The sequence below is a fragment of the Barbus barbus genome, assembly GCF_936440315.1.
Source record: "Barbus barbus genome assembly, chromosome: 5".
In the NCBI taxonomy this organism is placed as follows: Eukaryota; Metazoa; Chordata; class Actinopteri; order Cypriniformes; family Cyprinidae; genus Barbus; species Barbus barbus.
This window is the reverse complement of record NC_136733.1, coordinates 20,445,058-20,589,236: the sequence shown is the minus strand read 5'-3', so window position 1 is coordinate 20,589,236 and position 144,179 is coordinate 20,445,058. Positions and strand designations below refer to the sequence as shown.

General features: G+C 36.5%; 7 protein-coding genes across 13 annotated transcripts; 4 read left to right on the top strand and 3 right to left on the bottom strand.

Moving 5' to 3' along the window:
• Positions 1-38,376: 38,376 nt before the first annotated feature.
• Positions 38,377-38,934, bottom strand: LOC306869463 (uncharacterized protein; the record flags this gene model as incomplete). The annotated part of the gene is made up of 1 exon (XM_079416238.1): positions 38,377-38,934. The coding sequence occupies one exon, from the start codon at positions 38,932-38,934 to the stop codon at positions 38,377-38,379; it is 558 nt and encodes a 185-aa protein (XP_079272364.1).
• A 2,386-nt stretch (positions 38,935-41,320) lies between these two features.
• On the top strand, positions 41,321-48,797 carry fam81b (family with sequence similarity 81 member B; the record flags this gene model as incomplete). The annotated part of the gene is made up of 7 exons (XM_079416237.1): positions 41,321-41,518; positions 42,318-42,436; positions 43,435-43,564; positions 44,691-44,797; positions 46,813-46,948; positions 47,530-47,725; positions 48,664-48,797. 7 exons carry the CDS (start codon positions 41,321-41,323, stop codon positions 48,795-48,797), a joined length of 1,020 nt encoding a protein of 339 aa, XP_079272363.1.
• A 368-nt stretch (positions 48,798-49,165) lies between these two features.
• skic3 (SKI3 subunit of superkiller complex) lies at positions 49,166-74,036 on the bottom strand. Of its 3 annotated transcripts, none has more exons than XM_079417864.1 (41): positions 73,982-74,036; positions 73,687-73,779; positions 73,380-73,533; positions 73,146-73,237; positions 70,214-70,289; positions 69,896-70,039; positions 69,666-69,764; positions 69,468-69,576; positions 68,846-68,986; positions 68,470-68,571; positions 68,224-68,348; positions 66,791-66,877; positions 66,562-66,665; positions 66,327-66,453; positions 66,039-66,218; positions 65,737-65,861; positions 64,565-64,815; positions 64,341-64,443; positions 64,020-64,202; positions 63,764-63,908; positions 63,595-63,673; positions 63,441-63,502; positions 63,301-63,357; positions 63,135-63,203; positions 62,962-63,036; positions 62,505-62,646; positions 61,928-62,021; positions 61,366-61,443; positions 61,137-61,261; positions 60,909-61,032; positions 60,586-60,810; positions 59,350-59,422; positions 59,198-59,251; positions 59,007-59,118; positions 58,285-58,413; positions 58,060-58,184; positions 54,095-54,259; positions 53,682-53,834; positions 51,690-51,820; positions 51,261-51,390; positions 49,166-50,041 (listed from the first exon to the last, which is right to left on the bottom strand). In XM_079417864.1, the coding sequence occupies exons 3-41, from the start codon at positions 73,500-73,502 to the stop codon at positions 49,964-49,966; spliced, it is 4,596 nt and encodes a 1,531-aa protein (XP_079273990.1). In that variant the 5' UTR covers positions 73,503-73,533; positions 73,687-73,779; positions 73,982-74,036; the 3' UTR covers positions 49,166-49,963. The 3 variants fall into 3 exon arrangements, with proteins under 3 accessions (XP_079273990.1, XP_079273988.1, XP_079273989.1); XM_079417862.1 differs by having other exon boundaries at positions 49,170-50,041; positions 73,390-73,533; positions 73,982-74,033; XM_079417863.1 differs by having other exon boundaries at positions 49,170-50,041; positions 63,441-63,496; positions 73,390-73,533; positions 73,982-74,025.
• A 260-nt stretch (positions 74,037-74,296) lies between these two features.
• On the top strand, positions 74,297-87,232 carry LOC306870345 (nucleolar protein 6-like). Its single transcript, XM_079417567.1, has 26 exons — positions 74,297-74,466; positions 74,598-74,822; positions 74,993-75,109; positions 75,222-75,398; positions 75,951-76,119; positions 76,411-76,545; positions 76,635-76,798; positions 79,786-79,906; positions 80,000-80,058; positions 80,171-80,272; positions 80,984-81,099; positions 81,185-81,362; positions 81,493-81,615; positions 81,712-81,860; positions 82,211-82,286; positions 82,374-82,514; positions 82,595-82,712; positions 84,006-84,160; positions 84,274-84,437; positions 84,528-84,680; positions 84,759-84,856; positions 85,938-86,062; positions 86,153-86,239; positions 86,329-86,529; positions 86,633-86,734; positions 86,860-87,232. Exons 1-26 carry the CDS (start codon positions 74,425-74,427, stop codon positions 87,007-87,009), a joined length of 3,447 nt encoding a protein of 1,148 aa, XP_079273693.1. The 5' UTR covers positions 74,297-74,424; the 3' UTR covers positions 87,010-87,232.
• A 3,693-nt stretch (positions 87,233-90,925) lies between these two features.
• On the top strand, positions 90,926-119,012 carry cert1a (ceramide transporter 1a). 4 transcript variants are annotated; one of them, XM_079417306.1, is made up of 18 exons: positions 90,926-91,365; positions 92,285-92,419; positions 99,307-99,423; positions 106,418-106,525; positions 106,660-106,798; positions 107,901-107,984; positions 108,469-108,626; positions 112,652-112,741; positions 112,816-112,902; positions 113,722-113,811; positions 114,117-114,194; positions 114,331-114,426; positions 115,169-115,301; positions 115,467-115,537; positions 115,626-115,754; positions 115,898-116,027; positions 116,960-117,097; positions 117,188-119,012. In XM_079417306.1, the coding sequence occupies exons 1-17, from the start codon at positions 91,279-91,281 to the stop codon at positions 117,085-117,087; spliced, it is 1,860 nt and encodes a 619-aa protein (XP_079273432.1). In that variant the 5' UTR covers positions 90,926-91,278; the 3' UTR covers positions 117,088-117,097; positions 117,188-119,012. The 4 variants fall into 4 exon arrangements, with proteins under 4 accessions (XP_079273432.1, XP_079273433.1, XP_079273435.1 ...); XM_079417307.1 differs by having other exon boundaries at positions 90,961-91,365; positions 106,663-106,798; XM_079417309.1 differs by lacking the exon at positions 114,117-114,194 and having other exon boundaries at positions 90,961-91,365; positions 106,663-106,798.
• A 1,232-nt stretch (positions 119,013-120,244) lies between these two features.
• On the bottom strand, positions 120,245-128,518 carry LOC306870431 (3-hydroxy-3-methylglutaryl-coenzyme A reductase-like). The gene is made up of 20 exons (XM_079417698.1): positions 128,292-128,518; positions 127,249-127,438; positions 127,011-127,122; positions 126,829-126,916; positions 126,651-126,735; positions 126,449-126,554; positions 126,219-126,325; positions 126,023-126,142; positions 125,782-125,942; positions 125,133-125,374; positions 124,875-125,044; positions 124,428-124,622; positions 123,551-123,709; positions 123,231-123,388; positions 123,037-123,142; positions 122,717-122,887; positions 122,436-122,576; positions 122,163-122,321; positions 121,908-122,062; positions 120,245-121,410 (listed from the first exon to the last, which is right to left on the bottom strand). Exons 2-20 carry the CDS (start codon positions 127,411-127,413, stop codon positions 121,356-121,358), a joined length of 2,655 nt encoding a protein of 884 aa, XP_079273824.1. The 5' UTR covers positions 127,414-127,438; positions 128,292-128,518; the 3' UTR covers positions 120,245-121,355.
• Positions 128,519-130,389: 1,871 nt separating this feature from the next.
• On the top strand, positions 130,390-140,812 carry LOC306869222 (uncharacterized protein). Of its 2 annotated transcripts, none has more exons than XM_079415893.1 (16): positions 130,390-130,638; positions 130,739-130,806; positions 131,024-131,091; positions 131,197-131,237; positions 131,328-131,383; positions 134,876-134,952; positions 135,055-135,202; positions 136,758-136,843; positions 136,934-138,179; positions 138,259-138,414; positions 138,495-138,637; positions 139,068-139,266; positions 139,467-139,585; positions 139,674-139,820; positions 140,001-140,112; positions 140,488-140,812. In XM_079415893.1, the coding sequence occupies exons 1-16, from the start codon at positions 130,562-130,564 to the stop codon at positions 140,622-140,624; spliced, it is 2,880 nt and encodes a 959-aa protein (XP_079272019.1). In that variant the 5' UTR covers positions 130,390-130,561; the 3' UTR covers positions 140,625-140,812. The 2 variants fall into 2 exon arrangements, with proteins under 2 accessions (XP_079272019.1, XP_079272020.1); XM_079415894.1 differs by having other exon boundaries at positions 139,485-139,585; positions 140,488-140,811.
• The last annotated feature ends 3,367 nt before the right edge of the window (positions 140,813-144,179 follow it).

Genomic DNA, 144,179 nt, shown 5'->3' with positions numbered 1-144,179 from the left:
AAGTAGTCTATTGTTTTGTGCTATGTACTCCCAAGTCTTTTAAATCTTTTTTTTTTTTTTTTTTGAGTAACAGAGCTATGTATACAATGTTATTCCCTGAAAATATATTGGCTGCAGCTGTAAAATCTAATTTTTTACTTTTTAATAAATGACCTCAAATCCATTTTTTAATCTGAAGGTGTACACATATAAGATTTTCATTGCTTCAGCTGAGGAGACAATGATCACTGTTTAAACTTAAAATGTTTTTTTTCCTCACACAAATGCAGCGGACTCTTTTTTTAAGGATTCTTAAAAATTCCCCTCTTGTGTTCCCAGGAAAAGTAACATGACAGAATTTCCATTTTTGCACGAGACATTTCTTTAATCACTTGCACCACACTGATTATCACTTTGGTTGTAGGTTATACTTCACTGAAAAAATAAAATTCCATCATCTACTCAACCTCATGTCGTTCCAAACCTGTATGTCTTCTGTGGAACAAAAAAAAGAAGATTTTAGATATGAGATGAGAAATGTTTTCCTTTTTCTTTTTTTCCCCCTCATGCAGTGAGAGTCAATTGTAACCAAAACTGTTTGTTTACCAACATTCCTCAAAAATTCTTCCTTTGTGTTCTGCAGAAAAAAAGAAATTCATGGAAGTTTATAATGATATGAGGGGGAGTAAATGACAACCAAATATTAATTTTTAACTGAACTATCCCTTAAGGTTTTTACTAGTTTTACTCCTAGTTCAATTTCTAGTCTAATTTTACTGTTCCTTTCCATCTGAATCTTTCCCCATTTCTCATTTAGGCTACCATTGCTCTCCAATTACATCATCCTCAACACTTTATCCAGTAATAATGCCCCTAGCTTCTCCTTTTCATCTTTTACTCATTTTTGCTCTCTACTTTCGTTCCCTCTCTCTCCTTCACCAAAATGCCACCAAAATGAATCTCATTCAAGCTATTTGTGGAAATGATACTGTAACATGTTCTAAGCAGGTGTATAAAAACCTAACATAAAGAATTACCATTATTAATTAGCATTATTAATTCAGTAAAATACATAGGTTAATTCAGATAAACAGTAGTCAGTTTGAGTGCATTTCATGCATATAACTGAACATAATAGCATGGTGATTTCATGGTGCCCCTCAAGGTTCTGTCCTAGGCCCACAACTGTTGATTGTTTACATGCTGCTGGATAATTTCTTTACAAAGATTTTTCTGAAAATTGTATTAGCTTATATTGCTATATATATACTTTACTTTATATATACTACTTTATTATACTTTATATATTACTATATATATATATATGGCGTAATATACTTTCATGTCAACTCTAAGACAATCAAAAATTATATATAGGCTAAAGAATATCAAGCAGGTTTTAGCAGGTTACATAATTTACTGTAAATTAGCCTCATGGCCTTATTTCATTAGCTTTTATGAACGTCTCAAGGCTCATAAAAATAGCTAGCCAAATGGCCCAGGGCTGTTGTGTCTTCCAGTCAGTCTGTCAAAAAGACCTTAAAATCACCTTAAATCCTTATCATCTTAAATATAGATATAAAATTCCTTCCTTGATTTGCATTGTTCACTCACTTGTGGTGGTGAAACAGATCATAGCTGATCATTTGTACAAGTTTCTACGTGTTACCATTTTAAGCATTAAAGGTGCCATAGAATGGAAAACTGTATTTACCTTGGCATAGTTAAATAATAACAGTTCTGTACATGGATATGACATACAGTGAACCTCAAACACCATAGTTTCCTCCTCATGTAAATCTGGTGAATAAAAAAAGACCACTGAAAAACAGGCGAATCAGAACACAACACCAACTGTGACGTAACAGTCGGGATCACTACACCCCCAACATTTGCATAACGTCTGCCCGCCCATGTTCTAGGCAAGCCGCCAGCCGAACCTACACAGCCGAATCATCAGAAGTTCTGCAGGTATAGTAAAGAAGCAAGCGAGGACAACAGTGAAAAAGGCAGATAATGGAAATAAATGTTATGTTCCAGGCTGTGCAGGGGGTGTGAAGTGCAGGGATGTGTTGGTGTCTGTATTCAGAAAGGCACTTGAATGGACACATATAAATAAAATTATCTCAAAATACCTGTCTAGGCAAGTATTCTCCTAAACACAGTCGGTTATGTCTTAAATAAACGTAAATAGTGGAGAAATAAATCGCATGTTTATATTGTATACAGTATATGGTATAGTACAGTATATTGGATAAATACCTATAAATACCTGCTGCTGTCTGTGTCATTGTGTTAATCAAACAATGAAACACAACTTTAACCAAGATTAATCTTTACTTAATTTTTGCAGTGATCATTATGCAGTGTTTTTATTACACTCAATTATTACATTTCCTGAATATTAGTGCTAGACCTTATATTATTTGTAACTTTGTTCTATTTTATGTATCTATGCTTGTAATTTGCTTATTTGTTCTTATTTTATTACTGACGGTTCACTTGTCTTAAAAATGTTTGACCTTTATTAGTTATTTTTGCTGTGGTATCAAAGAAGTGTTCTTTAAATAAAGGAACCATTTTTGCGCATCTGAAAAATAATCCGATCCGTGACTCAAAAACGGGACTATGATCCGAACCATGAATTTTGTGATCCGTTGCACCCCTACCCTCTTGACTTGTCATGACTCATGTGACACCTGTTTTTTGAGTTTCCATCACACCAGCACATACATAAACTTTTAAAACTGATCCATATTAATGGCATTATGTTTCATTTGAAGCAGAATTTTGGCTTTTAAAATGTATTCAATTACAGCTATTTGAACTAATACCTGATCAATAGTGTTAATTCCACTATCTACAGTTACTCATTGAAGCCTCAGTAAATGGCACCATAATTGAAACTTGTATGGACCATGAGTGTGTGCAGGATCTGTAAGGGGCCATGCATTAATCACTATTAATCTCTGATCCTCTGCCCAGGTGTTCTTGAACAAATGGATTCCTGTAGAAATGCCTCTACAGAGAGAGTGTGAGTCTCCCACATCATGAAAATGGGTCAGTTCTGTTGCATGGAAAAACCCAGACCCTACTTTATGACTTTCATTAGCTGCCGAGGATGGGATGGGAGAGACATGAAGCGACTGCACTTTGTAGAAATGGAGGTGGTTTTGTAAATAGTGTCATCAAGCAGACTCAGTTTTGCATCTCAATTTATTTTAGATTAAATGTAAGCCACTGACAAATTATGGTGTTCATCTCACTCCTCAGCACATATACTGAATTTTAAGACAACAATAATGTAAATAAGGAGTACCATGGTATTCTTGGAATTACATTGTATGGTTTTTCTTTAACTTAATGGATGCAAACCAAAAGGAAATATAATTTATAACAAATCAATAATAAATCTGGCATCAGTGTTAAATCAGCTCCAAATTATGTAATACTTCAATATTACAGAACAACAACAGTGCAGTCTTTTGAATGACCATCAGTCATCACTAAAAATGACTAGCAGTTTACATTACCAGTGGAAGAAGCCTCACTCATCTCTTGATTGAGGATCCCCTCTGACTTCAGAAACTCACTGCCATATCACAAGAACAGGGAATCTCAGAGAGCCCATCTCCACTAAAGTACTCTTATATAAAGCAATCAAATTTTCATCATGTGGAACTCAAGTGTCCTCTCTGAATCCCCAAATGTCAGTGCTGCTCTCTCCTACAATAACAAGCAGCAGATGCTTTCAGGGTCAAATAGAGAAGTACGGTATGTTACCTCACAGATCTTACTGAAGCCTAATTAGATCTAAAAGAAAGTAAAAATAATGGACAAATTCCACACATATCTGGTATTTTGACATAAGCATCAATAACACCCAAGCACTGGCAGTCCTTTGGTTGTGTTGCCTGGCACATCCAACATATGGCTCATTAAGTCAGGAACATCAGAGGGAAACAAACTGTAGTGTGGAACACAGGAAACTTTGGCGGTGTTCTCAAGGTAGACATCACTCCTGTGGTTCTCGCCAGCTCACTGTTAGATGTGCATCAAAGCCCAGCTTGGAAAACGATTCTTGTGTTTTTGTTGTTTGAACAGTCCACCTTTTAAGAACGGCTAGTTTAAATACTGATGAAACATTTTCTTGTATATTACAGAAGGAAAGTTGTCATAATCATTCAAAGACTGAGAGACCACTGCAAACCACAATGGGATTGTTTAGACTATTTAATATCAGTTGGAAAAAAAAGTCAAACTCATTATTTTCCATAAAGGCTAACTGACTAGCTGTCATGCATCTTGGTAAGTAAGTGCTCAATTAACCCTAAACCAGAGGCCATCAATGCCTCATAAAAAATATCTAGTTCAGTCATTAAACTTTAAATGGTGTAGGCTGACAGAATCTTTAAATGCAATCCCATAGCAATTACAAGGAATTACATTACAAGATCAGAAACCTTCCACCTCCCCAGCTCCACCTGTCTAGATCTGCTAGGGGATTTATGTTGTTTCATGCAGCAAAAATGAATCTCACATGCTTACAGCAGCGAGTAGCAGATCTAGTCCATCAAGACCAAATATACTTACATTGTTCAGTACAATAACATGCTAAAACTATTCGAGTTGTCATAATTGAAATGCATTGTAGTTCTAAACACACATATACATAAAAAAACAAGAAGCACACTATCTGCCATGACAACAGAGAGCTGCCACTAACACAGTGGAAGCTGAGAGGCAATGCAACAGGGCTATCTAGACCCTCAATGAGATGGAAATGTAGAGACTGGGACCTCTTAGAGCTTTAATTGAATACACCTGCATTCAGTCAGACTGTAGGGTGCACTGAAAGGTCTGCTGAAGCATTAAGGTGGCAATGCCCACATACTTGTCCTTGTAACACCTAATGTGGCACAATGTCCAAAGGCACAGGCCATATAATTACCTGGGAGCACAGCCAATGAAACGAGAAAATTGTGCAATGATTGGCAGAGAAAGAGAGATATCAGATAATCAGAAGACAGAGGGTCAAAGAGAGATGTCATGTAATTCTAGGTCATAATTCTTTTCATAAATTTAATTAAAGTATTATGGAGACACATGGTTTAATAAAATAATTCATATTTCTTTTAGAGAGAATGAAATGGACTTTATTTGTGCCCACACAGTGTTACGCCTTGTTTGATCTGACATTTTCAGAGACAAGGACATGCCAGGATCACAAGGTAGTTTAGTTTATCTATTTACAGGGGCAATGCACATTAATAAACATAAATGTAAACGTGCCAGAATTAGCCCAAAAGGCTAATTTTCATCTGTAGACCCTTGACAGAATGTTAAAAGGTCACCCTAAAAACAGAGACAGAGCATTACACATATACACATCATATGGAAAGAAAAGAGAGACAAAAAAAAATAATAATAATAATAATAATAATTACAGAAAACAAATTCACACACAAACAGAGAAATCACTACTAAAATACAAAATATACGTGAATTATCTAAAACAAAGTAAACATGAGAAAAAGGAAAGCGAGAGAGAAAGAGAAAGATGGCAACAGAAGAGAGCAACTTAGCTAAGAGCAATTAGTACAAAGAAGTCTATTGTCAAGAATACAATACTAATGTTGACTGTGCTGAGTTGTCAGTAACCATTTTTTAAGATGAGACTGAAAAGAGCCAAAAGTATGTAATCGTCTAATTGTTGATGGGACAAAGTTCCATTCCCTTGCAGCTTTGACCGAAAATACAGACTGACTAAAGTTACTTCTTTTGAAAGGAATAATACAGTACCCTCTTTCCCCACCCCTTGTAGATCGGTGAGCAGTTGTTCTAATATTCACAAACTGTTTTAGTGGTGAAGACAGGCTAAGTATAGTCTTAAACAGCAGACAAATATGTACATATTTGATCAAGTTATTCCAGCTTAGCAAATTGTATTTTTTTAATATTGAGCAATGATGAAACCAAACTGATTTCTTATCAAGAGTTTTTAGTGATTGTTTATACAATATATAGTGGTTTCAGAGTAGTAATACTAGCTTGCGACCAAGTAGTTAAACAGTAAGTAATATGAGAAATAATCATGGAATGCATATACATCAATAAACTAAATCTGACCCGGTTACAGACCTTTTTAACCTGCGCCTTAAATGAAAGTTTGGAATCAATCAGAATACCAAGGTACTTATATTCAGATACAACTTGTAATCTTTCCCCTGATACAAATACATCTGGCACTATACTTAAATTCTTAGTTTTGGTGATAAACATGCACACTGTTTTAGAGATGTTTAACTGTAAGCAGCATTGTTCTAGCCAAGCTGCAACATGAACCAGGGATTCTGTAAGTTCATTTGCAACTTGTGACACACTACTTCCGTGTATATAAATAATAGTGTCATCTGCATACATTTGAATGTTAGTGTTAGGACAGACGGATGGAAGATCATTGATGTACAACGTAAAAAGTAAAGGACCCAGAATATATCCTTGTGGAACACCAGTGGATATACTTAGAGGAGCTGACTTATAATTCTGTATACTAACATACTGTGTGCGACCTGACAAGTATGATTCGATCCATCTCAACGTATGTGGAGAGAAATTAAAACTTAATAATTTAAACAACAGAATTCTGTGGTAAAAAGGAGTACAAAAATTTGAGAAAATTTAAGTATGCAGGTTTGGTGAGACTAAAATAAAAATGATGCATTGAGTCTCTATCAATATAGGAATATTCATGGTTAAATAAAACTTCTGCCTATTAAATAAAAAATCTGCCTATGTGCACTATGTGCTATTCTGATGATTACTGCAGAATGTTTTTATACATATTTATACAATAGTTTTAAAAAACAAAGGAAAAACATGCATATAGTACTCCAGTAACAAAGGCAGTCTGAGGTTAAAAACAAACGTGAAGCACATATTTGTAGTTAAATCATTGAAATATTAAACATATTCAGTTAAATCAAAAATAATAATAATACAAATAATTAATAAGTTGTCAAGTTTTGCAACGAGCGGATACTTTTCTTGGCGTATAGTTTGATCTATGGGTATATGGCAACACAATCTCATAAGAAAATCTAGCTAATTTGCATTCTGTTTGGCAGTTTTGTATGAAAATGAATTTTAGAAAAAAAGTAAATATGAAGGTCCACCCCTAAACCAAGACCTCAGTTGGGCGTAAGCATCATACAAAAACGTATGAAATTGTACAGATTTATACAAATTCACCAACAATTTACCAAAACGTTAGTTAGTTAGTTAGTTAGTTCTGAATAGCCATGACAGTGTGTTGGTTTACATATACATCCCTTTTAGATATATTTGCAAAAGGTGTTTTTATCAGGAAAAATAATGAAAAAAGAGATAATGTTCCCAATGTAAGTGCAACACTGTACATGAATTTTTGGACACAAATGGACGAGCTGAAATAATTTTCTGTGGTAATCGACAGCATGCCACAGATGATGTCAAAAGAGCTTAAGCTGTATTTAACCCAGAATATTCCTTTATATTGGTGTATACATTATGTGATCAGTGTACTGCTGCACATACAAGCACAACATCCTACTCCTTTATGAGCAAAAATGTCTTAAGACATTCATATGCACACCCCACACAAACAGTCAGTGCTCGTCTGGAATTTCACAGCAGGTAGGAGTGCACAATTCATCAACGTAACCAGTGCATTTATACAGTTTTTTATTACAAAAACAAATGAAAAAAGTAATGCAAAGTAGTTCCAGCATATGAGACACTTCACTGCAACAATAAGCCTTTCCAAACCCATTAAAACAGACATGTACACAACACATTAGCTTTGTTTTCACTGTCAGCACGAATCCAATTGTGTATCCGATTGGAATCCATCTAAATGACTGACTGTCCACACTGTGCATCACAATAATTCAGATCTGATTGGTGTGTCCTGTTGCATTTTATTTTTTTCCAGAATGTCTGTGTTGGTTCTATGCCAGTGACTTTGAGTTGGTATGTCTACAACAACAGCAATACAGTTTGCAATACAGAAGTTGTCTTACAACATGATAACATGTTTCTATGAGGTGCAACGTAGGATTTAAATCAAACCTCACTTATCACACCTAACAAGGCAGCAGCAGAAACACAGGAAGCTGGAATGTGTAGACCGGCTCTATATTGTCAATTTCCACTTATCTTCCACTTCCCAACAACAAAGCCTTGGTTCTGTAAAGACATTCAGCATGTTTCATTCATTCTAACGTGTTTGCATTTTAACGTGGTGTGAGAAAGTGACACAGGTTAAAAAGTTATGCAAAATTCAATCTGAGTGGTCACTGAAACAGATTTCCAGAAATGTGATTTCAATAGGATTTCAAACCACATATGAATGATTTAATGTGATTTTTTTTTGCCGTTCACACTTGCTAAATATGATCGGATTCCAATCGGATATTCACAGAAATCAGATTTGTACTTTTTCCTCTTTAAAAATCTTGTACCAGGGACTTATACAACAGAAGACAGAATGCTGTAGCACTTCCTGTGGTCCACCTCCTGCAGCTACTTGATGATATCAGTATGCTCAGAGATAACGGCTGTTTCATTCACTGCGGATGAGGCACAGAGAACTGGCAGATACAGCACACCATGTTCTCAGAGCCTCCTGTACTTTAACTGCTGATCTGGTGTCAGTTGTAACTCGAGGACATTAATGTATAAGTCAGACCAAATGCTAAAAAATGGCTGTTCTTTTATCAGTTTATTAATATAGGCAGAGAGGTACGCAGTGGGGTAGAGTTTTTCTATTTCTCTGCTGCATAACCTAAAATCAACATATCTTAAAAGTCAACATAAAATCTTACACAATACAAGGCTCTTATTGTGACTACTTCACCAGTGATCTTCAAAGTCCTCTACAATACTACAAGCACATTCCTTCAAACACTTTTCATTCCTTTGACTTCCATTCATACACGTATAAATGCTGGAAAACAGAAGCACATACTCATGTGAATTTCACTGTTAACAACGTTAAAGTTGGCTGAACCCTCACCTGTGAATTTGCATGACAGAGACATGTGACCAATAGAAGATGGATATGTCATGGTATGACATGTTAGCTGAATTAAAAGAATGCAAAAAGCAGGTTTGGCTAATTTTAGGCTAGCATTAGGCTAACAGTAAAATAGAAATGTAGGTATTGTTTCTAGCAAACTAAATGCTACCAAAGAAGTCCTGTCAAAGATAATAATAAAGATATAATAGGTTGGCTTCCCCACCGGTTATTAAAGTTGTCAGATGCATTTCTAAATAAACATCCAGAAATTGCATTGCATGAATTAGACACCAGAAAGGATACCTAGTGTGATGTCTAAAAGCTCTTCCTAAACTTGTCTATTGTATGTCAATTGTTTTTAATAACATGTTTAGTTACAGATTGGAAAGACAGCTTTTGACTACTTTAGTTGCCCCCTGGCTTAAATGGGTTACGGAAAGGAACAAGAGCGTGACTGACTCAGTGAGCAGGGAAACATCAGATATCATACAGACTGCCAGCATGAAGCCTGCAGCGGTGTGTGTGTTTAGTGAGCTGTGAGTGAGCAATCAAATGACTGCACTTGTGCTCTCTCTCTCTAGGTTAAACTAATGAAAGTGGCATAAGAAATAACAAGTATCATCTGTCATCTGTGCTACCTCCACTTCTGCATACAATATTCTGAAAGGATCGCTGTGCAGCGCTCTCATCTCCTGCTGTAAATATCAGCACGAATGATAATTTACAATTGCATTAGACTCGGCCCAGATTCTGCATAGCACTGCTTCACAATCTCTTCTATCTCACGTCTCTCTTCTATCCTCGTAGTTCCATCAAAGCTCAAGTAGCCCTTCATCAACACCAAACAAGAAATGTTCCTACTGAATCCTATTATAAACTGGACTCACCAATTAGCAAATACACTGCTAAATATGTCACACAAATGTATAAAACAGAACTGAAAACATCATCATTTTAATTTTATAGGTCTGACACAAACAAAACCAAAATCAAGTATCAGGTGTGGTCAGTGGTGGAATGTAACAAAGTATTTGTACTTCGTTACTGTACTTAAGTAAATTTTTACGTATCTATACTTTACTTAAGTAAAAAAAATAATGCATACTTATACTTTTACTCAAGTAGATTTTTCAGCAATTATCTGTACTTTGTACTCCACTACATTATTAAAATGCGTGTCGTAACATCCTTCCGAATCTTGCATAAAAAAATTTTGGTCGACTGACGTTTTGTCGTTGCTGGCCAATGCACGTTGAAACAGATCGGAGATCTGATTGGTCAAAGAAGTCACGCCGAAAATAGTGAGCGCGCGTTTTGAAACAACACAAGCGGAACTGATGTAAATCGAAGAAAAGGACACCAAATATCAAACATGGACGAAGAGCCAACAACGTCGACTGAGCTTGAGCGTGTGCCCTGCAGCTCTGATTCTGAGAGACACCCCTGGCCTTATTTAAGCAAGTTATTTGAATTTAAAGGTTCAAAGAATGACTCCTGGCGTTTTCAATGTGTCAAGTGCCTACCTCAACGCAAAGAACTGTTGGCGTTTAAAAACTCCCCTTCGAATTTGAAGAAACATATAGAGGTAAGACATGCAATGGTAGCTATTAATATTTAAGTTACTAACTTGCTATGACATGGTGCTATGACTGTTATAGAAAAACGGATGTCAACATAACAAAAATATCACACCAGTATAATATTTGTTTGACGTAAGTTAGTGGTACCCTAACAGGGCAACTTCATTAGCTGGTTATTAGCACAGCAGGGACGATAGCTTGCTAGTACGTTACATTTTTGGAGATGAGCAAACTACTGCTATATCTGTACATTCGTAGTTGGCTAAAATAGCTGTTTGTTTTGACTCGATGATATATATATATATATATATATTTAGCAATTTAGTGCGAAGTATATGCGAATATCAAACCAATTTTAAAAAATAAAATAAATTGTATGTCATAATTGGATTAGCTTAATTATCATTTAATGAGTAATAATGAGTAATAATAAGTAAATAACCAGATTTTTACAGTGTGTCAGTATTGCAGAGAGCTTGCTCAACTACCCTTTCCAGTACACAATAGAAATTGTTTGTGATTATTACAATTGAACAGCCCAGACATTGAGACAACCGATTGTGTACTTTTACTTAAAAAAATACTTTAAAGTAAATTTAAAAGTATGTACTTGGGACTTTTACTTAAGTAAGATGTTGATGTAGTAATTATACTTTTACTTAAGTATATATTTTGCAGGGTAGTTGTACTTTTACTTAAGTACTAAACTTAAGTACTTCCTCCACCACTGGGTGTGGTATATGCACCCTTGACTGGAATTAATATTAATAGCAGGGTCGCAGTCTAGCATGTGTCTTTGAGTGAGTTAAGTCTTGACGCATTCATTCTGGTGCAGAATCACAAACCTTGTTTGTACTCAGTGTTTTTGTTTAATTATTCTCTAAAATGACAGCAGTGCAGAAACTATATCAGCTGAGCCAGCAGTTTTTTTTTTAAAGAAATTAATACTTCTAGTCAGCAAGGATGCATTAATTTGATTAATAGTGGCAGTAAAGACATTTATAATATTATACATAAATGCTGTTTTTTAGAACCTTCTATTCATCAAAGAATCCTAAAAAAGTATCAATGTTAAAAAAAATATTAAGCAGCAAAACATCGCTCATTTTTCTTGAGCACCAAATCCATGTATTAGAATGATTTCTAAAAGATCCTGTCAAAATTTAGCTTAGCCTAATTTATTCCTCTGATAGCTTTTCCATCAGAGGAATAAATTACATTTTAAAATCTATTAAAATAGAAAACAGTTATTTTAAATGATCATATTACACAATATTGCTTTTTTATTTTTAATAACATAAATGTAGCCTTGATGAGCAGGAATAAACTTAATAAGAAAATATGCTAAATAAAATCTTACTGACCCCAAACATCCTCAAGATAAGACATTTTTTAAAATATATATATATATATATATATATATATATATATATATATATATATATATATATATATATATATATATATATATATATATATATATATATATATATTACTGTATATTAAAAACCATTTAGTTTATTTTTGTTCAGTAGGGACTGCATTTAAATTCACTTTTAAAAGCACATTTCATTTATGCATTCAGCAGATACTTTTATCCTAAGCGACTTAAAATAGAAGAAAATAAGCACTTTGACACAGAGCCAACAATAATCGTACTATATGATGCCAGTTTTATTGTGCAAGATGCACTGGTAATATAATAATACACTCCATTATCAACAAGTACAGGAGTCTGTTAAGTTTTTTCACACAGTAAAACTTTGACTCATTCTAAACAAGTAAAACTGATGATGCAACAGGCAAATTGACAGTTTATGTGAAAAAGTGGTCTATCTGCATAGTTTGAATGATTTAAAAATGTCCTAAAAACCAATCCTACGCCTTTGCCTATGAGACACATGCTGTTTGTTTGTGTCTATCTGGGCTTCTTACTTGTGCTGTCCACAAAGGAGAATACAAGACTGAGTGCGAGCGCAAACATGGCAAACACCATCTGCTTTGTTGTGTTTCTGGCTGGAAATGAGAGCACATGGCTAGTACACAAGTTCGCCATGTTTACTGCTTTCAATGGGAAAAATCCAATCTGCTTTTTTAGGATCAATTAAAAAGTGACTTACAGTACAAACAATCCCGCAATCCTTTACAGAGCTCAAACTACCAACATTTCAGTCACTAGCCCAGATATTTAACCACTGTGCCACAGTCAATCAACAATGAAAATGCACTCCAACTTTTCTTTATAACTTTAAAATTACTCAGTCTCATTGTACTCTTTGTAAAATTGGTAAATGCCTCCAAGGAAAAGCGTTTCACTCCCTTATTAGTGTAGGATCAGCTTCATGCAGGAAGTTTCCTCACACTTCCATTAGTCATACAGGGGAGATGATTGTGCCGCCGACTGAAACACAGCCTTAGCAAGCCTAATCATAGCATCCCTCCCTCTCTCAGCAGTCACGACCACATAATAGGCCAGTATTTATAGAGTCTCTCCTACAGCTCCTAAAGATTCTAGTATTTTGCTCAGAACAGCTCTGCTCCATTGTCTAAATCAATGTCTGGCTAAACAGATGAAAATCAGATTGAGATTGAGTCAGTTTTTCAAGAAGAGTTTAAGCCAAATTTCTCCATGAAAATAGATTCTCTTTTAGAAATCATATGTGCTCGAGACTTTTCTTGATCTGATGTAGACAAGAGCTCAGACATGGTTAAGATTTTTAAAGAGAAAGTTCACCCAAAAGTTTTAATTCTGTCATAATTTACCCTCTTGACTTAAACCTGTATGCTTTTTTTCAACTGCTGAACACAAAAGGTGATATACTGAAGAATGCAGCAGTGTTTTATGTTTAAAAAAAACACAAAATTCATACAGTTGGAAATGACATGAATGTTGACAGAATTTAGATTTATTTGGGTGAACTATCCCTTTAAGTCACATTCTCTTTTATTTCAATTACTATTTAATTATGTTGACTTTGGGGCTGTACAGCATACTGCATTCCTCCTGATGTTTTTTTATTTTTTATCTACGTACACATGCAGCAGAATCAGATGGCTGCTGCATCATGTCACAACTTTTTATTAGCATCTCACACCACTTTCAGATGGTATGTAAAGTTAACTGTAGTTCATCTTTTTAAAATCATGTCTCAAAACATTCTCCTCCAGCTGTTACTCTCCATCCAGCTGTCCAGTCTATTTTTTTTAAATGAACTATACCAAAGGAACATTCAAGTAATAGTTCACCCAAAACTGTAAATTCTGTCATTGTTTGCTCATCCTCATGTCATTTCAAACCTTTATGTCCTTCTTTCTACTACAAAACACAAAAGAAGATCATTTGAAAAATGTCTCTGCGTTTTTTATGTTCAGTGGGGTCCATTGTATGGACTAAAACAGAAATATAAGGCCTATCTTTCCACAGCAAACAGGCAACTATTGTACCCAAAGAAAGTTATTTGATATTTCTATTAAAAGACAGGAATAATTCCAAATATATTCGTTACATTTTCTCGGTTTTCTCAGTTTTATACCAGAGTAATGCGCGGAGTGCAAAGCAAGCAAGCAAGCAGGGAATGTGGATCTAAATGCAGGTAGAAACAAGGACAAACAAAGAACCGGAAACACTGGGAACAGAGAACCAAAACACGGGTAGACACAGCAACCATTACATTCAACAACTGACCAAGTACAAGTGCGTTTCACTTGTACTTGGTTCAAGGGCTATTTATACACAGGGGAACAAGATAACAAGGGGGTGTGGTAAATGGGAAACACCTTCGGGAACCTAATTACAGGGAACCAATACACAAATGGACTACAAGCCAAATACAAACATGGCACAGTAAATACTTCAATATAAAAGTCCAGACACGGCACAGTAAACATGTAACAGATAGATTATATTTGATTGCTGAGTGTGTTCATTGAGTTACGGCGCAAAACCAACTAAAGGGACTGAGACAGTTTACTTGAGATCAGGAAATTACTGTAATTACATTTATGGCATGTTTATTTATGTCAAAGCATGCTGTGAAGATCCCATTTTTTGGTGTGTATACACGTTCTGGGAAAAGCACTAATGTTTCCCTAAATAAAATTAGTGCTTTTCCCAGAACATTTATACCCACACACACCCATCATAAACACACTCACATGCAAACAGCATGTGACAATATATGCATCATTAATAACATATAATGTGTAAATACCATATTAATGATGAAGTGTATAGTTTTACTTCCACTAGAGGCACTAAATTAAAAAAACAAGCATTGTTTTCAAACAGGTTTCCCAAGCTTCATTTACTCACCAAATCCATATGAATTTCTTTTGCCCCTAAGGACTAAAGGAGGTATGTTTTGTTTTTCCACCTGCCGTTAACACTGTTAACGTTCTAATCTTTCAAAGTGTACTTCATTAAACACGAGGCAGTAAAAATGTAGTTAATTCAAATAGACTACAGCTGCTTTATGATACCTTACCTGACCAGCAAAGGACAGTCAAAGTGAATGGCTGCATCCAAAATGCCATACTTCCCAACTATATGGTAGGTAAAAAACAGTATAAAAAAGTACATTTCTGAATTACCTGAGGCCACAGGAGAGGGTTTGCAAATGACAGTGAAATAATGCAACTGACCCTGGTAGGTCACATGAAAGACAAAATTACAAATGTTTGGATTAAATTGATACTACACACATTCACACAGGATATATTAGTGAACCTAGTGGACCCAACAATTAATGGTTTTAGAACATCTGAACTGTTCTTTTCCATAAGAGTTGATGTGGGCCAGGGGTTGTACCATAAAATAGTTCATATGACTTAATTTTATATTTACATTCCTCTAAAACCATATGATAGATTTGTGTGAGGAACAGACTGAAAGTTAAGTCATTATTCACTGAAAATGCTGCATTGAAAATCTTGCTTGACAGCCATAGTCACTATTAACTTTCACTATTGAAAGGAGCAGCTTGGACATTCTTTAAAAATAACTCCTTTCAGGTGGCACAAAACAAAAGAAAGTCATACAGATTTCAAGACATGAGTAACTGCTGACAGTTTTTACTTAAACTGCTATTTGTAAAAACAAGGCAGATAAACTGAAGTTTTTACACTTCTGTTTATTTAATGTATAAATTAAAGTATGAACAATATTCTCATGTTATGAAGTCATGTTAGAATGACCAGAAATTCTTCGGCTAAGGAACTCTGGAAGTTTAATTTCATGCTCTGCTACATCCCTCTCATCCTGACTTGAAAGATGTGGAAACACAGCGTTATCCTTATTTAAGTAAGTCAGGGGAAATGTACAAGAGAAGAATAAGGGAGAGAAGAACAAGACAGACGGCAGTGGGGTGCTGAGTCAGGAAATGAGTGTGCAGTCCTGATTTCTTCACTCATGCTTTACAAGAACACACACACACAAATGCAGACATGTTGGCAATCAAAGACAGCAGTGACAGACACTGGAAATGTAGAGTGAATGACAGGTGTCTGTTAAAATGGCGCCTCTCATTCTTATTCAAAGCTGTGTTTTTCAGGGCCGATGCCAAAGCAGATTATTACAGATCAAGTTGACCGATAAACGATATTTTGAAAAATAAAGTGTAAAAATAAAAACTTTGTTTAAAATTTGTTTAAAAATAAAAACTAATATCAAAATTTAGAATAAAAAGGGCTTTTTTAATGCTTTTATATTATTTTATCTTCAAAGCGGTTTTGAAAATGGCCGATAGCTATAACCATAAAATGTTTAATATCGGCAGATAATTGTCAACCCCTACTGTCATTTTTCAGTTTGTATTTGAGGTATATATTTTTTACCTTTTCAACATTTTAATGGACAGTGATATTATAGAAACGAAAGGACAATTATGGAGGAAAGCTTCCAGAAAATGACACAAGCGGGAATGAGCAGCCTGGCCTAATGTGATTCCTCAAATCTACAGTGTTTTAATGTCTGATATTTCCTTCTGCATGAATACATTTATGTCAGAGTCTGAAGAGAGTTATCAGTGGAGACTAAACCAACACCTCTCACCTGTCCAGTTTCTAGAAAACATACCCACACACTCACACGTAAAACAGGCTTTACTACTAATGTAAGTGACAATCTGCATATCTAACCACTGAGTATACATTTTGAGGATGTGCAGACTAAATTACCATGCTGATGCAAAATGAGAATAGATTATATTTTAAGCCTACTAGAATCTAAAGACTAGAGTCATTGACTGACATTAAATCCTTGATTACTCCCAATGTTGAAAGTACATTGCTTTCAGTGGTCATCATTCCTAATATTACTATTTATTGTTAATTTTAAGTAAATTAAAACTTAAGTCAGTCTGTTCTAAGTTATTGGCTTTATACCACTTGAAATAAATCGCACATACCTTATGTCATATTTAGACCAGGGCTGCGTTCAGCCCCGAAAAAACGGTGCAAAACGTTTATTAAACGGAAACGGTGATGCGTTGAACACCCTGTTCTGATGACGTAAGTGTTGCAACTATGGCAGCTGAGAAGATCATTCTTTGTGTTCTTTTTGAAGAATTTACGGAGCCTGATGAAATCGGTGTAAATACGTGTTTAATACTGCAAAATACGCTCAATGTTACAGTCACTGCCCTTGCCGTCCAGAATAAAAGAGAACATCCCAATCGAGTGAACAGATTTGTGCAAACTGTGGTTCCTAATTATTGTGATCCAGCATTTGCCTCGCATTTCAGGATGAAAAGGAATTTCAGGTGAAGGATAATCCACTTCTCACCTCCGAGACTGTGTTATGATCTATTATGATTATTTTTATTGTGAGTATTAGGCTTATCGTTATGGCTAATCACTGTTGTTGTGGTATGATATTGTAATATTTACCATTATATAATCAGAGCATAGAAAAGTTTATGAAAGTGTCACTCCATAATACAATAGCAAAATATATAAATATATGTATAGTATTTTTATGTTACATTAATCAGTGTCTAGCACACCTTCCTAAGGAAAGATATGGACCAGAAGACATTGCGATTACTACATGATATTTAGACAGACTTAAAGAAGTTCCAGATCAATTCTTGTGCTCTTATTATTTCAGTTATTTTGCCTTTAATGTCAATAAACATGTGCAAACAATATACTTGCTCTTGTGAATTTATTTTGATTACATTTACTTACAAATTCATCATCATCATGTTGATATGCTATGTTACTATAAAACTCTTAGACAAACATGTCTTCTAATATCTTCAGTTGTTGCGTATACCGAGCTGCAGCGGACACATATTAAATGACTTCACTTGGACCCATTGTGCGATCTGTCTCTTTAATACCGCATGGTTTATATACACGTTGCTGCTGATTGGGCTGCTATTTTTGACACACCCACCAAACGAGAGAAAACGTATCTCAAACCCCGTTGCACACCGTTTCCAGGAAACATGTCGTTCAACCCGGAAACCGTAGCAAAACGTGTGAGTCTGAACGTGCAACATACCTTCTTTTTTTTAGCTATACAGCATGAGTGCCCTATTCCTAAATTAGATAAAAAATAAATACTTCTATTAGCCTTAAGCAGATGGAGATGCTTCATAAATACCGACAGCTGCTCTTAATAGGGCATAATTTCGAACATAACCACCAAACTCTTATTTTCTTCTGTTTTAAATGGCATTCCAAGCAATTAGAATGAGATTAAACTTTCGTAATTAGTTGCTATTAATAAAACAGCTGTGAGGTGTGGCTAAAGCTCTTAAGAATCTGTTCCTTGTCGCATCCAAATTACGAACTATCAGAATGGCTGGCATCAATTTTCCCGTCCAGCATGACAGCGCAACAACCAGAGCATGTGTTTGAGATGATAAGACACTGTGTACTAAAAGGAAGGACAGATGATATCGCTATTCTCTAATTGAAACTCAATTCTGTGGACAAAAGAACATTAACACCATTGTGCCACTTGCTGTATTGTTGAAAGCATTACGTCACACCTAAAAACTGCTGACGAAGATCGTACAGGAGCACTTTACCTTGCAATGCTGCTCTCTCTTCCATTTCCCAATATACGCTTTGACTGTATCACGCAGAACATGAATGTGATAAACAATGGTTCATTAGTTTTTCACATAATCCCTGATTAAAATAAATAACATGTCCAAAATTATGGTTTGGTATTTCAGAAAGACAATGTCAGTCATCATTGAAACAAGGACCACTCACACTTTTAAACTGCAGAAATATTTAAACTTTTGTATAACTGTGCGTTCAATGCACTGCTATTCAAACGTTTGGGGTCAGTAAGATTTTTTTAAAGAAATTAAATTACACTGATGAAAAGAGACAATAAAGACATTTATAATATATTTCTATTTATCAAAGAACCTCACCAAATTAATCCCACCAACAATTCTACCAAAATTTTGAGCAACACAACTGTTTTCCACATTAATAATAAGAAGAAATGTTTCTTGAGCAGCAAATCAGCATATCAGAATGATTTCTGCAGCATCATGTGACACAGAAGACAGGAGTAAAGACTGCTGGAAATTCAGATTTGTTATCATTAATATTACATATTAATTACATAAAATACATATTATAAACAGATTGTGTATTAAAATTACATATTAAAATAGGAAACTTAATTTAAGTGGTAATAAAAGAGACTTTTGAGCGGTAGTGTATGTTTCAAAAAGAGAAAGAGAAACAGATAGAGCCAAAAGAGGAAGAAAAGGCTTTTCTCAGGTGCTCAAGAAAGTAATGGATCTGTCAGTCAGCAGTGAACAGCTTGTGTGATTTATAACTCTCAAACACACACACACACACACACACACACACACACTATTGCAATAGCTAAGACGTAATCTCTGCTCAGAGACATTTCAAATTATAGGTTAATCTCTTTGTCCTCTTTTAAAGCCAATGGCAGTGTCCATAGTCAGAATTGTTCAAAAACAATAAAAAGCTTAGTTCAGGGACAACTGAACTTAAATGTTTGTGACAAGTTAAAGGGATGGAATTAAAATGTTAAAATCTTTTACAGAATGCATAATTTTTCCTGCTTTGAAACCTCAGAACTAGCTTCATGGGCAGTGATCTGACACACAGAGTGGTTATACTTTGAGCGACTAAAGCTTTTGGTCCTTTCCAGAGCCATAGAGAGAGAGAGTTGCGACAACTCCAATGGACCGTTTTTTTTACAGCTCAATAGTTCCCGGAAGTTCGCGCTAATACTGTCAGCACAGAAGAGACCGCTGTGACAAACTTTTAAAAGGCAAGACATTTATAGAAACAAATTGTATATTATCAGCACAGCTAATCAAATTACCTTGTGCATTCAAACGGATCATTATTAGACTATTCATCACTTAATTAGTAGATTTACGGGATGTTATTCATACTTTACATGCAATTTCATACATTGTTGTGTAATTAAGGCTTTTAAATGTGATTTTTGCTGGTGGGGAGTTATTTAATAGACTTGGATTTATTGCAAAGAATGCTTATGGACCTAAGTGAGAATGAAAAAGTTTAAAATAGGTGAGCAGTTTTAATTTCAGAATTATGCTAGACTAAATTTCCAAAAATTTATTATATACCACTACTATTTTATAGAAGTAATCACAGTAAACATGTACATTATTACTGTATTTTATACTTAAACGTCTTAGCAACTATAGAAGTACTCTTGTTTTTCTCCTTCTCTGTCTTGCTTTCAGAACAAGAACCACCTGAAGACTCCCTGTAATGAGACATCACCTTCACTTTGAGTCTCTTCACTGGGTTTGGCAAGTCTCTCCCTGTTCTTTGTGAAAAAGTGCCAGTTCCCATGATTCCATCACATTTTGTTGGTGTAATCTATAGATTGCTCCTGCTGACTATATCCAGCCTCTCATGAAGACTTCAGATGACCCAACACTTGTGAAGAGATGACGCCAACCCTTGAGAGGACTTCAGATGAAGCTGACTCTGAATAAACAACTTTCCTTGCATTGTAATGATCACATCATGTAAACATTGCTTTAATTTGTTCATTGTTTCTGTATACATGCTTCATTGTTTCTGAATACATGACACTACTTAACTGCATGATTTGTATAGCCTAATTTTAGAACATTTCTGCCATAGGAACATTACTTTGACACCGTTACACCTGTTAACAGAACTCTTATTTGTAATATAGAAACATTCATTTTCTGTAAAGCTGCTTTGAAACTATGTGTATAATAAAAAGTGCTATACAAATAAATGTGAATTATTTATTTATTTAATTATATGTATAGTTTATTATAAATGTATAAATAGATTGCTTTAAATAAGAGCATAACAAAAGTCAACATACATAAAAAATATGATTAAATGTGTAAAAATGTTTTAAGTTGTTTTAAATTTGAACATACAACAAATATATTTTTATATACTAATAACTGAGCTATGTCTGCTATGAACTTCCTGGAACTATTTGAGGTCTACGTGAATCACGTGACGATCGAGCGTTTTGAACTTCCATTGTTTCTCTGTTTCTCAACAGCTCTGGTCCTTTCCAATGCCACCTCCCTCACTCTCATATACTTCACTTCCTGTCCAAATGCTACATTGTCCTATTTGAATAAAGGCAAAATAAAAAACCCATCAACAACAGTGCAGACTATCTGAGTCTTCAATGGAAAATAAAAATAGTTTCTGCTAATAAATCCCAGCTCTCTCTGCTCAAAATAGGAGATAAGGCAATTAATTTATCTTTCTGAGAACACAGAAACCAAAAGCTTTGCATCCACTTTGTACTTTGCCTTTTGTCAGTTGAAAAGACCATTAATAATCATTATCAGTCTTTGAGAACCGGCGTCGGTTCAAGTCGGACACATTTTCTAACCGGCATGCACTGCTTTATACACGGTGCATTTTCATATTTAAAACTTTGCAGCATGTTTTCATTCACTTAGAGCTATGTTACACACACAAAAAATCCATAATAGGGGCACTTTAATGACAAATGCATGAACCAACCAATCATTTGCATTTTTCCACAAAATTTGATCATTAGTGAGCATACAATTCCAACAGTTCAACATAAGGTTGTGTGTCAATAATACTGTAGTTTGCTCTGCATGCTGTCAGCACTTTGCATTAACAAACACACACCCGTATGTCCTTGGTTAAGATGGTGTTTACATGCACCAGCTGGCCTTTTACAGTATGAGCCCATTTTCAGCTCTAAATGAGAAAGCATCCTCTTGGAAGACTGTGGAAGAAGTCCAGATGGAGAATTTGGAAGTAGAGGAAATGAGATCTTGTGCTAAAGAACACAGATTAACATCCTGCAGACAAAATGCATAGAGAACATAAGAGAAAAGAGCACATAACATACATCTTGACCGTATCTGTCATCATCTTGGATTTCTTCACTTGGAATATAGTGCATGAGTCATGGACTGCTTTTGATGCATACCATATCAAGCTTTTTTGTCATTTGCCCATTCATTTTGATTATATGGAAACAAAATGTCCTATTGTTTTCCACAGAAGAAGGAATGTCAAATAGGTTTGGAAAGACAAAATGTTATTAACAGAGATGGATCTCTTTTAAATTGTATATGAGGAAAAGCCCTGGCTCATATCTTGTGTCATGTTTAATCAATAAGCCCACGAATACATTTTTCAGACATCCAATCAATAATTTAAATGCAAACACTCACATATATGAACAAGGAATAGATAGCATCATGCTAGACATTATGGCTGGGATTTATTCTGATGTTACTGTGACAGTCGTGTGAACGACTCTGAAATAACATTAGACAGTGAAGTCACCCCAAAAGCAAAAAATAACCCAAAAAGACTGTCCATCTGCTGAGAAAGATTAGCTGCAGTTCAATAAGTATGCCAGAAGGTGGAGCCAAATCTATTCGCACGGAGCTTCCTTTCTGCTCCAGTTCTGAAGCTTCCCATGATGAAACTAGAACTGCTAGAACACAGTTAAGTTACACATGCTCCCAGGATGTGACACAGCATCATGAATATTTAACAGCTGAGTGAATGGTCCTACTTAACTCTCCTATTCTGACAGCCTTGAACTGTGCATGACAGAGAGATCTGGATTTTGAAGACAACCTCCGAAGCAAGTTTCCTGAGGGGGAGCAAAAGCAACATTATATAACTTATACAACATTTATACTGCTCAGCTCTCACAAAACTTTAAACCTGGTCATATTACAATATATGAAATATTTACTTGAACATTTTAATTTGAGTTACTACATCTAAGCAAATGAGAAATATAGCCCTGTAAAGACCACGTAAAAAAGTTTTTCTTGTAATTGTGACATATATTACATTATTTAAACCTTTAAATTATTTTTAACTTCTGATAAATCACCACACTGTGAAATCACATGATATAACTCAAAATTACCAATATTTATCCTGAAACTGAAACTTTCATAGGAGTTGGTTTTGGGGGGACCGTAATTTTCATTCTAGAAAGTATTTTATTAAGACAAAAAAAATCTGCAGTGCTGAATGAGTTATCAATATTTTTGGCTCATTTTCGCTAATTTTATACAACAGCAAAGGGATTCACAGATTTTTTGTAAAATATTTACCTGTACTACCCCCTGATATTTCAAATTAATATTTCTAATACTGGAACAAATCATTTTCATATTTATGGTTCTTTGATATCAGTTCACAGGACCCAGTTTGGGACATCCTGCATTAGCATACAGATTACCTGAATGCCAATAAACGTGCACTAAAACCTATAAAACCTTCATATATGAATTTCATGGGGCCTTGAACTAAGAGGGATTAAAACACTATTTAATTAAATAACGTATACAGTCTAACACTCCTTACAGCAGCAGTTGAACATTTATAACAATCCAGCTTCACAGCTTTTACTCAGGGCAGCTCTAATTACAGGTTATCAGAGTAAAGCAGACTCTTAGTGTAATCTGAGACCAGTGTGTGGGACGTTACTTCAGTGGTTTGTTAAGACTGCAGTCTGAAAGCAGGTATTACAGAGGAGAGGACGAGCACCAGATGAGACTTAGACTGTATAGTGGAGAAGAGTCTGTGTTTGTCAATGCTGTATTTTATGTTTTGTCTTCACAAACATGCTAGAGGTGCAGTGAGCGCGTCTTTAAATCTGTAAAGATTAAAGGTAACCACAAGACAGCAGGGTTAAACCTGCATGGGACAATCATTTATCTATCTCCTCCAGTATGTCCTCGAGCACTTCATCCCAAAGCGGGACTGTCCCTGTGGTTTAACACGGTGCTGTATCTATTGGTGTGGATGCATGCACAACTTCTGACGTTTGATAGCAAAGCCGTTGGGTTATATTGAGTTATATGGTTGACAGCTGGGTAAAAGCAATATGTTTGTTTCATATAGTGATATTATTAGTGTCAATTATATGACATAGCTGGTCATGTGATCTGAACATGATGGCATCCATGGATTTTCAGATTTTTTATTTTTATTTATAAAAATATTTTCCCTGAAAATCTGAATTAGAATAGTTTGCGAGAATGTGATTATAAACACAACAAGAATGTTTTACCTCCTTGTAAATTGTTATTGTTGTTATGTGACTGATCATGTTAGATTCCTTGGATTATGCTGAGAACATCGATACCAATTGACCCTTCGCAAAAACCCGCTCTCCTTAGTTACTGTTGCTATGTCCGACAAGCCATGCCGCTTTCACACTACACATGTTCTCACGCAGTAAAAAATACACTGCGTAGCAAAAGGAAACTGACAAAATGCCGACAGACAAGACAGAGCAGGTTACTTCTAGTATGAAACAATTTTTTAAAGAAATTCAAACAATAAATACCATTTTGTGGCTCTTTAGTGTGTCATGACAGATCAATGTATTGCCTCAGTTCAAGTGGCACGTGAACCGATCTTCTTTTCATATTTACTTAAAGCATGAAATAAACATGAAATATGTTACAAATATGTAAATTAGCATCAACAAAAAATAGCTATTAATAGATCATAAAGACATTAATATGAGCACAGAGTTGACCAACTTGTGAACTTAAACCACCCACAAGAATTTTGCCATTTTTCTTTCTCTCTTACAGACACAGAATGGAGGACGGATGAGCCATGGGGAACCCTAAAAATAACCTCTAAAAACTAATCTTTTACATCAAGCTTGTCACCATTTTAAAACAAACAAATGGATGCTATAAAATAATATTACCATTATTATTAAAACTCAGCAAAAAAGAAACCTCTCACCTTCAACTGCTTGTATTTGCAGAAAATGTATTTACATGTGTAAATATTAAATTTAACATAAAAAGTTAAAGAGATAGTTCACCCAAAAGTGAAAATTCTGTGATTAATTATTCACCCTCATGTCGTTCCAAATCTGTAAGACCTTTGTTCATCTTCAGAATGCAAATTAAGATATTTTTGATTAAATCCGAGAGCTTTCAGACCCTGCATAGACAGCAATGCAACTATGTTCAAGGCACAGAAAGGTAGTACGGAAATTGTTAAAATAGTTCATGTGACATCAGTGGTTCAACCTTAATTTTATGAAGCTACGAGAATACGTTTTGTATTGTACTTTTTGCGCAATGAAAACAAATCACTTAAATAGGACCTGCCTGAGAAAGTGAAGTAATAATAATAATAATAATTCATTACATTTATATAGCGCTTTTCTGCTTTTCTAAGCACTCAAAGCGCTCTACATTGTGAGGGGTGGTGTCCAAAAGTAGACCAAAAGATCCTCAAAAGCTACACATTATGTTGAGATCCAGAGAAATTCAAGAACAAATGAGAAAGAAAGTAATTGAGATCTATCAGTCTGGAAAAGGTTATAAAGCCATTTCTAAAGCTTTGGGACTCCAGCGAACCACAGTGAGAGCCATTATCCACAGATGGAGAAAACATGGAACAGTGGTGAACCTTCCCAGGAGTGGCCGACCGACCAAAATTACCCAAAGAGCGCAGCGACGACTCATCCAAGAGGTCACAAAAGACCCCACAACAACATCTAAAGAACTGCAGGCCTCACTTACCTCAGTTAAGGTCAGTGTTCATGACTCCACCATAAGAAAGAGACTGGGCAAAAAAGACGAAAACCGCTGCTGAGCAAAAAGAACATAAAGGCTCGTCTCAGTTTTGCCAGAAAACATCTTGATGATCCCCAAGACTTTTGGGAAAATACTCTGTGGACTGACGAGACAAAAGTTGAACTTTTTGGAAGGTGTGTGTCCCATTACATCTGGCGTAAAAGTAACACAGCATTTCAGAAAAAGAACATCATGCCAACAGTAAAATATGGTTGTGATAGTGTGATGGTCTGGGGCTGTTTTGCTGCTTCAGGACCTGGAAGACTTGCTGTGATAAATGGAACCATGAATTCAGCTGTCTACCAAAAAATCCTGAAGGACAATGTCCGGCCATCTGTTCGTGACCTCAAGCTGAAGCAAACTTGGGTTCTGCATCAGGACAATGATCCAAAACACACCAGCAAATCCACCTCTGAATGGCTGAAGAAAAACAAAATGAAGACTTTGGAGTGGCCTAGTCAAAGTCCTGACCTGAATCCTATTGAGAAGCTGTGGCATGACCTTAAAAAGGCGGTTCATGCTCGAAAACCCTCCAATGTGTCTGAATTGCAACAATTCTGCCAAGATGAGTGGGCCAAAATTCCTCCACAGCGCTGTAACAGACTCATTGCAAGTTATCGCAAACGCTTTATTGCAGTTGTTGCTGCTAAGGGTGGCCCAACCAGTTATTAGATTTAGGAGCAAGCACTTTTTCACACAGGGCCATGTGGGTTTGGATTTTGTTTTCCCTTCATAATAAAAAACTTAATTTTACAAACTGCATGTTGTGTTTACTTGTGTTATCTTTGATTAATATTTAAATTTGTTTGATGATCTGAAACATGTGTGACAAACATGCAATAAAATAAAAAATCAGGAAGGGGGCCAACACTTTTTCACACCACTGTATAGGGAGGTGTGAAAGTGCAGCTAAACACCCCTACGATACAACTTAACTTAATAACACTACATCACTGCAACACTATTACTACCACTATCAGCCATTACCAAGAAATTTACAGATTAAGATCATGTTGCCACAGCTGCTATATCCTTAGAGACCAGCCCACAACTGACCATATTCAATTTGACAAAACAAGGCTGTGACCATATTCAAGAATGAAACAAGGCTGTAAAGGTTAGAAGAACAGTTTGTTCAGTGGATTATAGGTTAAAACCTTTGCCTGGCAAGCATCTTGTCTTAAAATATCCCATTGCAACCACAAGAAACCCACATTTGTGATAACCCAATAATTTTAAATGCTACAAATAGGAATCACAATATTACAAAGTACAACATGAAAAATGAACATTTATTTTGAGATTTGCTAAAGATTATATTTAAAAGTGTTATTAAATTATTTGTTTTAATTAAAAAAATAAAATAATAAAGTATTTTTATTTATTAAAATATTTTTAAAGATAAATTAGATGACACAAATATTAATCTAAATATAAAATATGGGAAATGGGCAAGAACATGTAAATTAATAAATATAAAATATATTATTTTTTTTACCACTATAAAGAATGATTTGTGCAACTGGACGTTTCAATGAATGTTTAAGATTGTGATATAACCATTATTTTTAAAAGTGTATAACAGTATATTATTCATATTTCTATTTGCTTCAGCTGCCTCATTAAACACACACACACACACACATAAACAATAATAGCACTGCAAGTAAAACAATATTTCCAAAGGCTTCCTTCACTGCAACATTTCCTATGATTTCTTCTACTCATATAAACAAGTTATCACAGGTTATCACAAGAGTGACTTAAAATTGCATCTGTGGTAATAAATTGCCCTGTTTCACAAGCATCTATTTTGAAATTAGAATCAGAATGTCCTTATTTTGTGCAGAAAACCCCACCATTAATTACTGATGTTCACAACTTCTACAAAACAAGAAGTAGATCCTGAGCTTCACTACAGCAGACAAATACACAATGGCCTGGATTAGGTACTTACACACTCCATTTCGGATCAACACGTCCTGCAACAGCACATATACACACCACAGTTGTTCTGATGACAATGGTAGACATCTAAAACACATTTTATCCAATGGGTCTACATGATGCTCACTGAACCCAACGACAGACACTGCTGCCCTTTATAGCATACGGCTCATGCACATTCATTAGAGACATACAAACATATTCACATGAGAAGCAGAGCTGTGTTTCATAGGCTTCATTTGCAAGTGCATTTAGACCATCTCTTCTTGATAACTTCCATTGAACTGCTAATTATTTGCTGAATTACCATGTTAAAACAGTTAATAAAGAGACGCCTTTATCTTGTAAATATTCACCTGTTCCTTTCTAAACATGTTGTCATACCACATACACCAGACAACAGACTAGTGATGTGTAGGGTTAAATTACAGTTTTCTTTATTGTAAAATAACCCCATGAAGGCCTTTCATGCTGTAATTTGTTAGCCACTGTTTGATAAAAATAAAAGCAAAGGACAAACAAAATGGTTTTATAGTGCAAGCACTTCATGTGCTTTCAAAAGACTGACAGAAGAGTCTAGCGCAGTCTAATAAGCATATACATTACCCAGAGAACAGACCGCACATAGTGCCGCTGTTTCAAACATACAGCAGATTTACCTTGTATTTTCTAATTAAATAATTATATTAATAGTTGACAATTAAGTATTAAACCAATTGCATGTCAAAAGAAAATATTTAATGAAATCCTTTCATATTTATTAATTGTCCGCCATAATTAATTAAATAAATAATGAATTTAAAAAAGAGAAGATGAACAAACATTGTTTTGTTTTTTTCTTCATTGACTTGATTAATGAGTTCAAGAAAGTCTCATTGACAGGTCAATTAAATTGCACGCTCTTTTTTAATTATTAAAATATATATATAATATTATATTAAACATCTCAGGGCTAATTAAATTAATAAAAATGAATTGTACTGAGGAAACAACAAATGTTTAAAGTTCAAGAAAGTCTATTCCCATTTATCTCAATGACAGTTGCTTGGTTTTCGTGCTGGTCATGGATGTACTTTAGCTACGCTCAAGGTACTTAATGACATTATAACCTCTATTGATAGAAGACATTACTGTGCAGCCATTTTTATTGATCTTGCCAAGGCGTTTGACTCTGTCAATCATAGTATTCTTATTGGCAGACTCAATAGCCTTGGTTTTTCAAGTGACTGCATTGCTTGGTTTTCCAACTATTTCTTAGATAGAGTTCAGTGTGTTAAATCGGAGGGTCTGCTGTCCAGTCCTCTGGTAGTCTCTATGGGGGTGCCCCAGGGTTCAATTTTAGGGCCAACCCTATTCTCTATATACATTAATGATGTTGCTAGGGCTGCTGGTGATTCGTTGATACATTTGTATGCAGACGACACCATTCTATATACATCGGGCCCTTCTTTGGATTCGGTGTTAATTAATCTTCAAACTAGTTTCAATGCCATACAATATGCTTTCCGTGATCTTCAATTGCTTTTAAATACTAGTAAGACCAAATGCATGCTTTTTAATCGAACATTGCCCATAGTGGCAAACCAGGCTACCATCACTACTCTTGACGGGGCTGATTTAGAGTATGTGGACTCTTATAAATATTTAGGTGTCTGGTTAGATTGTAAACTTAATTTTCAGATTCATATTAACTATCTCCAATCCAAAATTAAATCTAGAATTGGCTTCCTATTTCGTCATAAAGCATCCTTCACTTATGCTGCTAAATACGCACTTGTAAAACTTACTATTTTACCAATCCTTGATTTTGGCGATGTTATTTATAAAATGGCTTCCAAAACTCTGCTTGGTAAACTGGATGTAATTTATCATAGTGCAATTCGTTTTGTCACCAAATCTCCTTACACTGCTCATCATTGCGATCTTTATTCTGTTATTGGTTGGCCTTCATTATATACTCGTTGGCGAATTCATTGGCTTCAAGTTATTTATAAGTCTTTATTAGGCATATCTCCGCTTTATCTCAGCTCCCTGGTAACTATAGCAACATCTATTCGTAGTACGCGCTCTTCCAGGTATATTTTACTGGTTGTTCCTAAAGTTTATACCTCTTTTGGTCGCCGTTCCTTCCAGTTTTCTGCTGCCTATGACTGGAATGAATTGCAAAAATCCCTGAAATTAGAGGTTCCTATTTCCTTCACTGACTTTAAGCATCAGTTGTCAAAGTTGTTTACTGATCACTGTATTTGTTTATAGGTTTATTTTATTTTATTTTTTTATGTATTTATGGATTGGTATATTGATTGTATGTTTATTTATTTTTTATTTATTTTTATGTGTAACTCTATGTCGTTGTTTTTGTCGCACTATTTAGCTTTGTCTTGGCCAGGTCGCAGTTGTAAATGAAAACTTGTTCTCAACTGATTTTATCTGGTTAAAAAAAATAAAAAATAAAAAAATAAATTGGCTGACACAGGACCACCTGGAGGCACATAAAGGGACATTTGCCATTTTTGCTCATGAAGCCAGAGTAAATCACCTGAGCTTTAAATGCCATGTGACTAATAAACCACAGAAAAATTATGTCATGACAACGCTGATTGGCTGATGGCACCACAAGAAAGTGCAAAGTGCCAAACATTTGCGTAATTCAAAATATGAGTAAAACTATCTGTGAACTCATAAACAATCTGAGTGAAAAATCTATATGAAAAATGCCCTTATATTAACACAGAACATTGGGCCGTATTTTTACAGACCTTTCTTGGAGTGTATCCTGACTTGTGACCAAGGCTGGATTGGTAATCTGACATACCGTTTCCCTGTGGGCTGACGCATTTTGGGGCAGATACAGGTTTGTTTGTTTTTTGGCCAAGAAATGGCCCATCATGCAGAGAAAGCAGCCCATTGGTTTGTGTTGAATTGCTTTAGCCCTGTAAATATTTTGAAATATTACAAGTTTATAACCAGGAAATTAACAGGCCAGAGACGGTCACGGGACACAAGAATAAATATGCTAGTAGAGAAAATACTATACAGGCACAGCAAGCTCACTGTTCGTGATGCTCAAACTATTTGAATAAAATCTTAAATATTGAATTTGGGGTGGAAGTTCATATGAATGTTTCTCAGACTTCTTCAGAAAAGTTTCAATAGGATTTTCTTTTCATATATGGGTGGTGGCATGGATTTGGCTGCTTGGATCAAAAATGCCAAGGCTGATTGTGACATCAAATCTATTTCACTTTTTTAAGAGCATCCACTAACAGGACTTCTATAAATATACTACCATACACATATGGCATATTACTATTTATTATAAAATAACTGCAATTGATAAGTAAATTGCCAGAATACACATCTTTTGAATCCCTGCAAATAGAGAAAGATGCCTGCCAAATAATGTAGCAAAGGCATCTAACAGCAGTGGTTATTTAGATCATGTTAACATTTGATTATTTGGTTGAAATAAGCAAAAAACAAGCAATATTTGGTTAATTTCCACTTCTTTTATATTAATATCCAAGCCTGTAAAACACAAAAACAAAGGACTCAACTTGAAGAATTGCTCATGAAGATAAACCTTGGTTTACTGCCAGCGTCCTGTTAGTCTTATCTATAACCCCAATCTCAACACAAAAATATGAGATAACAACCCTACACAGTCAATAGATCTAGAAAAACCCTTGAGTCATCCTGGCATGTGCGTCCATCTCATTTGTGCAGGGCATGAGGATATTACACCACCATTTCTGCTCCAGAAACACTACAACATTAAGCCATGCAGCCTGTGAGAAAATGTTTTTCTGATGTTATGTGGTTTACGCATTTGAGATCATTTCCTATGTGCCCCTGGGGGGAGGATGTTGATGGAACCTTTTATGGTATGGAGTATTCACATTAGTGATTAAAGGCCTCCAGTCACAGAAAAGCACAACCTATTGTGGTTTACCATTGTATGACTCAAACATCTTCTCGCTACAAAAAAAACTGACTGAGGAAGTGTTAATCACAGTGCTTTGAAACTGGAGTAACTCTCTGGTTGTGTTCGGGTCAAATTGACCCAGAGAAGATTTTATTTTTCCCGAAAATACTAGTTAACATTATCGCATTGGACTCAAACTTACTGACTTTGTTCACATAGGGTATAAGTACTTCTCAGATTTTTTTTTTTTGAATTTTATTTCACCTAGTCACACTTGTGGTGTTCCCGGGCAAAAATGACCATACGCCAAACAATTGCTTATAAATCTCTCATTATGCTATATTATTACCAAATATTGGATTCATTCTTTTTGTCAACTTTTCTTTCATTTAGGACTGGATTTGTGTTTCTATGTGCATTTGATTAATCGTAGGCCTCATTTATCTGAGAGTAGGTACTTCGTTTTTTGAGTGAAAAAAAACATTTATGAATCATTTTCACAATATCAAACAAAAAATTATAAAAAATTTGCACAGTTTATCACACTAGTGTGCTTTAATGTTTAATCAGAAAGTGTGCTTTTGAATGCTTTTATTTTGTACAAAATTGCACAGTCACACTTATCAAAAATGGCCGACCATTGAAAGTGAATGGGAAGATCACAAAAAACAGCACCATTGCTCTGTGAGACCATGAAAACCTCAAAACCTATTTTCATAATGTTCTGTCTAGAATATGTGATGAAAGAAAAGATTATTTTGAAGTCAATGCAGGCTAAAGTTTGAGCGTGTGTGTGTGTTTGTGTGATAGCGTGAGTATACATGCATCCACCCATGCACAGGTCCAAGGCCTTTATGTTTGCAAGCACAACATGCTCCTGAACACTAGTTGTTTCTCTTACTTTCATTCTTCCCCATTCCCTTTCAATGGCCGGCCATTTTTGATAAGTGTGACTTTGTGCAATTTTGTACAAAATAAAAGCATTTAAAAGCAAACTTCCTGATTAAACATTAAAGCACACTAGTGTGAGAAACAGTGCAAATTTTCAAAAAAAATATTTATCTCATATTCTGAAAATTATTCATAAAAATGCTTTTTTTTACTCAAAAAATGAGGTGCCTACTTTCGGATAAATGCGGCCTACGATTAATCAGATGAAAATAGAAACACAAAACCAGTCCTAAACAAAAGAAAACAAGTTGACAAAAAGATTGAATCCAATATTTGGTGATAATATAGCATAATGACAGATTTATAAGCAATTGTTTGGAGTCTGGTTATTTTTGACCGGGAACACCACTAGTGCGACTTTTTGCAATTTTGTACAAAATAAAAGCATTTAAAAGCAAACTTCCTGATTAGACATTAAAGCACACTAGTGTGAGAAACAGTGCAATTGCATTGATTCCCTACAGGAGGCCTTTATTCACCCCCCGGAGCCATGTGAGACGCATTTTATTACGAATGGATACGCTTTATTGGACTTCTTTTTGGACTGTTCAACAAAAACACCCACCCACTGCCATTATAAAACTATTTTTTAATATAACTTCAATTGGAAGAAGAAAGAAGAAAGTCATATACACCTATAAGATGCCTTGAAGTTGAGTAAATCATGGAGTAATTTTCATTTTTGGGTGAAATAACCCTTTAATCTGTATTTGAACAAATCGTTTGAATGAATGAATCGGGTGTGCCTCACACGTCCTGAAAAGTGAAGCTGCGGGCTCTTTGATTGCAAACGAAACAAACAAAATTTTGACTGGAACAGAACCGAAAACAGAAACTAAATCAAATTTTATAGTTCTGAACATACTCGAAAATTTTAAATGGCCATTAACCCGTTAATAACATTATTTTATCGTTCCATTTAATATTTGAAATTTGCTGTCAACCAATCAGGAATTCAAGTAGTATATACTATGAAAATGTATATATCCAGCGAGTGAAATGCCCGCGAGCGCTCAGCTGTGAACTCTAGTGGCAATGGCAATGAATTCTACTACCATCTGTTTTAATGGGAGGTAGCAAAATCTGACAGGGTAGCACAAATCATCAGATCACCAGCGTTAGAGTTTATCTGACGACAGTGTAAGATGGATTCAACAGATCTTACGCACCTGCAACGCTTCTGTGAACAGAGAAAACACAATAAAACTATAGGCTTACATAAAAAGGAATATTTATGCCTATACACTAAATATATTTCACGTAAATCATTGACAGATTAACAAAACGAAAGAAAAAAAAATATGCTGAGTTAGGCCTACGGTTCATTGTGACACATTCCAACGTTCTCGGAAAGGAAAACGAGACGGCAGAAAGTAGTTTTCTTTATTTTACAAAAGCTTTACAGTTTTATTTTACAGTTTTATTTGTTTTGCAATAGCTTGACAGTTTTGAATGATGTCATCTGTATAACTAACCAGCATTGGTATGGCCATATCGCGCTGGCACCTCTCGCGCACGAAGACACATATTTTTGACATTGCAGCCAGTTCATTATCAAAATAAAATACAGTTAAAGGAACGTGTAAAAAGTTACTGTGCACCGTTGTCCAATCTGTTGTGTTTAGCGTGACCACCGCCTCACTGTGCTGATATTGCAGATGTGAAGGATGATGTTTTACGTTGATGAAAGTAAAAGTTAATAAATAATATTTTAGTATACATCGAGAATATGGAAACATTTGTATTCGTGCCGAGTGAGAGAGGTAGGCATCAGTTTCACCTTTAATTTGTTTTTGGATTGAGGTTTTTATAGCATATAGGCTATATCCTTAAGTTTAGAAAATTTGTTGTGGAGAGAAACTAATAACTGTGTTTATAATGTTTGTAAACATTTTTGATTTACCGGCATTTTAGCCTACATCATTTCAGAATAATAGCCTAATAAAATGCGACGCGGCTTAACTTTTTTTTTTTCCTGAAAACACAATTTTATACAAGTATAAAAGCTACATTTAGAAATTAAAAAATCTAGAAAAGATGATGCTGTATTGGATGTGACTAAGCGCAGCGGATTAAGATACCATCTCTTTCTGTATTTTTTTTTCTTTCTTTTTCTTTTTGTTTAAAGAAAACACTGTTCTTTATTATTATTATTATAGACAAAGACAATAAAAAAAAAACATTATTTTTTCTACTCGAACCAGTTTCAGAACGGTAATAATACAGAGGAACGCAAGAACGGAAGCGTTAAAATATCGATTCTGCTCGGAGTGAACCGATTGACTTTTTCTTTTTTCAAGCCCTGCTTCCAATACAATTTTCCGAAATATGGTTTTGGTCATTTAAGGTAGTTGTTATCATGCTGATATATGTTCAATTGTTCATTTTTGTGGTAAGTTTCATTTTATCTAGTAATTTGATGCTATAAAAACGGGCCGTGTCGTTATGGTCGATTGGGTCTGCGGGAGTTTGAGCGCTAGTTTGATACACAGTAAATTCCCCAGTGTTTAATCAACACTGCTCGGTGTACATATGGGAACCAGTTCCCATATGTACACCGAGCGTTGTTGATTTAACACCAGGAAATTTACTGTGTACCATGGCTCCCCCTCACGACTCTACTGCGCAGACTCTGGCTCCAAACGAATCTCTACTGCGCAGACTCGGGCTCCAAATGACGTAATTTTCTCAAGATGGCAATGGCCATACTGAAATCCTTTGGCTTCACTTTTCTATAGTGGAAGGAAGTGGAGACGTGTCGTCCATCTTTTTTTACAGTCTATGGAATGAATCAATAAATCACATTTAAAGACTTTCGCTTGTCGCCACCTACTGGCTGTAACAAAATGCTGTAAGCATGCAGAAAGAGTCACTGAAAATCCCTACCAAACTGATATGCTGTCTTAAAGGGGACATCAGATGCAAAATGTACTTTTACATGGTGTTTTAACATAAATGTGCGTTGTCTGCATTGTGTGTACAACAACCACCCTATAATGACAAAAATCCACCCAGTGCTTTTTTTTAAATCCCCAAAAATCCAAGTAGGGCTCGCTGCAGTCCACAAGATCCAGGGGGCGTGGTTGGATCCACAGCTAGGGGGTGGAAATTGGTAGGTTTAGGGATGGAGATGGGTGGGTTTAGGAATCAGGGGGTGGAGATGGGTAGGTTTTGGTATATGTAAGGTGGGAGGAGTTGGATCTGGATCCAACCACGCCCCCTGGATCTTGTGGGTTGCAGCGAGACGCTCCTCCAAAAATCATGAGCACTGTCTCCGTTCAAGCTGTTCACAGATTCATGGCAGAGTGACGTCACACAGACCCAGGCCCCTCCCACAACTATTGACGAATAATTTAGCATAGACCCGACCTGAGTGAGCTTTCAACAGTCCGCCATTGTTTTGAAGCTGGAGCAGGTGTAAACAACAATGTTTCCTAAGCGATTGTGGTATTTTGTTGTTGGAAAAAAAAAAAATAGAAAAAATAAAATACAAGTTTAACATCTTGCTATTCAGTAGATAGGAGGTAGTTGCAAAATGCAAACAAAACATTCAACAGCATTAAATATCAGTGACTGTAGGTTTTTTTTGGCGGGACGATGACGAATGATTTGCAGATCCTGAGTACCACTAGTAAATACTGCCGCTCCATAGTATAAACCAGGGGTGGGCAAACTTTTTGACTCAAGGGCCACATCAAGTTTTCCATATTAAGTGAGGGGCCGCATAATATGTTTATGACAAATGAAGCTTTGATTCTTGTACCATCTCTACCTATTTTTATGACACACAGATGAGTTGTATTGGTGTACAAGTCGATTGATGTATAAGACACATTTTATAATTTCATTCAGAAATAATGTAAAATAAACAAAACGTTTATAAACGTTAGAAACATGCATTTATATTCCCTACACTCCACAAAAAATCTTGTATATTTAGCAGTGTTCAGAATAGAAAAAAGAACGAAAATATAAGTAAAAAACAAACACAAATTATAGTTGCATTCACCATAAACATATATTATAAACGTCCAGCCTAAATATTTAAAGCAAAACTGAAACGAGCGGCGTGGTTGCTGGAAAATATACAATACAAACTCACTTGCCGTTTCTCATTCATCACCAATCCTAATGTGCCCGCTTTGCGCTTGACCTTGATTGCTTTATATAAGTCTTGTAGTCCGTGGGTGAAGAGCAACAGTAGTGTGGTGCAAGAGTCAATATGATGGAAGGGAGAGCTCTGATGGTGAGTGTACAGAAGACCATGAACCGGATTCGCGACAATAATAGTGCTTTCTTCAGGGAAAAGGTCTCATTTGAATTGGGAGAGAAATATGCACAGATCAAGTTTCAAATATAGTTCACAGTTGTAAACAAATGCCAGAAAAGGCTATTTAAAGTTAAAATGCCTTAATGATATATTTGTTTATTACAAACATGCAGATTTTACTCATTTTGACAGCACCCATTCACTGCAGAGGATCTATTGGTAAGTAATGTAAAAATAAATTTCTCCAATTTCTGTTCTGATGAAGAAACAAACTAGTCTACATCTTGGATGGCCTGAGGTTGAGTACATATTCAGCACTATAAATAGCACAATAAATATAAGCCCCTCAAATAATTAAGCATAAGTATTTTTTTCTCTTTCTGCAGCATTACATCAAAAAATCTCAACAAACTTTTAAACTCCTGCCTTCTATATTCAACCACTGATCTTGCTGTCTATTCATTTTTAACATGACCAATTAGGATTCACAAAAAAATGAAATGAAGGAAATGAAGTATTGCTTTCTCTTGCATTTCCATTGTATGAAAAAAATAGATAAAATAAAATAAAAAACAAATTGACATTCTTATACCTGAAAAAACTTTATAAAGTCCTGTTTATGCCATTGATTACATTCAACAGCAACATTTATTTACTGTTAATTAATATTTGCACAAAGTGAATAATGCCTCCAATGTGAAACAGCTGACAACCTGCAGCAGTTTTCAGCCAAAATGTTAGAGCTTCAACTCATTGCACTAGTTGCATCTAAGACTGCAGACAAGAAGTATTCAGAAGTTTGCTTTGTTGCACATAACAGCCTCATTAAGACAGATGTGTCATTTCAAACGTCTGGGACATTTGTATCTCAGGTGTGATAACCACAAAAGCTGCTACATGTTAACAACATCACTACTTAAGGTAATGACTATCATTCTCATGACACAGATCAAGGGGCACTTGATCTGTGATAAATACTGGATAAAGGTTACTGGATAACCTTTATCCGGTATTTAGAAACAATTGGGAAAATCATGGGAAATATGGGAATCCTGATGTGATGAACTTCACCTGTGGTCACTCTGCTAGGATACTTGTGTAAGCTTGAGGGGAAATGACTACATACATTCATCACAAGTGACATTGACACTAGTTAGTTAAAAGTGTTTGCAAAAATGGCTGTGAAAAGTAAAGTTAGTAAAGGTCTATAATAGATGTCATAGCAGATGCTATTGGTTTCCTATACTGTTATCTAATGCAGTGACATTGAAGTGTGGCTGAAGTGGCCAAATACTAGGGGCCACTGAATGTGACAATTGTGAGATCTTATTGATAAAGTTACTTCTTAGTCTCTCTAAACCACAAATGAGTAGCCTACACAAGTAGGGAATCAGCAGCACAACACATTGACAGATCAGTCAACATGTTTAATGTTAACTGCTGTCTAAATACCCCACATGGGAGATGACCAGACAATATTCAATTTGCAGGTCAGTTAATGAGGAGACAGTGAAGCGTGAAGAGAAAAAAAAAACATTCTCAGGATGCAAAAAGCACACTCAGGTCACTTTCCTGTTTATCTTGTGTTTTAAAAGCACACTTACCAGGTCATTAGCGTTTTTAGCCAGCTCATCCTCACTGGATGCTGCCGAATCCACCACCAGCTTCTCGAAGCACGTCGAGCCCAAGGACGAGCTCTTCTGCTGGGACATCACCAGATGAGACACCAGCAGCTTCGGGCTTCCGTGCGCGGAGACGGAAATCTCCGGTTTACTGACTGAAGCTCCATCAGCAGCGGCCAGCGGTGAGATCCCGAGCCCTTTACCAGCGCTGGAGTCCGGCTGCTCGCACAGGGTCCTGTCGCCTACGAAAGACGGCGGAGTTGAGCAGCACAGATTGGGCTGCGAGGACGAGAAGACCCGGTCCAGAACCTGTTTCTTCTTTCTTTTAAACATCCACAACCCGCTTTCTTTTTTAGCATCCCCGCTGCGTCGTTCGGACCCCAGTTTGGGGCTCAAAAACGGTTTGGTCTTCTCTTGGAAATTCCTCCACATCCTTCTCTGGTAGGACGTTGATTGCGGGTCTTTGGCGCTGTCATCCTTGTGTTTCTCCTCCATGGTTCCTGTCCAGCAGCAGCAGCGGCGGCAGCAGGCTGTCAGCGCGCGGAGCACCAGTGACACTGAAGCGCGCGGGCGAGCGCACAGGAGCGCGTGCTCTCGATCGCAAATGACACTTCGGCACTTACAACACATTCACTTTATCTAGTGATGCTGCTACTAGTGACATTATTCAGAGGGTCTTCCACGGCACCTTAACCTTAAAGTCTAAACTAAAACCTACTGGACCATTTGATTTCATTTCATAAAATAGCCCTATAGAAGAAAACATGAGGTAAAAATCAGAAGAATAACAAACAACAAGGGTTACCTTTGAAATAAACGTGACTGTGTATCTGATTCACTCTTTAATGACTTAACGACCTGACAGTAACCTAAGAAATAGCCAGTACACGAATACATAATAGCAGAATAGACAGATACGCCTCCCTCTGGTGAAAGTCCGTAGTTGTAAGGAATTTGGTGAGTGTATATTTTACAGTAGGCTAGGTCTACGTTTGTCATTACATTACATAATGTTAATCCAAACCATTTGAGCTATTAAATGTTGTTTGTTACTTTAAAAAGTGCTGATAATAATACAGATTGCATACCGGAAAGACGCATGACTGTCTTAGAGATAAGCAAAACTGCCTCAACAGAAGTAGCTATCAATAATAACATAAAGACCAATTTTATATATTAATTTTATAAAACTTCAAAGAATAAATTTACACTAACTTACAGGTATTATACAGTATGTTGTCTTTTTAATTATTATTTTTTCAAATTGCTAATTTACACTGCAAAGGTGGCAGAGAAGTGCTTCTGAAGACTGTTACAGAGCACAGAGGTGGCATAAATGCATTTACAAAGTAATTACAACAGTATACTTTGATATATGAGCTGAGGTGGGTCTGAGCAGGCATAATTTAGTTAGGCTTTTATGCACCAATGCAAATTTACACTGAATTTTAAGCAGGCACAGATTAGCCTTATACCTGGACTGTGTTAAGGCAACTTTAGAGTTTATCATTTGACATGTTTTAACTGTATATAATTTTCCTATTCTTTTTCCATTACAAATAATAGCATTTACAGTGTAAATAGCCCAGCTGTCGGTTTAAAAGTGAAGACAAATCCAAGAGAATACCACCCAAAATAAAACCCACTCATATTTCCTTTTAAAGATCTTAGAATTTGAATGATTTAATTCTATGAAGGCTGTGACAGCTGCTATAAAGGCATGTCTGTTTGATGAAGAGCTGTGATGTTTAAAATGTTTATGTGTATCAAATTGATTTTACACACAGCAAGTAACAGCACACATTAGGACATTAATAATTCCCCTGAAGAGACCATCATCACTTTGCTTTTGCATAATAGATGTGTTACAAATCACAACAGGGAAATCATTACTGGTATTCTGGCCAGAGAAGCCCATGAGAATTAATGAGGAGTCTGAGATGTCTGGCTTCTATCTCAATACTTAATTATGCTTTTTGTCAACTGTTTTTAGTCCATTATCCTAAAGCTGTCATCCTTCACAGAATAGAAGGTTAATTAGTAGTAATTACATTATATTTAGACAAGCTGATGTACATTTTCCAAATACTGTATTTGCAAATTGTCTGCATTATCTAGTTGTCAAGTAATGACACTCCTGTCAGAACATGCCACGCGGTAGCTAAGAGATCAGTCTAAACAAACATAGACTACAAGGAAACAGTTCACAAGTAAGTAAAGATTTCAGCTTTACTTTGCATTTTATATATATATATATATATATATATATATATATATATATATATATATATATGTGTGTGTGTGTGTCCCTGTCCCTGTCCCTGTCATTGCTGCTATGTTATGATGGATGGCTATATTAAAACTATAAATGCTAAATGAATACTTTATTCATGAGTTCATTGAGGTGAAACAGTACTCAGCGGCAGATAATCGATACTTGATGTAGTTTGCTGGAGGCCTTGACTTATACTCACTACATTTAATGCAATGTAAGAGAAAACAGGGCTGCATTCTTGCAGCTTCAAAAGGCATTTGATGAAGTTTCATTTCGACAGTATGGCTGTTAACTGTATTTCTTTTATAAAGTAAAGCATTCCAAGACTCTTTTTACTAATTATACTATACATTTTACAATATTAAATTACATCAAATAAGTACACTGTAACAGTTTTGCCTTTGATGAAAAGATTTTGAAATTGAGTTTCAGGTGACCAGCTTTTGAAAATAAAGCTTTTTTTACTGCCAGGCTTTACTTTAACACTCTGTGGCTTTACTTTAACAACACTGCTTGACTGTTATGTTTAAAAGCCTAAAATATGAGGCTCTAGCAAATGAGTTCTAGTTGTGTAACTGTGTTTTGAATTAAATGCTTATAGGACATATGGAGAACCACATGACCAATCAGGAACGCACTCTGAGCATTCTGCTGGAACAAGCCATGAAGATCAGGGACGATGTGGTGACTGGTCTACGTGCAACTCAGGGTTCAGTCCTGATGGAGTCGTCTGCTAGAAAACTACTGGAGAACCACATTCAGATCATAACTCACATTGTCAAACAGCTCAGCAGAGATATCCAGGTGCAAAATTAACAATTATGAAATATTATTATATTATATTATTTTTATTTGTAAAAATTGAATGTATAATTCTTTGTGTTTTCTTACTTTGATATCAAATTACATATAATTAACGATAATTAACTCAGGGAGTAACTGCAGATTTGACACCTTCCTCTCCTTTGACTAACCTATTCAATCTCACAAGTTTTTTTTTCTTCTTTTGGAAAGTCATAGAAATGCTTTTTTTTGCCAAGTTAGATTGCAAATACTAATTACTAATTACATTGATCAATAACACCTATGATCAAAGCATCTCAAAGTTTTCCATTTACTGCTATTGTCAAAGCTAAAAATGTAATAATGTTTGATGAGCGAGGTACAATTTGAGGGAACATGCCGGCCAGCAGAGCCATTTACTTGATGGGATACATTATGCAGAATATGTGCATAAAAAATGAATGAATGAAATAAATCAAAGCTCAGCAGTCACCACAGCCAGAATTTTTTTTTTTTGTCCCTGAAAAGTAATGACGTAACCAGAAAACACCTGATTAGCAAACAGAAAAAATAGGAATATGCTAGGCCTAATTGCTTGTGCTAAACCACTTTTGTCTTTCCCTCTAAAACTACAAAATATGTACTCAAGGTACATTATCCAATTAAGAAGCTATTTTAAAGATCCTTTTAATAATTACTCCGGCATTATAATGGAAAAATACTGAAGTCTGTCAAACTGTGGTTGCAGTAAGTGACTGCTGATATGAGCAATCACATTGTTATATGACCGTGAGGACAGAACAATCTTCTGTCTCCCCAGGTGCTGGAAGCCCAGATTATTGAGAGAGACAACCTTGCTGCAGGGACCACTTTTGCAGTCAAGAGCTTGGATCACAAGAACATGACGGGTATTGGGGATCTCAGAGGCAGAGTGGCAAGGTCACAATTTACACCAAGATTTTATTTTGAGGTCCAAATATCTTAATTTTGAATTTAATTTAAATTTAATTTTTCAGAGGATTAGCATAGACACAGCAGACTGGTGTGGAATGGTGAGATGAACTGAGATGCATGACCTTTGACTCCTCTCTTATCAAGTCCACTCCATCTCGCCATATCCACCCCTTCACACATTAACAGTAAATGTATTCATTAGCTCATATTTGTGAAATGAAAAACATCTAAACTAGTCTTACCTGTTGTGCTCAAACAAGATGTGTGACCAATCAAAAGTTCTCTGCCATCTTCTGATTCATTCTACAGTTGCAGTGGCAGATGAGGTCACTCACTTTTATTTATTTTATTTGTTTCAAACGTTCAAACTGCAATGTTTACAGTTCCATAAATGCTCCAAAAAAAAAAAATATTTGTAAGTAAAATTTAGGAAAAATGTCTTTGAATATGAATAGCACCTACTTTATGTTTTTACTTGAAGTAACTGTCACTGTTTCTTTAAAGAGTTTTTATGACCTTATAATTATATAAATATTTTATTTCTGATAATTAACTGTTAAAAATATAAAAAAATTGTTGATGTTATTGCTGCACAATGCAACTAAAGAAGAGTTTTCCAGTTGAAAAGCAAAAATGTAGCAAAAATGTTTTAATGGCAGTTGTATGACTGCAATACAAAACACCAAAAGGAACTTTATGAAAAAAAATTGTTTTCTTAAAATAAAGGTCATAAATAAAGAGTAGACAGACAGACGAAACAGACTTTACTTAAAATCAATTAAATATATCCTAAGGGTTATTTTGAAAGGTTAGTGGCCAGTGGTTAAGCAATTTATGATATACTTTTGTAAAATATGTTCAAAAGAGTTTACATTTTTAAAAAAGATTTAGATGAAAATGTTGCCAAAATGATGGAATATTTTACTATGTCAGTAAAACCCAAACTGGAACAGACGAAATACTTAAAGTTGTTTTTGCCTTAGATGTGATGCTACCATTGCTAAACTTTCATCAGACGTTAGTGCTGGAGGGCAGGACATCCTGAAACTCCAGCAGGAAGTGAGCAAGTTACTCTCTGGGCTTGAGCTGAAGCTGAGAGACATGAAGCTCAAGGTGAGTCATTAATGGCCAGGCCATTGAAGAGCAATGCCAAAATATATTCATGCAACGGCAATTAATTTAACATCAACATTTTGCAAAAACAAGGTGCATGTAAAAGAACATAGTATCACCATATTAAAAAAATAAAAATAAATATATATATATATATATACAGTCATGGCCAAAAATATCGGCACCCTTGGTAAATATGATCAAAGAAGGCTGTGAAAATTAATCTGCATTGTTAATCCTTTTGATCTTTCATTAAAAAAAATCACAAAAATCTAACCTTTCGTTGGATAATAATAATTTAAAATGGGGGGGGGGAAATATCATTATGAAATAAATGTTTTTCACAAATACACATTGGACACAATTATTGGCACCCCTAGATATTCTTATGAGTAAAATATCTCTGAAATATATTCCCATTCATTTTCACAATTTTGAGCACTCCAGGGTGATTATGAACATGAAATGATCCAGCCATGGCTTCCTGTTTCACAGAAATATAAATAGGAGGGAAAACAAAGCCCAAATTCCCTTTATCATTCATCACAATTAGAAAAACCAAAGAATATATTTCTGATGTGCAGCAAAAGATAATTGAGCTTCACAAATTAGTGAAGTGGCTTTAAGAAAAGAGCTAGAGCAGTGAAAATTCCAATTTCCACCATCAGGGCAATAATTAAGAATTTCCAATCAACAGAAAATGTTTTCTGTCTGAACATGGTGACTGTGTGGGGAGTAACAGTAAATCACAGTGATTGCAGTGCATTAGGTCTGGGGAGTGGGCACCACACACCATAACAGTAATTGAAAATGAAAGGGGGTGAGGACAGCCGGAGCTTTTGTGTGTGTGTGTGTGTGTGTGTGTGTGTGTCAAATGCACATGGGAACACCAGATTTCCATGAACACTGATGTCAAAACATGCCAATACACATTCTTTGTTAAATTTATATTTGTAGGAAAAATGTATTTGTTTCTTTTATGTAATAGCTGGTTTAGGAATGCTATATTTCGGGATAATCTTTTAACCAGCTCAGTTTGATACAGTTTGGAGCTAGAAGGACATAGCAGACTATGTGAAGTGAGTGAGATGACAGCTGTATTTTATATTGTCTTGTTATCTGGCAGCTGTCTCAGGATGTAGGAAAACTTGAGGTGTCACTGTCAGAGAAGTTCATTTCTCAGAGGAATGCCACTGGAGATTTACAGAAGGAGATACAACGACTGGATCTAAAGTGAGAGCAATTAAAGCCGCTTCTCAGTAGTCACTCATATGATTGGTTTATATGTACACTCTCAAAAAAAAAGTAGGCCTACAAAATCTGTCTCTGGGGCAGTACCATTTCAAAAGGTACACGTTTGTACCACATTTACCCTTAAACAGTGCCTATTAGCATCTTAAAGTATCTTAACTTACATATTAATACCTAAAGTGTGTATATTAGTACCATTTGAAAGGGTCCGCCTCAGTGACAGCTTTTATATAAAAAAAATTTGAGAGTATAATATTCATTCAAGAATGAAACTAGTGGACTGTCTTTATGAGTCATTGAATCATTCACTTAACCAACGTCAGTAATGGCAATTAACAATGTCCATTAACAATGTAATACAAAAATTGATTCTAATTTATTGACCTTAAAAACAACATTTTTGATAATACAAATATTCTTATTTTTGGGAGATTTGAACTGGTGCAAATTCTGAACAGCAGATAAATGATATATAAGTTTCACAAAACAAGTACTTAAAATATATACTGTCTATAAAACATCTGCTGGAGCATTTTAAAATAAATACTGATTACTTTTGTGACAAGGAAACCATTTGTATTTTTTTTGTATTATTGTATTCATACCGTACAAAAATGTTTTTAATATGTAAAGTTTCATTAAGAAGAAATTAATTATTGTTTTACAAATTTCCTTCAAATGTAATGTTATTAGATTTTTTTGTACTCTGGCACTTGTTCTTGTACATTTTTAAAATGTTATTGTATTTAGCAATAAAATAAAAATATTGACATGCTCAAAAGAAAAGAGAAAAGATGAGAAACAGAAAAGACCAAACGCCATTAAATCTTGCATGTCTCATATAACCAAATGTGACATGCCAAGTTGGAATATACTGAAGTGTGAATTTAATTTTTAATTTACTTTTTTTACTTGGCAGACATGTTTTCAAGCGGTTTGGGCTGTGGGACTGCTAATATTTAATTGATAGGAAACATTAATCAGACCTGTTGCAGAAATCTATTATAGGCCCCTAGTTTCTTCTAATAAACTTTCTATGTGAAGGGCACTAGTGAAGGGACTTGACAGCCCTGACATCACTTATTGCGATACTTTCCCACCGGCCAACTCTATCGTATCTGCTGTCAGGAGGATTTGTTCTGTTGAGACTGATGTTAATAGGAAACTTGAGAAGCGCCTGGTGTTTCCGCACCAAATGGTTCCCAAGGGAACCAATGACTCACCAGATATGCCTCCAAATAGTGAAAATGCCAGTCTACGTGCTGCCACATGGGCATCATGGCATGTGCAAGGTGACGCTCTCCATCTCGGTGACAATATTAGCTCCTGACTCCATTGTGGAGCACAGATGGCAGCTTCAGCACGCTGAAATGGAACCTTGCCCGTGATCCCAGTGGAAAACGTATTTTCATGGTGTGACAGAATCAAAGCAATTGGCTGGCTATGCTTGGCCTATTATGTAATAGTGGTGAGTCAAGATAGCTTACAGTGACTCATGAAGAGAAGCATATGGGCCAAAGAAAAATAAAAACATTGAGAAAGAAGCCGGGAACTATAGCCTGAGCCCAAATATGAGAGTGATGTCTATTAGATACCTTTATTAAATTAGGTCGTGGCTAGTTGACACACTTTTTACTTCAATGAATATTCCTTTGTGTAGAGTTCTTTGAAAGTCAGTTTATGTATAGTTTTGGCAACAATAAAAAAGCCATTGAACATTTCTGCCAAACACTAAAAGAGTTACAAAATAGCAAATACTGAAGATGTACCATAAAAATATCATACTATTGATTGGTATTGTTTTGTCAAATTTAAATGACAAAAAGACACCTTGACCTGATCTGACATTTCCATAACAGTAAACATAAGATGTTGGAATTTATTTTATATCATAGATTTGCCATAATCACAATATCTTAATGGCATTAGTTAATACAATAGAAGATGAATGCAATTGTAGTATGTAATGTGGCATGTATGTATGTATATTTATGCAGGATCTCTAGTGGTCTGAGGGAGGTGGAGGAGCAGACAATGAGACTGAGGAAGTGGGCAGAGGAGCAGATAAAAAACACAGTTCAATCACACACAGAGAGCAGCCAACAACTGCACACACTGCTGCAGGACAAAGTGGTAAATGTGTGAATGCGTCTTTCTGAGTAAATATAACAAGTGAGCAATGTCATAGTGAAATGTCACTGTGGTATAACGCTTGTGGTCTCGAAGTCAAACTACAAATGAAAGGCCTTTGTAGAGAGCACACCTACTAGTAAATGATGTATATACTTATATAAATTAAAAATTATAATTAATATATACAGTATATAGTTCAGTCATTAAACACTAAACGGGACAGACTGATATTTCTTTGCATCAAATCATTTACATGACAAAAGCTAATTGGCCTCAGCTGATTCTGCAGCCATTTAGCTTTCTCACTCAACATTTAAATAGTCTGGTTCAGTGGACTTCAGAAATCCTGCACCTCTCCCAGCTCCACCTGCCTGCTATGGTATTTGTGTATACCTATTCATGCAGGAGCATATCTTACATGCTCATAGCAGCACGTTTTTGCATCTATTGGCAATAGGAATTACTTGCTCTGCAGCAGCAATGTGTAGCAGATCTAGTCTGGCAATACCACATAAATTTACATTGTCATATCCATTAGCATGTTAAACTATATGTACATATTCTGTGCAAAACGTACTTAGGTTGAAGTGGAAAGCGAGCTAAAGGAGAACATTGCTGTTCTCTCTAGTCATCTGGAGAGGTTGGAGGCACAGTTGGAGAAGGTGCGGTCTTCTGACAGGACCAAACACTCAGAGAGCAAATTCAACAGCAAGATGAACACTTTGGAGCAGTGCTTCAGAGAAGAACTAGAACAGATGAAGAGGGAGTACCAGTCAGGCAAGTCTTATATTAAGTTGACATAACCATACATGTACAATAAACCCTTTAGAACATTGGTCTCAAACTCAATTCCTGGAGGGCCACAGCCCTATAATCAAACACACCTGATCCAGCTAATCAAGGTCTTCAGGATCACTAGAAACTTCCAAACAGGTGTGATTTGGAGCTGGTTGGAGCTAAACTCTGCAAAGCTGTACATGGCCATCCAGGAATTGAGTTTGAGACCACTGCTTTAGAACATCTCAACTTGTTAACTACCATTCAAAAGTTGGGACCCCAAACTGTATATGAAAAGTTGAAGTATAATGTAGACCTATTTACTCCATCATATGTAGTGCCTCTCTGCCCATACCTCTGAATTGACAAATCATTGCAAGCCAAAATCTGAACAGTAAACTAGCACACCTTACATGTTATGTCATTTCTTACAAACAGATTGTGTTCTAGCTGCCTGACATGCAATACCAACCAAAATGAGTGGCTTAATTTATCTCTCTTGTGGCTGTTTTTCCAGGCTGTTTGCTTGTAAAATTAAAGTGCTAATGGAAAGCATGGCTCAAATTGGGACTGAATCAGTCTTTTGATATCATTTGAAGCTTAATGTACAGGCAAGCCTCCTGGGTATCTTCCACCCTAGCAGATATGACATTTTTTAGTTTATATTTCCTTCCAACTGCTCAATTTCCAAAGGTTATGGATTGACAGACTACGCCGTTTTCCAGACATTCATTAAGACCAAATCAACCTCAATAAACAAACAGAACAAATAATTCACATTCATTGTAACCTCCTGCCTTGAAATGTACTGTACAGTAGTACATGACTTTTGCTCTCAAATTCTCTTTGAGACTCCTGTGACGAACTGTAACGGCAGAAGTGTGTAACACTCTTTCCCACATATTTCTGAAGGTGATCTCCTCTATTATATTTGCCAGGGTTCCATGCGGTTCATGATGCCATTGAATCTCTGAGACACATTGGCAACACCAAAGCCAAGCTGGACAAAGGAGAGCTGCAACGAGACATGAGACAGATCCAGAAAAACATGGTAGGACTGAAGGAGCCCTGACTGGATATGCTGGAATATACAACCTGTGTGAGAACAAGTATTCAGCAGAATGTGGGCAGATGGAAAATACAATCAAATAAGCATTTTTTTTCTAGATTGAAAAAAAAGAGGATTTAGCCAGTTTGCGTGAGGTCATTTCCTTTAAATCTCTATTTGCTGTATCGGACTTTAAAATCTGATTCTGAGTGAACAATCATAGTTGATGAAATTTAATCAAGGTACAATTACGACAAATCCTAGATTAGAAGCACGTATTGTCAGCAGATGCAGATTCAGTACTGAACGATTAGGAAGATGAATTGTTCTGTGTTTGTCCACACGTCCCCAGGCCAGTATTGATTGTAATGAATGCTAGAATAAACAAACAAGATTGCTTTGTTTTCATTTAATTTTCCAAGCCACCAATGCATACTTGCAAAGCATAAATACACCCAACATGAAACAATTATTGTTATTTCCCACTTTTGTTCTGTTTTTGATATGTGCTTTAATATTTCAGGGACTCATTAGAGATGCGTAAAGTCAGTTATTTGGAAATGACAGTGAGGAAAAACAGAGGCTCATTAGTTCTGCCAGTGCTTCTGTAGGGCAAAGATAATCATGCGTCAGATAAAAAGCAATTCATTTGAATTCTTGGTTTCTCGGACCATAAACAGACAATCTGAAGAGCAGATATCCCACTGCTGCACTTTCAAATGTGCCCAATAATGATTTTGGATCTGAAGCAATGACTCTTTTGAGTTACATAATTGCAATAGCAGTAGATTTAGTTTATTATAGTCAGTTGACCCTTGTGGCAATACTAATTTAATTATGGCGAAAAACAGTCGCTTTGGGGAAGGCACATAAAAATAATCATGAATCATTAAATGTAATTTTTCATGCACCAATGCTCATGTGACTGCAATAGTGAGCGTAGGCTGATTCAGTTATACCATAAACTGCTATTAAAAGAGCCATTCATATAGATCAGGTGTCTTTAAATTAGCTTAGCAGATATATCATACATAATGAAATGTACTTGGTCATGTAAAGACTTTCAGATTTGTAAACGCATTGATCAGTGAGTAAACTGCTCAATGTGCAAGAGATGAAGCAGAACAACTGGAGCTGCTTGATGGTTAGAAATGCAGGTCTCCTGAGGGATGCGAGGATGGTGGATGGTCTCAGCTGGATGGGTAAAGGCGTCTGTGGAAATCCACCAGTCTGCTGTCTCCTTCTGCTGTAGCCTTCACCAACAGAGTCTATAAGCCCAAAACACAATGCCATTCTTAAAGGGGTCATGACATGGATTTTTTAGCATTATTTTAATGTTTAACTGCAGGTTCACTTCATATTCACTTCAACAGTCATAATTTTGAAACCTCACTCTGACCCTCTGTATAAAATTATGCTGGGGACCTTCTGAAGGGTCTACAGACGCAAATATGTTTGTTTAAACCAAATGCATCAAAGTAAGCATTCCTTGACTCTTCCATTTGTCCTGTTGTCTGGAGTAGCTCAAGCGCATGGACTACGTTAGAAAGCGAACAAGCATATGTAGACTGCATCCAGTGTATACAGCGTCAGTGATTATAATGGGCTATATTTGCTTTTAATGCAATGCTCGTGTCAGCCAGGCATCAGACTGAATGCCAGTGGGTGGGGCGTATAGTGCGATGACGTAAAATGTTTCACCAGTGCTCTAGAGGTAGTTATATGAAAATTTATTTGCCTGTGTGAAGTCATAAATCCCACAATATCCAAACGAGATGGTTTTGGAACTTGGTTAGATCCTTGGTAATATGTTGTAAGCTATGACATATGCAGGATGTTTTAATGGTACAAATACTTCTTATATATAAAAAAAAACTCTGGAAAAATGTATTTATCATGTCATGACCCTTTTAAATACAAAGCTTGAGCTCATTCATCTCATTAGTTGTATTAGATGGCCAATAGTTACCTTTCAGACAATTATAATAACATTTGAAGCAATTTGAAAAAAGTACATTTATAAAATAATTAGTGCTGTCAATCACAATTAACATCCAAAATAATAGTTTTTATTTACATAATGTGTGTACGATGTATATTTATATTATGTATATATAAATATACACACATGCAAGTATACACAATATTTAAGAAAAATATGTTGTTTATATATTAAATATATTTATATATAACAAATTATATGTGTGTGTATTTATATTTACAAAAATATACACAGTAAACATTATGTACACAAAAACTTATTTTGGATGCGATTAAGTGCGATTAATCATTTCACACAGCACTAAAAATAATAAATGGATAATGAAACACTACCTACCTATACTGATAGGTATTAATCTTAAAATAGTAGGTAGCTGAAGCTGAACTTTCAGTACGCTTTATTACATTGGAATCAAGTCTGATAAGGGCAACAAGCCTGAGTAACTCATTTGTTTTCAAGTAGAGCGAGTGAATGCAATTGCTCACATCTATCAGCTCCAGGTCATCTTTGGCGTGCAGGTGGCGCAGGAGGTACCAGCGTGCCACTGACGCTATTGTTTCAGAGCCGCCTGAGGCTGAAGCATAAACAATTTTCTCCAAAAGTCGACGGGTTTCCCTGTAGAAGAACAAACCATTATCAATCTGATCCTGACCCAGTTTAACCTCTGATATCAGGAATAAAGGTGATATATTTCATATTTAAATAGACTAAATATAAATGCAATGCCAAGAAGAGGCAAACAATGAAATACAAACATGTGGCATAGAACAGGTCGGACTGATCTGACATGTTGACTGAATATCAGGGTGACAATAAAAGGGAACAAAACATTACTAAAGCTATATGCAAAAATCCTCTCATATGCAGCAAGCGAATGGCACAAAAGTATCTTGTGCTTTGTGAAATCGCCCTACCTGGCACCCATCTTTATAGAGAACTGCAGTAAGGCTTGGAAGAGCAGAGCTACTGGTGAGCTGTCCATCTTTAAGACTTCAGTGCTGGCCTCCAACACCAGATCCTTCCACTCAGAGACACAGACACCAGCCTGATGTCAGAAGTACAATTAGACATCTTTACACAGTGTTTACTTGCATTGTAGAATGGTCTGTAAACTTTGTGCAATGGAATGAGTAATTAAAAAGATTTTAGATGTATTTTAGCTGGCAAAGTTCAGACTAATATATGACCAGAGTCTGGATATGCTGAAGGCTGACACGCTTTAATTAAAAGTAATGAAAGGCTAGCCACAAAGTGTCTAATTCAATTTAACAGGCAAAGCTGCGGTCAGCTAAAATGAAGGCAATACGCTGACAGTGGATGGAGGGGAAGGGGATAGACAAAAAGAAAAGGGAGGGAGGATGAGAAAGCAGAGAAAAAGGGGCAAATGTGCAAGAAAGATGCTGTAAGAGGCTTAGTCCAAAATAATAATGTTCATTTTTATTAGCGGTCACACAGACAAACTACTTTAAAATGTGACAAGGAAAATATGTATCCAAATGTATTACAAATGTTATAATCTAATTAATCGCGATAAATCGCATCCAAAATAAAAGTTGTTTACATAATATATGTGTTTTTACTGTGTATATTTATGTATATATAAATACACACTAATACAGTATATATTTTGAAAATATTTACATGTATATATTTATATTATATACAACATTATAATTATACACAGTACACAAACATATATTATGTAAACAAAAACTTTTATTTTGGATGCGATTCATAGCAATTAATCGTTTAACAGCACTAAAATAAATCAATCAATTCTTTGATGGCCTTTTCAGCAGCCATTACTCCAATTTCTTTTTACTATTTATGTTGAAAACTGTTGTGCTGCTATATAGTTTTGTGGAAAATTGAGAAGTTTATTTTTTTCAGAGTTCTTTGATAAATAGAAAGTTCAAAATAACAGCATTTATTTGAACTAGAAATCTTTTATAACATGCCTAAACAATGTCTTTACTGTCACTTTTGATCAATTTAATGCATCCTTGCTAAATAAAACTATTAATTTCTTTCAAAACATCATCTTACTGTCCCCAAACTTTTAAATGGTATTTTATGGAACTATAATTAAAAGCAAACACACTGGTATGAGAACAGAGTGGTCTGATAACCTTGTGTTTGGCTTTCCACTATTAGACTGTCAACAGCACTACAATAGGACTTTTTTTCCAACAGCTTTGCCGCATGATTGTCTGCCATATTACAGTGCATGCTTGTTTGAACATCTTTTCATAGCTGTTCATCCATCCAGTCAGTGTTTTATGAAGACTGCAGGATTATCACACAGTGATCTCGTGAGTTATTATGAGCTGAATCTACCCTGAGTAAACCGTTCCTCTCGATCTAACAGACAGTTAGGACAGGATTCAGACTGCGGCTGCCATATATTTGTGTTTGAAATCCCACTGCACATCCTCTGAGCTAACGTAAAGACTTGGGATTTGCAAGGTTTGACAGCTGTCTAGAGATACTCCATCTACAAGAAGAACCATTAGAAGAAAGCAAAGCAAACAAAAGGAAATCTATTTTCACAAAGAAAGTAGTGTTACTTTAACTATTCTGCATTGTTCTTCAATCATTAATATTCAGGTAAATTAGTTACTGCTTGAAGGTGACAAAATGGAAGCAGCTGAATCTGAAGTCTGAGACCATTTGTAGACTTTGTGTATATGTATATATTAAGTTTAAATGTCAAATACACAGACATATCGACAATTTATATTCGATTTTTTTATATATTTATATTTTTCAAATTCTGTCTGTTCATTTCTGTTAAATACAAAAAATGGATTTAGTCATTTAGGCCACACTGTATATTATAAAAAGTGTCTGAGAAAACTGTGACCATTTCTCCCAAATTCCCTGTACAAGATGAATCTGGTACTCACCAAACACGGCATGAGCGCCAACAGGGCTAGTCGGAGCAGGCTGCTCATCTTTCCCATGTGGTCACCGAGCTGAGAGGCCAGCTGAAGACTCTGTCTATATGCCACAGAGGCCTGAGCCAGCAGACCCTGAGAACGGTACACTTCTGCCAACCACTGAGAGACAGCAAGATCAAATTAAGAATGAGTAAACCTTGTTAAACCTCCTTCCTATATAGAGTATAAAAAAATTTGTTGGTTTCATTAAAAATCTCCTGTGTGATTATAAAGTGTGTGAAACACATTCAGAGGAAACCAAAAAGACAACATTTAAAATTAAATACATATAACATAGCAAGATGCACATTCACATTGACTTTTACTATGAAATGAATCTGACACCAAGCTCTCCTCAGTGAGATGCTGAATGTACTTACATGCCAGGCAGACACAGATGTGTGGTTGGCCATGACAGCAGCGCTGAGCTGATCCAGCACAGCAGGAGGAACACAGTTACCGGCGCCAGACAACAGGAGGCGCTCACACTGAACCTGCCTTAACATCAGGAACACAACAGGGTGCTCTGGAGATACGCTCAAAACCTGAGAGAGGAAGAGGAAAGTATACAAACAGTTAAATGGGCATAAAGTAATTACATGTTGTCATACTGGCTAGGAAGTTAAACTTAAACATTAGCTTCTCTGCTCCTAACCAGCTTTAATGTCTTATTACCACAGGCTGACTGGTGTGCAACATATGTTGATGTTCCAAGGAAAATGTCAGAATTTGAGGTAAGCTTGTCTGATATGTTTTATTAAACTCGCAAAACATGAACTTGGCGACCAAAATTCCCTTGATCTTTTGAGATACAAGAGGTCACTGTACGATAAAAACATTTGGTAAGTTTCAGAAATCAAAACTCAGGCATGTGATCAGCTAGAGACAAAAAAGAAGGAAAATCTGACCATGCCCCAATTCACGTCCACAAGCCACACCCCAACACTTATTATTAAAAAAAATACATTTTAGCACAAATAAATTGATATATCTCATATTATAATAATACATACTGTTGTCCTGTAAAAATAAAAAGCAGCATTTAATAATCATAACAATATAATATATAATAAAGTACTATAATATATTATAGTCAAGTATATAGAATTGTTATTATTATTAAAGTACCTGCCAAAAGTTTGGAAACATTATAATTATTAATTATTTTGAAATAAATATCTTCTGCTCAACAAGGCTGAATTTATATGATCAAAAAGTAAAAAAAAAACAGCAATATTGTAAAATATTATTACAATTTTACTATATTATAAAATGTAATGTTATTCCTGTGATGCAAAGCAGAATTTTCTAAAAGTCACGTCACTTTTAGAAATCATTACTATTTATTTGACTCTCAAGAAATACTTCTGATTATTATCAATGTTGAAAACTATTTTTCTGCTTCATATTTTTGTGTGGAAATGGTGATAAACTTTTATTTTTCAGGATTTTTTGATAAATATAAAGTTTAATTAACAGAATTTATTTGCATTTATCAACTAAATTTGTTAATGCATTTATTAAATATAAATCATTGTCTTTGATAGCGTCAGATGGCGCAGTCCTTTGTGATTGGTCTACCGCGTACAGCGCGAATGACAGCCCATGGGCATTATGCAAATGTGTTACTTCGTGACGTACAGCCGTAACAGAATAAGATTCGAATTCCTAACAACTCGTTTAGGCAATTGCGAGCAGACTCTTTTCTTTTTTTTTTTTTTGATAGACAATAACTTTATATAGGTACATCTAAAAAAAAAATTTGAATATCATGAAAAAGTTAATTTTTTCTTGTAACTTATTTCAAAAAGTGAAACTTTAATATATTTTAGATTCATTACATGTAAAGTAAAACATTTCAAAAGTTTTAATTTTGATGATTAGAGCTTACAGCTCATGAAAATCAAGAATCAGTATTTCAAAATAATAGAATATTTACATGTGAATTTCAATTCCATCACTACAGTATAAATTCCAGGTATCTCTTGTTCTTTGAAACCACAACAATGGGGAAGACTGCTGACTTAAATACAATAAAATACAATAATCCAGAAGACAATCATTGACGCCCTCCACAAAGAGGGTAAGTCACAGAAGGTCAATACTGAAAGGTGTGGCTGTTAACAGAGTGCTGTATCAAAGCATATTAAATGCAAAGTTGACTGGAAGGAAGAATTTGGGTAGGAAAAGGTGCACAAGCAACAGGGATGACCGCAAGCTTGAGAATACTGTCAAGCAAAGCTGATTCAAACACTTGTGAGAGCTTCACAAGGAGTGGACTGAAGCTGGAGTCAGTGCATCAATGAATGCCGCATTGATGCAGTAATTAAAGCAAAAGGAGGCCCAACCAAGTATTGAGTGCATAGAAATGAACATACTTTTTAGAAGCCTGACATTTCTGTTTAAAACATCCTTTTTTTATTGATCTTATATAATATTCAGATTTTCTGAGACACTGAATTTTGGGTTTTCGTTATCTGTAAGCCATAATCATCAAAATATCAAGAAATTTCACTCTGTGTGTAATGAATCTATATATGGCTTTCACTTTCTGAAATGAGTGACAAAAAATATTGACCTTTTTCATGATATTATAATTTTTGTTAGATGTGCCTGTAAATCGTGGACTTTCGGCTTCACAACTTTGTTCACATACTGCTACATGACACTGCATGAAAGGTAATATTCGAAAAGGCATAACAGGGGCACTTTAAGTTCCAAACTGCATCAGTAAGAACTCGGTCCTTTGTTCACTTAATTTTACCTCAGATTCGTTTACAAACAAAGTGCAATTTGACGCAGGATTTTATGAAAGAAACTAAAAGACGATGATGCGCCGACTATATTCGATCCGACAGTAATGTTATACTGTTTTTATTATGTGATCACTATTGGTTTGTCTGTTAAACAGATCGATTGATATGAGTATTTATGTGTTTTAACCTAAATAACAGCAGCGTCCATCTGTGAAGGATGTAGACTGTCAAACATACACAACTGTTTGCCAATCACAGCAGTGGGCATTTACTTCTGAGTCTACAATCTGCCAGACCTATTCAAACAGAGCGTTCTGATGAGGGGAGTTTAAACAGGACAGGAAATAGCCTATTACTTCTAAATTATGTTTTTTGATGTAAAAATCTTGAAAACATTATAAGTGGACCTCAGAGAACAGTACAAAATAAAAAACAGATGCATTTCATGACCCCTTTAAAGATCCATTTAGATCTAACTGTTAACAAATACTTTCATTGGTGAAACCTAGCAGTCTGACATAAAATAACATTGAGTTTTATAAAACCAGTTAAGTTTTGCGGTATGTGTCCACTGGCACTGAGTGAGTGGAGGAGTTTCAACTCTTTTGTACTGGAGTTGTGGGATTAACAGTGAATTGAAGAACTTGTTTAGAGCAACCAAGAGCATTTATCTTTTGGGAAAAGCTCAAATTTATGCAAACGACAAGCATCAAACAGCAGGCGGCAGCCATTCGCTGTGAAATGCATGAAGTGACTGTTATCTCTCACAAGCATTTAAAACTCTGCCGATTTAGTTTAAATCATATAGTTTACATATACTATTTTTCATTTAGGTTTGAAATGCAGCTTCATGGATCTTCCTTGTCATTAGATTGGCTGGGTTAACAACAAGTATATATATAATTAACACCATATCTTTACTTTGGGGATTCAAGTGATTTGGGGATCTGTGCAATTGTGTGTGTATATATGGCAGATCAAAATCTAAAGGTGCAATTTTCAAACAATTTCCAAATTTATGGAACAAACTTCCTCTTCAAATTCACCAGCCTCCTTCACTTTAGTACTTTATGTCATGTCTTTTTTTTATTGGCCTTCGAGTCTAAGAAATAATAGTGTGGTTAATGTTGTTAGAATTACGCGTGTTTTGTTTTGCAACTTTCCTTCCTTTATCTTTTTATGATTATAGTAATCTATATTGTGATGCACTTTGGTTTACTTGGTTGAAAAATGTGCTATATAAATAAAGCTGACTTGGGAGACTTGAGTTCAGCTTCAACCCCAACTAAACGCACCTTAACCATCTAATTAAGTTCTTCAGTATCACTAGAAAAGGCAGTTGTTCTGGGGCATGTTGGAGCTGAACTATCCAGGACATTAGCCCTTCAGGAGCAAGACTGGACACTCCTGTATGGATATTAGACAGATGGTGCCATGTCAGCGCATGAAACGAGCACACGGTTCTGCTTTGAAACCCAAGAACAGGTATGCCTGTCTGTGTCTGCACCTGTGCCCGATTCACACAAGAGAGACGCATCTGTAGGGGACAGCATGAGATAGAAAGAGAAAGCATGCGTGTGTGTGTGTACCTGGGAGCAAAGAGTCTCTGCCTGGTCATATTGGCCACTCTGTTTGAGTCCAGTCACAGCCTGCTGCAGCACCCATCCCTCCAGAGCCTGAGCCAAGAGCCCGTCCTCTGCCTGCAGGCCCTTCACTGAGAACAGACCGTACACACAGCACACATAGTTTTAGAGCCATGCTCCCATCAGAATATATACAAATACACTGACATGACATTCTCAAGCCTCACTGACCTTTTTCAGACACCAGAGTCATGTGCGCCCTTTCCAGGTCTTCTCTGCGAGGGGTGGAGCCTTGGAGTACGCATGCAGTGTTCTCTGTGTGACAGGCAGCCATTAGCCCCGCCCACCCAGCTGGATCGTCTGCATTTGTCATACAGAGAGAAAAACAGAGGACACATCAATCCATCACTGAATCACTGTCATCCGACCTAGGCTGCAGACAAATCTTTCATCTGGCTGATATATCGATGTCTCAGCGTCTCTTCTCTCCGCTCAAACTTTACACATAGGCCTCTCTGCATTACACTTGGCACATAGTCCTGCTGACACATTTAATGCAAGGTTTCAAATTGAATATTTTCATCGTTTTAGGGTTATAGAATAAAGTGTTCTGCCCAAAACTGCATTAATAACTTTCCTGAACAAGAAGCCAAAGCTCATTACAACTTTGGTATAAATTCTGCTTTGTATATTTCAAGGTTCCCACACTTTAAAGTCACCAATATGTCATTATACTAAGAGAACTGACTTCCTGGAAAGAGATTTTAGTCAGTGTCCTGGGCCTCAAGGGGTCTAGTCTTGGTCTGCTAGTCTGTTATTAGTCTATGTTAGGGAATAATGAGATATGGGTCTTGGAAAGTCTGTTTTTGAATCTTTTGAACCTTAGAGTTCGTAACTTGTTTAGCAGCTAACTTCAGAACTGATCCAGAGTGTCTGATTGTAACTCAGTTTACCTGGGCACAGCAGCACAGCTCTCTGGATTGTTTTCAGAGCGTTGCGTCTTTTGTCTTCACCAGAGTGCCGGCCCGAGGCCAATTGATTCAATCCACTGTACAGCAAAGCCCTCTACAGATGAAAAGAGTTGAACTTTAATTTAATGGACACAGATCTTAACACAAGAGTTCATCCAAAAATGTTAAATTACCTTTCCAAGCGTCAAGCTGGCATGACACGCCACACTGCCGGCCACAGCACCTCCCTGATGAAAATAAGAACACTTACGGTCAATACTTTTATAACAGGTGAACTATTTCCTTTCTCCTAAAATATGTGTGAAAGTGATGTGAGAATACTTACATCGGCTTTGTTGGGGCAATACTGTGGGACCAGTCTGGAGAGAAGAGCCCAGAGAGAAGGATTTCCAGGGTTCCTATATAGCAGATGTCAAACACATTATAAAAAAATGGCAGAAGAAAAAGAATTCTTGTAATTCTGGGGTGTTCAGGTACCTAATTTGACATTTGGGTTAATCTCCAAATGCAATGATTCATACCTGAGGTTAATTAGATTACAGCATTTCCCTTTAATAGCATTTGAGTGTTTTCAAACCTTTGTACGATGTAGATTAAAGGAGGACATTGAAAGGTCACTTGCTATTGGACAATTAAAGAGGAGCATTTAATTTAATCAAAGTCCTCAATTCCCTACTCAACAAGACATAATGGGGCTGGACGAATATTCAATACGTAAAGTGTCCGGTCTTCAGCTGATCAGCAACAACTGAAAGTCTATTTTGATCTCAGTCTGGCTCGAAGCATACTTTACTGCAACAACTAGCCGTTTTATAATAAAATAATATAATAACAATAAATGTTAGTGTCAGTAAGATTTGTTATGTTTTTGAAATAAGTCTCTTATGCTCACTAAGGCTGCATTTATTTGGTCAAGAATACAGTAAAAACAGTAATATTGTGAAATTTTACAAATTAAAATAGCTGTTTTCTATTTGCACATAACTTAAAATGTAATTTAATCCTGTGATGCCAAAGCTCAATATTCAGCATTCATTACTCCAGTCTTCAGTGTCACATGATCCTTCAGAAATCATTTTAATATGGCCGATTAGCCGCTCAAGAAACATTTATTATTATTGACAATATTGAAAACAGTTTTGCTGCTTCATTTTTTTTTTATATAAACCGTGCTACATTTTTCAGGATTCTTTCATGAACAGGAAGTTCATTTGATCAATTTAATGTGTCCTTTGATGTATAAAAGTATTAATTTAATAATATAAAAATAATAATATTATTCCCTTATTTTTCAGGATGGAATCATGATTAAAGATGCTATGCAACAAAATTACAGGCAATCAGAACATATCTGACATCTTAATATGAATCATGCTTAATATAACATGTAATGTTATATATCGTAGACTAATATACTATATAAAAAAGATTTTTGGACACAGATTTTTTATAATTTATAGTATTGTTCGTTGCATTTTGTTAACACAGAAGCATAAAAAATAGATTCTTTGTTGATTTATCACGTTGTTAGGAGACACTATCTCTAAATATTATAAAGTACCTGTGTATAGCCCTAGCAGCCTCCCTGTGTACTCCGCTATAGTTGCCCTGCAAGGCCAGCAGGGTGCAAGTGAGCAGACAGCGCTCCTCCACAGCGCCTCCTACTCGTTCCCCCAGTTTTAGCAGCTCAGTAAGAGTAGCACTTGCCAGGGTCACGTCCCCATGAACCAAACCCAGAGAACACAGACACTGCAGACTCTCTGAGACGGGCTCTTTCAGCATGGAGCTACACACACACAAACATAAACAAGAGGAGAAAGGCTTTGCTTTTGATGGCTAAAGCAGAAAATGTGTTGCTCTGAGACAATTGAGTTATTATGTTACCACTTGAAGAGAAGAGTTTTGGCATGATCGATGTTGCCCAGCCTGTGCTGTATAATGGCCAGTGCAGTGAGTATACAGGCCTTTTCCTTCTCGCTTGAGGCAACTGCAAGGGCTTTCTCATAGGCTGGAAATAGGCACACAGACACTCTCAGAAACACAGAATCACAAGCTTGAGTACTTTCAGAAGGTATTGTGGTCAACAATCACAAAATGGCAATGACTGCTCACCCTGAACGCTTTCTGGTAAGCGACCGCTTCTGAAACATGCGAGCGCCAGCCCGATGAGATCATGCAACTCCTCTAGTGGTGTGGAGGAATAAATGCGCACTGCTTCTTCCCACTGTCCATCATCACTGACAGCAACATAAGAAAAAAAACATTATTTCGCACAGATAAATCTCATAGCATTGCTATAGATGAAATGACTGACAGCATAGTTGTGCGAAGTGAGTTTTACCTGAGGGCACGTCCGTAACCCCTCAGAGCAAAGCTGAGCTTATCTGTGTGAGGAGACGCCTGAAGCAACTTGACAGCTCTTTGGAGAAAAGAATATATCCAAGAATGATTTAATACCAGTGTGGTCCAGATCAGTGTCAGAAACTTTCAACAGCAAATTTTAGGCATTCATTTTTGAATAGATTTTTTATAAATATTAACTATTTTTTTTTTTAAATTATAAATCATAAAAAACAAAGTTTTATGTCAAATATAAAAAAAAAAATTTAAACATTCAAAATGCAAATATAGATAGATAGATATATATATATATATAAACATAATAATTAAATATATTAACATAAAATGAATGAACATCAATTCATGCTGAATGTGATAATACCATTGGGCCTGGAACATAACATAAAAATATGACAAAATGTGATATTACAAAAAAAATATCAATAATTTTACATTTCATTAATTCCAGTTTCAAATTTCCGGTTTAAAATTTGTAAAGTAGGCTTGCTGTCCATCTGGCTGGGCAGAATTTCCAAATGTATAAATAGCTAGAGGTGGCAAACCTGCGATATGCCTCAGTGGCCTGTTTCCTCAGCTGCAGGTGTGTGTTCAGGTATCCGAGCATGATAAAGGCGTCTGGGTCTGTCTGAATCCTCTCTGGTGTGAAACAAAGAGAGAACACTGAGCTTCATTACCTCACTTCATCTTTAAATAATTTGTCATTGTCACATGGATCATTTCCTTAATATTTAGGGAGAAACACATTTTTAATTGTATCTAGCCATTCCACCTGCATTCCTGGTGATATATCAGGAATATATCAGGTGTTTTTAACTACTTTCAGGCTAAAGATCCTTTTAGCCTGGCCTTTAAAACATGCATATAGTGTTATATTAATGTATTAATGTATTTACATACTTCATAATGGTTACAAATATAGATTATATATTAGTCTTTTTTATGTAGGTGAGACAAAGAAAAGCTTCTTTTAACTTTGTTTAGAGACAATATTGCATTGTTGTTTTTTTTTTTTTTTTTTTTTTTTTAAACAAAATTGGTTTGAGATCAGACAATAAATGACAGACCCATAAATATCCTTGCAATATCTTAATACAGTATGCTGTGTTTGTGCTCTCATACCGGTGTACTTGCTCAGAGCCACCTGGGCAGCAGAGACGGCGTTCATCTGGACAATGTTGTAGAGGTAGATCTCTGTGTCTCTGTTGCTCCTGTCCAGCAGTGTGGAGCAAACCCAAAATGCATAACCCTTCACTCCCTCAGTCTAACATCAAATAAACATGTTACTACAAACAGAACATTGATAAATAATCTAAACCTAAAAAAGCAACTAAACAACTGTTCAAAAGTTTGGGTCAGTACATGCTGCTGATAAATCAGCTTTTCCATCACAGGAATAAATTACATTGTAAAATATATGCAAATAGAAAACAGCTCTTTTAAACTGAATAAATATTATAGTAACATTGTAATTACTGTAATATTAGTTTTTTTAAACAAATAAATGCAGCCTGTGCGCGCATAAGAAACTTATTTACTTTTGAACAACTTTGTATATTTGAGAAATGATTAGACATACATGAGTGCTCAGTTCTGTGGTGTGTCTGAAAAGATCCATGGTGTCATAACTTCCCACTGACTCTGCAATCAGGGCCTGTATAATGAGAAAGAAGTTAGATGTACTGTGTGTCATACTGGAATAAAGAAGGTCACTGGATGTTATATGAACTATTGGTCTGAGCTGAATTTTACCTGTCCGATCCAGCAGTTCACATAGAGAGGTTCTAGAGACTGAGCAATCTTGAAAGCTTCATGCGAGAGCTAAAAAAAAAAAAAAATTCTGAAAAAGGACTATCAGAGTGGTTCTCTAAATCATATCAAGTCAAGCTAATAACTTCATATAAAAAAATAATATTACCTCTATATTTCGCTTCTTCAGATACAAAGCACCAAGGTTGGTCCATGCAACCACATTCTGAAAAATAACCAGGAGATACATTAGTTGCATCAAAACAAATGTTTAAAAAGTGAAGAGTTTATTTTTCTTGCATTACTTACATTTGACTCCGCTTTTACCGATTTGATAAAGCAGTGTTGTGCAAGTGCAAAGTTTTCTATTCCTAAAATATAAAAGCAGAATTAACACAAGAATAGTCCGTTATATAATCCAAACTAATGCGATTATGCACATCATATGTATATTTTTATCTACCCTTTGCCATGGAGACCACCCCGAGGGCATTCCAGTATGTGTGATTCGCACTGTCGAGCATGATCGCCTTCTTCACACACTGTCAGAACAGAGCCAAACCAAAACAGCCTGTTAAAACACATCTTCATGAAAGCATTACGAATGACTGATTCCAGGGCAGGTCATGTACCTGTATGGCTTTCTCCAGCAGAGGCTGCTGATCCTCTTCAGGATACAAGCAGCTGAGCAGTCTGGATTGGTGGCAGTAGTTCAGGCCAAGGTCACACCACAGACTAGGGGCCTCAGGCATGAGTTTCAAAGCACGACCAAAGCACCTGGTAAAACATAGGTTCGTTACTGAATATTACTTTATTTTTCTTATTTTTAATGGAAAGGTCCACAGTCTTCTTTTCACCATTTAGTTTAATATGGTTCTACTATTTTACCTTTCTCCTAGAGTGAGGAGCTGTCTCTGGTCCAGTGTATGGCCCTGATCAGGTGGATCCATTCCACACAGAGCTCCAGGCACCAGCACTTTGGCTCGGTTTGGGGACACAGTTCTGGAGGTGGTGCAGGCATCACCTAGTAACTTCCACAGACATGACAGGTCTGGCCTTTGCTTTAAAGCTCTGGAATGTTGAGACAAAGATTGAGATTTGATCAGTACCTGCTGGATGACATCCATCCAACTCACCTCACATGGTCAGACACCACTTCACAAAATAAAACACACACATTCCCTTTACCCAGTGCACCTTCATGTTTACCTGAAAAGGTAATGGATGGCATTCTGTATCAAATCTACAGCTCTTCCATCAAGATAGTCATCAAGTGCACTTCTAGCCAAGGCTAGCAAGCATTCACCCAGACCTGAGAATATAATAAAGATGCTTTATAAAACATTTTGAATTAAAAAAAATACAATTTGAATACTAGATGGAATAGTCATTAACCTGAGAGATTCAAGTATTACTGCAGGAACCACACAAACCTTTCAATGCTGGCACGTAGTCCTCCTGCTCTAAGATCTGCCTGTACTCTGCAGCAGCCTCTTTAAACCGGCCGAGGATCTGTTTGATGGCGGCGGTCTGATAGAGGCTGTAGATAGAGGTGGGCTGCAGAGTATGTGCTTTATCGAATGCTTTCAGGGCTGCTGTGAAACTCCTGCGGTTAAGGTAAGCATCACCTAAACATTCCCAGCACACCCAATCCTGAGGATCAGCCCTCAACGCCGCCTGCAGACTAAAACCAAAGCAGAACCATGGCTAACTTTCAGAATTACGGTGTACAAAGTCCTTAAGATATGAAAATAAAATCAAATAAACCATTTACTTAACATCTTTACATTTTAATATCTTAACATTTTTAACCCCCACATTTAACTTTTGGTGAAGTCTTCTCTGGAGACAGCAAAGTGGGCCTTGAAGGCTAAATTAATTGTGGGATTCTGGGAAATTAACTCTTCTTCCACTCAGGTCTATGAAATTAAGGTTAATTTATGAAAAACAATTAAACGAATAAAAAAAAGAAAACATTAAACAAGTATTAAAATGTTTAGCAAATATTTGCTACCTTAATTCAAATTCAGGAGTTGAATTCAAAAGCTTAAAGGAACAGTTCACCCAAAAATGAAATTTGTCATAATTTACTCATCATTTACTTGCATCGTTCCAAACCTGTATGAGTTTCTTTCTTATGTTGAACACAAAAGAAGATATTTTGAAGAAATTTGAAGAACCAAACAGTTGTTGGTCCTCATTGGCTTGCATAGTAGGGACAGAAATAAGTCAATGGGAACCATCAATTGTTAGATTACCAGCATTCTTCAAAATAATCTTCTTTTATGTTCAACATAAGAAAGAAACTCATACAGGTTTGTTACGACATGAGGGTGAGTAAATGATGACAAAATTGACATTTTTGGGTGAAATATCCCTTTATTTCCAAATGGCACAAAATACTGAGAATGTAAGTCAATGATATAGGCCTACTATTAATAACATTTGAGAAAATCCTATTAACGTCTTGCATCATTATAACTGCCAATGTTAATGTAGCTGCATTAAATAAGATCTTTAAAATTTCTGCTGAGCTCAACATCCAGGCCCATTTAAACAAATCTTATAACCACTTATGCTTTATAGCTGAAATCAATTCACTTACTCTGCAATGGCCTGTTGATGCTGGCCAATCTTGAGGTGGTAGAGCCCTCTCCTCATCCAGGCCCATTTAGCAGAGCCAGGAGTGGCTCTCTCTGTTACAGACTGTAGAACAGTCAGAGCGGAGTCCTAAGAGCAGAGAACACATCACACAGTCAATAAACCCCTTTAACAAGAACTCTGTCTTCTACAGCATCTACAACAAGTTCCTGTTGCAACTTTGAAGTTTGATTTTAATGGGAAAAAACTAAGCAAAGGATACCCTCAATGGGACCATCTTGGATTACAAGACTTTTTAACACATACCATGTCCCCCTGCTCCATGCTGAGGTCCACAGTAGCCGCTCCAGCCTCCGCATCAGAGGAATCCAGCTCAAACGCTCTCTTATAGCAGCCTCTGGCTCTGCCCTGATCTTTTACTACCTCTCTATAGTAATGACCCAGAAAACGAAACACTGAACCGAGATACGGGTCCAGTTTAGCAGCCTTAAAATAACAGAAAACAAGTCATTACTTATTTATATTCCAAGAGAAAAGACTCTGAAGCATATATGCAAGGATAAAGAGCATAAGGTCTGATATTGCTGGCTTTACCTTGAGTAAATGTGTATGGGCTTTGCTGCGATCCCTTCTTATTTCCTCTCCCATGTTCCAGAACAGGTGCCCCAGCAGGAAAAACAACTCCCCATTATCTGGGCACCCAGATAAAGCCTCTAGAAAGCTGTGAGACAGAGAGAAGACAAGAGGATCAGTGTTTAGCGTTTAAATCTATGCTGGATTTGATACTGTATGTGTGTGTGTGTGTGTGTGTTTAGAAGGGGTTTCACACCTTTCTTCAGCTTGTTTGTGCTGTTCTTTCGCAACATGCACTAGCCCCTTCAGAGTGAGACCCTCCACAGATCCTGGGTGAGAGCTCAGCAGCTCAGCTGAAACCTGTAGGGATCATTTCATTTAAACATGATCTGGTCTACTTAGCTTTTTTTAAACATCTAATATCCTAAAATCTATCATGTTATTTGAAGATTAAATTCCTTTCCTGTTAAAAGAAAATGTTTCACCTGAAATGCTTCTTCAGTTTGGCCTTTTTGCAAGTGTGCTCTTCCTTTCAAAGCTAAAAGCACTGGGTCATTTTTGGCATCTGAAATCTAAAAGGGAGTCATTATGAACATTATGTAAATCAAATAGATTATCAAACAATTATTAATATTAATTTCTCTTTTTTAAAGGGGTCATCGGATGCAAAATTCACTTTGCAAGGTGTTTGAACATACTGTAAATGTGTGTTGGAATTGTGTACACATCCATCCTATAATGATAAAATCCACCCAGTGGGTTTTTTTTAAATCCCCTTTCTCAAATCAGGCTGTTCTGAGATTCCTGTCCTGTCATCTATGTTCGGCCGAATAATTCGTGATCCAGCTTTATCTACAGAAAAGGTGAGTATAAGACTTTTTATGAATCTTTGCAAATCGCATTTCCTAATAATGTGCTTGTTAGCCAGTTTCGCGGCTGAAGTTTAGTATACTCCATAGATATATATACCTAGATGCCTCATTATTGACTGTTTCTATGGGCCTCGAGATGCAAGCCATCCGCCATTTTTGGAACGGTCTGCAAATATTTGAGTGCATTGACTGTGTGCGTCTACAACAGCAAGTTATACGCTTGTATATCTTTGAATATTCATAGAATATTATAGTGAATGCAAGAAGGCTGACGACGCGTCAATGTATCTGGAGCGGTTGAATAGTGAATCTACACATATCTATGGTCTGCTCGTCACTCCACGGAAGAGAGGGGCGGAGTCAGCAGAGCTCATTAGCATTTAAAGCAACATGGACTAGATCAGCGTGCTGAAGACAGAGCTGATTTTGACAGGGTAAAGGTGGTGTTTTTTACACTACCATTGAGAAATTTTAACCATAGTATGTTACAGACCTTTTATTAAGACCCTATAGAATCATATCAACTTGTGTAAAATGGGCATCCGATGACCCCTTTAAGAAATGAAACCTTTTATTCAGCAAGGATGTATTAAATTGATCAGAGTGACAGTATTTTGACAGACAAAATTGACAGACAATTTTGCAAAAGATTTCTATTTCAAGTAAATGCCGCTCTTGTGAACTTCCTGTTCATCAAAGAATCCTTAAAAAATATAGTTTTGTGTTTCCACAAAAATATTAAGCAGCACAACTGCTTTCAACATGTTTTCAACAATCATAATGTTTATTTAGTACCAAATCAGCATATTAAACTGATTTATCATTTAGAGAGATGAAGAGACACTGAAGACTGGAGTAATGTCTGCTGAAAATTCAGGTTTAGCATCACAGGAATAAATTAAAATATTAAAATAGAAAAGAGCTATTTTACATTCTAATAATATTTCTCAATAATACCATTTCACTGTATTTTTTTAATCAAATGCAACCTTGTTAAGCATATAAGTTGTTAAACTGTAGATCTGTGTCAGTCTTTAAAACGATACCTGTGTAAGGATCTGCAGAGCTTCATCAGCATCCTGGTCTCTTCCTGTCCTCACCAAAGCCTCTAGTTTCAACCTCTGCAGCTTATGAGTCCAATCATCAGAGTTCCCCACACTCGACTTCAGCCCTGAGGACACAAAACAGAATACTTCTGAGAACAACCCTTTTCCACCCTTTTAGTGCAGCTGATACAGTAGATGTCATGTTAGCTGTGTTTTAGATGTGTAGTTATTTTTATCATGCAGTACCTTGGCTGGAAGCTGTGGCACTGTCAGAGTATTTATGCATTTTCAGTTGAGCCAGAGCAAGATTATACCAGCCAATGATGGAGGAGCGCATACGCTTCAATCCTGCAGGAAAAACACAACAAAAGCGTTAAACATTATTTGTCATTTACATTGTACAGTATAGTTTATGAACTGCTAGGAGTTTAATTAATGTTGTATAGCTGAACATGAACAAATGCATTCTATTAATTTGATACACTGCATTTCTTGCATTATATACTTGACCTCTGGTCTGAAACATTCTTATCAAGAAGCTTGAAAAACTTTGCTAACCTCCATCCATACTGGAGCAAGTCACTAAACATCCACAAATTCTCTATGGTATTTATAAACTCACCTAGACTAATACTTTTGATGGCATCCTCATATTTTTTATCCTGACAAGCTTTAATACCAAGACCAAAGTGAGTGTGTGAGTTGTTTGGATCCAGTTCTGAGAGACGGTTGAAACAGCGGACAGCTTCCTCACTGCAATCACCTACCAGGGTCATCAGAGACAAGATCAATTATCTGAGAGCTGTATTTAGAAATACTCAACATGAGTTTTGTTTTCAGAAACAGGATTATTTTTGTACTTACATTATTATTCAAAAGTTTGGAGTATGATATTTCTGATATAAGTCTCATAAAGACAATTTATTTTATTAAAAATACAGTAAAAACTATAATATTATGAAATATTATAACAAATAAAAACAACTGTTTTCTATTTCAATAAATGAAAAATACATGTATTTTAAAATCATTCCTGATCATGATCCAATCATTCTGATATGCTGATTTGGTGCTTTAAAGAAAATCTTACTGACCCCAAACTTTTGAACAGTAACGCAGATTAAAAAAATGAAACAGGAGTATATATATTAAAAAAAAAAACTACTGGTCATCCAGCATTTTACAATTTTGTGTGTTTTTTTTTTTTTTATTCCATTGACTTCATTTGACCTTAATAAAATTACCTGTTCTGATGTAGTGCTCACTGAGGGCCTCTAGAGGGTAGGAGTGTGTCGGATAGCGGGATAGCATGGCATCACAAACTTCCTTTAGCTTGGCCACCTCATGAGGAAGCTGTAGAATACATAAATGAAACAGTTGCTTTGGTCTAGTCATTACTATTTTGAATATTACAATAACTGTGGCATATACAGCTTGCCAACCTTGGAAAGACATTTAATATAGTCCTGTGAAAGGCTCCTGTGGGCTTCACTGGGCACATCTATCGTCAATTGCAAAGCTCTTTCAAATGCTGATATCAGCTGTTGAGCAAAGAGATACACACTGTAAGCTTTTTACAAATGTATGTTGTGACACTAAATTGTGTCCATGTACAAAAAAGCACTTGGAAATTCTCAAAAAGTAGTATTTGAGACTGGTGAAATTGACTGACGTGTTGTTGAGTCTCATTGTCCTGATCATCAACAGTGTCCTGCAAGAGTCTGGTCATCTCCTTCCACAGCTCCAGCAGCTCTAAATCCTCCACCCCTTCCTCTGCCTCCCTCACCTGGATTAGCCTCCTCCACACTCTGGCCACCTATGTGTGGAGCAGCAAACATTTCACACATATGCAGATATAAAGCATGGTGGTGACTTTAGAAATAATGAGTAGATTATTTTGTGTAGGTAACAGACAGTGAAGTTATATCCACTTAAATATTAAATCTAGTTGTAACATCAAGTCCTTCCTTATCATATTTAAACATCTCACCTGTAAATAGTTCTTCTCCGACTGATAGACTTCCACCAACTTCTTGCTCACTTCAAAACATTTTGCTTTGTCTGAGCTGCAAGCGCAGGAAAAGAAATCAAGCATAGTATTCTATTGATTTTTAAAAACGATACATTTGAACTCATATTCACACATTTATTACAGGTTCTGAAACAAGAATCTGATCATTGCCTTAAAGTGTATTTTGGTTTAATGAGCGATGTGCTAATGTGATAGTGATAATGGTGTATAATACAATGAAATGTTTCACTTTTTTGCCCCGGTCTTGCTAATGCAAGTTAACTAGTAAGAAACATGCTTTAAATATATATATGTGTGTGTGCGTGCGCGTATATATACACACCTACATACACACACATACACACACACACACACACAGTGGTGTGAAAAAGTGTTGGCCCCCTTCCTGATTATTTTTTTTTTTATTACATGTTTGTCACACTTTAATGTTTCAGATCAAACAAATTTAAATATCAAAGATAACACAAGTAAACACATGCAGTTTTTAAATTAAGGGTTTTTTTATGAAGGGAAAACAAGCTTTTTTTTTTGGCCATAGTGGAGTTTGGAGTGTGACTGTTTGAGGTTGTGGACAGGTGTCTTTTATACTGATAACGAGTTCAAACAGGTGCCATTAATACAGGTAACGAGTGGAGGACAGAGGAGCCTCTTAAAGAAGAAGTTACAGGTCTGTGAGAGCCAGAAATCTTGCTTGTTTGTAGGTGACCAAATACTTATTTTACAGAGGAATTTACCAATTAATTCATTAAAAATCCTGCAATGTGATTTCCTGGATTCTTTCCCCCCATTCTGTCTCTCATAGTTGAAGTGTACCTATGATGAAAATTACAGGCCTCTCTCATCTTTTTAAGTGGGAGAACTTGCACAATTGGTGGCTGACTAAATACTTTTTTGCCCAACTGTATGTATATATATATATATACACAGTGCCCTCCAAAAGTATTGGAACAGTAAAGAGCAAAATTGCTCTGTTGGAGTCAAGACATTTACAAATATGATTAAAAGATGAATATGAGTCAAAACTACAGAATGTCATATTTTATTATTGGGTGATTCAACACATAGATGTTTTACCAGCTAAGAAGTTTAGCACTTTTAGAGTTTCATCCCTCTATCTGATGTGAGCATAAGTATTGGAACAGTTGCCTCACAGGTCTTTCTAAGTGATCAGCTGTGTCCTGTTGCATTAATTATTCAGATATTAAAAGCAGGGAATGTGTCGTATCAGTTATATCCATTACTTCTGTATTCTGCATCCTCCATTCGATGATGACAAACACAAACCAGGATGAAGAAGAGGGAGCTGACTTTGAGAGAAAAGCAAGCAATTTGGATGCTAAAAGAAAAGAGGAAGTCAGTTAGAGCTCAAGCAAAAACAAAGGGTATGGAGAAATCCAGAGTTTGGAAACCACCAGCGACACCAGCAACCAACAACGACCTGATCGGCTGAGAAAACAACAGTAGTTGATGACAGACAAATCATAAAAGCTGTGAAAATGAATCCTAAAAGACGTGTCTGTAAAATCACCAACAACTTCCAGAAAGCTGGGGTGATGCTGACAATCTACTGTCCTCAGGAGACTTTGACACAGAATTACAGATGCTACTCAGCAAGATGCAAAACTCTGACCAGCACCAAAAATAGAAAGGCAAGATTAAAGTTTGCAAAAAAGCACAAAGGTGAGCCAGAAGAGTTTTGGAAGTGTGTTTATGGACCGATGAGACAAAGATGAACCTTTATCTAAGTGATGGGAATGTAAAAATGTGGAGAAAAAAAGGGAACTGCAATGATCCCAAGCATACAGCCTCATCTGTAAAGCAATGGTGGAGGTGGTGTAATGGCATGGGCATGCATGGCTGTCTCAGGATCAGGCCCTCTCAACATTAACACATGATGACTTAATGTATGATGACAGTAGCAGAATGAATTTGGAAGGGTACAAAACCATCTTGCCTACCAATATTCAAGAAAATGCCACCAGATTCATTGGAAAGTGCTTCATATTGCATCAGGACAATGACCCAAAACACCCTGCCAGTTCAGTCAAGGAATTTATAAGGGCAAAGAAATGGAAAGTCTTAGATTGCCCAATCAATCTCCAGATTTAAATCCGATTGAACATGAATTTCACCAGCTGGAGAGGAGAGTAAAGGCAGAAACTCCCCAAAACAAGCAACAATTGGAATTGGCTGCATTAAAGGCTGGGAAAAGTATTTTAAAGGATGAGACCAAGAGTCTGGTGATGTCTATGGGTCACAGACTCACTGCTGTGATTGTGTGCAAGGGATCTGCAACTAAATAATAGCTTTTAATCTTTTATATCTGCCTTATGTTCAACTGTCCCAATACTTATGCTCACATCAATGAGTGGGATGAACTCTAAAAGTGCTGCTCTTTTTATTTGGTAAAACATGTATGTGTTGAAACGTTGAATATACATATATAAAGAAACAAATTGTTTATGAATTAAAATTCTCAATGTAACAAATATGGCAATGACATAATCTCAGATTACGATGTAAAAAAAACTCTTTAAAGTATTGCCATTTCTGAGCTTTGAACTTTTATTCTGTTGCCCAGGAAAATGTGTGTTCCTCTCTCACAACCAAATATAAATATTTTGGAGACATAAACGCAAGCAAGACTATAATAATGAAAGTGTCCCTGATTTTAATACTTTTCATTCATTTATTGCGAAGTGAAATTTAAAAAGTCTAGGTAGGGGAAAATTCTAAAATGTAAGAAATTCTGGTCAATTTAATGTGAACATTTTTAAAAATGCAAAAAGGTGAATAAAGTGGCAAAAGATTATGACTGATTAATTACTTTAAAACTTGATTTTTCCGCCTTTAAAATGATTCTAACAGGAAAGAAGACCACTTTACTTACGTTTCATACAGTGTAATAAGTTTCTGGTAAACCTCTGGCAGCTCAGCTTTGAAATCAGCTTGGTCACTTTTTTCGTACAGATTTGCTAAACCCTGTAAAAGAAATCCACATGTAGTAAATAATTACTGCTGAGTCCAGCAGTGTTCAATGTCATCAAGACAAATTTAACAAACAGGTAACAAACTGTGTCCCTAGATAAACACTACATTTGGACTATTCATATAGCTTATATACCATGACTGACCTGCCATGCAAGCAGTTGCTCTGGCTCCAGTTCAGTGGCCTTTCTGTAGGCGGTCTGCGCCTGATCCGGCTGCTGCAGCTCTGTAGCTGCCACTCCAATAAACACCCAGGCATTATAGTTATTCTTCTCAAGCTTGAGAACAGCCTGGGGTGCACAAACATAGTTTAACTTGAGAGAGACGTGTTTAACTTCAATCAGGAGAAAAGATTAGATGGAAGCGATCTATCTATATGTCTGCAGAGATCAAGGAAATGACTGTACTGTACTGTATGCTGACAGCTGGAAGTAAACACTTACCTTACAATGTTTCAAAGCTTCTTTAAACTCTTTATTTTTGATCGCTTCTCTGGCACTTTTTAGTTCAGCTTTTACTTCTTTACTGGACATTTTCTTAATCAAATAATTTGACAAAGATAGATGTTAATGAAGCAGCTGCAGTAAAGGATATTTGCATTAGGCATGTTGTGTTGCCTGATTACTTGCGGTCTTTAAGTTAGACATTAGACATTCTTTAAACTAAACAGTCATATAAACACTTATTTTAAGAGCAAATTTTGTATTTGTATAATGTTAATATAAGAAATGAACATACGGCCGAACTTGGTTAGTTTCCATCCAGCAAGACGCGAAAAGCGCATGCGTGTAGTGATACTTAACGCGACGTCATTATACTGCGACAAGCATTGTTCTCTTACAATAAAAACAAAAATCAATATATTCATGTCCGTGCCTTATATTAATTTTATATTTATAATAGGAAATATAAAATAATAAAAAATAAACAATATATTTAATATTTCCAGAGAGGCGTCTAATGTAATCTCTACTCAACATGATTATGTTTAGAGGCGGAACCAAAGATAAGCAGCCAATCACTGAAGGGTTTCCCGCACACGGACCAATCGGTGAACTCACCAATGCAGCCCGTAATTAGTGTGTCCCATGTGTTCCCCATGTGAGAGACGCGTTGAAAACTGTAACTTAATGAAGTATTTGAATTTACCCTTCTAAAAGCTCACAGTAATTTCTGTCAAAATGAAGAAGAAGAGAAAGGAATCGACTGAAACGGAAGATCAGGTTCGTGCGGTTTCACGCAGTTTTCTTATCATATTACTTAGCAAAGTTGTATTTCCAAAATACACAATTTTTGTAAATTAACTTTAAATATATTCAAAGATTTACTTTTGTTGATATGTGTTTACACACAGATGGAGGTAATAGATAACTCTCAGAATGAAAAAGAAAATGAGAAAAAGAGTGCAAAACAGTCTATGGACTCCAAACGAAAAGCTAAGGACACCGTCTCAGATGATGGGGTCTTCCGGTTAGCCAAGCTGTCCAAAACAGAGCTGTACAAAGCCCCAACAGTAGAAGAGCTTAACCAGCTGAAAGAAGCTGAGACTCTCTTCCACTGCAGCATATTGAAAATGCAGGTTAGAAGTGATTTACAATTTACTGTCTTTTTTGTATGTTATCTTAACATGTTTAAAAGTGTCATATCAACTCTGAGCTGCTCCCTGCATGACATGCCTGTGAACTGTGGATCATTTAGTAATGTATATTTTGAGTTTTTTTGTCACTGATTCATATGGATGATGTTCAGATGGAGGAACTGCTGAAAGAAGTGGCCCTTAGTGAGCACAGGAAGAAGCTGGTGGACACCTTTGTGCAGCAGGTCACAGATCTCTTGCAGTGTGTGCCCGAATCTGAAGTTGTGGAGGTCAGAAATCTGTGTGGAATTTCCATCAGCCATCAAAAGTGCTGTTTTTTACCGATACTCTATGTGTAGCTGGCAATATCATTTTTCTTAATAGTTTTCTCTTTCTCTTTAGTTGGATGATATTTCTTGGTTGTCAGGTGTTGAAGTCCCATTCCTTCTCGTCCCATCGACAGCAAAAGGCAAATTTCACATGGAGCCTCCTGCATCAATCAACCTGGTGGGCAGTTATCCACTGGGCACGTGTATCAAACCCAAAGTCTCTGTGGACTTGGCTGTTACCATTCCAGCTGTAAGTTAAAGCTCAAAAACAACTTTTCTGCCTTTCTGTTGGTATATATATACATGCGTGTCTGTCTGTAAATCTGTCTGTCTATATATACATACATCTGTCTGTCTCTATGTTCTTATATCTGTCCGTCAAACTGTCTGTGTGTCTGCCTCTCTTTCTGTTTGGCCGTCCATCCATCCATACATGGATATGTCTGGCTTTATATATCTATTTGTCTGTCTGTCTCTCTGTCTGTATATGTATCTGTCTGTGCCAATCTGTCTTTCTATATATATATATATATATATATATGTCTATAAATCTGTCTATATAGTCATCCGTCTGTCTGTCTGTATATATTTGTCTGTCTATAAATCTGTCCGTCCATCCATCTATTCATGGATATGTTTCTGTCTATATATCCATCCACATGTCTGTATATATCTATCTGACTGTGTATCAACTGTATGTCTGCCTATATACGTGTCTGTCTATTTCTCTGTCAGTCTTTCTGTCTAAATTAATTGTGCATTAGTTCATTCTGTTACAATATGGTGTATTTTCTCTGTAAAGTCTATTTTGCACCCAATGGATGCCATTAACCAGCGGTACTCTCGAAAGCGAGCGCTATATCTGGCTGGCTTGGCACGGCATCTCTCCTTCGCAAAGTGTGTGGGTTCACTGCACTACTCTTGTCTACATGGCAACCGACTTCGCCCAATCCTACTACTCAAACCCCCAGGTACAATTGTTGTAACAGTAGTTTGTGATACTCATTAGCTCCTTGAATTTTGCATCACATTTACTTGCAAGTGCTTTCATGCCAAAGTGTGTATGTTGTTATCTGCTCAAAACGTTTTATCTCCAAAGTTGATTGCTTTTAGCACACCCTTTTCTTTTGCTGCATGGAGTACACTAATAGAAGCAACCCTGAGGGATAAAAATTAGATTGATGGTCTTACTCAGGAGCGTGCATGTATTCCTCTTTGTTTTAAACTGAAGTGATCATGTAACCTTTGTGTGTGGCCTTTAGGTAATGATCGCAGTAAAGTCACGTTAAGGATTCATGCCATTCCACCACCGGACTTCCTCAAACCTAGCCGCTTCCATCCTCAGAAGAACAACATCAGGACTGAGTGGTTTACCGGTGTTGCCAATACGCAGCAAGGTAATGAGGAATTTTCTGAGATCAATCTCAGTTTCATGACGGAGGTAGCAAACAATACTGAAAATATTCTTGTCATTTTTATGATGCAGAGAGCAGTGAGCCCCCAACTCCTCATTATAACAGCACAGTTCTTGGAGATCATCTCCCACTGTCACATCTTCAGTTCCTGTCGGCTATCAGTGCCCAGTGTCCTGCTTTTGGAGAGGGTGTGGCTCTCCTCAAAGTGTGGCTAAGACAGCGAGAACTAGACCAGGTAAAACCACATAATTTCTGTGTGTTATTTTATTATGTGTCTTTTTCAAATTTCTTGTGTGTAAGCACTTGGCAATGTTATTCTTATTCTTAATCTAAAGGTTCTCATTCTGATGTTGTAGTTTTAGTAAGGCAAGGCAAGTTTATTTATATAGCACATTTCATTCACAGTGGTAATTCAAAGTGCTTTACATAAAAGGAAGTAAAATAGTCATAAAAAAAATAATCACAACAATAAAAACAAGGAATTAAAAAAATAATAATAATAATCACAATAATAAAAACAAGGAATTTAAAAACAAACATTCTCAAGCTTTGTTCAAACTCTTCCACACTAAGTGAAAAAACCTTCCAAAATACCTAACTATTCCACTACTTCACCCCCTACTTATTTTGACCATCATAAACCAAACAAATTGAACTCAAAGGTCCTACTTTCAACTTATTAACCAACACGCTTGCCTTTCGTGCCAACATTCTCTTTACCATCACAACACTTACTTTAACCATCTGTTTAAACCTTTAAAATGATATAACAAATTTATTTAAAATGAATTTAAAACAGTTAAGAATAGAAAATGATTATACATAAAATACAGTGCGATCAGTTCGGACGTAGCACAGTGCACATTCCACAAATGCACAGCTAAACAGATGAGTTTTGAGTCTGGATTTAAATGTGGCTAATGTTGTAGCACATCTGATTTATTCTGGAAGCTGGCTCCAACTGCGGGCGACATAATAGCTAAAAGCGGACTCCCCTTGTTTTGTGTGAACCCTTGGTATTTCTAACTGACTCAATCCTAATGATCTGAGTGGTCTGTTAGGTTTATATTCAGTGAGCAGATCTGCAATGTATTTAGGTCCTAGGCCATTGAGTGATTTATAAACGAGTAAAAGTACTTTAAAATCAATCCTAAAGGACCTGAGGACTGGTGTGATGTGCTCAGATTTTCTGGTTCTAGTCAGAATCCTGGTAGCAGCGTTCTGGATTAGCTGCAGCTGTCTAATGGCCTTCTTTGGAAGTAGAAGATAGATTGTATTTAGCTAAAGGGATAGTTCACCCAAAAATTATTACTCACCGACATGTCGTTCCAAACCCATAAGACATTTATTCATTATCTGAATAAAGCTTTCTGACCCTCCATAGACCGCAACGGCGATATCACAGTCAAGGTCCAGAAGGGTAAGTAAGGACATCGATAAAACCCTAATATATGAAGCTACGCGAATACTTTTTGTGTGCAAAGAAAACAAAAATAATGACTTTATTCAGCAATTTCTTCTCTTCCGGTCAGTCTCTGCCATCATTCAAGAGAGTGCCAAGACACATCTTACTCTGCTTGTAAACAAGACGCAGCGCATCTGGGTTCTACGTCAAAACGTCGGCTCCTGCGTCAGCAGCAATACACATGTGTCGTGGTCAGTGTTGGGTGTAACGCGTTACTAAGTAATGCATTACTGTAATTAAATTACTTATCCACTGAAAAAGTAAAGTAAGGGATTACTGTTCATTTTTAGGTAATTTAATTAGTTACTTATAAAATACTTGCGTTACATACAGTAAATAATTTCAACAGTTCTAAAATCAATATTGAATTTGAACCCTCCGCGTGCCGGCTCTTTCACTTTCAGGTTTTCCTGATTCACAGAGAAACCTTAAATACTCAGATAAATATAAGACTAAAATCAATACAATCTAAAAAGCTTGAAGTTTCTACTTTTAAATGAACGAATTCAAATCGAAAACCAATATTATGATTATGTAATGAACGTATGAAACTGTGGTACAGTCTTTCCCGTATCTGAGCTGATTATTTGCAGTCACCTGTGCGCAAACGCCCTCACCTAGATACAAAAAAAAAAAAAAAAAATCAAGATTCATCTAATTTTCATCATTTTTGAAAGAAGACCTACTATGTGGAATTTACCTCATAAGAACAGCGCGATCTGACATGGCTTTATTCAACAGACAAGATCATTTCTGTCATTTATTCTTACCTACATTAGTTAACATGTTATTTTTACATAAACCTGTACGGATTTTACTAGTTGGGCTTTTCCTAAACATCTTGCCAAACTGAAATGTATTGTTTAACTTTTAAGCTTTTTTGTTATTCAGATATTTTGCAGAGTATTTCTATTTGTTAACCAAAGGAGGTTACATTTTTTTTTATAGAAAAGTTTAAGTATTACAGTTGTTTTAAAGCTAAAAGGCTAAACTATTCTATGTTTGACTCAAATTGAAAGAATAGTTTAATTTCTATTAAGGTTTATAGGGATTTTAAGATGTAGCCTAATTAGCGATTTGAATAATTAAGTTACTTGTTGAGTAACTAAGTTACTTTTCAAACAGAGTAATTAGTAAAGTAATTTAAATACAATATTGATGAAGTAATTAGTAACTGTAATTAATTACTTTTTGAAAGTAACTTACCCAACACTGGTCGTGGTACTCTTGTAAATGTGCGTCAACTGACACGGAAGAGAAAAATTGTTGAATAAAGTGATTATTTTTTTTAGTTTTCTTTGTGCACAAAAAGTATTCTCGTAGCTTCATATATTAGGGTTGAACCACCGTTGCACATGGACGGTTTTCCGATGTCCTTATTTTGAACGTGGTAGTTACCTTGCTCTCTATGCAGGGTCAGAAAGCTCTTGGATTTCATCACAAATATCTTAATTTGTGTTCTGAAGATAAACTAAGGACTTACAGGTTTGGAACAACATGAGGGTGAGTAATTAATGGCAGAATTTTCATTTTTGGGTGAACTATCCCTTTAAGGGACAATGAAACTGAACTGAACTTTATTCTCTTAACTTTAGATTTTTTTTGACAGTTAATTAATATTTTATATTTGTTTAATGCAGTTTTCCACAAAAATATTAAACCACTGCCAGAAGATTTTTTTTTTTTCTGCAGTCAGACAAAAATAACAAACAACACAATTTTTTTTTTTTCGTAATTTGTTTCTGTTGCTTCTTTAGGGTGCAGGTTGTTTCTGCAGCTTCCATGCATCAATGTTAATGGCTTATCTTCTGTCCACGCACAAAGTGGGCAAAACCATGAATCCCTACCAGCTGTTGAGGAATGCACTGCACTTCTTGGGTAAGAGAGGTCAAAATGATTTTCAAAACTTATCTTGGTGGTTATATACGTGTATTAATCAGTTATATCTATTTTTTGCTTTTACATTTTCAGCTTCCACAGATATGACAGAGAACGGTATCACCTTGGCTAAAAACCCAGACTCAAAAGCGGTGAGCATAATTGACTCAAGCAGTTACTTGCTGTTTTAGCCAGTTTTGTCTTGGTTGCATCATCATGCCTTTTTTATTTTTATTATTTTTTTTTTTTTTTTTACTGCTTCAGCCTTCACTGCCGGAGTTTCATGCAGCATTCTCTGTGGTATTTGTGGATCCCTCTGGGCATCTCAATCTGCTTGCTGACATGACAGCTTTTACCTACAAACGGGTGAGCACCGCTGTAGTATCACTGCAGCTCTGTGATAATATTATATTCACTTACTTATAGTAATGTAAATTTAATATGTTATTTTAGTAGAAATAAAATAAAAAGTCCAAAATACAAACTCAGTGAGGCCACCTGGCCTGTATATAAGAGATTATTATTTAAAAGTGTATAATATGTATATAAGAGAACTGTATATAAGAGATTTTCTTACCAGTGGAGCAGTATTGTAGTCCAAGATTTATTTGCATGCCACAATAATGTAATGCCTTTGGGGTAGTTATTATTATTATTATTATTATTATTATTATAAAAAATGTTTTTTATTGAAATACAGCTGAAATCAAATAAAATATTACAGGAAAAACTTAAACTAAATTAAAATGAGAAATGTTTCCTTGGCAATTAACTGCAAAAACGTTTAAGTACTAAAATTGCTAATGCTGAAATAAAAATTAAAAGCTAAATAAGTAGCCTATTAGATTAGAATATTAAAAGAGCTAATATAAATGACAAAAATGCAACTGTATTACTAATATGAAAACGATTCACTAAAGCGAAAACTTTAATTCACTAATTAAAATGTTAGTAAATTCTGTAATGGTGTATTAATAATACTAGGAGGCTTTTGTCATATATTTAATTAATTTATTGGCATAGAAATTTGAATGGGTTGACAGCCATAACCTAAAATGTTTCTGATTTGTCTGTCAGATCCAGCACGAGGCATCACTCTCTCTGACGTTCTGGGATGATCCAACAGTAGATGGCTTCCAGGCTCTGCTCATGACACCCAAATCCATGCTCAGAACATATGATAATGTCTTTAAGTAAGTTTCTGTCAACACAGACCTGCTGCTCTTTTGTTTTTGTATTCATGTATTCTCAAACTCTCTTTCTCACTCTCTTTCGCAGACTGATTAACCTGGTGAAATTGCAGACCTCCTGTAAAAAGTTTTTACTCCTCAATGAGCTCATGGACCACAGTGGGAACTATGTCCTCACTGCATTGCCTTTTGTTTTGTCCCTCTTGCAGCGAGGGCTTGGAGAAAGGATCCACCTTCTGGTACACTCACTCCCTCAAGACCCTGAGGTAGATTCACTACCAATAACATTTCCTTTGGTTGGTCAAATTGTACTGCATAGGACTGGTTGGTTCACCTATCAGAGCATTCCTAAACAGTCTGTATATGTTGTTATAATCTTTGTAAATGGTTTTGCAGTGGCCAGTAGACAGTGCACCTCCTAAGCACAAGGACCAGCCGCCTCTGAGCATTGGTTTGCTGCTGAACCTTGAACATGCTCTCTCTGTTCTCGAGAGAGGACCGCCAGCAGATGACCCTAAGGTAAACTAGCCCACATATGCAAAGATGTCTTATGTGTATGTGTCTTACAGTTCTGTAGCGGTGTCTGAAAACCCTCTCTGTTGTTGGTGTTTGAAGGCAGCTGAGTTCCGGCAGCTGTGGGGCTTTCGCTCACAGTTGCGGCGCTTCCAGGATGGGGCCATCACTGAGGCAGTGCTGTGGTCAAGGAACTCCATCTCTCAGAGGAGATTCATTGTACTGAAGATCATTACTCACCTGCTAGAGCTGTACGTCTCTATTCTGGCTGTTAAAAAAAATGTCTAAAGTCTTAAATTTACCTTCATAAAACCTGCAGAATAATATGTAAATAATACTTAACACTGATATGTAATAAAATGGATATTAATACTGAAGGTACACAAATGAGTCAATCTAATTCAAATTGGAATCAAGTCAAAATGAAAGCTTGTAAATCACAATTAAACTGAATATTAATTTCAAGGTAGTACTCTGGAACATTGTAGTTACTTTTTATTGTTACCGTTTTATTTTCCAAACTTTTCTTTGACACATTTTTCCATTAACTACATTCTCATAGAAATAAAGTGTTATTTGTTGTTGTTTTCTTTCATTCTAGTCATGCAGATATCCCCAGATCATGCATCATATTTGTTGGTGGACAGCTGGATGTTGTCATTAGATGCGGCATAGAGGTACTTTATAGAAGTGAATGTGGTACTCCTTATATGATAAAGGTTTTAATTTTCTACACAAGTTGATGGTGTGTCTTTGTCCCCCAGAACCACACTACAGGAGAGGAGGAGAGTCTGGAGGTGGTTCAGTCTTACGATGATCTGAGCAAGAAGCTTTGGCAGTTGAAGGATCTGCCACTGTCTATCACATCAGTGCAGGGTGCCCACCAGGCCTTAAGATACACACAGGTCAGTCACCTCCTATGCTATATTCAGTTGTGTGATATATTCATGTATATGTCTTCATTTTCCTCATTTGTCTTCCGCAGGTTTTCCCACCAGTTCCTGCGATGCTGGACTATTCATTTTTTGAAAAAAAGAAGAACCATCTTGGATTAGTGCCAAAGGAGGGCAAACCTTGCCCTTGCTACATAGCCCCTATTAAAGGTAATGTATTTCAGACTTTTTTTTAACACATCAATTCTATGATATAGAATAGATAGATATACTTTAAAAGTTCTCCTTGTGTGTTCCACAAAAGAAAATCATACAGGTTTAGAACAACACGAGTCAATGAATGTTAGCAGAAGTTAGCAGCACCCTGATTCCCTCAACAACAACAACAAAAAAAACTATTTGCTTTTTTTTTTACTTTGACTTTTGGATTATTGCTGAAAAACTCTATGACCAGTAGACGTTTATAATTCTTACAAAATGTATTCACCCACAAAATCTTCACAAAAGTACACAACTCTTATGAATTTTGAAATACAGTCAGTAAAAGTAAAAAGCTAAAGTGAGGATATGAATAACTACACAGTCAAAAGACCTTTACATCTCCAACACTAAGCTTCTGACAAGCAGATTTCATATAAAGATTAAAAGACATCTGTAGCAAGCAATTTGATAGGAAAGGATGGTGAATAGGAAAAAAAACGCATACGAAAATTTTGGACTCAGTATGCAAGGACATTTAGAATGAAATGTGAATATACTGTATCTTGAGCTTGTTTAACCATAGACTCAATTTCAAGCATTAAAGGGGGTGGTTGATTATGATTTAATGTGTAATAGTGTGTAATGTTGCTGTAAGAGCACAAACAATGTCTGCAGTTACGACACTCAAAGTTCAATGCAAAGTGAGATTTTCTTTTTAAAGAAATCGCTGTTTAAGCACTAGAAATAAAGGCTGCTAGGGACTACAACAAGCTTCTTCCCGGGTTTATGACATCACTAACCCCTATGTTTACATAAACCCTCCTCCTGAGAACATGCAACTACCCTTAACGGTTAGAGGGCGTAACGTTTCCAGACAACGTGAACTAGACGGTTAGCGAATCACAACACACTGGGCCAGCTAACCAGCTAACTGGGCCAGCTAACCGATTCTTAGGGAGGGGCTTCATTGAACCAAGAACTCGACAGACCGTTTTGACGAGAACGGGAACAGCAGTGTTACCCGTGTATAATAAAGTTAAAATATGTGAAAATAATATTTTTTTTAAAACAAAGCATGAATACATGTTCCACTGCAACCCATAAACACAATCAGACCTTTGAAAAAAGCAATCAACCACCCCTTTAACCTAAAATCCATAAAAATAAAAAATAATCCAAACCTGTTTCCTGCAGCACTCTATTTTGGGTTGATGTTTATTATGTTTTGAGCACAGCTCCACAGATATGACTTATTTGAGTATGCTGTTATCTTTCATCCCCATTTGCCTTTTGTTTCTCTAGTGATTGTTCATATGGAGGGAAGTGGAAAATGGCCCAGTGAGCCCATGGCAATACGCCATGTTAAAGCAGCCTTTCACATCTGCTTGAGAGAACTGCTGTGCAAGCAACACAATTACAGATGTCATGCCACACCGGACTACCTGGATGTGTGGAAGGTAACATGCATTTATTAATATTTCTGTTGTTTTTCACATTTACTGTACTAGTAGTATGCTGTCCAAATTAAGTTACATGCACAATCAACATAATTTCACCTTCATCCATTCAGGATGGGCTAGTCTTCCGAATCCAGGTGGCGTATCACAGAGAACCGCAGATCCTGAGGGAAAGCCTGACCCCTGAGGGAATGCTGATCTACAGGGACAACGCTGAGGCCCAGGCACTGGAGCTGGAGACCCTGCACAAACCTTTTCTAACCAGCACCTTGCATGGGTACAGCATATACATAAACACGCAGAACACACTCATCCTTGTCTTGGCAAAGGGCTTGTTTAGATAAATGCATGACGTGTTACATGTTAGGCTCCAGCAGCAGTATGGGTGTTTTGGTGTCGTGTGCCGCCTGGCTAAACGCTGGTTGGCATCTCAGTTCCTGTTAGAAGATATCCGAGAGGAAGCAACTGATCTGCTGGTGGCTTCACTTTTCCTACATCCTGCTCCCTTCACTCCACCAAGGTAATGTGGCCTTCTGATTCTTGTAATCATCATTGTATGGTGTATATATACATACTGTGACACCACACCTTTTCACAGCTCTTCTCAGGTGGGGTTCCTTCGCTTCCTTCATTTGCTTTCCACTTTTGACTGGAAAAACAATCCCCTGATAGTCAACCTCAATGGGAAACTCACAGGTAAGCTTCACCTTGGGTATTTCATGTTGCTTTTTAGGGCTTGCACGACTAACCATTTTTACTACTTCAAGAAAAGTTGTCGACTAGCCACCAGGTCAGTGTTTACTTTATATAAATGCAGTTTTTGCTGCATGGAAAGTCTACTGACAGGTTCATGTCATGAACGGTACAAATTAAAATTGTAACAATATAAAAAAAAACTGTTATATTAAAATGTAATTTATTATTGTGATAGCAAAGCTGAATTTTCAGCAGCCATTACTCCAGTCTTCAGTGGCACATGATCCTTCATAAATCATTCTGATATGCTGATTTGGTGCTCAAGAAACATTTCTTTTTATTATCAGTGTTGAAAATAGTTGTGCTGTTTAATACTTTTGTATTACACATTTATACATTTGTACATTTTTCTGGATTTTTAGATGAATAGAAAGTTCAAAACAGCAGCATTTATTTGAAATAGAATTTTTGTGAACGTGACGTGACATACAGCCCTAAGTATGGATACCCATTCTCGGAATTCGTGCTCTGCATTTAACCCATCCAAAGTGCACACACACAGCAGTGAACACACACACACCTTGAACACACACCCGGAGCAGTGGGGGTTCAGTGCCTTGCTCAGGGGCCCCTCAGTCGTGGTATTGAGGGTGGAGAGAGCGCTGGACATTCACTCCCCCCACCTACAATTCCTGCCGGCCCGAGACTCGATCTCGCAACCTTTGGATTACGAGTCCGACTCTCTAACCATTAGACCACGACTTCCCCAGTACAAAAGTCTTTACTTTGTCTTTTCATTTAATGGAGCCTTGCTGACTAAAAGTATTAATTTCTTTTAAAAAATTAAATAAAAAAATACTGACCCAAAAAAAACAGTAGTGAGAAAATAGATTTCTCAGAGATTTATTAGGAGCGAGATGATGTCCTCCTTTTATTGTAATGTGTAGAACAAGCACAGCTGAAGTCATCTGATCCATGACTAGTCGATTCAGATCTAACACACTGACTAGTAGCAGAACTAATGATCTGTGGACTCCCTGAAACATCTGTGGATATTAAAATTACAGTTTTTATGTTTCAGCTGCTGAACAAACAGATATAAAGAATGACTTTGTGGCGTCTCGAGAATCTCTTCCCACCATGTTCATAGTCACTCCCAATGACAAGAAAGTCTCTGTTTGGACTAAAGAGGCTCCTTCTGTGCAGGTTTGTAGATCCAGTATTCTCAAATTCTAACATAGATTTGCTGTATGTACAGTGTGTATAAACATAAGTGATGTTGTCTCCTCCATATAGATGCTCCAGCGTGCCGTCATGTTGGCAGCAGAGAGTCTACGTCTTGTAGAGACTCAGCTTGACTCTGGTGAAAAACAGGACGTGCGGGTCAGTTCCTCTATATTCTGCCTGTATTATGCAAATTTATGAAACTCTCATAATTTTGTCTTTAACCTCACTGTTTCCTTTGTTTCTAGGTGGCATTTCGACCCCCTCTGGAGGCTTATGATGTTCTGATCCACCTCGATTCAAAGCAGGTTCCTCTGTTAGCTAAAGCTGTGGATCCTCCTGCCAATACCTTCTGGCGCGGCACTCATAGAGAACAAGCGTTCGCTTCGGGAGGAGCTCTGCCAGTCATAGACTATGATCCGGTCCGACTGTATCTGTCTGAACTCAAAGTTTGTGTGGTTTTTAATTATTTTCCATTATGCCATATTATACTTAAAATACAACGTAAATTAGATCAGATCTATTTTATACCAGTTCTCTTGTGATTTTTAGGAAGCCTTTGGAGATCTGGCTCTATTTTTCTACGACCCGTATGGCGGAACTGTGATCGCAGTGCTGTGGAAGCCGGCTGCCTTTGAGCCGAAACCCTTTAAGGTTTCTCATTTTTATTTTGAGCTTTTATTTACTATGACCCTGAGTAGGGTTGGCAGAATTTAAGTGAATTGAGTTACAGTTCAAATTTATGACACCACCTTACTTCTGATTTTCTGTGTTCTCAGACATCTTTAATGAACGCCCGCCGGGTGGAGGTGAATGACAATGTGGCAACCACCGTGCCAAATGTAGACGCCATCCTGCAGGATTTCCGCATCATCGGGGAGGGTCTCGTCAAAAGATTGGAACTGAGAACAGAAAAATGGGTTGTCTAGGATCTGGCAGTAGTTTCTGTAGGAACAACTGTTGATCTGGATGTTGCAGTGTTTACGTGTACATTTCATGTACTCCAATTGCTTCAATTAAATTCTCTGCATCTGCCTTTTAAAAATATTGTTATACTGTATTATTTTAATCAAGTAATAACAAAATTATGTGTTTTCCCTTTATACAATGAGTTGTGAAAAAAAAGGTACCATAAAGGTAAAATTGAAGAGCATGTAGTATTTGTTGTCCTTTTTGCTGTATTTTCTCACTTTTTCTTAACATATTTTTGAAAGAATTCTCTGCTCATTGTTCACCAAACAAAAATACAGTACAAACAGTAATATTGTAAAATATTACAATTTAAAATAAAATGTACTTTAATGTTTTTTTTATATATAATATATATAACCTGTAATATTATTTTTGATTTATTATTTCAATGTTTTAAAATGTAGCTTATTCCCGTGATGGCAAAGCTGAATTTTCAGGCTGATTATATTTACATTTATTCATTTAGCAGATGCTTTTATCCAAAGCAACTTACAAATGAGTATGTATGTCAAATACAGGGCTTTTCTACATGGGATCAATCATCTACAGTAGTATTATATTTTGTCCAGTAGGTGGCGGTGTGTGCCTGATTGTTTACGGAAAAGGAAAATATGAAACGATTTCGTTATTTCCTAACATAAATCGACATATGGCCTTCTAATGTTATGTATAAAGGTGACATGTTAGTTAATGGTGCGATTTCATTGCGTATGCAGCCCGGACATCTCGCTGTTTAAGGAGAGACGAAGTTTTTACGGCTTATTGTCAAATCTTCATCTTAATCGTTATTAAAAGTGTTTTTTAACGTGTGTTAATATGAACGCGCACTGTTTGTATCTGAACTGGACATCACATGACAGACCAAACATAGTCATGCTAATGTCTGATGCCTTCGTAAGTCACCCATTTTACACGATAATAAATTAAATAACTACTTAACGGTGACCGTTTACTCATTTTCAGTCACTTTGCACAACTAATGCGGTGTTTCAAAACCTAGAAAGCTGCCTAACTATAAGCAAGAGCTGATGTAGGCAGCTCACAAGGTTTTATGATATAAAATGTGTTGTCTGACTTCTGTTTTCTTACTAAGTTACTGAAGGATGGCAGGTTAACTTTTTCTCCAGGCAATAAAGTTGTACAGCTGCCTTACATCAACTATATGAGGGAAATGGGTGCACCCATGTCCTTGAAACATGGTTTAATTGCACTCTACTTGTGAAATAACCTAAAAGATATAATTTCATTATTTTTATTTGGATTTAATATTTTAAATAAATGCAATTATTTATGTAGCTATAGCTATCTATCTATCTATCTATCTATCTATCTATCTATCTATCTATATATATATATATATATACAGTCATGGCCAAAAATATCGGCACCCTTAGTAAATATGATCAAAGAAGGCTGTGAAAATTAATCTGCATTGTTAATCCTTTTGATCTTTATTTTTAAAAAAATCACAAAAATCTAACCTTTCATTGTGCCATTAATTGTGACCAATGTGTATCAGAGAAAAACATTTATTTCATAATGATATTTCCCCCAATTTTAAATTCTTATTATCCAATGAAAGGTTAGATTTTTGTGAATTTTTCAAATAAAAGATCAAAAGGATTAACAATGCAGATTAATTTTCATAGCCTTCTTTGATTATATTTATCAAGGGTGCCGATATTTTTGGCCATGACTGTATATATATTTATATACAGGTACATCTAAAAAAAATAGCTCATGAAAGTCAAAAATCAGTATCTCAAAATATTAGAATATTTACATTTGAGTTTCAATTAATGACCATCCCTACAGTATAAATTCCAGGTATCTCTTGTTCTTTGAAACCACAATAATGGGGAAGACTGCTGACTTGGCAATGATCCAGAAGACAATCATTGACGCCCTCCACAAAGAGGGTAAGTCACAGAAGGTCAATACTGAAAGGTGTGGCTGTTAACAGAGTGCTGTATCAAAGCATATTAAATGCAAAGTTGACTGGATGGAAGAATTTGGGTAGGAAAAGGTGCACATGCAACAGGGATGACGCAAGCTTGAGAGTACTGTCAAGCAAAGCTGATTCAAACACTTGTGAGAGCTTCACAAGGAGTGGACTGAAGCTGGAGTCAGTGCATCAAGAGTCACCAGCTCAGACGTCTTCAGGAAAAGGGCTACCAAGCCACTTCTGAACCAGAGACAACGTCAGAAGCGTCTTACCTGGGCTAAGGAGAAAAAGAACTGGACTGTTGCTCAGTGGTCCAAAGTCCTCTTTTCAGATGAAAGTAAATTTTGCATTTTATTTGGAAATCAAGGTCCCAAAGTCTGGAGGAAGAGTGGAGAGGCACCGAATCGATGTTGCTTGAAGTCCAGTGTGAAGTTTCCACAGACAGTGATGATTTGGGCTGCCATGTCATCTGCTGGTGTTGGTCCACTGTGTTTTCTGAAGTCCAAAGTCAACGCAGCCATCTACCAGGAAATTTTAGAGCACTTCATGCTTCCTTCTGCTGACAAGCATTATAGAGATGCTGATTTCATTTTTCAGCAGGACTTGGCACCTGCCCACAACTGCCAAAGGAACCAAAAGCTGGTTCAATGACCATGGTGTTACTGTGCTTGATTGGTCAGCAAACTCACCTGACCTGAACCCCATAGAGAATCTATGGGGTATTGTCAAGAGGAAGATGAGAGACACCAGACTCAACAATGCAGATGACCTGAAGGACGCTATCAAAGCAACCTGGGCTTCCATTACACCTGAGCAGTGCCACAGGCGGATTGCCTCCATGCCACGCCGCATTGATGCAGTAATTCATGCAAAAGGAGGCCCAACCAAGTATTGAGTGCATAGAAATGAACATACTTTTTAGAAGCCTGATATTTCTGTTTAAAATATCCTTTTTTATTGATCTTATATAATATTCAGATTTTCTGAGACACTAAATTTTGGGTTTTCATTATCTGTAAGCCATAATCATCAAAATTTCAAGAAATAAAGGTTTGAAATATTTCACTCTATGTGTAATGAATCTATGTCCATAAAGCCTATAAAAAATGTCTTAATGTATTTCACAATATTTCAGCATGTTATTCTTATTAAGAAAGGGTCTTTTTTTTCTTTTTTACCCAAGCAAAGTCTCTCAGAGAACCTGACACATTGTAATTCTGGAGACTCCAGGAAGGTTGCATTTCTGGAAAATGGTGGCACTGGAGACTAAATGTTTCCTGATTGTTTTATACCTAATTCTTCAAAATAATTCTCAAATCTTTTGCAGTTAACGTGTCTTTTCTTCTCCACCTGTTTTTTCTGACCTTGCTGACCCAGTGAGCATTTTGCTGTCCAGTGGTCATATCTTAACTTTGCAATTTCTGTATTGCATTAATTTTTTATATTTCTCACGGGGATATAATCAATCCTGAAATCTCAATCTGAGTTAAACCTCTTTTTTGGCTCATTTTATCGGTAAAAGAAAACCTGCCTAATAATTCTGCACAACTGAATATAAGGAGTTTTTCACTTCCAGCCTTCATGGACAATTATATATGACTTATAAATGATTAAATACTAAATCAATAGTAGTTATTAAGATTGATGTGGTTTGGAATTGGTCAAATGTGTTAAAAAATTATCAGAATATCAATGTGTCTAATAATTATGCATGCGGTTTGTGTTGCTGGTGTTGCACAGCTATTAGAAAATACTATGATTTTTATATAATAGATTTAAATAATTAATATACCGTGGCATTTATATGACACTTTAAGTTCTCTCCAAAATAAAAAAAAATACAATGGTTGTTTTTTAACAGATTCCCAAAGGTAATCAACAAGTGGGGGTGATGGAACATAGTTTATGCAATACTTCATACTGCCGAAGGGGGGTGATATAAAAAGCCAAAACTTTAAAACCCAGAAAATAATCGTAAAACGTGTGTACACAAGCGGTAGCAGACACACACAGTGTATTGTTGCTGTAGAGGCGCAGTATTGATTTCACTTCTAGTGCAGCACTGGTCACGTGAATCTCTGAGGATCAAGGACTTGAAGACAAACGCGATCGATGCACTCAACTCGTCACTGCTGCGTGTAGTCTGTTTGATACGGAGTAGGATGGGCACTGTTTACATCAGAGCTTACGCGACTAAGGAGCTAGTGTTTGTGTTTTGTTTAAATTATAACGCGATCTAGTCGAATTAAAAACAGGACGACTGCGGAGGGTATTTTTCCTGATGTCGGACTGCAGCTCGTCGGGTTCAGATGAGGATTTGGACCCGGAGTTAGAGCTGCTGGACGAGCTCGGCGGGACGCTCAGTAAGGTAAACACAAGAGTAACGTTACTGTAAAACAACACTATTACACCGTTTTTTCGTGTGCAACAGTATTTGGGCTTGGTTTTGTGGAAATTAATGTTAGTGAGCTTCTTTCGTTTGCTTATATTTATCTGAAACGTCACAACTGGTAAGTTTTGTGACTGCGCATGTTTACCATAACAACCGGTAACATGAGCGATGTTTGAATGAAACGACACGGTCTACTTTTCAGTGAATCAGGTGAACTGGTTTTGAGACAACCCTCTGCGAAACTGACTGATTCAGGCCGAGGTTTATCGAGTCATAAATCCTAAAATCATCGCTTTCAGACATGTTAAAGTTACTGATTACAACGTTTTATGAACTTTTTAAGCTAACCAGATGTGAATAAATATAAAAAATAAATGACTTGTAACGAGTATTTTAAAGTTATTTCACATAAATGAGATGGGAAACACCCTTATAAATATAAGTATAGAAATATATATTTTTATTGAAACGTGTTCGAGCATAGTTAATCCTGATATATTAATCGTACTTTTTTTCTGATTTGCGCGGAAGAATCGCATCATGATCATCCAACGTCTAATTAATTTATTTCTTTTATATTATCAGATAATTGTTTTATGACAACAGAATAGCAGTCATTGGCTACAAGACTTAGTATTTTAGTAAAAGCTGTACATTTTTAATATCTTCTTGTCTTCTGGGTTCTTATGACACTTATAAGTTATGAAATTTATACAGAATAAACCCATGCAATTATTGTAGTTAGGGTAATGTTCAGTTAAAGTCACCTGCTGAGCTTTGAATCCTTGAGCCTTCAGGAAGGTTTAATATTTACGTTGCAAGTGCTTGAAGTGATAACTGTAAGCCACATGATATGAAGCATGATTCGAATAACTAACTCTTTGTTTGTCTTCAGTGGACAAACTACATTCATGGGTGGCAGGACCGCTGGATTGTGCTGAAGGGCAATATTCTGAGCTACTACAGGTCAGCAGATGAAAAGGAGTACGGCTGTAGAGGGTCCATCTGTCTCAGCAAGGCTGTCATCACGGTAAGGCTGATCTGATCTGTAGAGTGTCCTGTCATGTTTATCTGTATGATTATCACGGGCTTATCTTGACTGCAGTACCTTGACGTCACAGTGGTGTGAAGAGCTGATATGCACCACAGTGTGAAAATATGCTTCCTGCTCATCATGCAGTGTTTATCCGTCTGCTACTGTCAGCGGGAAGCTGTCGTGCCTGTTTTGGGGGTTTCTCTTGAACAGCATGATTGTTTTAAGGTGGACAGAGCAGAAGATGTGGTTGAGTAGAAAGTACAAGGGTACGCCATTACTTACTTTGAACAGACATATCCCAGTGTCATCCCCATACTAAACATCCTACAACACCACTTCTGAATAGCCTACTTTATGGAATTGTCATAACAATGGGGCTTAAAATATGATTGTTCAGAAAATGTTTTCGATCTGAAGGTACCATATCAGATGGCAACACAAAAACTTGAGCTGCTTTTGAAGATGTTTAATAATTTATGAACTTTGCAACATTAATTAAGTTTCCATCCAGATTTTGCGCTGTTTTGTTATCGACAAAGAGATATGCGTTTAAAAAAAACTTTGAGATTTGCTGTCTACAGCCTGTTTCCATCCAACTGGCCTTTTACCGATAAAATGGTGTGCGTCATAAGTTCATTACAAATACCTAAATTTGTTTTCCAGGTATTCATTTTATACACGCAAAAAGCAGCATAAACTACATGAACGTGAAGATTCACGCACCTGCAGTGCTTCTGCGAACGGAGAAAAACATAAGCTATTATATAAAAGAAACAGGCCCATATGCAAAATATATTTTTCTAAATAATTAATGAATTAACAAAACGAAAGAAAAAAAACTGCAACAATTAGCAGCCTATATGCAGAATTTCGGTTCATTTTTGTGATGCACTCTTGAGAAGGCGGCAGTTTTTCTTTATTTCACAAAAGTACGTTTTGTTTTTTGTGAATGTACACAAATAAAATAAATATTTTGAATAGTTTTGAATAATGTCTTACTCTTATATGACCACAAATGAAGGAGTAGGCTAGTGCACGTTGTTTCCACTTTTACAAGGGGAAAAAAAACACAAGCGATCGTGCCGGGGCCTCGCGCGCAGTTTAGCATAGCCTCCACAACACAACCCGTTCATGTCATAATAAAATACAGCCAGCCAAAAAATATTGAAGAAACATGAAAAAATATTTTATTTCCCCTTACTCCACAACAAATCATTTGAATTTAACGGTAAAAAGAACTCAGAACAAAGCAAGAATAAAAATATAAGAAGCTAACGAGCCAAAACGAATTAATTTAAACTTTTGTACTTCACGTTCCAATATTTAAAACAAAATGTGCTTGGCATAATATCACGGGGTTATGGTTGTCAAGCTGAAAGGCACGTACTACAGGCTATTTAAACTGAACAGTGCACTGTAAAACAAACAAATTAATAATAATCATGTAAACGTAGGCTAGCCTACTAACACCAAATTAAGATAAGTATGTTTGAGATATTGTCTCTAGATATTTTTTATGAAATCCATAGACAGCAACACAACTGAAATGTTCCCAGGTCCAGAAAGGTAGTAAAAACATTGATAAAACATGACTGTCATTTTACAAAGCTGCAAGAATACTTTTTGTGCGCAAAGAGAAAAAAAAAGACTTTATTCAACATTCTTCTCATCCAAATCACATCTTCTGCCATTTATCAAGAGTGCTTCTGCACGTAAACAACGTATGCATGTGATGATGCTGACGTAAAACATGAATGAATGCTCTGAGCTTTGTTTACATGCAGAGGAAAGCAATGCAAATGTGTTGTGGTACTCTCCATAATGGCAGAATACGTGATTTGGAGGAGAAGAGTTGTTGAATAAAGTCGTTATTTTTGTTTTCTTTGCGCACAAAAAGTATTCTCGTAGCTTTGTAAAATTACAGTTGAAGCACTGATGTCACATGGACTATTTTATCGATGTCCTTATTACGTTTGGGTTGCTGTCTATTCAGGGTCAGAGAGCTCCTGGATTTCACTAAAAATATCTTAATTTGTGTTCCAAAGATATGCGAAGGTCTTACGGGTTTGGAATGACATGAGGGTGAGTAATTAATGGCAGAATTTTCATTTTTGGGTGAACTATGCCTTTAAGATGGATAATGACACTGTTTCCTGTAGAGCTGCTTTGTAGCTGAAATTGAATTTTTCATAATTGATGAACATTGTCATTAAACTAAATTGAATCACCATTGAACTGACTTGAGCTGAATAATGATACTGTTGTCTTCTGTAAAGTTGCTTTACGGCTGACATTGAAGTTTCATAATTTATTATTTCATAATTTATTAACTATGCAACATTGACACCGTTATTTTCATGTTTTTTTTACTGTGAAGCTGGTTTAAAATAGGGATGCTGATATCGGTATGGTGTCCGATACTGAGCTCCTGTACTCGTACTAGTACTTGTTAAAATGCCCTGATACCAAACGCCGATGACACACAGCATAAGAAACACCGGTGTTGTGCCAAATTCTGACCCCGCCAGATTACTACCCCCCTAGTATTGGTAGGTTTAGAGTTAGGTGTAAAAGAGGGGTTAGGATTAGGGGTGGGGTTGGGATTAGGCAATCAGGTAGAGATTTCAATGCAAGGGGGTAATAATTTGGCAGGGGTCGAAAATGGGCACAACACCGGCAACAGAACAACAGACAGCAGAATGGAGTTATTAGAAATTAAGGATGCATGCAATTAACATAATGTGAAACATTCAATATTAACGCCTGTATAGCTGATGTGCGCGAGCTGGTAAGCAAAGCATGTTGAGTGGATTGAGCGTGCGGCGGCGCACATGCACGAGCTTGTCGAGTAAAAATATCCCCTTCTCACAGACATAACTGAAAAGTTTGTAGTTCGGTCGGATATGTCAAAAACAAGTAAGTAAAACAATGCACAAGTTACGTTACTTAACGGTAGGGAAAGAGAGAGAGAGAGAAAGAGAGCGCACTTCTGTTGCGTGATCTTTGATGTTCGCTCACTTATTTATAGGGGCATTCACTATAAACAACATTTATTTTCAAACTTAAGCATACACGACTTTATGGCGAAAGTGAACTATCAGCCAGTGTAAATGTGCAAGGATGTACTGTACTTGTCCCTCTCATTCTGCACCAATACAAATACGTGTGCACGTTGCAGTGGAGCAGCTCTAATGCTATTAAATTAAAGATGATGTATCATGGAGCAAAAAAATAACAGTGAAAGTAACTAAAACTTGTTAAATACATTTTAATGGTTATAATTAAATGTGAAAATAACTGAAGGATATAATATTTGATAAATGAAGTTAGACAACTAACATTATACATATTCTTTTGGTTTCTGTACCAAATATTTAAAAAATTTATAAATACAGTGAAAATACGGTACTCAGTATCGGCAAGTATCAAAAATAAAAGTATCGGTATCAGCAGAGTACTGGAAAAAGTGGTATCGGAGCATCCCTAGTTTAAAATCTGCACTGTATAAAGTGTTACAGAAATGCTTGTGACAAGTCAGAGGTTATTTTTGCCTGGTAGTTTGTAACAGTACAAAGAGATATATTTCCACTTTTCTTTGTTACTGGGCCAGTTGATTCTTTTATGTCAATTGTTTTTTTTTTTCACAATTTTATTTTTGTGTATTCCCACAAAGGAAAAGCAAAGTATTCCCAGTCTTGTGTTAATTATAAAAACAGAAAGAATAGTTATCAAATTATAGGTATATTGGTGTATATCTGTGAGCTGGAGTTCTGCATGTAGTACAGGTTGTTTAAAGTTTTGGCAGCAAGGCTGCAAGGAAATGTCCAACAAAGCTGCATTGTAGCACATTTTGTCTTTGGTTGACACACTATTGCTTCGTTGTTCTGATACAGACACTGAGTGATTTGAAGTAGTCTTGAGGATTAGAACAGGGAAAGCAGAACTGCATGAACGTCCTGTGATGGTGCATATCAAATATCTCATTGTGAAAAAGGTGATCTGGGAGCAGTGCTTGATTTGCCTGTTCCAATAAAAATGGGCAGGTATTAAGACAGAAAACCATTTTGTAAAGTATTGCTCCTAGCTTCATAATGCCTGGAGAGGTTTGTAGTGTTTTCTAGGGGATGTTCTTTGCTCTAAAAAAGGGCTGCTGTTAAAGATCACAGACAGTTTATATGTAGATTAAGATCTCCAAAAGATTGTTTTGATTGTTTTTGGACAAATGAATTTCTGCAAACACTAATTGCACATAAGATCATATGAGTGGAACAATAGTGGCTGTGAAACAAGGCTTAGAAATGCTGGAAGTCTTTGAAGCTGGTCTGATCCCAGAGTCAAATCTGGAATGTCTGTGTTGATTTCAGTGTTTAGAGGAGGGGGAAACAGAGATGATCTGATAATGGAACAGATGTTCCTCAAACACTGATTGAATTCAGCATCCCAGTTCTGGCCTGGATCAGTGCTCTGTCTCTGATAACAGCTTTTATACAGCTGTCTATCTGTCTGTGTCCAAAAGACAACAAACCACTCCCATTACTATAGTACCAACCACTACACTACACTGTGCTAAAGTCTATTGTCAAACTAACAGTAACTTACTGTAACAATTGATGTAACAATTATCCAGTAGTTGCTGTATTTTATACCACTGTAAAACTGTTGTCAAACTAAGTACAGTAGTTTTAAGAGCACTGTAAAAACAAATAACAGCATTATACTGTTATTTTTTATATTCAATAACACAAGTTATTTCTTCACACCAACAGCTTTATTCAGGCTTCATATTTTACATTTCATAGCTGAACTTTCAAGATACACAGAATTATCAGCATATTAACCATATTTCATCAATGAACAAAAGTCGGAGAAGTCGTGGCCTAATGGTTAGAGAGTCGGACTTGTAATCCAAAGGTTGTGGGTTCGAGTCTCGGGCCGGCAGGGATTGTAGGTGGGGGAAGTGAATGTCCAGCGCTCTCTCCACCCTCAATACCACGACTGAGGTGGCCTTGAGCAAGGCACCGAACCCCCAACTGCTCCCCGGGCGCCGCAGCATAAATGGCTGCCCACTGCTCTGGGTGTGTGTTCACGGTGTGTGTGTGTTCACTGCTGTGTGTGTGCACGTTGGATGGGTTAAATGCAGAGCACGAATTCAGAGTATGGGTCACCATACTTGGCAGTATGTCACTTCACTTCACAAAATACAATTATTGCCTACTACTAAAATCACAGTAACACATTGTGCACATTGTGCAAGTGGAAAATAAATGGCTTTTTGTATACTGCCGGCGCCACTGTGGGAGGAAAATACTAGTTAGCACAGCTTTACTGGGAAAGTGTACAAGTTACATTAAAACAACGTACAAGGTGTTGAATAAAAGTGTGTTTTACCATATACCTACCAATTTAATGCACTCTTAGCAAGGTCTGCCAACAACAGTTAACGCAATTTGACTCGGAAATTGAGCGTTTGCTCAAATATTTGAATATTTTTCATGGTCTTTTAGTACTACTGTATTTAGATTTACAGTATGCTAATGTTTTCCCAGAATGCACTGAAAATCTGCAGTAACATACTGTATACAGCTTATACAGTAGGAAATTGCTGAGAATTCAGTAATAATGCTGAATAATACTGTGAAAACAACTAAATTCACGGTAACATACTGTATGCAAATTGTACAGTAGGGAACTGAAGAGAATACAGTAATACACTGTGAAAACAACAAACATTATTTGCAGTGTTGCAGAAAACACTTACTACAAAGTATGTCCACAGTCTGCTATGCAATGCAGGAAAAATGACCATACCAGACATTGAGCACAACGCAACACTTTCTAATCTTTTCAGCTTGATGCAACTATTTTTTTTTTCATACCTGTTCCTTTTTTATTAGAGTTAAAGCAGGGTATTTATTAAAACCTTTAAGTACAATTTTCAGTACACCCTTCAATAAAGTTTTAAAGTATAAAAAGTATTAAAAATGACTCAAACAAAGGTTTTCCAACAATTTCCCACTTTCTTTTGTGAAATTGTACATATCCTAAATTATTTGTGGTAGAGGTACACTGTAAAAAAAAAAAAAAAGTTGAGCCAACTTCAAATTTTAAGGCAACCAGCTTCAGCAGATTTTTGAGTTTTCTCAACTTGATGTTTTAAGTTTATACAATAAAAAGTTGAGAATCTCCTACAAAAATAAGTTGAGAGAACTCAAAAATCTGCTGAAGCTGGTTGCCTTAAAAGTTTAAGTTGGCACAACTTTTTTTTACAGTGATAGGTTTAAAGTTAGCATTTATAAGAATCTGCTATAATTGATCATTTGCTTCATTTATTTTAGATGTTATAACCTAATCCTAAATTATAAAAACACAGTTATTTAAGTAATTATAAAATAATCAATTAACTAATTATGATTTAAATAATTTAATAAAGGTTTCAGTTGTCTTCAGTAATGGAACTGAGAATCATTTGTCATTGTTCTATGTTAGTGCTCAGTGCATCTTAACAATTGACCGGTTGGTTCATTTCGATTCATCAGATAAAAATAGCAATATACTGTAGTAGCTTATTACGAACAAAATTGCAATCTGACAAAATTGTGCTTCATGGTAAAGATGTAAGTTCCAAACTTGGGATCATTTGTGCACTGCTTAAAATAGCTGTTTTTTAGATTCTAAATGTTTGAGATTTTCAGTGACCTATTCAGTGATGCAAATCTATGTTGTGGTGGCGAGGAGTTGTTTATCAGGAACAGCAGGAAAAGGTTCTCCAAAAACATAATGGCAGACAAATTTGAATAAACATACATGATGGCCCATAAACATTTTCCATTTTCCAGCATGTTCATTGTTATGATCTGTTTTTGATGTTCTCTTTCTTTTAGCCTCATGAGTTTGATGAATGCCGTTTTGACATCAGTTTGAACGACAGCATCTGGTACCTGAGGGCTGAACATCCTTTGCTCCGGCAGCAGTGGATTGATACCATTGAACTTCACAAGGTGAGTCCGTCAGAAGCAGCAAAGCCTCTAGATAAACTCCTGTTCAGCTCCAGTGTCTTTCTGGTTGTGAGTGATCAAGTTTGGGTGGCAGAACCTGATTGGGTGTTGAAGGCACAGTTCAGTGGAATGTGTTCCGCATGCTTTTTTCTTGCTGTCATTTCCTTGTACAGTCATTTGAAAGTACAGTGAGCCACTGTGGAATTAGTGGAGAATTCAGACTGAATTTGTGTACTTTTCATAGTATAATTTTGATGAAGGGCTTATTTTCAGTTGATGGTGAAGTATGTTCTTTAGGTGTCCAGGTGTGTAAGGTTTTTTTTTTTTTTTTCATAAAGATTGTATTTTCTACACAAATCAAGTTATTGTGTATATATTCCCAAGAAATTCAACTCAAGAAAAACTTTATCCCAGTCTTGTGTAATTTTTTTTTTTTTAAAGTTATCAAATTATAATATGACATGATGCTCATATTTTGGCCTATCAATTAATTTATTAATAAAAAAACCAAAAACAATTAAAAATTAAATTCACACACAGTGACTTGGATACACCTTGATGACTTGGCATGTTTTTACTTCTGAATTATAATTCATTTTGATCATTTTTTGGTCATATAATAAAAAATATCAAGGTGATTATAATAGTTATGATATCTTAATGAAGAAAAAAAAAGCCTCATTAAAAAAATTTAATTCTTGAAAAGCTCGACTTGAAACTCACCAATAAGGTAATGTAATGTTTATAAATTAATAATCAGTGATAGACATTTTATTAAAATACTATTTCCTTTAAAAACACATTTTTTTTTTTTAATTATGGTCAAAATGTGAACACCCACTTGTATTCAAGATAAAAAGTAAATAATTTATGACATTCTACTTGAGATTTACACCATGTGAAATTGTCATTTATTTATTTATTTATTTTTCAAAATCTAAAACCATCAAGAATATACTTCCAAGAATTAGTTTAAATAAACTATATTTTCTATTCTTTATCATGGACACTTTTCCATGTCATTGACACTAGTAATTTATTCCTGTATACTGTACCTGCCATGTTGGCATTGTGCTTTGACCTGTGGCATGCTAACAGAAACTGCAAAAATAATTAATTTTTTACCATTTCTTAATACCTGTTTGACATAATGTTTGACGTATGTCCTAAAAACCTCATCTCTTTTCTCTGAGTGACATGTTGTCTAAGATTATTTTGCACGAGGAGAAACGAGAGATATATTGTGCAAGTGAAGTCTGGCAGTGGTCTGCAGTGACGCATCATGTCTTGAGAGAGATTTACAAAGGGAGGGTCCAGAGGAATGTGCTGATCTGGATGGCTCTCACATGTGCGAGTAGAGCTGAACTCAATAAAAGGAGTGGAGCTGTTTCCACATAGCCGGTGTGTGGATCCAGGAAAGGGTGTTTGTGTGTATAGTTGTGTTTTTCTAACAGTGAGTGGGAGAGTTTGGCTGTTTAAGCAGCTATTTCACATACATTTCTTAAGAAAAGTATCAGTGTTTTATCTGTTGTCTTTCATTGGACTGAGAGAGACAATGCTAAGCTCTTTGATTCTTTTGAAGGTCATAAAGGCATAAACTGAAGCTCTGTGGAATTATGTGAACTCGCCATTGAGTTTGGTTGCTAAATGACCTAGTCCTTCAGTGAGTTCATTAAAGTGAATTAATGTGTTTGTGTCACTTTGGAAACATTGTAATCTAAGAAAACCAATACAGCAGAAATACTTATTATTCCATGGTAGTTTTACACTCATGGCCACTTCTACCATCTGCTGGTGAAGAGTGCTATTGCAATTTTATCATGTGACTTAAAAAGCTGTTTTACAACTTCAGAGGGGAGCCTTTCTGCTATTTTTAAATGATAGAATCGTTCACCCAAAAATGAAAATAAAAGGAGACATCATTTACTCAAACTCTTCTTCTAAACATATGTTTTTCTTTCTTTGGTTACACAAAAAATAGTTGCTTGGCAGATGTACGTTTTGCGCTTTTCCATAGAATACAAAAGGGTTTAGAGACTGTGGCTGCCAAGCTCCAAAAAACAACAGAAATACACTATGAAACTATCAAAAAGTGGTCCATATGAATGGTGTACTATATTCAAATTCTTTTGAAGGACCAAACCGAAATGTTATTTGCTTGAATATCTCCCGCTCTGTCATTCACATTTTCAGACTTGGACACATTGTGCTGGGGAACATTTTTAGTTATTAGCAGCTTGAATTATATTGTAGTCTATCCATATAGCTTTATATAACGTGTAATGGACAACTTGTATGGGACAATTTTATGGTGCGTTCATTTACTTTATTTTTGGAGCTTAACTGTCCCAGTCCTCTCTTTTATTGTATGGAAATGATTTCCGGTGTTCTGCAGGGCTCGCAAAATCCCTGGTAGCCCTTTGGGCAGGTACTCTTCAGATTTTGGTAGCCCGAAAATTCATTTAACTAGCCCAAATAAAATAAAGACCATAAATGTCAATCAAAAACATTTTCAATACACAAAAATCAACGAATATCAAGGAAAGAGTTTTATTTTACTATTTACAAGGTATCTGCAGAATTCTTACAAATCTATTTAAGGCAATTTGAAAAATTATTTCTTCTACTCTTATACTTTAAAATGTAATTAATTCCTGTGAAGCAAAGCAGTATTTTCAGAGTCACATGATCCCTTAGAAGTCATTCTAATATGCTGATATTTAATCAATGTTGGAAACATTTGTACTGCTTTTTCTTTGTTTCTTTTTTTATACTGTATTTTTTGGGACCTGTGCTATTTTTAAAATATAAAAAAGTTAAAAGGAACAGTGTTTAGTCAAAATAGAGATTGTGTGTTACAATATAAACTATTCAAAATTTTGGGGTCAGAAATGTTTTTATTTCTTTTTTAAAGATACTTTAAAAAAGTTTAAAGAAAGTTAAATAAACTTTATTCAGCAAGGATGTGTTAAATGGATAAAATTGATAGTAAAGACTTCTATTGTTAGAAAATATTTCTATTTTGAATAAATGCTGTTCTTTTAAACTTTTTATTAATCAAAGAATCAAACAAAAAAGAAACACAGGTTCCAAATATGAAGCAGCACAACAGTTTCAACACTGATAATAAATCAGAATATTAGAATGATTTCTGAAGGATCATGGGACACTGAAGACTGGAGAAATGATGCTGAAAATACAGCTTTGATCACAGAAATAAATACTATTTTATAGTATAGGTATTAAAATAGGAAACCAATATTAGAAATTGCAACAATATTTCACTATATCACTGTTTTTTCTGTATTTTTGAAATTAATACAGCCTTGATGAGCAAGAGACTCAAAGTCAAAAACCTGATAAATAATTGACCTTGTTTTTGAGTCTGTAATATAGGCCTAACATATTTGATCAAAACAAACTATTTAAACTGATAGAATAGAATAGAATACAAACTGAAGCAAAACTTAAGCTGAGATCTGTAAGTTAAATATAAAAAAGTGAACATATGAATTGTTCTGTAGTTGTCTAAACATCGTTATGAAGTACAGTTTGTACAATACTCTTGTGTGTGACTGTACATGTTTCAGAGTTTTGTTACCCATCCTCCGCTATTTCCAGCACTTAATCAAGCCACTCGTCTTTAATACATGAGGACGTTTTATTTCACGTCATTGCATTTGCATTGTCTCTCGTGTTGAGCGCACTGCAAGCATTGAAGTATTCAGTTTCTACAGAGACTCATTTGGTGCATTTTCGTTCTCTTTCTATGAAACCTGTAAACCGCATTCACCGGCTCTAACTCTGTCGTGACATCAGCTCTATAGCGGTTTGCCCGAGCATTGCTATTATTTTCCTTTTACTGGCGGCATTCAATCAAATGGCTTCCCAACTCATTTTTGTTTGTGCGAGGCACATTATTTCTTCTGCGCGGTCGCGCGCGTGCTCACCTTAGAGGGAACATTGCGTGGGAACCCTGTATTTAAGGTAGCCAGTCGGAAGACGCAATAGCCCCGGGACATCGGGCTAGCGATTTTGCGAGCCCTGTTCTGGTTCACACTTCTTCCTGCAACAGAAATTATAATAAAAAAATAAAATAAAAATCATTATGAACAATTATTGTACAATTACTCAAAAACCTCATGATACCAAGAGTTTAACAGAGAATTAGTGTCAAGGATTTGAATTTCTGCATGACTATTATGCAGTCACATAATTATATATGTAGTATGCCTATACTGGAGACAACACAAACACAAACTGACCTGATGAATCTGTTGTTTCGACCTGTCTCTTGTTTCTGCTGGGTACGGCTTCAAATATAAAAATGTTATTTGAATCACCAATCCTTTCAACAGAAGAGCACAGTAGAGAGGCTGCTGGCGCTCAGGTCAGCGTTGTTTATCGCGACTCTTCGTTTGCTGAGGTGAGCGCTTATGTGTACGCGTGCGTGGGTGATGCAGGCTGGGGTGGATGGGCATTTTCCGCTCGCATTCTGGATGATTTATGTTGATCTTATTGCAGTTAGGTGAGTGGAGCATGTGCAGCAGCTCTGGGAGTTTCAGTGTCTGTATGGTTTGCCATCTCTCTCTCTCTCTCTCTCTCTCTCTTTCTCTCTCTCCTCCACATGCTTTGCAGACCCACCCACAATCTATCTGGCTTTATATACTGCCTCAGAAACCCTCCTCACATCATTTCTTCACAACATTTCCAATGCTAATGGCTTTACTGCTGCTTTAACTCTGAGAATGGAAAGAAACTTGCCTCTTTATTTGTTCCCGCTCGACCATGTGCTTGTGAAATAGAATTCTGGGAGTATCCAGAGAGAGAACTGGGAATTCTTGGCGTGTCCTGAGAAAGCTCTGGGTATTCTTGCAGTGTTTGGAGAAAGTACTGGGAATTCTTGGACGGTCCGGAGAGTGAGCACTTTTGGGAGTGTCTGGAAAGAGCGGTGGCCATGCTGGGGCCGAGCACTCAGGACTGCAGCAGTGCATTGTCCTGCTTTGGCTGCTGGAATGGGCGAATGGTGGGCTTCTGTACATTAGCATTTTAACTCGCGTCATTTATTTGTTCACCATCCATCACTCTCACTCAACCATTCATGTTTTCATCACCACTGACATCCTTGCTGGCGCTTTCAATTACAGTAATTGTTTCCATCATTCACTGATTGGGATGAAGCAGGACTGAAGCAGATTATTCAAGTATTTTAAAAATGTTTTTGTTGCAGTTTTTTTATGGATGCTCCATTGGAGTTGCATTTAACAACCTGCCCAAACTGTCACTGGCTATTAATTAAAGGACTTTATCAAATTAAATCCACGAGCCAAGTGTCAACAGTTTTACAGCGTACTTGTGGAAGGACTGAAACGAAGGCATGTTCAGTCAGGTACAGTGTCTTCTGACCAAATAAAAGAGTTATGTGTAAGTACTAAATGCACTAAACGTGGCCTTTTACTCTACTGTTCAAAGGTTTGAGGTAAGATTTATTGATGTTTTTAAGAATTCCATTATGCTGTCCAAGGCTACATTTATTTTAATCAAACATTATGTAAAACAGTATTATTGTGAAATATTATTGCAGTTTACAATAACTATTTTCTGTTTTAATATATTTTCAAATGTAATTTATTGCTGTGGTGGAAAAGTTGTATTTTCAGCAGCTATTAGTCTTCAGTGTCACGTGATATTTCAGAAATCGTTGTTATATGCATTTTCTAGTCCAGCATCTGGATAACATTTCAGTTTTGCTGCTTTATATTTTTGTGGAAACAGTGTTGCTTTTTTTCAGGATTTTTTTGATGAATAAAGAGTTCGAAAGAACAGCATTTCTTTTAAATAATATCAGAACTTCACAGTAATATTCAAAACTTTATTTTCTGAGAATGATGCACAATTACATTTCGCACACACTTTCAGTCTATATCTAGATTCTTTAATGTTTATTCCTAGTTATCCACCCCTGACAACACCACTGCCAGGAAATGCACTTGATGATGATGATGATGATGAGAGCTTGAGATGGAAGAGAGGGAATCTGGGATGTGTTTTGTGTTGTATAATAATTTGCAGTTGTCCCTCTCCTTAAGAACAGCCTGCTTCCTAATTTATGTAGCTTCGTTGCTTGGTCAGGTGGTGTAACTGGCCAAAGCGGAAGTACTGTTAAAAACCTTGCAACAGTGTTTCCTTGTGTTGATACCATGTATCTTATGTCATTCAAAGAGTGTATTTGTGTAGATTATAGATCTAGCAATAACTGTGAAGATCTGTCTGTGAAGATCAAAAATTGTTAAATGCATCAAAAATGTCAGTAAAGTCTTTTTAAAGATTCCTGTTTAAAATAAATGCTGTTATTTTGAACTTTCTATTCAACAATGAATCCTGAAAAAATGTGTAATGTTTTTAGCAAATATATTAAGCAGCACAACTGTTTTCAACATTGATAATAGTAAGAAATCTTTCTTAAGCACCAAATCAGCTTATTACATTGATTTTTTTTTTTTTAAAGATCATGTGACACTGAAGACTGGAGTAATGATGCTGAAAATTAAGCTTTGCCACCACAGGAATAAATGACATTTTAAAATATATTAAAATAGAAAAATGTATTTTAATTTTAATAATATTTACTCTTAATGTCCCTAAACCTTTGATTGGTAGAGTATATTGTTCCCATTATCCTCTACTGGGTAACTAATTAATTCATATTTAATGAAGCTTGTAATTCTGTATTAATTGAAATCATAGATGTGACTTTGATCCTGCTTTGATTTGTTAAAAAAAATTATAATTTTTATAACCAGCAATCTTATCCATTTCACCTTCCAGCTGCTTTATTTCTTTGTAAGATTCAGAAATGCTCAGTACTGACAGTTTTCTCTGTGCAGCTTTAACCATGACAACTCACTTCCCAATGGTTCAATTGAATTATTTTTTTTTGAACAGGTGTGAAGTTACCTAACCGGCTCTTTTTCTTTGTGCTGTATTTTGAGTGCAGGCTGAGTCAGGCTATGGGTCTGAGAGCAGTTTACGCCGCCATGGCTCCCTACTGTCCCTCACCTCTGCTGCCAGCGGCCTCTCCACCACCTCCGCATCCTCCTTCAAGGTGAGTCTCCGCCTCTGCATTCAGATCCAGAGCTCAAGCATGGCCAACTTTTATGTAGCCAAATGTCTTGTCATGGGAGATGTCATTTCTGTTTTTAATAACAATTGAATGTTCATTTACAAACTGTTGAAAAGAAGGGATACAGCCTGCGGGAAAAGCTAGCGGAGATGGAGACCTTCCGGGATATTCTCTGCAGACAGGTGGACACACTGCAGAAGTATTTTGACAACTGCGCAGATATTGAGAGTAAAGATGAGCTCCACAGGGACAAAGGTGAGGAAATAGAATTTGGTTACATTACAGTTTTTTTCTGACCAATTTGGCTTCAGGCAGGAGAAAACTTACAATCCAGAGTCCTTTTTTTAGTGCTATTTTATATTGTGAAAAGTGAAAATTGTTCCAAAGCCTTAGACCAGGGGTCACCAAGTTCGGTCCTGGAGGGCCGGTGTCCTGCAGAGTTTAGCTCCAACTAGGCTTGCTGTGATAGACGGTATTGGCGGTGATACCGGTGTTAAGACGCAACACCGGTTATGTCACTTGCTCACTGCGGCACCGTCCCCCACCGTCGTCTTAATTTTTATTTTATTTTAGTTCATTTAATTCAGTTAGAGGACACTACAATTAAAACTGAATGCGGCTGCTCAATGCAGCACACCGAACGAACGACAGTTGCGCATCACAGATCAGATTTAATTTATCACGTGAGGAGAGCGAGTCGAGCTGACTGACAAGAGTGAGGTGATACAGACAAGACGATGGCGGAAGAGTTTCAAAACGAAATGTAAAAACCAGTTTTAAAAATATTTTGGATTTTGAAAAGCCTGTTGACTTCTGAAAAGCTGCATTTGTCAGCTTTATGACAGCCACAGACTAATCGGTTACCCCTTTAGATTCAATATTGATTAGGGTTGGAGCTAAACTCTGCAGGAAAGTGGACCTCGAGGGCCAGAGATGAGAACCCCTGCCTTAAGGCTAAGATATTCTTACTAAAAGCCAAAAAACTTTAACCATATTTGATGTACTCTATGTTGTGCGTTGAACACTGTTTGTATGTAAATAAAAGCAGGGATGCATGATATTAGATTTTGCCGATATCCAATATGCCGATATTTTCCAAATAATTATGGCTGATAACGAGATATATATTTGCCTTTTATTTTTTCGAAACAACACCAAGTCTCTCCTGTGCAGAAATTATAAACAATTTGGTTAGTTTTGAGCAAAAACTTATTTGTTAGAACTAATAAGCAGTATTAAAGTTCTTTTTTAAATGAAAGTACATTGAAAGCTTTGAAAATAACTATAATAAAATCAATCTTTGTTGCTATCATCTTTACTTTTCAATGCATGACTATGTACTTTTTTTTTTTTGCAGTATCTGATGATGAGGAAGATTTTCCAACCTCACGGCCAGATGGAGATTATCTGCTTAACAACAACAACAGCAGCAAAGAGAAATGTGAGATTTTTGAGACATGTACATCTTTGTTAAACACATCCTCTTTGTGCCTAATACAGCAATTGTTGAAACTGATCAAATGCTTGTGATCCTTACTGAATGCAGTTTTATTCTCAAGCAAAGTAGTTTTTTTTTTATATCTTGTATACATAGTAATGAAGGCCGTAATTGATCATCATACATTTTATTTGCATTAACATAAAAACTTACAAAGTATACACCAGGCAATGAGCTGCAAAATACACATGCAGTTAATGGTAGCATCAATTTGGTGTGTGTAAAAACTAAGTGCTTTTTACTCAAATAATCGTTGAAATATTCTATTATGTCTGTGATGGTTATAAGTAAGGCTTACTTTATCCTTTGATAATTGATAAGACACTAATACAGATTTAATTAAGCAACTGAAGTTCCTTCAGAAGTAGAGCTTCAGAAGTTTAAATACTTCTGCTATTTGATACTCATTTTACTTGATTTCCCTCAGTAATCTCTGTGGACAGCCTTAAAGGTTCCTTAGGCATCGATTTCAAAGGTGAAGCCATCACGTTTAAAACTACTACAGCCGGAATCCTTTCAACACTGTCCCACTGCATTGACATTTTGGTCAAAAGAGACGAGAGCTGGCAAAGACGACTTGATAAGGTACTGTGCAGCTGTAATTAAAGGGTCATATGATGTTGCTAAAAAGAACCTTATTTTGTGTATTTGGTGAAATGCAATGTGTTTATGCAGTTTAAGGTTAAAAAAACACATTATTTTCCACATACTGTACATTATTATTGCTGCTCTATGCGCCGCCTTTCTGAAACGCATGATTTTTACAAAGCTCATCGTTCTGAGAAGTGAGGCGTGCTCTTATTGGCCAGCTATCCAGTGCGTTCTGATTGGCCGAATACCTCAAGCGTGTAACGGAAATGTTACGCCCCCTTACCGTACTGTGATGCCGTGTCCCGGCGCGATGACACGAAAACAATAAAACCCATTGTAAAGGAGGCATTTGTTGCATCCAGTGGGAACATAATTACTGATTATAATGACTTCTACTGTCTTTTTACGCGTCGCCGCATAAACATTACCATGTCTGCATTTATGATCGGAGAAAAGACAAACAACAAGCGCTACACTGCTCAAAACTCATGTTTGAATCGTCAGTGGCAAATTCTTTAAATAAGGAAATACATACAGGCTGTGAGTCAGAAGCGCCAGCTTGTCCTTGCGAAGTTGGAATTGCCCCACTTTATAGAAACGGCAGGCTACTCCCAGGTTCAAGAAATAGTCCTCTGTAAAATGCGCTGCACACAAAATTTGGGTTGAACTTTTCTGGAACAGTGTTGTAAATACAACTTAACCACTGATTTCTAGTAGTTTCGCCTTCACAATGAAACACAGCGTCTCCAGGACATGACGCCGGCGGCAGCAACAATACTACAGCGAGAATAATAGTTCCGCCTTCTTTCTTTGCGTATACATTTAGGCTGTGTTTTGCAAATCTCCCACACTGTGACGTAGACATGTGGGGGGCGTGTTTGAATGAGCCGTTTTAGGGGTGCGTGGTCAAGTCTTAACTTTTATAAAGAATATCTCTTTGGTTTTGAGACTTTAGTCTTTGTAACTTCAGGGATCTTATCTATGCACAAACAGCTTGTAACACTCCGAAGAGAAAGGAAAACTTGAAATCGCATCATATGACCCCTTTAAAAGTATATTTTATCCAAAAAAACACCCTGTTATCAAAAAAAGAGATAATTTTGGAGATGGTAAGATTTGTTTTTCGAAAGAAATGTATATGTTAGATCAAATTCATGCATTCTTATTTCAAATAAGTGCTGCTCTTAAAATTATGGTTTCAACAAAAATATTAGGCAGCATTTATATTCAGATGAAATATTTATTGAGCATCAAATCAGTGTATTAGAATGATTACCGAAGGATCATGTGACACTGAAGAATGGAGTAATGACTGCCAAAAATTCAGCTTTGCCGTCAGAGGAATACATTATATTTTAATATATAGTAAAATAGAACACAGTAATTTTAAATTGTTGTAATATTCACAATATTACTGTTTACTATATATTTTTTAATCAAATAAATGCAGCCTTATTGAGCATAAGAAAGTTAATAAAAAACATGTTTCCGATCCCAAACTTTTGAATAGTAGTTTGTTAACATTGCTCTTTCCAATATAATAAAGCATAAAGTGACCAGGAACTGTTTAAAATGCCAAATGGAATTGGACCACTGTGTTAATCTGTGTTTTCAGAAGGTTCTCTAATAATTGTTTTTAAAAATGTTTCATCAGCAATAATTTAAATTACTTAAATTTTTTTAAATCTTCTGTAATGTATAATTATATTGATATAACTTGGTTATAAATTGTTGTTTTACTTTACTACTGTGTTATTACTTGTTGTTTCTTATAAAATACATTGATCTTGCCTTGAAAACAGCCATAGTTGCTGGTATGCAAATAAATAAACCACAGATGGTCAAGTTCCACAAAGTCATCATAAAAGAAATCCACTCCTGTGTTATATTTCAAGTCCTCTGAATCCTTACCATAGCTTTGTGCAAGTAACAGACCTTGGTTTTGTCTATTATAGAAAGCAACTGCATAAACGATCTTCCGAGTATCTCCTTTAAAAAAAAATAAAAAAAAGGAAGAAAAAAGTAATATGCATTGGGAACAATAAGAGAGTGGTCAATTATGCCAGAATTTACTATCCCTAAACATTCTGGTTTTACAGGAAATATTGATAGTTTGGGGACTGTCAAATACTTTTGCCATATTGAAACTACTGGGTGCATTTCGATGCAAATAAAGCATTCAGCATCAAGCAGCTCTGCCATTTTTCCACAAGCTTAATCTGGGCACTATTTACATACCCATACACTTCCCACATAACACCTTAATTACTGAATGAGTCACAAAGACACATCCATTAAAACAAAAGTGCATCTACTGTAGTTTCCGGAAGCCTTGCATTCCTCCCATTCAGTGTCACTTCATGTGGGAGCGCATCTCCAAAGCCACACGTCATTAGCATCTTAGTGTAAAGCTTCTGCTTGCACTTGCTCAACCAGTTTTTCCATCTACAGTCCAGCCCCCAGTATATCATGAGCCAGGAAGCAGCTTCGTGAATTCCAGCCGCTACAGAGAATCAGGACGGGTGTGATTTTACAGTGTTTACAGTCATTCAGCAAGACTTGATGGACCTTTGAGTAGAATAAAGCTTTTTGCGAAGTAACCAGAGTTCCACATTTCTGAGGATTGTGTATTGTGATGTTAGCAACTGGATTGTAGAGGATGACTGCAGTGTACAGTGCTTCAGCGTTGAAGCCGTGGCAGAACTGGGTGGCTGGGTCTCTTCAGAGTGCTAAAGAAAACTGGATTCCTCTGTGTACGCACAGCAGCTTCTACTCTGTAGGTTTGACATGCTTGTGTTCAGTTATTTGCTTCTAATTTCTGTTTTAAGTGTCAAATTGAGTCACTTGAAAATGTTTTAGTCTTGACATGTTTTAGTCATCCATATGTATGCGTTTACATTTTCACCGAAACTCTGCCATTGCCGTGTTTAGAAGAGTCACGTTACCACCTTTTGACAGTTGTTATCACCTGTCATATAAGCCGGGTGTTGTCAGTAATTGTCTCTTGTGACATCTTGCAAACCACACCTGTCAGTTTCAGAACATATCTGATGCATAATGCAAGAATTGCACCAATTACTCATCTACAACAATTCTCAATTAGCCAACTGAACAACCACATTTTGGTGAAGGTTTAATGTTGTAGTAGCTGAAGGTTCTGCTTCAGTTAGTTAAAGAATGTTTGAGTGATTTAGAGGTTTGCTTTCTGTAAGCTATTCAAGCTAGTTTTCTCTTCAAGCAAGTCTGGAGAGTGGGTGATATTGGCTTCACCCTTTGTTAGATGAATGACCTTCCAAAGAGGCAAGACACAATGGCATCTTCAATGGCATCTGTAATGGAATGGACCATTGAAATGGGTGTGTTTGCTTAAGCATGAAACTGCAAGTGGAGCTGTCAGAGTTCCTGTGTCATGTCATTGGCCTGCTCCGGATTCTTTATTTGGATCCTAGACAGGCGTTTCTTGGATTAGTTTGTAAGCAAAAGTTGCAAAACTGTCCCCATTCTAAAAGGTTTAAAGAAACTAGGCAGCAAAATGGTTTGTTAAAAATATTAAGCAGCACAACTGTTTTCAGTAATAAAAAAATAATAAATGTTTCTTTGCACATTACATCAGCATATTAGAATGATTTCTGAAGGATCATGTGACCGTGAAGACTAGTGTAATGTCTGCTGAACGTTCAGCTTTTAAAAATATATTAAAATAGTAATATATTACAACAGTTATTTAATATTACCTAACTGTATTAGTTTTTAATATTTTTTTTTTATTAATCCTCAAAATAAATCAAATAAATGCAGCCTTGGTGAGTATAAATTAGTTCTTTCAGAACTAAAAAAGGTCTTACCAACCTTACAATTTTGAAATTGAAATAGAATTGAGTGTGTGGGGGAAATATTATTTATTATAAAAGTTATTTATTAATTATATATTATTATGAGCCATTTAATGTTCTTGAGTGCATTGTGATGTATATTGGATATAGTAAAATTATGAGTAACATTCTTCTATCATTCATAAGGAAATTGAAAGGAGAAGACGTGCTGAAGATGTCTATAAAGCTGCACTGACAGAGCTGAAGAAGCCTCATTATGGAGGACCAGACTATGAAGTGCGTCCACAGCCTTTCCATGTTTGGTTCAACACACATCCTCCATTCCAGACTGAGATATTCTCTCTGTGCAGGAAGGACCAAACAGTCTGATCAATGAAGAGGAGTTCTTCGATGCTGTGGAAGCTGCATTGGATAAGCATGACCAGATCGAAGAGCAAGTAATGATCCAGCCATTATTATTTCAAATTAATTCTCACTTTTGCGAAGCTTTGTATTTTTATGGCATCAGTTTGAAGTACTGGCGCTCTTGACATGTGATATGGATTTTGTTATACATTTGTATAGCCATTCCATTAGTTACAATGGCTCCATTTCCATGAAATTGACTTTGATTACATCATGATGACTTTTGAAGTGTAAATATATACAGAAGGATTATATTTGTGCTTGCTGTTATGAAGATAAACTAGGAAAACCAAAGCGGTCAGAGTGGCTTAGCATTTAGCAAACGTGCTATTGTCACCTTTAAGGTCCTCTAAACAAATTTAGCCAAGTCCACAGTTTTTTGGTTTACACATACAAAAAAATAAAATAATAATTTTACTTTAAAACAGCACATTAAAACTGAGCTGTAGTCATTTTAAGTATGTAAGTCATTTAGTTAGTTAGTTTAGTTAAATTAGATAATAACAGACAATAACAACCCAGAGGAGCAGCATACTTTAAAATTACATTAAGAACTTTTTTTTTTTTTTTTTTTTTTGCAGGTAAATGATGATAAAAACATTGACAGTCAATCAGAATCCACATTAATGAGCTTGAGCATTTAAAGTGGCAGTAGATATCACTGAACAGAACATCAACAGAGCATTTAACATCTGTTGCTTTGGTTCTACTTTAGCTATCATTTAGTTATTGTTAGTTCATTGTTCATTGGGATCCAACAGTCAAGAACTACATCCAAAGGATATTTGCAGCCAGTTCAATTCCATTTTATGCCTATGTTCGTATATAAAAGTTGCTGTCGTGTTTTACAGTCCCAGGCAGAAAGGAGCAAGGTATCTCGAAAGATCTCCCTCACTCCAGACACCTATTCCTCCATCAGCACTCAGAAATACTCTACTAGGGTAAGTCAGACCACTCTGGCTCACCCACACAAGCACACACTCCTACACACTCACTTTATCAAAGCACATTTGCTTCTTCGTGACTGACTGATTATGCAATTCTGTCATTGCTGATGGTGGATCTGCTTGGTGAAGTCTTTGGGGGTTTTACATTTGCGAAGCTGCCTATGTTCTTCCAGTCCTTCCTGCTGAAGTGTGATTTGCAGTGGCGGTCTGCTCCGTATTCTCTGGGTGATGATGAGATTTTTATTTTCTTCTCTTTCCCTTGACCTGTTTCTCTCTGGCTCTCTGTTTCTTGGGTTCAGCCTCACAGTCATACTTCCTCCTTGTCCTCCATTGACCTCATAAGTGCCTCCGATGACGTGCACAGGTTCAGTGCTCAGGTAGAGATATGACACTACACTAGTGTGGATGAACTGCAGGCTTATGATTGTTCTGAACTTGAATAAATGTAACTTATACATTTTTGGCTTCTTTACTTTAGTATATAACACTTTATACCACTTGTTTTGTTCACAGGTTGAGGAGATGGTGCAGAGCCACATGACGTATTCTTTACAGGATGTGGGTGGAGATGCTAACTGGCAGCTGATTGTTGAAGAAGGGGATATGAAGGTGAGATGTTGATAAAGGCAGTAGATTTTTTATTTAACACTGAGCTGTTTCTATGGAAGCTGGTTTCCATATCAGAGTAAACAAAATATAAAAAGATAAATGATGCGCATATATGTATGTATGTGTATATATATGTATGTGTGTGTGTGTATATATGTATGTGTATATATATGTGTGGGTGAGTATATATGTATGTGGCAAGTATATATCTTTATCATGTTTAATGAAAGATTTTGAAAGAGGTCTCTTATGCTCACCAAGGCTACAATTTGTGTTGAAAAATACTGTAAAAACAGTAATATTGTGAAATATTTGTAATCAATTTTATTTATAACTCTGATCGCAAAGCTCAATTTTCAGCAGCCATTACTCCAGTCATCAGTGTCACATGAGCCTTCAGAAATATTTTGTTACATTATGAAAGTTTTTACTGTAACTTTTTAAACAATTTTATGCAATGTAAAGATACAAAAATACAATAATAAAATATTTTTCAAAAAACTGAACAGTAGTGTGTGGGGGTGGGAAGTTTCTGGTTCAGTCACAAAACAGAAGAATATGCAAAAGATCCTTGACACCAGGCTAAATCTTCCTCCGGTTAGAGTTAAGGATATTTGCATTTTTCAGTAAACTATCCCTTTTAACCCTTTATTGTTCTCTTTTCCACTATTTGGTCTATTTGCAGTTCTGACATTATTAATGGTCAGAAAAAATGAATATGCTAGAACAATTGTTTTTGCAGGTGTACAGGAGAGAGGTGGAGGAGAATGGCATCGTTCTGGATCCTTTCAAAGCTACTCATGCTGTCAGAGGGGTCACAGGTCATGAGGTCTGCCACTACTTTTGGGACACAGCTTTTCGGAACGACTGGGAGAGTATGTTCACTTCAGTGCATCATTTTGCCTTTTTGATCTTCTAATCTTGTATTGTGAGAATGAGAATGCAGTTTTAGAAATAGAAATCTTAATAAAATGCTGTTTTTTAATTTAATTTCAAAATATGCTAAAATGTTCACTTTTTTTTTTTTTTTTTTTTTACAGCAACTATTGAAAGCTTTGACGTGGTTGAGACACTCTCGGACAAAGCGGTCATCATTCACCAGACACATAAGGTAGAACACGTACACTATAACACATTCACTATTGCATCATGGATGATCATTAGATTTCAGGGTTTTTTTTCTCACTACTCTGTTGCAGAGGGTATGGCCTGCTTCCCAGAGAGATGTGCTTTATGTATCGGTTATCCGTAAAATTCTCTCCACCAATGAAAATGATCCAGACACCTGGCTGGTGTGCAACTTCTCAGTGGATCATGACAGCTATCCAGTAAGTACCTGGACTGCAGAATTATCTTTTGAAAGGTTTCTTCATGCAAATTGATATCGTTGACGCATATTAATCAATATTAGCAGTATACAGTAAACTGTACATCAGAAACTGTCTTTTTTCCAAAACCATGTTTTCTCCAGGCCTCTGCTAGATGCATTCGTGCCAAAATCAACGTAGCCATGATCTGTCAAACCTTAATCAGCCCACCAGAGGGAGACAAAGAGATCTCCAGAGACAACATTCTCTGTAAAATCACATATGTAGCCAATGGTAAGTTTTGGGGTTTGAATTAAGGTTTGAAACCTCCAAAATAATTAAACTAAAGGTCAGGTTGGGGGTTTAAAAGTACATGGAAAGTTTGGGTTCAGTAAGATTTGTTTTTCTGAAAGCAATTAATACTTTTATTCAGCAAGGAGGAATTTAATTGATCAAAAGTGATAGTAAAAATAAAATAAAAAAAAATTATGATACAAAATATATATTTTTTAAAATAAATGCAGTTTCTTTGGACTTAATATTAATCAACGAATCCTGAAAAAAAAATGTTTCACGGTTTCCACAAAATGTGGTCAACATTGAAAATAAGAAATGTTTCTTGAGCACCAAATCAGCATATTAGAATGATTTTTGAAAAATCATGTGACACTGAAGACACTGGAGTAATGGCTGCTGAAAATTCAACGTTGCCCTCACTGGAACAGATTACATTTGAAAATATATTAAAATAGAAAACAGTTCATTTTAAATTGTAGTAATATTTCACAATTTAACATTTTGTAAAAAAGTACTTTTTTTAAACACTAGTATACTTTTTTTAAATATGTTATAGCAATATATTTTTATATATTTTAAACATTTCAAATTTTTAAATGACCACAAAAGTTAAATTAGTTAGTACTTGACCCTATAAAAAGCCCCCATTTATTCTCAATTATCATGTTGTCCTGAAGAGGTCCTGATCACTGGAGATTTTTTTGTTCGCATCAGTCAGTAGGTACATTGACAAAGCATGACTCTCATTATTTTATTATAAAATGTTATATTTTCAGTTTCCTGTTATATACTGTATATTTTGGGGTCAACTGTGAAAATCATGTATCATTTGCACACTGAGTACATCACAGTTTGGATTGCAATCTTTATTTATTATATACATGATACAAAATATATCACATAAATGCTGTGTTCATGTAATCCTAAAGTAAATCCTGGTGGTTGGGCTCCTGCATCAGCCTTACGAGCCGTAGCCAAGAGAGAATACCCCAAATTCCTCAAACGCTTCACCTCGTATGTTCAAGAGAAGACCAGCGGTGAGGCTATTCTCTTTTGAGCAACACCAGGTAAGTCACTCCTGAAAAAAAGCAACCATTTCTGCCTATATATTAAATCGCATTGCACTTTTTTCAAAATCTGGTTTTCTCTTCTTCCAGGTTGTTCAATCTACATTTCCAGTTTGCTTTCTGGCTCTAAAGAAGAAACGCCTTATTCACAAAGTTCTACCATCACTCACAGCAAAGAGCTGCTCTACCCAAGTGCTCTTGACACTCTTCAGAAACCTTTTCAAACCGTATCCATACAGACTAAACAACAGCGGTACACCAACACCAAAAATGGTACAAAGTCTGTAAAAGCACCTTTGAAAAGTGCAAACACACTAGAAAAACCAACACAGCCTGTTCATCTTTAAAAGGCCTTGCTTGTTTTTCCCTAAATGAGCTGTGGCCCTGGTTTTGTTAAAGTGTTTTACATTTTTGTGAATATTTGATCATAATTTGAGGTCTGACTATGGTCTTGATGAGAGCTACTGTAAACTTGATGCCTTGTTCTAATCCCAGCATTATCTCAGCTGTACGTGAGCTTTTTTCACTGGCCTTGTCCAATAGCCAGTAACTCTTAGGAATGCCCTTTCTAGCCCTGATGATCAAGATGACGTCAAACATCAGTCTTAAGATCTTTTGTACAGTTAGTTAATCTAAATGTTTAAGACTATTTACATGTGAAGGCATTACACTTTTTGATTCTTGTAATTCACAAACGTGGCTTTAGGCAAAGTGTACATTTATTGGGAACAATAATCAAATAATCAAAGTATAGGGTATTTTGGTAGGCCTGTGAAAAGTTGCTAGTGACTTAATAGACCATAATTGCCTTTCTTTTCTCTCTTATTTAATTTTTAATTTATTTATTTTTTCTTGTTTGAATTTCCAGAAGTTTCAAAAATAATTTCTGCAGATAGGTGGCACTTTATTGCACACATGCCTTTTTTGGGCCCTATAAGAGCATTTTAAACTACGTCATTCCACATCAATACCTGTTGGGCTATTCTACAAAATCTATGTAGAATTACTGCAGTTGTGCCATCTATGGTTATGAAAGAGAGGGAATTGTAATGGCATTTCACTGTTTAATGTCACTTTCTGTGGTATACTTCACTAAATGGAGGAGTTAATGAATCGAGGACAATTTTAACTATCACTAGTCTTAAAGGGATAGTTCATCCAAAAATGACAATTGTTTCATGTAGAATTGTTTTCTCACCCTCAAGTTGTTCCAAACCTGAATGACTGGCTTTCATCTGTGAAACAAATAAATAAAGTTTTTCTCCACACAATGGCCATCAATGGTAACCAAATTCTGCTTGGTTACCAACATTCTTCAAAATGTTTTTGTGTTCTTTTGAAGTCATTCAGGTTTGGAACAACGTGAGTAAATGATTTTGTATTTTTGAGAGAAGTCTTTGATGTCATGATTTCTTAGATGATCCATCATAGTATGTTGAATGTGTGTTTTCTTCAACATTGTTTGCACTAAACAATTCGATTTTTTTTAATCCCACCATAGTCTTTCCATACTAATACTTGAGTTCAAAAAGCCTGATTTGAAGTAAGGTTCAAGTTATAAATGTATTGCATCACTTGCCGGCCATCAGGAAAGACCACTGGAACCAGTTGAGCCCTTATAATCTGACTTTGCTGCAGTTTGGAATTGAACTGCTGGTTCGTTTGGCCAGAGGAGAACTGGCCCCCCCGACTGAGCCTGGTTTCTCCCAAGGTTTTTTTCTCCATTCTGTCTCTGATGGAGTTTTGGTTCCTTGCCGCTGTCGCCTCTGGATTGCTTAGTTGGGGACACATCATTTCCATTTTTTTTTAATCTTTTCATTTTACATTGACACACTATTTTCCTTTTTTGATATTGTGCAGTTGCTTTGACACAATGTACATGGTAAAAAGCGCTATATAAATAAAGGTGACTTGACTTGACTTGCCTGCCACTACAAATTTGCTGCTGCAGTTGTGCTTCAAGCACGTTTATATTTAGTTTAATAGTGTGAAATGACAGCAAGAACAAGAAACTTTCTGAACTTTGATTTTATTTTGAGATTGATCTATACAAATGTTGAATGCTTTTTGGAAAAACAAGTTTTGTAAATGACTTCTTTCTACATGTATCACCATCTTATTAATGAAGCCCAATTTTATGAAAAACTCTCACTTTTTCTTTTTATGTTCTTGCCTATAGTTTGTTAATCTAAAGGATGATTTTCTGTGTTGTTGAGGTTCATACAGGAAGAATATCTCACTGTACAGTGCAATAAATTTTTCAATATCCTATGAACTCACTGTACTGTGTACAACAGTGTGGGAACATTTCCAATCACACTGAGCACAGGTGACTGACAAACCCATGGGCCGATATGGCATCATGTGCATGAGATAGGGTTACTATTCAAGATAAAAACGGTTAGCGCTCTGAGATTAACGTGCGTGTAAAGCCTGTTTCATTCCTGCAGGTCTGTCTGTGGCCTGGCTGAAGTTAAGCCAATCAGCAGTCAAGTGTCCTGGTGAGATGTGATGCAGGGCGAGCTGATTGGCCGGCTCGCACTCTGGTGAGGCAAGAGCCTATAATGACAGGAGAACTCGAATATCTCGCCACCCTCAGGTCTCAAGCACACAAATAACGTCTAACAGCTGTGCTTTTTTTATTACTGAACTATTTTTTAGCTTGTGCTAGAGGAAGGAGAACTGAAATTGTTAATGGTTAAATTCATTGATAGATATAATTCATCTTCGTTCATGTTATTAGTGTAACTAATAAACTAGAGTTTTTTTTATTGGTTAACCAGTGAATTGAAAAGAAGCTCATCTAAATTGTAAAAATCCCAAAACGTTTGATATAGTATATCTACAATATTATCTCATCCCTTTTCATAAACAATGGTTTAAAAGGCTGTAATCTTTATCATTTTATATTAACCTTCTCTTTTATTCAAAACCTATATTTGAACTATTTGAAAGTTGATTCAATAATTTTGTCATTGGTTGAGGATATTAGATATTGGAGCTCATCTTTGGTAGAGAGGGAATGTATATATTGGCAGGACTTTATAGTTTTTAAACCTTGAACATGTTCTTAGTGTTTGTATTGTATTTTCATTTTAATTGGTTGAAGTTGCCCAAGTGAGACAGAGAATATGATCAAGCAGAAGTCCATGAATTCTATATGTTCTTTTTATTATAAAAAATATACAAACCTTTTGCAGTTTTTTATTTATTGAATAATTTGAATTGTCCCTTTGGGGCGGGGGAAATAGCAAGCTTTCTTTCAATGTCTTCAGCATGAAATATACATGTCTAAACAGCCACTCTTTTCCATGACACAAAAATCAGAACCAACTGAATAAAATCCATTTCAAGCCTTCGGAAACATGCAAGGCGTTGAGTTGCGTTTTTTTACATAAACCCATTATTAGAGGGGTTCAAACACAAAGAAATAGCTAAATGAACAAAGAACTGAAACATCATGTGGACTGTAGCACCTTTTGAAATATTTGTCATGCCATAGCACAACCCTTTTCAATTACAAAAGTCATTCAATTCTTGTCATAGCAAAAAAAAAGAGCAATTGACATTCTGACACGGAAAACATCGCAAGCACTGCTGACGGCTGCATTTGGCAATTTCGTAGTCATTTTGTAATATTCTACATGTGTACCAACTAGTGAATCATAGTACTTTAAACTCTCTGTATCGGTACTGTCCTATGCCATTTCCCTTTATAAGTGCAATGAGGAGTAAACTTTATCCTTCCCTTTCTGTCTAATGTTGCTCTTTCCAGTTGGCAAAGATATGATCCCTGTTGCTATCCCCAACAAATAATGAAGTAAAGCATGTACTCCGCTTTAACCCATCCAGTCAGTCATGTATGTGACCTGAACTATATTGATTTTAGGAAATAAGTTAAATTATGTGGCCTTCTGTATCTATATGTACTGGCTGATTCGCTCTCCATAGCAGGTTAAGCTTAACAAAGCAGGTCCGGAAACAGCCATTTCTGTTCAGATATGATTTAGAAATACTGGCTCTAGGCTTGTGAACACAGCTGGTCTTGATTCCAGTCTTTAATTTCATCCAGTTTACGTTGAAAGAATGTCTGTAGTTATAAGACAACTCATGTTTAACAGATCAGGGGAACCATGAACAGTCATTTGTCTGTATTCCTTTTGCTGGTCTTTAAATAATCTAAATTACTAATTACATGTGCCTTAAACTTGAGATCCTCTTTCTTTATGGGCCTTTTGCATCTTCAACAGTTGAAATCTCAAGATGCCTGCTTAGTACACGTTCCTGGAGCTTCTTGCAAATTCACTTTTGATCTATAGTCGAAATAAAAAAAAGCAATTATAAAGGTGTTTGCAGATGATAGTGTTTTACAAAACATTGTCAGAATATAATTTTATACTATAATTTGTAAGATTATTTTCTTAAGATAATGATTATTATATATAACTATACATGATTAAAAGATTCATATATTATTATATTTTCAATTATGTAATTGTTTTTAAAGATTTAATGTAATTTGATTACATTTGTTGATTAGGATTTCATGAATCAAACTGATTAGAAGATATAGTATATTACAAAGTTTATAATTTTAGCTTATTAGAAATGAGAGATTTTTAGATAAAGATATTAATATATGAATTAATAACACATTAAATCTTTTACATTATATACTATATTATATTGTTATATTTTTTCATTTTTAAGCTTAGAGATTTTTAGATAAAGATTTTAATAAACATATATATATACACAGTATATCAATAATAATGAATTTGAATGTTGTATTCATATATAATAAACTTACCTGTTGTGAGTCATGTGACTTTTGACCAGGTGTCCAGCAGTGAGTGCAGACATGAGTGACAGCTCTCCAGCAAGCACGGTAGCACACACCACCTTGGCAAGCTGTCGGGCATTTTCACCCGGGCACTCCTGATTGGCACCCTGCACACCTAACATCTGTCAGGAAGACAGAGAGAGAATCAAACTGCATGAGACCGAAACTAAAACATACTTCTGTTTTTCATATGTGTAAAATATTAGATCTGGTATCAAGTACCTGTAAACAAGCCTGCTGGGGAGAAAGGTTAGTGCCTCCGCCTACAGTGCCCAGCTCAATGGAGGGCATAGTACAGCTGATATAAAGATCCTCCCCTGTGGGGCCTGAGGCTTCCATGAGAGTGATACAATTAGAGCTGCCTACTGTCTGCGCTGGGTCCTGTCAAGGACAAATTTAGATGAATTCACTTCTGTACCTACCATCTGTACCACCACTATATAATCACATTAAAATCCTTATCAAAATCATACTGTAAACAATAACTTTTATTACCTGTCCACAAGCTATATAGATAGCAGCTACGATGTTGGCGGCGTGAGCGTTATAACCTCCGATGCTTCCAGCCATAGCAGACCCAATCAAGTTCTTGCTGATGTTGACATCTACCAGAGCCTCAGTCGTCGTCTTTAAAATCTGAATAAAAACACACTTGCGTGAGACTTTTAGTCTGGACTATCATTCCAAAAACAAATGTATGTCCTTATTCAATGTCAATAGCCTCCCAATATTCAGTTTTTGTAGGGCATTTTGTAGAATATGATGAGGTTTTGTACCTCTTTGACAACTTTGGCTGGGATGGTGGTCTCACACACCACTGACTTGCCCCTGCCTTCAATCCAGTTGATGGCGGCAGGTTTTTTGTCAGTGCAGTAGTTTCCACTAACAGCCATAATTTGAAGCTCTGGAAATTCCTCCTTCACCCTGGCAAGAGCCTGTTCTGTGCCCTGGTGACCAAAGAGAAAAAAAATTTAAATAAGTACTGCGCGAGTTCTTCATAATAACAGATCAGAAATGAGTCATCATGGCAGTTTATTTTAAGATCACTTAAATGACCATGTTTCACAACATTTTGTCAAATTTAGCACTTGCGTACTTTTGAGATCATGTTCATCCCCATTGCATCTCCAGTTTTGGACTGAAATCGAATGTATAGATTGCGACTCGCCAGGCCAATCAGAAGCTTCTCCAATCGCGCAAACCTACAAACACAACACAAAATGTTACATATTTATCATTTTGAACAACTGCACTATCACACTAAATCAGTTCACTGAAATAGTCCTTTACCTGCTGGTCTGGTCAAAGGCCACCTTGATGCTCTTAAAGCCCTCATCGCTTTCCAGCCAGGCCTTTACTTCAGCCGCCTGACAGGCAGAAGGCAGACGCACCACCGGCCCCCTGGTCATTCCATCTGCAAGAACACGACTACTGGCACCACCTGCCAACTGCGGAAAAGCCATTCACAACAGAGCATTAGAATAATGTGCTTTACACTAAACATTATGCAATACCATATCAGTTCAAACGGCCGTGAAATGAGTTTGCCTTCGGCTACCCTTCAAGAACAAAAAAATCATATAGGGGAAAAAAACGAAGATTTTGCTTACTGCAATAGCTCTGCAGCCTCTATTTGTGCTGGCAACTAGGCAGCCCTCAGTTGTTGCCATGGGGACCTGAAACTGCTTTCCATCCAAAAACAGAGGACCAGCAACCCCCACAGGAACTGGCATGTAACCGATGACATTCTCACAACATGTTCCCATCACCTGGAGTAAAGAACAGGATAATGAATGCTTAACTTGGACAAAGTCAAAACTTAAGTGCCCACCCCCAAAGTATGGTATCACGTATGGTAACAAACTGGTTATGACCTATGAGCTAATTATGAGCCATTTTTTATGTATTGCTTGTATTGCGGTGCATATAAACATACAGTTCATATATCTTATGTATATTTTTGAAAGGAAACATAATAAATAATTTCAGGAAGAACACATTCAATTAATCAAAAGTGACAGTAAAGGCATTTCTAATGTTACAAAAGATTTCTGTTTTAAATAATTGCTGTTCTTATAAACTTTCTATTCATCAAAAAATCTGAAAAACCATCACAGTTTCTATAAAAAGCTGTTTTAGTGTTTTCAACATTGATGATAATTTCTTGAACAGAAAATCAGCTTATTAGAATGATTTCTGAATTTGACACTGAAGACTGGAGGAATTCCATCACAGGAACATATTACATTTGTAATTAATAACAATAAATTCACAATATCACTTTGCTGTCAATAATCAAAATCAAATAAATGTAGCCTTGGTGAGCATAAGAGGCTTCTTTCAAAAACACTGGATCGGATCATATTGGACACAATGTAGGAAATTTTGAATGTGGAAAAGTTTTAATATTAGTGTATCCCTAGTTTGTTCAAATCCATAAATCACCACTAATTAAATTATATATGATGTAATGACCTGATGTCTTACCTTCGAGTAGTCATAGTCTTTATAAGGCAGGCAGGTGAGAGCTGTGGGCTCTGGGAATTTTGGGCTGAGCATTTTTCTACGGATCATCACCCCTCTCTCAGGGGTTTCCATCATGGCTTCCAATTTGTAAGCTGGGATGTGCTTCGAGTTCACCAACACGATCACCTCTTCATCGCTGAGGTAGCGAGCGCCCATCTGCAAGGTGACACACATACACTGTGATTATACTTGGATTTAGGTAACAGAAGTCTACTCTTGGAGGTAAACGGTTTCACTACATGCTTCTGATCTTGTCTAATGTCATAAACTAATTGGCTAAGAGTAAGAGTGTAAAGAGGAAAAGGAAGATCTCATTAGAGACTACATGGGTCAACTCAGAGTTAATCTTTATCCACGAAAGAGAACAAAAGTATGGATGTAGAAAGGGATATTTGACAACGCTCTTACATCTGGGTTTTTCAGAATGGACAGACAGTCTTCCACAGGTCTGGGTTCAGCAGGTACACTGATCACAGTCTCTGACACATCAACAATTTCCTCGGTTTCATCCTCTCCCAAAACAAAAGTACTTTTATGCTCAGGCTCTTTTGGGGCAGGCAGGGGCCGAATCACTAAATCTGAAGGAGAGAAACTGCAATTATTCCACTGTAGAGTGTTGGGTTTGCAGAAAATTAACACAAATGTGTAAAGGTAAGAAGAGAATACCTCTTTCCTCTTTGGTAACAACTGGAGGGGGAGTTGGAGTTTTCTCAGGCTTGCTGGAAACGGGAACCTCTTTCCTACAGCACTGATCAGGAGACCATTTCTGAGAGAGCATGGAGCTTGGAGTGGGGACTTTCAGGGACAGAGTAGACTCCATCTCCACCTGCTCGAAAAAAATGTACTTCACAGCCAGGAACAGAGCAAGACCCAATGTGATCACTTGCTCAATGTCCATGCTGATCATCCTAAAAGCACAGAATAAAATAATAGTCGTTATTATTATTATTATTATTATTAACAATGCACAATATATTAGTGCCACACTGATAATTAGCCAATATTGGAGTTTTTTTATTTATTGTATCTATTGATTTTGAATAATTAATTATGCATTTCTCCTCATTTCATCTATTTTTACATTATCTTTGCTGCTAACACTCACTAAACTGTAATCTTTAGAAAACGTAACAATTAAATTACACTGTTAAATGCAATCTTTATCAAATCTCAAATACATTTTATGTCAAATTTTCATAATGTACATTATACTGTGGCATATCTACAGTCATTAGTATTTTAAACTACTGAACAATACAAAGAATTTAAAAAAATTGTATTAATTAAACAAATAAAATCTCTGAAGTGTGCCTACCTAGACAAGTAAAAGTGCCAAAGGGGCATGTCTGGCTCAATTCTCTTGGGCATATTTTCATTCAGGCTCACTCCAACTTGAGGAAGATCAAGAGTTCCATTGCTTGACGTGGGATCTGCAATCCACCGGCTATGAGCATGAACCATCACCAGACCAAGAGACTGCAAATATAAAAGACAAAACCATCAATATAATAAATCCAGGTTATAAAAGACTGTATTGTTTTTGGTTCATTGCGTACCATGATCATTTTGACTCTTTGTGTGACAGGGTTTGGCTTGTTGTCCTCCTCCTCCTCCAGAACTCTAGCAAAGTGACTCAGCTGCCAGATAGGTTGTCCCTCCCTGCTCTCTCTAGACAACTATGTGAAATAGTCACACTTTTTAGAATATGTTACAGTCTTCTTATGTGTACTGCACTGAAATATGCTTACATACCTCCAGCACAAGAGAGACACAGGCCGGGAAGAAGGTCATGAACACAAAGTAGTTAGCCAGGACAGACATGCAACCGAAGCAGCACATGATCTCAAGCTGTCGCACACCTGCAGGAAAACAATGAAAAGGGCAAAATAAAGTTCACTGCTCCTGAGTTAAACAAATCTGTTGAATGTTAGTGCACTGCAACTATGCTGATTTTCTGTCTCATGTGGAAGGGCGAAGTTTACCTGACATTGTCCCCACACCAATCACCAAGCACTCAACAAGGGCATCAAGAGTAAAAGTGGGTCCTAAAACTGCCATTCCTTTGGCAATATTCTCTCTCACCTCATCCTGCAGGACAGTCAAAAAAGCAATTTACAAAAACCAGAGACTGATTAATAATGTTTATTTAAACTTCAGTTTAATGTAGATGAAAAGGTAAAGCACCTGTGAGTTTGAACTCAAAGCAAACTTAGCCAGAGCACATGCTTTGGAGAGGTCAATCAACAGCAGAAAGAATGGCAAGGCCTCACTGGGAATATTAAAATACTAATTAATACTAATTATTTTCCAAAAAACAAAGCAATACTTCTAAGATTTCTAGCGAGAGTGATATAAGACATACTTGAGGCCTGTGAGCTCCTTGTCCAGGAAGTGAATCACAACTGTGCTAAACACAAAACTGGAGAATATTGTGAAAAGTCCTGCAATGCCTGAAATAGAAATATTAATATAAACATTAACACTTGTAAGACACGTTACCTCACAAACTCATTTTTTTAAATAGGTTTAAAAATTACAACTTACCCAATATGTATTTGGATCCTAATTGTCGAAGATTTTGGAATTGAAAGTAAATATAGACGATTGCTATGCATCTTGTGATTGTCAGGATAATGATATCGCTGCTTAAGATTTGCTGGAGACAAGACAGAGGAAAAAAATATTAGGAATAATCGACACAATAGATAGGAATTAGATTAATTAGAACTATACATTTAACTGCCACCATGGTTTAATTCATTTCCACAGTAACTCACTGTACCTCTTCCAATTTGGAGCAATCAAAGTTCCAGCCACAAATCTGGTTATTTCCAGTGAACATATTCATGGACATCATGCAGATGGTGAGAGTCACAGTAGCCACGATGACTTCCCAAGGATGGGAGGCCACAAACAGGCCGTGGATTCGGAAAAGTCTCGTCAGCATTTTTAAGGTGTGTTACAGTCACTTACTGTAGATGACAGAAAATCAGGATTACAATGGCATAATTATGAATTACAAAAGTATTCTGACACTTATAACACCGCAATTTCATGAGTATGAAGTCAAGCACAAAAAATATTAACTACATAATAAAAAAATTATAAAAACATTTAAAGTGCTTCTAGAGCATAACTTTTATTTTAGTTAAATAAAAGTTATTTTTGAGTTGTTTATAGAAATGGTCTTTATTACCGAATTTACATTGTACTACAGTAACATCAGATGGCTTGACATAAGTGCAATGCACAAAATACATAGGTAATGTGATAGATTATAGACGGCATTTGTTACTGCATTTACTGATTGTGAAGACCAATGATCAGATTATAAAATCACTGATTTAACTTGTCAAAATTATTCATTAGATATAACATTAAATAGAAAAATAATTTATTTTTGTATGTGCAAAGGGATGAGAGGGTGTTTTCAAAAAATAAAACATTTTAAAAAGTAGCTTATTATAGATAAAAACTGAGTCACCTCATCATTAGATATTAAAATACACTCTTTTTATTAACCATTCGTTTAAATTTCTGTAAAATTATATTATTTTATAAAATTATATCAGTAAAATAAAAAGAGGAAATGGGGAAATATTTTTATCTGATGTCTGCATAAGCACACAATGATCCTGACTTAACGTTAATGTTCTAGTTTTAGAGCCTAGATCACCAACAATGATGATAAAATATGAATCACTGCGATGCAATCATGACGAAACGAACTGAAAGAAATCCACATGCGATCATGGACAACACTAAGCAGGCATTATGTCTAAAATAAAAGCTATGTCTGGCTGTAGGTCTGAAGCAGGCACTTACCAGTAAGAAGTCAATGAGAATTAGTAACGATACACCAAGAGCAAATCACTGTAAAATCCTCCACACATGCAGCTGATTTAATAAAATCCTATAGATGTTTTCGCTGTTATAAATTAACATTTAGGTGTGCTTTTCATGATTAGAGCGGCCGAATTAAATAAATATAACCCGGCATCCTCCTCTATTTTATGAAGCGATGGCATGGCTCTGCGTCAGCCGAGCGAAGAGCCAATCAAATCCTCGAACCATACTGATGCGCAAGAAAGCCACGCCCACTTTCCTGCGAATGGTGTTGAGGGCGTGTCCTGCCGGAGGACGCGTGGTGTGGCCATCATTTGAATGTGTGTGAGGTGTGTGGACCTTCACCGCAAAAAATATACGACCTTGTAGCTGTAATAGACCCCACAGCAATAAGAAATAGAAATATAATATTTTCTTATCATACCGTTGATTAAAAAAAAAAAAAATTAGTAGATGTTTGGCCTGCAAATACTTTTGCATATATATATCAAAGTCTTTGGTGTGATGAAGTGTTTCACGTGCCACTGGTGTCATACATTCTTCTCAGAACTAAATGTGCAAGATTTTTGACTTTTGCAGAGGTGTAAATTACTTTACTTAAGTATTATTTTGGGGGATTTATTATTATTTTTACTTTATTCAAGTACAATTTAAACTGAATTTTACTTGTACCTTTACTTGATTACATTTAGGAAGAAAAACAGTACTTTTACTCAACTTAAAAAGTACATTACATTTTTATTTTATCTTATACACATTAAATATGAGAAATGGATGCTCAAACACGCTTGAGTGAGAACCAATGATCATTATTTTCATGCATCATCAAGCACACACACAGTTCTACTTCAGTTATGACTTTCATCAGGTAAATGTCTGGCTTCAAAAGTTCACCATCAAATCTGAGGAAGCATGTTGAGGCGTCCCGCCCCCCCCCCCCCCCCCCCCCTTTGGCTGAATGCACAAAACTGAGTGCAAATAAAATCAGTGATAAAAATGTAAATATAATTAATATTATTTTTTTTAATTAAATGTTACAAATCTCCAAAAAAGTGTTTAAATGAACATTGTATATTTACTTAATTGTAATTCATGTTTAGTGATGTTCTTACCAGGTAGTGGATAAGTTGTATTAATAATATATCAATATATGATGCATTGAGTAAGAATTTGGACTCTATGAATATTTTTTTTAATCTTAATAATTACATTATTTGCTCATTAATTCATATAATTAGTCGCAAATAACTATGTAGCAATATTTGCTGAGAAAAAGCCCCCACAAAAAATGCCCCAAATAAATGATTAAAAGATGAATGATCCTTTCAATATGTATGTTTTAATTCTACGACTCTCCTCATTAATTCACCCATTCTTGCTTTCTGTCTGGAATATGTTTCTAACCTCTGCATCACATTGTTATTAAAAGTGATATTTCACCCAAAAATTAAGATTCGCATGTCGTCCCAGATGTTTATGACTTTGCTTGTGTTCATCTGAAGAAAGAAAGACTTTTAGTTCAGATAATGCAAGGGGACAGAACCACTTCAGAAACCACACAAAGTGAACACGACGGTCAAGTTAGAAATATTAGTATTTGTAATTTTCATTGTTTCACTTAAGAAGAGACTGATTCATTATGAGTTACTGTCATATTCACTTGGTGTAGTTGTTGAAGTGTCATTTTTTTTAACTGAGTAAAAATTTTCAGAGTATCTTTACTTTCACTTGAGTGCATTTTTGAGTACATTTTACACCTCTGGACTTTTGAAGCAAAAGTATTTGGTTACTGTAGAAATGCACCGTTTATATATATATATATATATATATATATATATATATACGTGTGTGTGTGTGTGTGTGTGTGTGTTTGTAGGCCTATATAATGTTTTAAGTCATTTTTAATAATGAAAAGTGCACATTTAAAGTAAAATCAATAATAAGACGATGATTAAAGGAATTGCTGACTTATGAATGATTTCTCTTTATAATCAGAAATGATAGGGTTTTATGTATATAGGGTTAAAAAAAACATTAACTATATCTTTTATCAGATCTTGCTGTGACCAATCAGATTAGAGCTATTAACCCAATTTGCCGCCGAGACAAAAAAAAAACAAACAAAGAAAAACAGAAAAATATTAACACAGCTTCATAGCAACTGTTGCTGCAAATTACCAATGTAACGAGACCTCGCGCTTTTATTAATTTTAATAACATTTTAAAAATATTGTTTAATACAAACAAATATGGATTTAGAGCAGGAGGAGAGCATCGCGACGGACGACGACAGCAGTGAAGCCGACCACAGCTTTTACCTCAGCAGGTCCACCAATAACGACTAACGTTTCCATTACTATATCCCGTTAAATGTAGCGAAAGTGATAGATTTGCAATGATAACGAATGGTTCGTGTATTATTGTAGGTTAATGTTGACAGAACATCAGTTCTCCACCCCCACTGTCGTCTCTCGTCTTGTCCTAATTAGTGAAGGTATGATCATGAGCTGCTGTAGTCAAACTAAGCTCGTTCGCGGGCATATCTCGAGTAATGCATTTTTCACTTTTGGCCCACGTAAGGTTATTTTTATTTATCTTTAGAATTGGTTCAAGGCCGGTTGAATCGATCCTAGTGAGCACCACTAATTGTACTAAGTTACCATTCACTGTAAAGTTACAGTAGTAGCTTAACTAGTCTCTTTCTTTGACAGAGATTTCACCTCAGATTGACCTGCAATATCGTACAGGACAGAACAGAAAGACATCTATAACAAAACCGGTAGATTGCATTAGACCGCACATGATGAGGTCCTAATCAAATCTAAGATTAAGCATTTCTAGGTGTATTATGTATGTGTTGAATTCTCTTTTATATTATTACAAGGAAACCCATGGCACCGTGGTTCCACCAATAAACCCTGCAAGGTTTGTGCACCTTTTTGGACATGAAACAAATGTGCATTCAAGTGTAAAATAAGATAATAATAATAATTTGTTTTGCTCTGTGTTTATCAGTGTTCAAGCTCGTATTATTGAGGATGAAAGTTCTTCAGAAAGGGAACACAGTGAAGGTAATCCAGTTGTGCACAGTCTGGAAAATAATCCTTTTAACTTTAAACAAGTTCCATAAGATCCACAAAAGCCTTTAGTGCCTCAACCAGATACATACAGTAGCTCTTCAAATGTTAACATCACCCTGTTTTGTGGTTTTGGAGATTCAGACTTCTGGGCCCGTATTCCTAAAGATTCTAAGAATCCTCTCAGAGAGCTCCTAATTTATCTTAATGTCTAACTAGGAGTCTTAGTTTAAAAGTGATTCAGGACCAATCTCAGAGCAACTCTGTCTGAGCAAGGAAAAGACAAAAACTTTTATTTTAGTGAGGAGGTGGGGCTGACCCCGTTGCTAGGAATGACACAGTCTTTTGAAGACTGTGATTGGTTGGTTGTCAAGAAGGAAATAAAAGCGCTTTTAAGCGTAGGGTCTATTATAAGCCTTCACTTTGAAATTACAGGCGTAATTTTTCCTGTTTTATCGTACTCACTTTCGCTCTCTTTCTCTCACACACACACACACACGTATATATATTCTTTATTATTTTTTATTTACCATGCTGTCATACTTACCGTATTTTATAGGAAATAAACAGAGACATAGCCTAATAAGTGCTGTAACAGACCCAAATCATCACTGCTGCATAGTTTCCAGTTGCAAATATGTTAATGTAGTGATTACGTCCATTTCTGGCACTATTGCATTTCAATGCGGTGTCCGAGTTGTTAGCGTGTCTCTAATAAGATTGGTCACAAACATGATCTAATGTGTAGCATCTTATTAACTCACTGTCATGCATTGTGTGCAACACATTTGTTCTCCCTCTTCATGTTCTGTCCATTTTTCTCCACTGCTAAAGAAACTCTTAAGCCCCTTAAAAGTCGTCGTCCGTACTCCTAACAATTTTGGACCTTAAGACGTCTTTTAAGGGTTAAGATGCTTTCTGAATTACTTTTTTCATTACTAGGATCTTTTCTTTAATTTCAAGAGGAAACACCCACATTTCTAAGAATTTTCTTAGAATTTTGTTACTAGGAGCAACTCTTAGCACTAAGATTCTTCATGAATACGGGCCCAGGGCCCGTATCCCTAAAGATTCTGAGAATCCTCTCAGAGAGCTCCTAACTTAACCTAAAAATTCCTTGCCAGGAGTTTTAGCTTAGAAGTGATTCCAGAACATTTTCAGTGAACTCTGAGCAAGGAATGGATGGAAAATCCTATCTTAGTGAGGAGGTGTGGTTGACCCCGTTGCTAGGTATGAGTCATCATTTCAAAAGCCGTGATTGGTTGATCCTACAAGTTTGATGAAAATGAACTTTTGGTGATAATGAGCAAAGGATGTACCCTCAAATCAATAAACATAATTATACACTCTAATCTTATGCAGACTGTAATTGTAAATAATATTTCACATTCAAGAAAATATCTGGAAAATGAATAGTAAGCTGTAGGGGTTATAGCCTAACATTAGAATCTAAAATATGTGAAAACTTAAGCTCATTACACCCTGTTCAAATAATGATTTGTGTCTTATTTGCTCATATTAATATCCTAGCTGGCATATTTTGTACTTTCACTCCCATATGGACCCCATTGAAAACAAGATGGCCTATCTCAAGGGGCTGTCCTTAATGAAGTAGTAATTGCATCTCTAAGGAGATCCACCACAAACATGATTCCTGCACGATCCAATCTGTAGCGTCTCAATAATTCCCTGTCATCCAGTGTTTGCAGGACATCTCTCCTGCCTCCTCTGTTGGCCATTTTGTGCAGCTGCTTAGGGGAACTCCTAAGCCACTAAAAGTCCTCTTCCCTGCTCTTAGCAGATCTCGCCTTAGGAGCCCTTTTAAGCGCTAGGAATCTTGAGGAATAGCTTTTATATTAACTGGGATTTTCGTGTCACTTTTAGGGGAAATTCTAAGAAAACGTCATGACTCTGAGAATTTTCTTAGAATTTGGCCGCTAGGAGCCACTTTTTGCACAAAAATTCTTTAGGGATACGGGCCCTGGTCTTTGGCTAATTTTTATTTAACTTCTGCCCCCTAGTGTTGAGACCCATTCCCATGGCAACAACTTATTAGATGCTTCTCACCAGCAGCCTGGGCCAACTTTGAGACGTTCATTGAGAATAAATGGCAAAACATTGTGGAAAAAACTGATCCATTGGCCATAATGGAGAACATTCAACTACTGAACAATCAGCACAGGTCAATCAGGATCAGGAATAAATGCAAACATTAGTATCTTTCAGATTGTCGATTGCTAAAACATACAGTAGGGTCTAAAACCATACTGAATATTTGAGATTAAAATCTTATTTAAACCTGTACATATATAAATAAAGCTTCAACATTTATAATAATAATAAACGTTATAGCGCCTTTAAAAGTAGCATTTCAAAGCGCTTTGCATACAAATACAAATATGAAGTAAAAAAGATACACACGAGTACAAAAAAAAATAAAAAATTCACATATATGCTAACCAGAAAAATAAGTTTTAAGAGAAGATTTAAAAACACTAAAAGATTCAGCCTGTCTAATTTCAGAAGGGAGAGAATTCCAGAGTTTTGGTGCCACAGAAGAAAAAGCCCGGTCACCTATAGAGCGTAAACGAGTTGCAGTTAACAAGCCAGAATCAGAAGAGCGGAGATTACGCCTTGGGGTGTAGACAGTTAAAAGTTCAGTCAGATATTCTGAATATTTGTAAAGAATTGTTTGCAAAGAATTGTTTAAATATTTTAAAACAATACCACCAAACCTGTCCCTAACCTTACCTGTATCCCACATCAATAGCAGCAAAAGTGTGTTGCAATACAATATGACCACAATAAGTATATTGTACTTATTTTATGATGTAAGTACATAGTGCTTAAGGCCGCTTAATATAAAGTGGGACCCACATTTAATATATAGAATTTGGACACAATAATGTGAACACCTGGGAAATAGGCAATATTTCATAATTAGGTGTTTTACCACTGTTTGCCTTGAATACAGCTTCCAACTTTAGTCTCCAGTTGAATGTTGCCTATCAGAACATCCTGCCAATTGCTCTTCCAGATGTTGGAAGAGGGAATCTTCTAATCTTCTCACCAAAAATATTCACTATAAAACTTTTAGTTTTTGTCCGCTAGTCTTTTTCGCTGATGAAGTCTTTCTATGCGTTGTGTACACAGTCATAATCATAAAGAATGTTGTACTTAAAAACAATTTGGCTGTTAAGGTAACAGATGCTCCTGTTATATGGGCTCTCATGATTTGTCCTTTTTTGGAAGTCTGACAGAGCCATTTCCCGGAGCATTTGTATTAACCACTGCTGAACACAACACTGATCCGCAAACTAGAGAAAATAGACAACGAAAATAACCCTATAAAAATGGGTGTTCACGTTATTTTATCCAACATGTGTATGTTTATATGTGCTCATATATATGTATCTTATCTCTTAGAATACAAAACATTAAGTATAAATAGTAAAAACTGGTTTGTTTCGCTGTATTTGGAAATAGATATAAATACACCCAGCACCACTGATTCTGCAGTTAATCCAAGTATGAGCCAAAGAAACAACCAGAACTCCATCAAAGTAAGCCAAAGATGTATAATTGGATAAAAGATCTGCTGCCACTGACTGTGGCATCATTACATGATCTGATTACTGATCAGTTTTGTTTCGTTTAACTTTGAGGACACAAGAGCTCCTCTTCAGAAATCAACAGGGACTGCTGAGACAAGTGAGCAAGAAAGCAGCCCGCAGTCTGGTGAAGCTGAACCCATTCCTGGTCCAAGCAGTGGACAACTAAGCTGTGATCCTTCCATCCAGGCCTCTCTCCAAGGTTCTCCTCTACATTAGTCAAGTGTTGTGGGAACTAGATATGGCTCATGCAGTATTTAATAACAGTAAACGTGCACCCATCGACAGTCTCATAGTCACTGTAATGAACACACATTTACCCAACAGTGAAATACACATTCGTTAAAATTCAATTGATGTCGTATTGATCAAAGATATGGTCAGGTTAGCAAGTTAGCCAGCTTAAATTAGAACAAATATTGCTTTTAAGATATAAAATATAAAGTTCTTTAGAGGGTGTTAAGTGTAAAATTCATCCTCATGGAGTAACGCTAATTATTTTGAATGGGAAGGCTAATGAAATTTTTTGGTTGCAATAACATCTCATATAATGAAAAATCACATCTTATTTTAAAAGTTTATTTTGAAATAAAAGATTATTTTGATTGGTAGCTAAATCCACAATAATTTCTATCAAAACGAAAGTAGCTTTTATCAAGTGACAATATTCACCACAGCATCTCTTATATTCAGTAGGAAGTGTTAAAATGGCACATTAGCAAGTAATACAGTTATCAAATTGAGTCATGTTTTGCCCACAACTTTATTTGCTAAAATTAGTCCCTTATGTGCTTGGTCCATGTATATGAGAAAACAAAACAAATTAATAACAGCATATTCATTGTGAAGCATGCTGCACATGCAGACTATATTATTCTGTTTCTTACAGTAATTGCACTTTGCCACATCATTAACAATCTTTTTAATATAAAGTTGATGATTTTTTAGCAGTTTGGCTTTTATTAGAAAGCACGTCTAATGTTGGGCTCAGTGTGAATTGGGGTGTTGTGTGTCCTCATTTCCCAGTGGAACCATCACCTCAGACTAGCACCAATGTACTGTGGCCTGTGAGGAACCAAGAGCAGGACGTCTGTAGCCAGGGTCCCTCACTGGTTCAAGATCAGGAGAGTGAGGGATCAGACACCTCAAGCTGCCTAGACAGTGATGTTACAGTGGATTATATCGAAGATTATTCATCATCACCAGAACATTGGACTCTGTGTGCTACTCAAGATATCTCTGGTTCCTAGAGCAATAGGGATGTTTCAGCGGATTGTCAAATATCTGATAAGTTCATTCAGTTGAAGTCTGACACTTAAATTTCGGGTTATTTTATGTAACTTAGTACTCTTTTTTTTTTTTTTCTTTTTTTTTTTCCATTATTTGAGCTGCATACTATCGGATACAAATACAAAATATACGATGAAATATATACATCTGGTATATGTTCAAAATATTGTAGTTTTGCCACAATTTAAACTTGAAATTAATTACATTTGTTTGGTTATGTGAAGTAAGCAGTGTTATATTTAAATTAAATTTCATAATAGTGAATCTACTAATTTGCCTTTTTAAGGTTTTAATGCATGACACAATGTGGTTGTTCCTTTGAGTTTCCAGAATAAAGAAATTAGATTTAAACATTTGTCTCATGAAAATGATTTTCTCTGTAAACCAAATACAACCTTGAGGGTGACAAAAAAATTTTTCCTGTAGTTTTTATTCTATCTTTATTTGTTTGTATTTATTATTCTTAGGGGAGGCTGGTGAAACTCTGATGAATGATGGCAGTTCAGTAGCTGAGAAGACAAACTCACATTCTTTCCATGACCATAGCTATGCTGTGAGTGGCTTCCTTTACACCAAATAATGTCTGTCATGTGCATTGTAATCCAAACATTTTTATGCATTTTTATTTCACCGATTATTTCAGATGCCTGATAAGGGAGAGTCAATTCACAGCACAAGTGAAGATTCATATAAAGTTCCCTCAGCAAGAAAGAGGATATTGGAGAGCTGTGAACACAATTATGGGGCTGTAATTAGGGATGATAATGACTCTGCTATGGCTAAGAAAAGGCTCAAAAGAACAAAGCGTGACATTCAAAATGAAAAAGAGTTTTTGGAATACTTGCTCAACTTTGATACAAACCATGTCTTTGTTGATTCTGAGAGTAAAAAAGAAGTAGATGGCCCCTCACTTCAACAGAATGAAGATGCAAGAAAAGAACAACTGTCAGCTCTTGATGTTTACCAAAAGGTTACATCTGAAACTGTGTGCTGTTCAGACACCAACAACAACAGCAGTCAAGAATGCAGGAATTCTTCACTGTCCCCTCATTTAAATGAACTAACTGACTCATGTTTACAAGGGACATTCAAGGGAGATGTTAATGTACATCCATTTGAAGCAATGGTTAAATCACCATTACAGAAGGAGGAACTGTTTTACTCAGGCAGCCCTGCTTCACTGTCTTTGCTTATGGCCATAATCCATAATCAAGGATTAACCTGCAGTCCAGAGGATTCAGAAAAAGATGAACCATTAGAGGAATTAGACACAGCCAACAAACAACTGCCAGATACTAAAACATCAGAAGACCCACTTATGGCCCAGTCATTGTATTGTGATCTTCAACAACTGCAGGGAACTTTGCCATCAACCAGACCTGCCACTGAGTCTCTCCATGTGGATAGTATCACTGGCTGTTCAGAAACCTGTATAAATACACCACATAATTTTTTCTGTGCCCGAGTAGATGTTGAACAGCTGGAAAATTCTCATATGGCTGATTGTATTGTTGTCAAGAATCATATAGTTCAAGATTCAGCTGATTCTGACTGCACTGTTGTGAAATGGTCTAATGCTGCTGACATTCAGCATGGACTCTTTGGTTCTGAAGAAAAGCATAGTGAAAAGGAAGCAGAGAACACAGAGGGTACACCTGACACAGTGGTTTCAGGGAGTCTTTTAAGGCCGTTTTCACTTGAAAATTTGTGGACACAACCTTCACTGGATAACAATGAAGAAACAGCACATTTAAAACATGGTCCACAAATAGCTCTGGAAACCAAAAGGCTCCTAAACACTCAGAAAAAGAAAACTCTGAAAAAGAAATCGAAACAGAAGAAAAGGGCGCTTAGACAAGGACGAAATGTCGCAGATGAATTGAATACAGGTGATTCCTTGGGGTCAATCATAAATATTATCATCACTATTTAGAATATGTTAATTTATATATTGTCCTTTCTCAACAGGATCAAAGAAACTTTTGAAAATTACTCCGAAAAATCTACACAAGAGAAATAGTGTAGGCGAGACTCAGCTTCACCGGGCGTGCATCAGAGGAGACCTGCAAATGGCCAAATTCTTGATAGAAGCTGGAAGCAATGTTAATGTATCAGATCACGCAGGTGGGGAAATCCCTGCCCTGGTATATGTACATTATTTCCTTTGATCTATTTAATGTTTTCATGATGTCTTGGGTGGACAGGATGGACCGCCCTTCATGAGGCCTGTTCCAGAGGTTTTGTAGATGTGGCAGAGCAGCTCTTGGAAGCAGGGGCCGATGTCACCAGCAGAGGGCTAAATGGATGTAACCCGCTGCATGATGCTGTTGTATCGGGCTCATATGAGGTTGCCTCTGTATTTCTGTTATGATCTGTCCCAATTTTAAATGCCAGATTCCCTCACTTGTTAGTGTACTTGTAAAAGGGCCATTAACCCTAAAAATGTTAATTTAAATAATTATTTACTCAACTACATGTCATTGCACTCAGAGGCTGTCAATCTCCAAAAAGGAAACTCAAACGTAGCTCAAGCAACTCATGCATTATATTATTTTGATGCCAGACTACTTGTGTTATAGCCAGAATAATGTAATTGCAGCTAATGCTCTATTATTTCAATTTGAATGGAAAACAAGTGTAAGAGCAGAGTAATATTTCTATAGGTTTCAATCTGATTCCCAGCATTTCACCAGCTCATTCACACTAACACTCTGTACTTAAATGTAAATGCACTTTCAAAAGCAGTTAAAGTTCTGATCTTGATGTTGTATGCATAGATTGTGAGGCTTCTCCTTCAGTTTGGCTCCAGCCCTCATGACAAGAATATCCTGGGACGGAGTGCAGTAGACCTCGCAGTACATGAAAGCATCAAAGAGCTGCTTTTGACATTTAAAGGACCTTTTCGGAAACCTGCCCGGACAACTGACACTTACAAACAGGGATCTCAGCTTTTGGCTGCAGAGCACATGCCACCAGGTAAAAAACAAACAAAAAAACATCTGCATGGAAGACCTTGAAAAACAGGAACAAATTCTCTCATCATTTACTCATTCCAAAACTATGACTTTCTTTCTTTAGTACAACACAAAAAGTGTGTGTTTGTGCGTGTGTATGTGTTCATGGATATGTTTAATGTATGTTTATTGAGTTTATTTATTTACGGATATTCTCAACAGATCAGTGTTTTCAATCAGCAGGAACAAGGATCGATTTTAGTGGCAATAGCAAATTCAACTGCCGTATTAGAGATGGAAACATTCAACATGAGGATGATAATTTAGAAAAGACACTTAAGGTAATTTATAAATCATTTGTCAGATGCTGATCAAGACAAGTTAGCTTGCTGTTTTTCATAAGGTTTTTAAAGCTCTATTAAAATTTAGGGATGTAGCTACGAGGCCTCTCTTTTGGAAAATGGATCTATCAGTGATGCCAGTGGCAGAGTCTTCCTCCTTCCAGAACAATGTTTTGAATCAGTCCTGAAGAGTCAGTCCTCAGGTCCTGTCACCTCTGATTTTGCCTTTAAAAAGGTACAAGACAACTATGTGGAATGTTAAGATGATATCTGCTGTTAATTCTGATGCATGGCTAAAATTGTAAAGTAATCTTTAGACAAAAATACTGACATGTAAGTTCAGTACTTTTATGGGTTTAGTAGTGACCTTGAAACCACTTTTATTTTTTTTTATTTTACATTGTTATCCTGGCAGGTCTTATATCAATCCAAGTCAAGTTGTTTAAATACGGAGAAAACACCTCTGGGATCAGTACATCCCCATTCCTGCACATTCAACAACAGTCCATCAAAACCTGCTACAAAAGGTTTGTCAACTTAATAACTAGATATAGGATGAACCTTACTACTCCTAGTTCCATAATGGTATGACAAATTTTATAAGGACTTAAGATCAGATTTTCAGTTTCATAAATCCCAATCTCTTGTAAAAGCAGATATGCATGACACTTAAACAGAAGGTAAACTAATGTTACAAAAACCACTATCAGCAGGATCTGTGGCATGCTTTCTGTTGTGTTGAAATCTGCTTACAATGAAAGCATGCAAGGTGTCCTTTGTACTGAAAAGAACAAATGGAAGTTATGTTGCATGGTAGACGTTTTCTAAACTTGAAATAATTTTGTATCTAGTTAATACTATTTTGTTTAATAATTCATTCATGTATTCATTTTGTTCAATAGAGCCGTCCAAAAATGGTGTTTTTATGAACATCAGATCAATTCGCTTGGTCAGCGATGAGGAGTTTTTTCCAAGCCATGTGATGAACAGATACTGGGATTTCTGCTCCCAGAGTGAGGAGTGGACCTTTGAAACTTAATAAAATTGCTCATGTAGCTTAAAAGTGCCTGTTAGAGCATCAATGAAAACTGTTTCAGTGTTAAAAAGCTTTAATGTGGAAGCGTGTTATATTCTCATTGTTGGTTTGAAAGTACAAATAGCCTATATTTGAAACGTTTTTGTACAACTATTGACTACACTTGATATTAAAGTGCAAGTCAACACATGACTCGTTCCATTGATTTATTTTACCTAGCCTAAGTAATAACCGTATGGATCCCAGCCGTTATCAGCGCGTTTCTGGATGAGTTTGTGTGTTTGAACACTCGCTTGTGATGCTAGGAAACGATAGAAACAAAGTTAACGAGGTTTTAATTCAAAGCTCGGGTCACGCAATCTTACAAGAAGTATCTTGAACTCTGTAGATTATTTAGAGATAGACAAGACATTAATTAGTATCTCCATCGCATGTTTGTTACAGAAAGCGCAAATCAGTTGTCCAGTTACTCTTTTCTTAATTCTATACCACGTTGTTCATACATTATTTGAATAGAGTTTCGAACATATAACCAAAGTGTTTTCTTGGGTTTCGGCTGAATGATGGAGTTTTTCTAGTACTGTGCGCACATCTTTGTTTAATCTCCGTGGCTCTCCGGTCTTCAAACTCTGCGGCAACTTCAGCAATATTAGCTAATTACTTCCTTTCGGAACCGAAGGTTTTACATCCGTTATTCTTCATCTGTCACACAGACATTTCACGAGTTCGCACTAACATATAATATGATTGAGCAATTAGTAGGCATATTTGGCGTGCTGTCAGGAGGGAGGGCTCCGAGCTCGGGATAGAGCCCGAACCCAGAGAACTCCCCCATCATCCCAAGAATGGGATGAAATTAGATTGGAGTGCGGAGTTGGGGTGGAGGCGGGATGCTGGAAAACTGTCATAGAACAGAGGTGAGTCGGCTGTATATATACACCTGATGTGCTTGTTAAGGTGATTAGCTGACGAGCTGCACCTGGGCCAGACTGATTATCTGATCGTGCTCCTCCCGAACCTTGTTAATAAAACATAATTTCACGAGTTTGCACTAACATATAATATGATTGAGCAATTAGTAAGCATATTTGGCATGCTGTCAGGAGGGAGGGCTCCGAGCTCGGGATAGAGCCCGAACCCAGAGAACTCCCCAAAAGAAGCAAATGGCATGGGACAGCAGCCAGAGAGGAAATTGTTAGTAGCCCCCCAAAAATATACTTGTCATGAAGAAAAATGGGTTGTGCAAGGAGGCGAAATGAGGAGCACGATGGAAGGCTAGGTGAGGGACTCTAGCTGCACCGGAAGGGAGAGCCCACGGAAGCGGCAGTATCAAATGAGCCAGGCACTGCAGCGGCATTATCAAATTAAGCAGGGCACCGCAGCAGCAGTATCAAAGAGCAGGGCACTGCTGCGACAGTATCAGAGAGCGGGGCACTGCTGCGGCAGTATCAGAGAGCGGGGCACTGCTGCGGCAGTATCAAATGAGCGGGGCACTGCTCTGTCAGTATCAAATGAGCGGGGCACTGCTGCGGCAGTATCAAATGAGCAGGGCACTGCAGTGGCAGTATGAAATGAACGGGGCACTGCTGCGGCAGTATCAAATTAAGCAGGGCACTGCCGCGGCAGTATCAAACTAAGTGGCAGTATCAGCTGAGCAGGGCACTGCAATGGCAGTATCAAATTAAGCAGGGCACTGCAGCGGTAGTATCGAATTAAGCGAGGCACTGCAGCGGCAGTTTCAAATGAGCAGGGCACTGCAGCGGTAGTATCGACTGAGCGGAGCAGGGCACTGCAGCAGCAGTATCAAATGAGCCGGGCACTGCGGCGGCAGTATCAGAGAGCGGGGCACTGCTGCGGCAGTATCAAATGAGCGGGGCACTGCTCTGTCAGTATCAAATGAGCGGGGCACTGCTCTGTCAGTATCAAATGAGCGGGGCACTGCTGCGGCAGTATCAAATGAGCAGGGCACTGCAGTGGCAGTATGAAATGAACGGGGCACTGCTGCGGCAGTATCAAATTAAGCAGGGCACTGCCGCGGCAGTATCAAACTAAGTGGCAGTATCAGCTGAGCAGGGCACTGCAATGGCAGTATCAAATTAAGCAGGGCACTGCAGCGGTAGTATCGAATTAAGCGAGGCACTGCAGCGGCAGTTTCAAATGAGCAGGGCACTGCAGCGGTAGTATCGACTGAGCGGAGCAGGGCACTGCAGCAGCAGTATCAAATGAGCCGGGCACTGCGGCGGCAGGATCAAATTAGTGGGACACTGCGGCGGCAGGATCAAATTATGCGAGGCACTGCAGCGGCAGTATTGAATGAGCGGAGCAGGGCACTGCAGCGGCAGTATCAAATTGAGCAGGGCACTGCGGTGGCAGGATCAAATTAGCGGGACACTGCGGTGGCAGGATCAAATTAAACAGGGCACTGCTGCAGCACTATCAAATGAGCAGGGCACCGCAGTGGCAGTATCAAATTAAGCGGGGCACTGCAACGGTGGTATCAAATTTCATTAAACTGATCAGAGTAAGATGGGCTTTCTTTGTGAAAATTATTGGTTCTGATATAGCTCTTGAAGGCGTCCGATGACCATTGACCGAGAGCTTGGATCAGCTGTTGGATATGAATGGATGGTACTGGGTGAACCTGCTTGGAGGAAAGAATTGAGTAACGTGTTGAGGAGAGGTTTTGAAGGGTGTGTTGTAAGGATACGAGTTGCGAACTGTGAGGAACTGGGGTTGGCGATGGGTCCGCCTCCCAAGCCACCACTTAGAATTTCTGCGAGAATCTGAGACTTGATGGTATTGGCACAGGGGGTGGTTCTGGAGCTGCAACATTCAGTGGGGTAGGTAGTGGGACTGCAGTGAGTAAATAAAGTGTAATGGGGTTTAGATTGGAGAGAAGGGTTAGAAGGAAGATAGGGAGGGGCCGAAACCGTTTGCGGAGGCAGCCTCGCGCATGGATTAGCCTTTGGTGCTTAGGGAAGCACGTAGGAAGAGGTAGAAGGAAATGAGGGAGAAGGCTGATGATGCCCTACTTAGATGTCTGTAGCAGGGGCTGCTGGCCATTGATAGGGAAAAGGAGCAGCGAAAGGGTAAGTGTAAGGTGGCTGAGCTTGAATGGCTAGCAGAGGCAGCCTCACGCTAGCGTCTGCCGCCAGAGGTTGAAGGAAGGGAGTGCGAAAGATAGGAGTTTGGGAAGCTAAGCCAGCGGCATTGCATGTGGCGCTGTAGCTGAAGGCGCCGCAGTGATTTATTGAGAAGAGGAGAGAGGCAATGCAGTGTGAGGAGCGGCTGAGTCTGGGGCGTGGCCCATGCTTGCTGATGGCCTGCTGCATCTTGAATCTCGAGGGGAGCCGGAACTTGATCTGGAAGAAGACAACGTTATTTTGAAAGAAGTAGGGAGCTATAGGGGAAAGGAGCATGCCACACAGCAAAAGGACTCTGCGGCGGTATCGTGGCTTTCCGAAACGTGCCCGCAAAACGGACGCATATCGGCATCCACTTGCGCGCAGTGACGGATCCGCAACGAAGGCGGATCGTGGATTCGCCGTGGCTCCGCGC

What these genes read in the sequence shown, in the direction of transcription:
- LOC306870345 (XM_079417567.1), top strand. Translation starts at nt 74,425, where the DNA reads ATGAAGAAGAAGAGAAAGGAATCGACTGAAACGGAAGATCAG. An exon ending in CAGCTTTTACCTACAAACGG is followed by an intron (nt 80,273 to 80,983) that starts GTGAGCACCGCT and finishes TTTGTCTGTCAG; the next exon opens with ATCCAGCACGAGGCATCACT. An exon ending in CTAACCAGCACCTTGCATGG is followed by an intron (nt 84,438 to 84,527) that starts GTACAGCATATA and finishes GTTACATGTTAG; the next exon opens with GCTCCAGCAGCAGTATGGGT.
- LOC306870431 (XM_079417698.1), bottom strand. Translation starts at nt 127,413, where the DNA reads ATGCTGACGAGACTTTTCCGAATCCACGGCCTGTTTGTGGCCTCCCAT. An exon ending in TGGCACTTTTACTTGTCTAG is followed by an intron (nt 125,375 to 125,781) that starts GTAGGCACACTT and finishes CTGTGCTTTTAG; the next exon opens with GATGATCAGCATGGACATTG. An exon ending in GCCTTTGACCAGACCAGCAG is followed by an intron (nt 123,143 to 123,230) that starts GTAAAGGACTAT and finishes TTGTGTTTGTAG; the next exon opens with GTTTGCGCGATTGGAGAAGC.
- cert1a (XM_079417306.1), top strand. Translation starts at nt 91,279, where the DNA reads ATGTCGGACTGCAGCTCGTCGGGTTCAGATGAGGATTTGGACCCGGAG. An exon ending in TTGAAGAAGGGGATATGAAG is followed by an intron (nt 114,427 to 115,168) that starts GTGAGATGTTGA and finishes TTGTTTTTGCAG; the next exon opens with GTGTACAGGAGAGAGGTGGA. An exon ending in AATCACATATGTAGCCAATG is followed by an intron (nt 116,028 to 116,959) that starts GTAAGTTTTGGG and finishes GTAATCCTAAAG; the next exon opens with TAAATCCTGGTGGTTGGGCT.
- skic3 (XM_079417862.1), bottom strand. Translation starts at nt 73,776, where the DNA reads ATGTCCAGTAAAGAAGTAAAAGCTGAACTAAAAAGTGCCAGAGAAGCG. An exon ending in ATATTAAATGTCTTTCCAAG is followed by an intron (nt 69,577 to 69,665) that starts GTTGGCAAGCTG and finishes TGTATTCTACAG; the next exon opens with CTTCCTCATGAGGTGGCCAA. An exon ending in CATCTGTGTCTGCCTGGCAT is followed by an intron (nt 53,835 to 54,094) that starts GTAAGTACATTC and finishes GCTGTCTCTCAG; the next exon opens with TGGTTGGCAGAAGTGTACCG.
- LOC306869222 (XM_079415893.1), top strand. Translation starts at nt 130,562, where the DNA reads ATGGATTTAGAGCAGGAGGAGAGCATCGCGACGGACGACGACAGCAGT. An exon ending in AGACATCTATAACAAAACCG is followed by an intron (nt 131,092 to 131,196) that starts GTAGATTGCATT and finishes TATTATTACAAG; the next exon opens with GAAACCCATGGCACCGTGGT. An exon ending in ACAACCAGAACTCCATCAAA is followed by an intron (nt 134,953 to 135,054) that starts GTAAGCCAAAGA and finishes TTTAACTTTGAG; the next exon opens with GACACAAGAGCTCCTCTTCA.